The sequence below is a fragment of the Pistacia vera genome, unplaced genomic scaffold, assembly GCF_008641045.1.
Source record: "Pistacia vera cultivar Batoury unplaced genomic scaffold, PisVer_v2 Contig720, whole genome shotgun sequence".
NCBI lineage: Eukaryota > Viridiplantae > Streptophyta > Magnoliopsida > Sapindales > Anacardiaceae > Pistacia > Pistacia vera.
In genome coordinates this window covers 450,820-594,998 of record NW_022196580.1, presented here as the reverse complement: position 1 = coordinate 594,998, position 144,179 = coordinate 450,820, and the positions used below count along the sequence as shown (strand labels likewise).

Here is a 144,179-nt window from a genome sequence, read left to right as displayed (position 1 = left end):
AGCCTCATCCACATGTACTCTCACGGCTACACCACTTCTCTTTCTCATACCATGCCGCTCTCTCAATGCGGCGTACATGCGGAATACTCTACCATTACTCACGGGTTTCCATCGCATAACCTACTCTATGCTCTTATCTCTTCTTATTTTTCTCATGTTTGCTCATCTCTTTCTCACTAGTACTCATACTCAACTATACTCATAATAAGCTTAACTCTTAGCTTTTCTCATCTCTGTTCTTTTTATTTCTTTCTTTCTCATTCTTACTCATTAGATGTCAGAGCTCATCTGACCGGAGGCACCTGGGCGCTACCACTCTACTGACTTCGCTCATTTCCTACCGATCGGATTGTTCATGCATGGATTCGGAACCTTTGGCCATGGATTGTATTCTCTCTCCTCAAATGTCACGCCCCTCTTACGGAGGCCACGGTTGGAACCTCATTTTCCCTCTGCGTGATGGTCACGGCTGGGGATCACAAAGCACCCCCTCTCGTGACCTACTCATCCCTCAGTTCTCCATCGCACAACTTCTCTATTCTCTTTAGCACTTTTCGTCTTTCTAGTGCTCAATTCTCTTTCTCTTTGCTATCAAGTGTTCTCATTCTCTTTACTCTAAGAGTTTATTCTCACATTCTCTACTCTTTCTCACTCAAACTATTACTATATATAGTCTTTACTCAAATTCTCTACTCTTAGCTAGTACTCATAGTAGTCATACTCACTCTCTATTCTTTCTCAAGCTACTCTCAATGCACAAATGCATATGGATGGTTTATACTCATTAATCTTTGAAATGCCAAATGCAATATTGCATCAAAACAGTCATTCTGCACCGGTACACAAAATGCATAACTTGCTTATACCTGATTGCTATGTTTGGTCTCGTTTAAAGCTTAGAGATAGGGCTACAACTTCTATGTTTTGGTCTCAGCCCAGTTCAATCTAAGATGCCCAAAATTCACTTAGAAAGCACGGCTGTGACAGGGCAATTTCACTTAGGCATTTCATCGCAACTCATGTGCATACAAAACTCTCTCTAACTACCACTCCCCTTCTCTTTTAACCATCCAAAATGGGAAAACTCCCTTCTATGGACATGGTTCCTACATAGAAGAACACTCCCAAATATCTACTCAATCTCCTCCAACTTCATCTCAAACTATCATACATAACACTTCCCATAAGGAAATACCAACAAACATAAATAATACTCTTCTCAACTCAATTCCTCAACAAATAGACATACATCCTACTCAATTTCCAATAAGCATATATTAATGCATAAATAAATCTCTACTTAAAATTTCTTAAACTTTAGCTTGATTTGGTTTACTTACCTCATACTTGAGTAGTCTCCACTAAAGCTCTCTATCTTGTTGGATCATAACTTTCCCTTTTTTCCTACATAAACTTAGTAAGAATTTAACCCTTACATAAATAAAACTCATCTCTAGGTAGGATTCTTACTCTTTCTTGCTTAGATTACTTCTTTGTCAAATTCCAACTCAAACTCTCAAAAATCCCTTGGAAGATATGAGGAATTGAGAAAAATGGAGAGAAGAGGCGGTGGAAATGGGTGAAAATGAATGGTTAAGAGAATTCAACCTTATTAGCTCATATAATAAACACTCTTTCCCATTTTGCCCTTACTCTTCTTGAAATTTCCATTTATCCTTTAATTCTTTACAAACTCACCCCCCCATTTTACACTATTCTCAATGAAATTTCCTTACATTTTACTCCCCACTTTTCCTGCTAATTAGGGGTAGAATGGTCATTTTACCCCTATGAAGAATTCTCTAGAAAACTCAAGAAACTTTTCTGCCTTCCGTCGCCGCGGCGAAGAACTTTCCGTCGCCCCGACGAAACATTCCAGAACCGACACCGCCAACACAGAACCAACATCGCCGCGGCGAAGCTTCTCCCTCACCCTGGCGACGACTGCAACTCCAAAATCTGCCAAGTCTTGATCAATTCCATGGTACACACTCAACCAAACCCAAAACATAACTCAATCAAAGGCCAACCAAACAACATGAACAATATATGAACTCATTTAGGGGCAATTCAGTAATCCTTTAGGCCATACCTTAAACAATGGCTATGTATCTCAAGCGGGGCGTTACAATTAACTACCAATTAATCGTCTCACTAAACACAGACCAAGATTAGCCTATAGCAAGGCATCATGGCCACCCAATAAGTAGAGATCAATGAAAAACTGAAACCCATCAGCTTTATGATTACCATGCAATTCGATCATTTCATCATCTGTTATCTCTAGGGGTGTAAACGAACCGAGTTGAGCCAAGTATCACCCTAAACGAGCCTGGCTCGGTTAAGTATTAGACGAGTTCAAGTCGAGTCACGAGTCGACCGAGTCAGGAAAATTTGACTCGTGACTCGGCTCGTTTAACGTGAGCTCGAATTGGCTCGATTATGGCTTGATTACAGCTCGTTTGGCCCTTTTTTAATATAACCTGTAGATCTTATTTTACACAAATCAGATCCAATTTTTGATAAATTTGCACATAAATCAACATAAATCACATCCAAATCAACATAAACAACATATTACACAACAAATTATACAATCCAAGACAAAAAATAAAAAATACAAATGTCCATCAAAATTATCATCAAAACAGCATAGAACTCAAACTTCCAGAAGTTGAATCTCCAATGGTTCCTTCCGTATCTGAAATTTAAAACAGAAAAAAAGTTAATATCAATGTTCAAATGAAATAAGAGTAATTGTAAATAAAATAATAAATATATTATGAAAAATGTACCGTGATTCCTTTTTTCACTCCGTTTAAAATGCGACACCAATCGGCTCCACATGACAGCATTTCCACTGTTTCGAGAGACAACGAAGATCGATACGTGTCAATAACTCTTCTACTGGCACTAAAAGTAACCTCTGAAGCCATTGTAGTGATGGGAATAGCTCAAAGCATTCGCCTTCCACCAATCCAAAGCATCAAAATTTTCCGAATCACCCTGACACTTATAACATGCCTCGCTTAGATAAATATCCAACTGAGATTTATTTGGCTTAATAGTTTCAACCTCATCCAGAAAATCATCAAATTCCCAATCATCAACTCCTCCTCCTGTAGACCCCTTGGGAATTACTCCAAGTCCAACCCTTTCACTTGTACCTCTGTGGACTGCACTAGATGATTGACAATCATTAGCATATTCCCCATATACCTCATACAAAACATCCCAAACAGTTGTATCATTTGCCTGTGCCTCAATGTCAGAATACATCTTACGGAAAGAAAACTCAATCACCCTCATTGTGTACCTGGGGTCCAATATAGCTGCCACAGCCATCAACAAATTACGTTGCCCCTAGTACTTATCACACTTCTCTTTCATTTTTCTCACCATCTGTCGAATAAATTCATCTTCACTTTCACTTTTTTTATCCAATAAGATTTTGATCCTACATACTTGCTTTAGAAATACATTTGATGTTGGATAATTACTCCCTGAGATGATATTGGTCATTGTACTAAAAACCCCTTAGAATCTCACAAACTTTCTCTACTTTCACCCAATCTTCGTTATCTGGACAATTTCATAACCCTCATCCCTCTCTTTGTATCTTGGAAACACTTCTTTAAACTTAATTGCAATTTCCAACATGTCATAGGTTGAATTCCACCTTGTTTTACAATCAAGGATAAGTTTTCGACATGGCAAACGCAATTGTTGTACAATCTTTGCAAAAACCTTCAGCCTACCCTCCGAACCATTAATGTATACCACACTCTCATGGATCTTGTCGATGATTCTCCTAATCTGCGAAAGCCCATCTTGCACCATCAGGTTTAAGATGTGTACACAACATCTAACATGAAACATTTCACCCCTAAAACTCAACTGCCTTGTTATTGTAAAATTTTTCTTCAACACCCTAATTGCCACATCATTACTAGTAGCATTGTCCACTGATATCGTTTGGACCTTATCTTCAATCTCCCATTCTGCCAAACATTTGTAAATTGCATCAGCAATCTGCACACCACCTTTTGAAGTAGGTAAACGAGCAAAGTTAAGAACCCGTTTATTCAACTTCCAATTATCATCTATCCAGTGCCCTGTCAGTGGTCAAACTAATCCTCCTTGCACCTTTCAGCAATGTCTTCAACTTCTGTTTCTCCATTTCATATACCTTCCCACAATCATTTTTACATGTATTGCGTGAAACCCTTGACCATTTTGGAATCCCATATTTCAACAGATTGTTCAAACCCTCCTCTTCCACAATGGTAAATAGGTGCTCATGCATAAGCACCCATTATGCAATCAATTCCCTCATCACCGTCATGTCAAACTTACCGGTAAGAGCAGAAAAGACAGATGTTCCCTCACTAGAATTAGCAGGGGAAAAATTAATATGTTGTTGTCTATGTGAAGCTGCTCGCTTCACACACCTTTGTAAATGTCTTCCAAAATGTGCAGTGCTTCCGAATGCATGAATTTGAAGCTTGTATTTACAATGGATACACTTTGCTTTCTTCTCACCGTTAGGAATGACCACTTCTTTGTATTCAGCCCATATTGTAGATGTCTTGGCTCTCTTTTTCCTTTGAAAGAGATTAACATTTGCATCCTCATTCGACGAGCAAGTAGCACTTGGTTGCGTATTTATTGTTTCATCCAATGTCGGCTGGCTATTGGATGCCATACTTGTAAAAAACAAATAAAACTTGTAAATGGTCCTGCCTAACACAATTTATTAACCAAAAAAACAACCAAGGATGACTGAATAAAAAACATTAACACAGGCAACTAAATGGCAGCAAAAACAGGGGCAAAACAAATCAGCCCAGCCAACACAAACAGAGGCAGCTAACCGTAGACACAGCAGGAATGCAAGATGATAAATGCACAAGGCTCATGCAAAAAACCATAAATTTCCAACAAGAATCAGGTCAAATGCATTATTGAACTACAAAAATGGTGTTACATTCAGGAAGAAACAATGAAACATATAATATTTATTTAGAAAATATAAATGTGCACATTTATAATTCATAGTAGATGAACCTGTTATCTATTGTGGTCACTCATATAGCATTAAGAAAAAGTTTATGCCATAATCTTAAAAATGTTTCAGATTAATAATATTGAAGATTATGTTCCCATTAATTGCACTCAACTATCAGCATGCTTCAATTTAGTTAATTAATAATCCAACCAATATCTCTCACATGCTATGATTAAATTAAAAGTACCCTGAACCCACCGAACTACTATTCAATCCAATCCAATCCAATATTCTTCTTCTTTTTAGCTTGAATTGTCAGCAATATATTAGCATTCTACTAAATAAATAGATTACTTTCCTGCCAGATTTCATCAAAATTAGTGCACAATACAAAAGTTCAAATTAGGCAGAAAGGGTCAAGTTGTAAGTAGCACAATAAGTGAGAGCAAGATACCCAAAAACTTGTTGGTGCTACAGGAAGCTGGAATAATTTTTTTATGATAATATTATGTTGTTAGTTGAAATAAGATCCATCTAGAGAAAAATGCACCTGTAGTTGAAGGACAATGTACAACATCTGTTAGGGGGCCAACATACAAAAACCAATAATTGAAAGGAAGATGACCATTTAAGGCTAGGGAGAACTAAGTTTTTACTACACAATCATGGTAAAAATAAGGAAGCAATAAACATCAGTATGATAATAATGTTTAAGGAGACTGGATAATCATCTAGTTAAGTGTTAAACTAAGGAGCCAGAGTTCTACTTTTGCAAGATCCATATAAATTTGACAGAAAAATATTAGTCCCTTTTTTCACAACACAACACTTTGATCTCATATATCTTCATAACAACCATCATTTATTAATGGGAACATAATTAGGAGCAGGGGTGACTGAAACAATAAACCAAGATCTTAAAAACAACCATCATTCATTAATGGGGACATAATCTTCAATATTATTACACTTAGAACAAAATGTTTCAAGTCAACACTGACAAAAAGAAAGTGCTCAATGATGAGATTATGATCTAAGTAATAAATGGATTATAACCATTATAGCTGCGGATCACACCAAAAACAATTTTACAGTCGTTGTCCATTCCCTAAACCAAATCAAAACAATTTTCTAAACATCCTTACACTAACCCAACTACAAACAACCAAACGCAACTACAATAATCCAAAATAGAAACCCAACTACAAATGAAGGAACGAACCTGTTGCCGTTGAGATACATAACTCCTCACAAATTCTTCGCAAAAATCAACGTTGTCGGTGACGAACAGGGTGACAAGAAGCGGTGGTTATCGGTGATTGGGTAGTTCTTGTGTTTGTGGGTGGCTTGGTGTGATAATCCGAAAATTGTTTTTGGGGTTTCTTGTTTTAGGGTTCTTGATTTGGGGGAGAATGAATTTATGCGATTTGATTTTAGGTTAATTGGGGTTTGGTTAAGGCTTAATTTGTGATTTTTTTTAACCTTTTAGTCTTTTACATGTCAAATTACATAAAAAAAAAAAAACTTGTATTATGCGTAGAAAAACCCTAAACGAGCCACTATTGGCTCGCGAGCCGAATCGAGTCGAGTCAAGGTAGACTCGAACTCGGCTCGATAACTTACTCGAGTCGAATTTGAGCCGAGTTCGAGTATTTAACAAGCCGAGCCGACTCACGAGCAGCTCGGCTCGACTGATAGCCATAGTTATCTCATCAAGACTAATGTATAGAAATAATATCATCCTCATATCACACCCTTGATATATTTGGTGTTTGGTTATCAAACTAACGACCGAGATCAAATCATATTTGAGCAATAACTCAATTCCATTGTGGCCACAAATTTCTGGTCATTGCCATATAACCAAACCGTAGGAGTGATGAATCCTTTGTTGATCCACCATATCAATAATATATTTCAAGATGTAGTCAATTACCATCGTATTGATAACCCTTAAAAGGATTGTGTTAGGCTAGCGTCAAACTACACCACTAAGTACACACAACACTCTAGCGATCTCAAGTCTTATGATCACATGCACCACCATCCTTAAGAGGATTTATTCTATAGACACTGGGTTTACAATCTGCAAGAAATCCTTCTGTGGGTTAGTTCAGTGAACTTGCAGTCAACAAACACTCACGTGTTGCACCAAGTTGTCACCAAACAACCTTGATATGCGAGACCCTTCACTAACTTTCAGTAGAGTCGTTCAACGCTATGATAGTCTTACCATATTATATGTGCCATAGGTTAGATTAATACTGAGGCTACGAAAATTTCTAGAATGGTCACCATATGTGCTCATAGGGATCTCATAATCAAGGCTTAAACATTTGATTCCCTCGCCACGGTTCTACCATTCTAAGGACATATATTACTACATTTAATGAATACGATTTACATAATATTAAAATTGCCTTTGGTAATAAATAATCATGATACATCATAGTCAATTACAATAGTTTGATTGGCTCTAGGGCACCTACTCTAACAATCTCCCATTTGCACTATAGTCAATCATTCATGTATTTTATACCAAATGAAGCTAAGTGTATATTATGCTTCTATTAGGATAGAGCCTTTGTTAGTGGGTCTATTACGTTCTTGTTTGTAGGTACTCTACTAATTTGCCTATCTTTTCTCTAAACGATTTCTCAAATTAGATGAAATCGTTTGAGTGTATTTTTGGATCATTGATGAGACTGTGATTCCTTAGCCTGTTCAATGGCTCCATTGTTGTTGCAGAATATCTCTACTGGATCAAAAATGCTTGGAACTTCGTTAAGTTCAGTAATGAACTTCTTGATCCAAACTGTCTCTTTGGCTACATCTGACAATGAAATGTACTCATCTTTCATTGTATAATCAGCTACAGTACTTCATTTTGAGCTTTTTTTAGCTCATTACAGCTCCATTGGGACAGAATACAAACCCCGATTAAGATCGATAATCGTCCTTATTAGTTTGAAAACTAGCATAACTATATCCTCTTATAGTAGACTTATCTTCTCCTCCATAAACCATGAATATATCTTAGTCTTTCTGAGGTACATAAGGATGTTCTTAATAGTTATCCAGTGACGCTCACCTAGATTTGATTGATATCTACTATAAATGCTCAATGCATATGAGACATCAATCTGAACACAAAATATGGCGTACATGATAGATCCAATTGCAGAAACATATGGAATCTTACTCATCTTATCTCTCTCCTCTGGTGTTTTAGGACACATGTCCTTAGAGAGATAAACACCATGTGACATATATAGGAATCATTTCTTAGATTCTTCCATGTTGAATCTTTTCAGTACATTGTCAATGTACGTACTATGACTTAGGCTAAACAACTTATGTGATCTATCATGATAGATCTTAATTCCGAGGATGTAGGTCGCTTCTCCTAAGTCCTTCATAGAGAAACACTTGGATAACCAAGTCTTTATTGATTGCAAGTTTGATACATCATTCCCAATTAAAAGTATGTCATCGACACATAATACTAGGAATGCTATTGTGCTCCCACTGGTTTTTTTATACACACAGGGCTCATCTTTATTTTTTATGTAACCAAACTCTTTGATGGTTTCGCCAAAACGAATATTCCAGCTCTTTGAAGCTTGCTTGTGTCAATATATGGACCTCCACAAGGTTTCCGTTCAAAAAAGATGTTTTGACATCCATTTGTCAAATCTCATAGTCATGATATGCAACAATCATAAGCAAAATGCTAATGGACTTAAGCATTGCAACTCACGAAAAGATTTCATCATAGTCAATACCATGCGTTTGTTTGAAACCTTTGGCAACCAACTATGCCTTATAGGTATGCACGTTACCATCCATGTCAGTCTTCTTCTTGAAGACCCATTTACACCTTATAGGTTTAATCCCTTCAGATGGATCCACCAGAGTTCATACTTGGTTTTGGTACATGAAGTCTATTTTAGATTTCAAGCTTCAAGCCATTTAGCAGAATCTAGATCTGATATATCGTCATCATAAATTTTGGGTTCATCATCTTTGTAGACTAGTACATCGTCATGCTGAGTCACGAGGAAACCATATCTCTCGGGCTCACGACGTACTCTCCTAGACCTACATAGCTCTTGTGTAACTTGAGGTGGTTCACTTTGATCCACAAATCGTGGAGTAACCTTCTCATGATATTCAACCTCTTCATATGGCATATACTCTCGTCCTTTGTCTATTGTATCTTGTGGAGTTAGAACTTCATCGAGTTCTATCTTCCTCCTACTAGTCTTTCTTTGAAGAAATTCCTTCTCCAAGAAGACCATAGTATGAGCTACAATGGCTTTGTGCTCTTTTGGATGTTGGAAGTAGTATCCTTTAGTTTTGTTAAGATACCCCAAAAAGATACACTGTTTAGATATTGAGGCAAGCTTGCTATATGTCAATTTCTTGACATAAACTTTACAACTTCAAATTCTTAAATAAGATAATGTAGACTTACGTCCATACCAAAGTTTTTATGGTGTCTTATTTGCAGATTTCAACGATACAGATTCAGTGTATGAGTTGCGACTTCTAAGGAATAACCCCAGAACGAGGTACGCTTAACTTAATTTGCCATACTTGACATAATTATTACATTGAGAATTTCCTTATCACTTAATTAAGAACATACAAACTATTATGAAACAATTTCATAAAGAATATTATTTATACCAAAAGACAACAATCCATTAGTAATCAAAACAATATTCTCATTTGTCCAAAGTGGACACAAAAATAAAATTCTTTGAAATTGATTTAACATAATTGTCATCTGTAAGTTTTGATATCAAGCCCAAAGGCAAAGACAAACAATATGTCCCTGTAACTAATGCAGCAACATGCATTCTATTTCCAACTTGTAGGTCCGCCTCTCCTTTGGTGAGCGATCTACTCTTCCATAGTCCATGCACATTGGTAAAATGTGAGACAACATCTAGTGTCAATGACACAAGATTAACAGGAGATGGGTTGAACTCAATAATTAATATACCTGATGTAGAAGCTTTCGACTTCTTTTCGAGAAAGGTCTTTCAATGTTTCCTACAATGGCTAGGCTTGCCACAATATAAGAGAACAACCTTTCTGTCTTTACTAACACCTCTGATGTCAGCTTCAAAGTATCTTGGGGCTTGGTCTTGGGCTTGAATTTAGCCTTAGCCTTATCATTGCCTTTACTTTTCCTTTCACCAATGCCAACATCAACTATCAACACTAGTTTGGACCTTTTAATGTCTTGCTCTGCAATACTTAAAATGGTTAGGAGCTCAAGGAGGGTATTCTCATTCATGCTCATATTATCTATGAATTCAGAATAAGAATTAGGTAAGGGCTACAAGACTAAGTCAATTGTCAAGTCATTGTCCAAACCAAAACCCAAAGTCTCAAGCCTCTCGAAGTACCCAATCATCTTGAGCACATGAGGGCCTTCAGCACCCCTATCCATATGCACCTAAATTGTTGCTTTGACACCTTATACCTTTCATTATGTTGAAGGTATTAGATCATGGTAGAAGATCCATGTTTTCATACTGCTCTTGTAGTTTAGGTGTCATTGATTTTAACATGATGCATTTAATAAGTTTTATTTTAGTATCATCTAGATGTTTTTAATAAACATCTCGATGTTCCTGGGTGATGTCATCACTAGACTCTTGAAATAGAGCTTGCATGATGGTATATAACTTCTTCTCTGACTTTAGTACAATCCAAAGATCTCGATACCAATTAGTGAAATTGCTACCATCTAGCTTGTTCCTTTTTTTGATTATTATTATGATCGATCATAGTGAAAGGGTAGTATTGCTCATTTTAAATGTGATTCAACAAGTGAAAATTAAATAGGATTTAAAATCATGTTTATTTTAATTTATTTAATTAGGTCTTTAATTAAGCAAACATTCCCACTATTTTTCTTCAAATTAATAGCCTTTACTATTAACTCGAGAAATCCCATTGACTTTCCTAGTGGACCGAGATCCCATCTAGCCCATTTTAAACATTCACTTTTGCGAACAAGCCAAAATGGGTTGATTAGGTAGATCAACAAACTTAATTTACACCAGTCAATTGCACCCACCAACAACTTCAAGTGCAAACAAAGCCAACAAACCAATTACACAATTCAATGGCTTCAACCATTGTCCTCAACTGTAATTCTTGGTATCAATAGAGTGGACACTACATGTTGCCACATACACAAAACGAGTGTACTTCTCTACTATGCCTTTGATATGTTTATCAACCTTCGCTTTGGCCAACAAGCAAAACATATCAGTTAAGTCATACCCATCACCATTAAGGAAAACTCCAATGAAATTTAACCTCTCACTAGTAGAAGTTTACTCAGTGTTTCACCGAACATTGGTTTGATTAAACTCATGGTGATGGAAAGCGTTGTATTATTTATGACTTAATATACTTTGTTGAGGTTTTAATATGTAGTCTCATCTTTGGTTGTTTTTAATAAATTGCACAATTGGAACATACACCCTTAGCATGCATATGAAGTGAAATTTAAACGTTCTAGTACGTAGCCTAACTAAAATCAATTTCCTCGAGCCTAGAGGAATTGGATAGTCAACCTAGGGTCAAAAGCTAAACTTCGAGTTCTTCAGCTTGTTTGCATCTCTATTTGTTCATCGCATCATCGTCATGTACATTACAAATATTTCACATTGGGTGTGTTTGGTTCAGGGAATGTTATATTAATGGAAAGATAGATTACCTTGAAAATTACTGGAAATGTTTAGGGAAATGTGTTTGGTTCATTGGAATAAACTGGTGGGTATGTTATATTAATCCTAGTTGGTAATTACGAGTATGGCAAAAAAAGGGTACAGGAATTTTATGGGTATGATACGACAAATGGTGAAAAATACATTTGTAAAAATGCGGCCATAGAATTCAAATACGGGAAACATACGGAATTGGTATCTACGAGTTTAATACGACACATTGTCAATAATACGTTTTGAAAACTACGGCAATATCAATCCTGATTTTAGCACTTGTCATAATCATTGAATTAATCATCCTTTATTTTTCCTTATAGGTGTATGGTTTATGTCTTTTTGAAATTATAATATTTGAGTTTGTAAAAAATTGTATCATTTGATTAGTAATTAATTACTACAAATGTTGTAGAAGTCACTGCAACATTATACACATATAACTAGGAAAATTATCTATAGAAAGGAAAACTGTAGCAAATACATATTTATAGCTACAAAAGTCAATATTTATAGCTAATTGAAATAATTTTAGTGATAAGATTTCCTCTTTCGAAGCTAATATTCATCTCTTGCTTTAATCTATTAAAATCGTGGCAATAACTAGTCATTTAGCTACAATGTATTAGTTATGGTGAAACATTGTAGCCAATTAATGTATTTAGCTATAAACATTTTATTTACATGGCATATAGTATTACTATTAGCTACGAGTTTAACTATGTAGTTATCATTTGTGTATTAGTTATAAAATAATAAAATTTGTAGCTAATTAAGGTATCTAGCTATACAAATTTTACTTTCATAGTAGTAATAATATTATAGTATCATTATTAGCTATTAGTTTAAATATATAGCTAGTATGAGTGTATTAGCTATAAATTATTTGAATTTGTAGTAAATAAAGAATGTGAAAATTAATTTGCTACAATCCTCATAATATGAAGTTATAGATATTCTAATTTATCCCATGAGTAATTATATTTTTATTACTTATGAATTAAATAATTATAGTCGAACATAGTATTAATCGCACTGCCAAGGTTAATAGTAAATTGGAACTTTCAACCAATAACTAACTTAAAAGAGCTCTTCCCAACTTATCAAGCTAAAATATTAGATTTTCTTCCACAATGTACCCTTCTGCAATAGAGCCTTTTGGTCAACTTTTATTACGAACATAACGTTTCAATTTTCTTAAGAACCTATACAAATGTTTCTTCAACTAATTAATAACTTATTATAACCATGCATTAATTAAAAAAAAAAAAAAGATATATAAAATAATGAAAACAAATATTGCTATTCTTTTGGTTATCTATTTGAAAGTATGATGCTCAGCCCACTCCATATACTCATTTGCTACACGTTCCACGTCAGTAATCAATAAGTTGGAGATCAATTTGCAAGTTCGTTCTATGAACAAGAAATAAAGAATTCATTACGGAGCTTAACAATGGTAGAATTTAAGTGGCTCTCGTCTCCTTGTGACTTAATAAATTATTTTCAAGATATCAATTGCAATTGATTCAAACCAATTGTGATTTAATTCACAATATCTTTTTGTATTGTTTATAATAAGAACATAAGTTTGTTTATAAAAATTGAGCTTAGTAATCACATAAGACTATGGTTAGCTTGTTTAACAACCACACTATGTAAAGATTATTTATCTTATTTATCATTTTTAATTCAAATTATTTATCTTAAATATGTAGAATTTAATTTTCTTCATCATAATTTATGTAATTTATCTTTAAAATGTGAAAAATTTAATAAATAATTTATATACATTACTAATTATGAGATTAATTAATAAGATAATTTGTTTAACCTTAGTTAAGGGACCTTATTATTATTTAATTAGCTTAAGCCCATCAACCTTATTATTGTTTAATTATGTCAAGTCCATTGTTATTGTTTCAATTAAAAATCAAATTTATACTTCAAATAGGATAAAAATTATATTTTCCCCCGAAATATAAAATGGCAATATTTTTTTATCCCTCCTTAATTTTCATATAATGCCTTTTTTTTTTTTTTCTGTAGGTTTTTCTTTAAAGTTTTTAATTTACCATAAACACGAGAGAATAGAAGCAAGGAGCACATTAAAAGTAAAATGATGAGTTAAATTTGGTTGGTCCGGAGTGTCTGAGTGAGGTAGCTGGTAGCCCAAACCACCCCAGCCCAAACCCGAATCCGAAAAAGATCAGGTTCCATTCCGATCCGTCTATATAAAACCGCTGACCGCATTTCATTTTGCCTGAGTTCGGTTATCGGGTATTGTTAGGGTTTTATCTTCCTCTCAACTCTGAAACTTAACCAACTCAAACACCAACAATGACTGCTCAATCCCAAGAAGAACTCCTCGATGCTCATCTCGAATAAGAAAAGGTCAACGTAACCCAATCCTACCCACTGAAATTTATTTAATTTCGCTCGTAATTGTTTTTAATTGTATCTTTTTCAGTCAATTAGTTACGAAGTTTTGTAGCATAGGGCACCTTTGGTTATTGAATAAAGTGGTGTAAAATGAACATCTGCGTTTCTGGCTTTTTATTTATTTATTTATTTATTTTTTAATAATAAAATTAAAAGTAAAGTTATGAATGTTTGAGTTGAATGAATTTTGTTTACCTTTTTCTTTTTCTTGGTCCCAATTTAAGACTATGTGTTCGAACTAATTGAATACTGAATTTTGCTTTTTCTGTTCAAAATTATGAGACTAGTTTGAAAGGGTCGATCGTATGCTAATTTGCTTTGGCTGATTTAATGATTTGCTTGTGGATGACACATAATAATGCGTGTTTCAGCCTGATGAGCCTGTGGTTGAGGATGAAGATGACAACGATGATGATGAGAAGGATGAAGAGGATGCCGAAGGTAGTATCAGAACACAAATATGAATTTTGTTAATATTATTTTCTTCCATTCTTTGTTTCTTTGCAAGCATATTCGTTCTAAGAGTGTGTGACAACAATTATGATGAAGGTTTCAAATTGTAGATTAAGAACATTGGTTTTGATGTAGATCTGTGTCTTTGATGTGGATAAATATAATCATTGTGCAAAAAATTCTGAGATATTGTATAAAGGGTTTGAAGAGTTACTCAAATTCTAGTGTCAATCTTTACATGCTGAATATTTTTCATTGATTTATAATTTTATAGTGTAGCATTTTAAACTCAGAAGCATTTGAATATTTCAAGCCGTTTGGAGAGATCCCTTAATAGACTATACACCGAAAGCATTTAATTTATATGTCAACATCTTTGAAATGACAATCAGTGTTATAAATAGTTTTGATATCATTGCATCGATGAGATTTTTAGTACCTTGGAAGCTCAATCAGTTTTATGAACTAATTTGGAAAGCATGGTCATGGATTGGAAATATAATTAATGAACTTATATGGATGCAATGCCTATCTTTGAAAGATCCACTTGAGGTCCCTAGTTAATAGAATTGTAATATACAATTTACAATGTAGTTTGGATGAATGTAAGCTTTCTCATGTGCTGAGAGCAGAATCATAATATTTGCGATCATTGTAGACACTGATTAGTACGAAGTTTGGCACAAATTAACTGTTGGAAAAATTTATTATATTCCAGGGAAAGGAGATGGAAGTGGTCGATCAAAGCAGAACAAGAGTGAAAAGAAGTCTCGCAAGGCAATGTTGAAACTTGGCATGAAGCCAATAACAGGAATTAGTCGTGTAACCGTAAAAAAAAGAGCAAAAACGTCTGTGTTTGAATTTTTGTCCAACTTTTTCTTTCCTTTAATCTAGTTTAGTTTTAAACATATAATTTAAACTCTTAATTCTTTTTATTTTCAGATTCTGTTTGTTATCTCAAGACCTGATGAAATTAGAAAGGGTGGAGGAGGCAAAGAGGGAAGCAAATGAGAAATTAGAAGTAAAAAGGCAAATGGAGAAGATGAATAGACGATGGGAAGTGAAGTTCATGATGATGCTTACAACTCAAGGTCAACAATCTTCAACAAATAACCAAATCTCTTTGGATAAAATTGTAAGTTTTTTTGAAAACTTCATATATACTATGAAAACCATTTTTCTTTTACATTAATCATAAAGTGATATGCAATGATTAGATTAGTCCATATGATTAATCTTATTTGTTTTTTCAAATTTGATATTGCAGGTTGGTGGAAATTCTTAGATGGTTAGGAAAGGTTATTATGACATTGAAGCATTCATATTTTGTAAAAAAATTAGTTGATAACATTTTAAATTACTAGGATGTAGGATTTTTTGAGTAGACATTTATTTGGTTGAAAATAACTTTATTAACGTTTTATTTTTTATATTAGAATTTTTCTTATGACGTCATATTATCTATTTAATATAAAAGATACTGCTATAAATTTGTGATTATTATTAAATTTGTTAATTATAACCATATTTGTTACAATTAATTTTAATCGAAATAATAAATTATAAATTTTTGATATAAATTATTTGTTCCATTGTAAATAATTATAATATTTAGTTACAAATTAAAAGTATTCATAGTGAGTAATTTCAATATATAGATATGACTTTTACATGTCCGTAGCAAATAATTTAATATTTAGCTATGAATTCATTATATATGTGATAAATGATCTTTTTATTTAGTTATGAATTTATTGGTTACGTAGCCAAAATGTTAATATATTTACCATGGATATTATATTTGTAGCAAGAATTTTCAAGTTTTAGTTATAAATTTATATTTGTGTAGCAAAATGCAAACATAGCGATCCTAACTATTCTCCATAGTTATAGAGGCAAAGCTTTTGCTACAAGCTTATTCTTGTTATGATAGAAATATTTAAGTTTTTAGTTATATATTAATCTCATCCATAGAAAAGGTATAAACTATTAGCTACATAAGTAAAAAGTTATATGGTTAACTTTTAGTTACGCCACTTCTACTTACGATAAGTTATAAAACATTGTATTTGTAGCTAAACTATTTAGCTAGACAAATTTATATGTTTAGCTATAATGAATATCATGGCTAGAAATGCGTTTTGTTGTAGTGAGTGGACCAATTACTAAACAAAACAAACAATTGTATTTGTCATTTGTCAATCATTAATACAAACAAAGAATGAGGATCGATCTTATAATTAAATATTAGGGTGGAAATATAACGGACCCACCAACAAGGAAACTGTTTAGGCTTAATCAGAGAGTTGTTGGGGAATCATCAACTTGAAGAAGGAAATAAAGGACATTCAAGAGAAGAATAGTTGGAGAAGAAGAGATGAAGAGTGGTTATTGCCTTAGTGGTTGAAGAATAGTTGAAGAAGAAGAGAGGAAGAAGGCCAAAAAAGAGATGAAGAAAACTGAAGAAGAGACAGTGAGTTCTTTTCATTTGAGTTTTGACAAAACCCCACTATAACGCCCACATGGAGGTACGCAATTTAATTTATGCTTTTATACCTTTAGTTGATTTTTGCTAAAGTTATTTTGAGAAAATGTGAAGAAAATGCCTTAAACTTGCATTAAGGGTAAAATGGTATTTTCACTCAAAATTAGTTGAAAAAGTGGGGAGTGAAAAGAGATAGAATTTTATGGAGAATGCAATAAAAATGAGGGCATTATGGTAATTGACTAAGGGACATAGATGAAATTTTAAAAAAAGTGCAAGGCAAAATGGGAAACTATATATATTTTTATGTTATATCAAAGATTGAAGAGTGAAACCCTAGCCACTCTTCAACTCATTTTTACGCCACTTCCCCTCCAAATCCTCTCAATTTCTTCACTTCTTTTTCAAAAGAAATTCATAGATTTTGGATATTTTGAGTGGATTTTCAATCTCAAGCAACTTTAGGTAAGATCCTTGCACTAAGAAGTGATTTTTTAATTTTAAAGTGTTGAATTTTGATGGCTTGTGCTTATAGGATTTAAGAGGAAGAGAGTTTGATCAAAAAAGATTCTTAAAGGGGTTGGATTGCTCATACTAAAGGTAAGTAAATCTCACCCAAGTTATAATTTGAGAAATCAAGTGTGTAGAGATTTTACATATATGTATATGCTTATGATTTTGAGAATTGTTGATGAAATTGATGAATTATTGATGAGTTTGATGATTATTGATGAATAGAATTTAGCCATGAGAAGTGGTTTTGGTTGTATGATGATTAATTGAAGTTTGGTTGAAGTTAGAAAGAGTTGAGTAGAATTTTTGGGAGTGTATTTGTTTTTGACAGGTTTAGTAATTGTTTAAGGGAGTTTTACTCCAAATATTAGTGGCTTGAGAAAGAGATAGAATTGTAGTCAAATTAGAGTTTGATTATGCATACAATATGTTTGATGCAATATCCAAGAGAAGTGTATGCATGAGTTTTATTCATTTATGAATTGATATGAGTTTTACTCCAAATATTGGTGACTTGAGAAAGGGATAGAATTGTAGTCAAATCAGAGTTTGATTATGCATACAATATGTTTGATGCAATATCCAAGAGAAGTGTATGCATGAGTTTTATTCATTTATGAATTGATATGAGTGTGTAGATGGTAGAGAGACTTATTTTTATGTTACATGGCATCCTTGCATTTAAACATTTGCATTTAGAAAGAATTATAAGCATGAAACCATCTACACGCATACATTTTCATAAGAGCATGAAAAAACACTAAAATATGTTAAAGAGAAAATAGAAAGAAATGAAAATATTGAAAATATTCAAATCTGAAATTTTAGTTAAAGAAGTGTAAAAATATAAAAAGAAGAGAAGGTTGTTGCGATGGGGAGGCTGTGAATGACATAGTCCCACATGCATGCCGCCTTTAGTCAGCGGTCTCAGAATTCAAAAAGAAGAATTGTAGAGTCCGTTAGAAGTGCGTGTGGATGAGAACTATACCCAGAATTAGAGAATTCACTCACATGGCCAGGGCTCCAAATCCATGCCTCAACCGAGTCCGATCGGCAAGAAAAGAAAGAATAGAAAGAAAGAAAGAAAGAAAGAATAGAAAGAAAGACTAGAAAAGAAAGAAATAAATAAAGAAAAATAGAAAAGAAAATGCATAATCTATGCATTTGTGCATTTGCATCATGAATATGCATAATACCATGCTCATTATCGTGAGTAGTGAAAAATTAGAAAATTTAGAGAAAAACAGAGAGCAAAATAGAGAAAGAATGAGAAAGAATAGAGAAAGAACAGAGGAAGAATAAAGAATAATCGGAAAATGAGATGTAAGGAAAAGAAAGTTCAAAATTTAAGCAACGGAGAGAGAAGGGTAGCATAACAGGTTTACTTACTGAGCAATTAGTGCTCACTCCGTTGTTTTTAATGTTTTTGCAGGTAATAGGTGAGTTACAGTCACTCGGAATGTCACGCGGTGGAAGGGTTGGGCTACACTGTCAAGTTGTTATTTTGAGTATATTTTGTAAATATTTGTATATAAAGAAAAATTAAATATGGGCCCATACTTTATTACTCGTTTATATGTGTATTTTCTTATATATAGTTTTAGTGAGTTTTATCGATTATTTTACGAGTATACTACCTAGAAAGGAAGTATTACATTTTTGGTATTAGAGCAAAGGTTTTGGGATTTGACAGTGTGCCTCTCCTGCCACGTTGATGTTCTGTAGCTGACCACTATAAGTTATTTCTTTCGTTACTTGTAGTAGATGAGTTGATTGAGTTGACTAAAAGTGTTGGTTTATGTAGATGAGACTTAGAACCCGAGGAAGCAATAGGAAGGAAATGAGCACGGGTGAACCTTCTAACCCTCCAGAATCTACTCCCCCTGTCCTCGATGAAGCGAGGATTCGTAATATTATACAACAAGTTTTGGCAGAAAATTAGGGAGGCTCTGTACCGGAGAGAGTTGAGACCCCGGTTATTGTACCGACCCCTAGAGAAAAGAGAGAGAGGCTGGTACCCCCAATAGTGCAGAATCGTATTGAGCAGTTATATGGGTTGCCTAGTCAACACCAGTCGTCATAATTTAGGGGTATTGTGGACCCAATAGTGGCAGATGAGTGGTTTAGATCAGTGGAGCGTACGATGACACTTTTCCCTATGACAGACCGGGAGAAGATTCAGTTTGCTAGTTTCTTATTTAGGGGTGATGCCCTTATATGGTGGGAATTGATGGAGGATACTCATGATACAACTTTGATGACCTAGGGAGACTTCAGAAGATTGTTTGAGGAAAAATATAGAACAGTTGATCGAGTCCATGAAAAGATTCAGGAGTTTATTAGTTTGCAACATGGGGCTAATTCAGTGAAAAAATATTCAGTAAAATTCAATTCCCTGGCAAGGTTTGCACCAGGTGTAGTGAGTACACCAGAATTGAGGAGAGATAAGTTCGTGCATGGGCTGAAACCAGAAATAGCCTGAGATGTGATGGCTGGTGCCCAGCCCCCTCAGACATACAGTGAAGCTTTGGAACGAGCTTTACGGGCAGAAATATTTGTGAATAAGCTAACCCCGACAACTCCATCAACAGTAACCCCCAGTGTTCCACCTCATACTCCACAGAGAGATAGAGCTGATGCCCCCACTAATAGAGAGGTGAGAAATAAGAAAAATTTTCAACCCAAGAAGAACATGAGGGATTGGTGAAATAAAAAACAGAGAACTAGTGAAGTTCCCCAGTGCCAGAAGTGTAGAGGAAATAATTCTGGGGAGTGTCGTAGAGATTTGGGCCAAAATGTATGCTATAGATGCTGGTAGCCAGGGCATATGATTAAAGATTGTAAAGCCCCTCCTGCACCTACAACACAGATATCTAGAGGTACCAATGCTCAAGTGTTTACAGTAGCCCAGAGTGAAGCTAAAGCTAGCTCATCTGCAGTTACTAGTCAGTTATTATTTCATTTAGTTCCCCTTTATGCATTAATTGATTCTGGTGCCACACATTCATTTATTGCACATGGGATTTTAGAGAAATTAGGTTTAAAATCTATTAGTGGATTGTCCCATTAAGATAGAGTTACCAGATGGTGTTAGTGTAGTAACTTAAGAGATGCTTCTAGGGGAGTTCGTAGTGATCCATGGAAGGGAGTTGCCAGTGGATTTGATAGCGTTTGATATGCCTAATTTTGATGTTATTTTAGGCATGGATTTCCTAGGGAGATTTGGATGAGGATTGTACCCAGAATTAGAGAATTTACTTACACGGCTAGGGCTCCAAATCTATACCTCAATCGAGTCCGATCGGCAAGAAAAGAAAGAATAGAAAGAAAGAATAGAAAAGAAAGAAAGAAATAAAGAAAAACAGAAAACAGAAAAAGAAAAATAGAAAAGAAAATGCATAATCTATGCATTTGTGCATTTGCATCATGAGTATGCATAATACCATGCTCATTATCGTGAGTAGTGAAAAATTAGAAAATTTAGAGAAAAACAGAGAGCAAAACAAAGAAAGAATGAGAAAGAATAGAGAAAGAACAGAGAGAAGAACAGAGGAAGAATAGAGAATAATCGGGAAATGAGATGTACGGAAAAAAAATTCAGAATTTAAGCAACGGGGAGAGAAGGGTAGCATAGCGGGTTTACTTACTGAGCAATTAGTGCTCACTCCGTTGTTTTTAATGTTTTTGTAGGTAATAGGTGAGCTGCGGTCACTCAGAACGTCACGCGGTGGAAGGGTTGGGCTACACTGTCAAGTTATTATTTTGAGTAGATTTTGTAAATATTTGTATATAAAGAAAAATTAAATATGGGCCCATACTTTATTATTCGTTTATATGTGTATTTTCTTATATATATTTTTAATGAGTTTTGCTGATTATTTTATGAGGATACTAATTAGAAAGAAAGTATTACACCCACCTAAAATGACGTCGTTTTGGCTCATTAAATTAAAAAAAATTATTTTTAAAAACACGGCCAAATTATATGGGAATTATGTGCGAATTATATGGCTGTGACATATAATTCACGTATAATTCGGATGTGCTTATAAAATACGAGAATTCACGTTTTATACGTGAATTATATGGTTGGGCATATAAATCGGGAATAAAACATGAATTTACTAACTAGGATATTAATATGTTTGGTTGGGAGGAATACATTGGTGGGTATATTATATAATTTATTAAATTGTCCTCATTTTTAAATATTAATATAATATTATTTTTTAAATAATTTTTTTTTTTAACCTGGTACGTTTCAGATTTAGCTAAAACAACCTAGCAACAAAAAAGTTTAAAACTTAACAAAAACACCTCCACCCACCCCACTGTCGACGGCGGAAAAAGTTGAGATCTAGCTGTGAAAGGCCAAATATTTGGTCGTGAAACGACAGTTGTTTCATGGCCAAATATCCTGCCTTTCATGGCTAGATGTGTGGCTGTTTCACGGCCACATATTTGGCCGTGAAAGCCAGATCCATGGCTGGAAATAGCCTTATTGGTGCACGACCAACTAGATAAGGCCGATCATATGCCATTCTGTCATCGTCTAAGGCTATCGGTGCTGGTTTTTAGTGGCTGGTGATGGTGGCCAGATCCAGCCACCACCCTTGGGTAATTTTGTATAATTTCAGGAGTATTTATGTCCTAAAAACTTTGTATATAAGGATAAAATAGTTAATTAGTATTTTTGTAAATTGTTTTTAAAATAAGGGCATTATTGTTCTAAAATTTTATTAATAAGGGGTAGAATTATAACAAAAATAAGATAACCAAGTAATCTTAAAATACCTAAGAAAATTGAGATAATCAGATTACCTCCTATATTACTAATAGTAACTACTATTGGTATTAGAAGATTATTAGAATCTTATATTACTTGACAACTAAACGTGGTAATTAAGTAATGTAAGATGACATTACCTCAGTAATCCCATATAACCCATAAGAAACCTCGAGTTATATTTGAGGGGAGTGAGATGAGAAAAGAATTACAAAAGAGTGTCAAGAGAGGTAGAACACACAAGCCTTATTTTAGAAAATAAAATACAACCCAAAGGAAAGCAATTTCAAACACCTAAAGTCTAGGCTTATGTACCGGGCACCATGCATATTCATACACAAGAATAAGCATTCAAACAATCAAAAATAGATTTTGATTCGGTTTGGATAATTAGATTACCCCTTGATATTTTATAGTATTACAATTATGTCCAATGGTTTTAAACTTTGCAGTTTAGTCCCTATTGTCGGACTTCACTGAATTGGGCTTCCAGAAGATAGGGCTTCCAGAATATACCTAGTGTGCACCAACACTTTAAATATATTATCGACAATTAATTACGCGCAACTAGTAGCCCAAAATTCAATCGACTCGAAAACCGGACCTCTCAAACAGATAACCCAAGTCAACAACGTCGTACTCACGCGGTGCCTAGGGTTTCCTTGACTCAGAAACCCACTTGGCCAAGTAAATAACTTGGGTCAAACTAGTCAACCTAGGTCAAACAGGCCAAATTGGGCCAAACTGATCAACCCGGGTCAAAACAAGTCAACACAGGTCAAATAAACCTGAAGCGGGTTCGCTGACCCACAGACCCAGCTAGAAGCTCCAGCTAGATCCCACACGTGCGTGATGGAATGTGTAGGCATGTACATCATCTATGGGGTTGTTTTTTGGAGCCGTAAAAGTTTCAGAATTTTTCTAATATTATTTTAGAATTATTAGAGCAATTTCATAATTTTTGGATTTGTGAAAATGTAAGGTTTAAATCAATATAATACAACATAATAAACAAATACAAATTGATTAAACCTTCAAAACCCAACAATCTGGGTATTGATTTTTCTGTTTACATGCGATTAATCCATACAAAGATTGTGTAACGCCTCACTTGAGGTATGTAGTTATTGCTTTTTCTTTTGCTCTTATTTGAGTTGGTTTCTTGGTATTATTGTTTGGTTGACCTTTGATTGAGTGTCATGTTGAATACTTGCCCTGAAATTGGTTGAAAATAAAAGAAGTTCAGTATTCCATGCTTTGCCAGGGCGAAGAATAATCTTCGCCACGGCGAAGAGGTGTTGAAGCCACGGGAAGCTGCTGGACAGTTTCGCTGCGGCGACAGAAGCTTCCTCGCCGCGGCGACAGGCCGACCAAAATGTTTGCTAAGTTTTAGATATTTTATTCCCTAAGGGTAATTTGACCTTTCTACCCCTAATTAGCAGGAAAAGTGGAGAGTAAAATGTAAGGAATTTTTATGGAGAATATGTTGCTATGGGGGTGTGTTTGTAATGAATCAAAGGATATAGATAGAATTCCTAAAGAAGAGTAAGGGCAAAATGGGAATGCTTGTGTATAAATTTCATTAAAAGGAGTTAAGACATTGCAAACCCTTCATTCTTCTTCTCCAACGCCACTCTCCTCTCTTGCTTCCTCTCAAGTTCTCTTTTTTTTTATCAAGGAGTTTTAAAGTGCTTTTGGAGTGATTTGGGGTAGAAAATCAACCTAAGGCATCCTAAGGTAAGGATTCTTGCTTTGGTTGTGAAGCTTTGTGAGTTTTAGTATAATTGAGTTTTGAGGGTTTTTGTTCTTTTGTTTAAGAGTAGAGAAAAAGTAAGCAAACCAAGTGAAATGAAGAGTTAGTGAAATCTCTCCATAACAAGGTAAGTAAACCCTAACCCAAGTTGAGATTTGGGAATTTTCTTGATTAGGGTTTTGATAGTACTTATGTATGTATGTGATATACATGTTATATGCCATGTTATTGAGGCCTAAATAGAGATTTATAGTGCCTTGTAATTGTTTATACATTGCAATTATAAGAAGTGAGATGTGGGTTGAAAAGGGGTAGTTTGAGATGGAATTGAAGGGTTTTGAGGAATCCTTTTGGAAGTGTCTTTCCTTGGCAGGTTATGTGGCTATGTGAGGGGGTTTCTCCCCATTTTGGATGGTTAGAGAAAGATTTAGAATTATAGTTATAGTAGAGTTTTATTATGCACTTAAGTTGTTTGATGAAATGTCTAATAGAGGTTTGAGTATGAGTAGTGAACCTTAATTCTTGCAACATTGCATGTTGGCATTTCATAAGTGCATTAGTGGAGATGAACCATCCATAGACATTAATTGTGCATTGAGAAGTGACCTAAGAAAGAGTAGGAAATTTTGTGTATGCACTTACTCTATGAGTAGAGATTTTTGTGGGTGCAACTACTCTAAGGGTAGAGAGAATGAGAAGTGCTAGAATAGAGTGAATGAGAAGAGCATTAGAGATGGGTGGATGCTTTGTGATCATCACCCGACAGTTATGAGAATCGGGTTGATGCTTTGTGATCACAACCCGAATAGCCATTAGAAATGGGTTGATGCTTTGTGATCATCACCCAATGGGTATTAGAAGCGGGTGGATGCTTTGTGACCATCACCCGGTTAGTTATTAGAAAAGGGGTTGATGCTTTGTGATCATCACCCGATATTTATGAGAAGTCGGTTGATGCTTTGTGATCATCACCCGACAGTGATTAGGAACAGGTTAATGCTTGGTGATCGTTACTCGAAAGTAATGAGGAACGGGTAGGTGCTATGTGGTCTCCACCCGATAGTTACGAAAACCGGGTAGGTGTTTCGTGATCCCCACTCGGTAGTTACTAAGAACGGGTTGGTGCTGTGTGAATTCCACCCGATAGTCATGAAGAGTGAGATGGTGCTGTGTGAACGCCATCTGGCCGTACCTCCGGTAAGATGAGGCTATGACGTTTAGTAAGAAACAATAGAAAGTGTGAGGAAAAAATTAAGAGTAATACATACGGGGATAGACAGATAGAGGGTTTTACTTACTGAGCATTATTTTGTGCTCACCCCGTTATTTTCCTTTGTGGATGCAGGATCTAGGTGATGATGCAGTCGGAGGGGCGTCGGTAAGCGAGGAGCAATAGCTACACTGTTTCCCCTGTTTTGTCTTTTAAAATGGCACTTTTGTAAATGACGTTCTTTTTGTATAAAAGATGTATGACTTATAATGAAAAGAAAGTTTTTGGGCCCAATTTTCTATTGTTATTATACATGCATTGTATTAGTTTACAGCAGTTCTTACAGATTGAATAATCTTACCAATGCTTAGAGGCTCCTCTTTAAATCTTCACAAACCAATTCAAGTGCATAATTGCGCTTTGGTATCCACACAAGGAATCACCAAGAACAATCAAACAAAAGCTTCCCAATTGCTAGATTGGTATATGTGGCTGGGTTCTCTCTCTCTCTCTCTCTCTCTCTCTCTCTCTCTCTTTCAAAATTCTAAGGCCACTTTGAGAGTGAACTGAATTAATTCTATGAAACCTAATTTTTAAGTTCACTTATATAGTGAGACTTAAAATCCTATTCGATCTTGGAATATGATACAATTCTATTCCTAGTTGGTCTTAGGCAAAACCAATTTAGGACAGAATTAAATAGGTTTCCAACTAATATTAATAGACCAAATATATTAAATATTAGTTAGGTATTATATTTCAATTAATCTTAATATATAATAAATATATTTAATGTTAATTAGGGTAATTTTAATTCATTCAATTAATATTAATTAGGTAATTTTATTTATTCTATTGCATTCAGAAATAGACATAGACAACAACCTATACAAAATCACCAAATTACCCTATCTTTGTGAAAAGATCAAAGTACCCTTTAACCCTTCTTTGACCAAATACACATTCCAAATTTAATTCCCCTATGTGTGTGACCCGTAGGCTCCCTATCATGTTTGACAATGAATAGTATCACAATTAACCACCAATTAATCATCTCGCTATACACAGACCAAGATTGCCCTTTAATAAGGCATCATGACCACCCAACAAGTAGAGATTAACGAAGAATTGATATCTATCAATGGTATGATAACCGTGCAATTCAATCCTCTCATCAAATGTTATCTCAACAAGGCTGAGGTACATAAATAATGTCATCCTCATATCACACCCTTGATATATTTGGTGTTTGGTTATCAAACTAACGACCGAGATTAAATCAAATTTGAGCGACAACTCAATTCTACTGTGACTACAGATTTATGGTCATTGCTATATAACCAAACTGCATAGTGAGATAATTACTCTCATAACTAGAAGTGGTGAATCATTTGTCGATCTATCATAGCCATATAATATATTTCATGATGTAGTCAACCACCGCATTGATAACCCTAAAAAAGATTACGTTGGGCTAGCATCAAACAACATTGCTACGTACACACGACACTCTGGTGATCTCAAATTTTAGGATCACATGCACCGCCATCCGTAAGAGGATTTTCCCATAGACACTAGGTTTACCATCAACATGGACTCCTCCAATGGGTTAGTCTAGTGAACTTGCAATCAAGAAGCACCCACGCATTGCTCCAAGTTGTCACCAAACAACTTAACATTCGAGACCTATCAATACCTTTTAGTAGGGTCCTTCAACATTATGATAGCCTTACCGTATTATATATATAGTATGTGTCCTAGGTCAAAATAATACTGAAGCTACAAACATTTCTAGAATGGCCACCATATGTGCTTATAGGGATCTCACATCAAGATTTAAAACACTTGAATCACTCATCACAGTTTCACCACTCTAAGGGCATATATTACTACATAGAGAAAGAATATGGTTTACACAATATATGAATAATGCCTTTATTAATAAATAATCATGATACATCTGAGTCAATTACAATAATTTGATTGGCTATAGGGCACCTACTCTAACAGAAAAATATAAAATAAATTATTTGCATGTGATGGTTGGTTTATTTAATATTTTTATTATGATTATTGGTTATAAAAATTCTAAAAATTTTGTGAAAATTATTTCACTGTTGATTGAATATTGTGGCATGATGTACTCTCCCTATACTATGTTTTATATCTTATACTTTGAACATTGTCATATATGATTATTTATGTACATAGTTAGAGTTTAAACGTTAAACCTTTGGGATAACTGATTGTTCACTGGATTAGAATGTTAACAGTACTAAATTATGATTGTCCGAGATAATCGGGGATTTTATGTCATGAAATCTTGATTATGGCAATATTGTTTAGTATCACTAAATATTTTTGTGAGTTTTCAGAATGTTTAATCGCCAAAGTGGTGCATTCATTGAAGCTTGCAAATTATTTATTCGGTAAATGATACATTCTTCAGTTTTGATGCATATAATTTCCTACCCAAAAGTGGTTATTATTTTGTTGAAATTGACGGTTGCATAAGGTTAATTATGGAAATACACTAATCCTAAAAAATTCAATTCACTAAGTAGTGTTTAATTTTTCAATTGACATGTGTTTTCCTATTAAGTGAAGGATGAACAATGGCCTAGACATTCTATCTACGTAAAGGGGATAGTTTTTTGAAGTCATATGTTCTTATTGTTTATTTTCTTAACCTTTTGTTTGGGGCCTTAATAGCGTGTCATTTTCTTTGCCCAAAGAGGAGTTAATGATGATGCACTAGTAATCCCTATAAGCTATATCTTATAAGGTTTTAAAGCTATTTTTGACTATTGTCTGTAGCATTGATTTTTTGCATTGTTTATGATAGTCTCCTTTGCTATGAACAATAATAATGCCACAATTGAGATCCTGAATGGTAGCAATTTTAAGAGATGGAAACAAGATATTGAGTTTGCACTTGGAATTGTGAATATTGATATGGCCTAACAAGTTGGTGAATCACCTAAACCAACTAAAGAGAGCACTGCCGTAGAAAAGAATTTATATGCTAAATGGGAGAATTCTAATAGAGTGAGTTTGCTTGCCATGAAAAGATTCAATGTTTATTTTTTTTTTTTTTTTTTTTTTTTTTTTTAAATCTCATGGAAGGTTTGCCTCAGACCACTAATGCTAAAGTGTTTCTTAGTGCTGTTAGTTAGAGGTATTAGGAATTTAACAATGCTAAAGCTGCTAACTTGATGAGTGAACTGGCTGGAGCAAAATATGATAATTTCAAAGGGCCAGAGATTATATTCTATGGATGCTTAGTATTTAGTCGAAGTTAAAGAGCCATCAAATTCCTATCAATGATAATTTCTTTGTTTATCACACCTTAAACTCTCTACCTATAGAATTCAATCGGATCAAGAAAACCTATATTGCTTAGAATCATACTTGGAGTGTTAATGATCTAATTACTAAGTGTGTGAAGAAAGAAAGGATTGAGACTGCTAATTTTGTTGTTCAATCAAAGACCCACAATAAAGGGAAGTGGAAGAATTAGAAATTCAAGCCTCATGTCCTAAGAATGATCAGAGTTTTAAAAGATGGGAGTTTGATTAGACTAAGGAGAAAGCTTGCATGCAAGACTAGCATTTCTTTTGCAAGGAAAAGGGTCACAAGACAGCTTTATTGTAATAAGCTCAAGGCTTGGTTAGAGAAGAAGAACAAGGAACAAGGTAAGGCACTTATCTTTGTTTGTTTTGAGTCACACTTAGAGAATTTTCTCAAAGATAGTTGGTGTATTGATAGTGGTGCAACTATTCATGTGCTAACAACATTATAGGCACTAATCAGTAGACATAATTCAAGTCAGAGGGAGTCCAAACTAAAAGTGGGGAACAACGCAAGTAGAGCTTTGTAGCATAGGAACAACCAAATTAATATTAGACTCCGGGTATATTTTATATTTGGAAAATACTTTATGTGTTCCCTTTGTAGGAGAAATTTAATTTCCATTTCATGGCTTGATAAGATTGGATAGAGACTTGTTATTGACAATGGACAAGTTGATTTCTGTTTTAATTCTAAAGTTGTTGGACGTTGTGTTTTATCTTATGGCTTATATAGAATGTGTTTAGCACCCAATCATTTTGTTTATTCCCTGAATGTTGGAAGTGTTGGCCAAAACAAATCCATGATTAATGAAAGATCTTCACTATTATGGCACAAGAGGTTATGTCACATTTCCAGAGAAAGAGTAGATAGGCTTATCAAATAAGAGATTCATCTTCCCCTAGATTTTCAAGATCCGAGAACCTATGTTGACTGTATTAGAGGTAAGTTGACCAAAACTAATAAGAAAGATTCAACTCAGAGTTAAGACCTTCTTGAGATCATTCACACAAATATTAGTGGACCCCACTCAACCACATTATGCAATAAAATATGTTTTATCACATTCATTGATGATTTTTCCCGATATGGTTCATGTTTTTCTAATTAAGGAGAAGTCAAGTGCTCTTGAGAAGTTCAAAATTTTCAAAACTGAAGTTGTGAAGTAAATAGGGAAAGTCATCAAGGTGGTCAAATCTGACTAAGATGGAAAATATTAGGGCAAACATGATGATGTAGGACAATAGATGGGTGGTTTTGCCAAATTCCTACATGATTGTGGAATTGTTCCTCAATACACAATGCTTGGGACTCCTGTACAAAATGATGTGGCTGAAAGACACAACCACACTCTTAAGGATATAATGAGGAGCATGATAAGTAGGTCTAATCTACCTAAGTATTTATGGGGTGAAGCGATTAAGACTCCATTGTATATTGTGAATAGAGCTCCTAGTAAATTTGTGTCGAAGACTCTTTCGAGCTCTGGACTGGTCGAAAGCCTAGCCTTAGAAATTTTCGAGTTTAGGGGTGCCCTATTGAAGTGAGGGTTTATAATCCCACTAAGAAGAAATTGGATCTCAAAACCATTCGCGGCTATTTCATTGGTTATCCTGAGCATTCTAAGGGATACAAATTTTATTGTCCTTCTCGAGGTACTAGAATGGTTGGATCTATGACAACAATGTTCTTGGAACTTGATGTAGCCGAGGGAAGTAGTATTCAACCCTAGAAAGAATGTGAAACAAGTTCATTTGTTGTTGTTCCTTTATCAGTTGGGCATGATGGTATTGTATCTAAACTTGTAGTAGAGGTAGGTGAATAGGTTTCAGAGGCTTTTTCCAAAATGTGAGACTATGTAGAACGACATTTCTATTGAAAAGCCTATTATTAATCCCGTAATAGATAATCCGCCTGTTACTGATATTGTTGATGGCGAACCCGATGTTGAGATTCTTGTCTAGAGGACAATAAGAGAAAGATGCTCTGTCATCCCTAATGACTATTATGTTTATCTTGGTGAGACAGATTATGATACTAGGCAGATAGTTGATCCAATCAACTATGATGAAGTTGTCTCAAGTCCACAGTTTGATAAATGATTATGTGCAATGAAGGAAGAGATAAAGTCTATGGCAGAAAATGAAGTATAGGATCTTGTGGAGTTACCTAATGGTTACAAGCCCATAAGGTGCAAATAGGTTTCTAGGACCAAGAGAGACTCCAAGGGTAGGATAAACAGGTTCAAGGAAAAATTGATTGCTAAGGGATTTACTCAAAGAGAAAGCATAAACTTCAATGAAACATTCTCTCTAGTGTCCACCATTGGCTCATTCAAAACTATAATGGCTTTGGTAGTTCACTTCAATTCAGAGCTTTACCAGATGGATGTAAAAAATGCTTTTCTAAATGGAAATCTTTGTGAAAAAGTTTATATGAAACAATCAGATGGTTTCATAGTTAAAGGAAAATAGCACATGGTACGCAAACTGAAGAAGTCTATATATGGTTTGAAATAGGCTTCTAGGCAATGGTGTCTAAAGTTTGATGAGGTTGTGACTTCATATGGCTTCACTGAGAATAGATTCGACCAAGGTGTGTATATGAAGACCAGTGGGAGTAGATTTATTTTTCTTGATACTCTATGTTGATGGCAACTTACCTACAAGCAATGATGCTAATCTACTTCAAGAGACCAAACAATTCTTATCTAAGAATTCTGATATGAAAGATCTTAAGGATGCATCTTTTATGCTTGGAATTGATATACACCGTGATAGAACTCGTGGGTTACTTGGCTTATCTCAGAAGGCTTATATTGAGTGTGTACTTGAGAGGTTTAACATACAAAATTGCAAACCTTGAGATGTACCTATTGTGAAAGAAGATAAACTTTACGTCAAGCAGTGCCCTCAGAATGAAATTGAAGGAGCATCTATGTGAAGTTTTCCTTATACTAGTGCTATTAGGAGCTTGATGTATGTACAGGTATGCACGAGGCTAGACATAAAATTTGCTATTAATGTTCTTGTTCGTTATCTCTCAAATCTAGGTTATGATCACTAGATTGGAGCCAAGAAAGTCATGAGATACTTACAAAGGGCAAAAGACTTCATGCTTGTGTACAGAAAAATGGAAAATCTTTAAGTAGTAGAAATTCCAATTAAGATTTTGGTGGTTGTCCAAATGATTTGAAGTCCAGTTTTGGATACATTTTTATGCTCACAGGTGGGGCAATTTCTTAGAAGAGTGTCAAACAAACATTAACAACATCCTCGACCATGTATGCTAAATTTATTGCTTGTTATGGAGCAGCTTCTCAAGCTATATGGTTGACAAATTATATCTCTGAGTTTCGTGTGGTCGATTCCATCTCTAGACCACTAATGATCTACTATGATAATAATGTAGTCATGTTCTTTTCCAAGAACAATAAAATCAATAATAAGACGAAGCATATGGAGATAAAGTATCTTACAGCCAGGGACTCGGTAAAGAAGGGAGACATTATTGTAGAATACATTAGTACTAATTTTATGCTAGCTGATCCCCTGACTAAAGGACTAAGACCTGTTGTTTTTAAACGCCATGTAGAAAACATGGGTGTTTTAGGGTCCTTTGATATTTTAGGTTAGTGGGAGGTTGAGATGTTTTTTGTTGACTTTATGTCATCTTATTTTTTAAGATTTTATGTCATTTTATTTTTTTATCATGAATAACGTTTCTTGTATACTTGTCTATATATATGCGCATGTGGATGATAAAATACAACATTGTGTCTCTAGAATAAGGTTTCTCTTGAGAATGACAATTGCATAGGTATGTTTTATGTTTGGATATCTCGAGATCATTGGTTGAAACATACAGGCTTCATTGGAAGTTGTGAGATTTCTCTAGCTTTTCTGAAAGCATAAAGATTTAAGAGAAATCATAATGAGGACTGGTAGGGAAATAGCACATGTTAATGATCACATGTTGGGTGTTATTACTGTCACACTTAGGGGTGTTCAAAATAACCGATTGGAACCAGAACTGACGGGTAACCGGGGTTTGGTTTCGGTTCCTACCTGGAACCGGCTGTCAACGGGTTCTGGTTCCAAATTTTTTACCGTTACTGTACGGCTCTAGTTCTGGTTCCTATTGTTAAGAACCGAAACCGGGAATTGAGACTAATATAAAATAAAATTAAAGAGTAGAGAGGTTAATAAAAACTTTTGTAGAAAAAGTAATGTGAATACATTTATATTTATATTTCATAACATTTAAAGTAAGTTGGTTTGACTTTTGAGAATCTACCTTCACAAAGTAATGGAGTTTGTAGTTTTGAATTTATAATTTGTAATTTTATTTTTGCTAACAAGTGCTAGGTGGGGGGGTATTTGTAAGTTTTTAAGGGTTTTTTTGCCATTTTAAAAACTTTTGGGGGTACTTGAATTTTATAGGGTACCTAGAACCGGAACCGTTGTTACAGGTTCCAATTCTGGGTACCTAAGAACTAGAACTGTCGGTTCTAGTTCCAGTTTCAAATTTCAAGGAACCATCAGTTTCAGTTCTGGTTCCTTCAAAAAATGCAAGGTACCTGGAACCGAACACCGGTAGTCACACTCCCAAATTAGTGATCCATGTTAATTTGATTATTAGTAATCATAACCATGGATTGATCTTATATTCATGAGAGATGTAAAGATTGCCTTGGTTCATTATTTATAACATATTGGTTGGATTGGTTGAAGTGTTATCTCTAGATTATTTTGTTTTATTTATACAGTGGCCATTTAATTTTTTTTTTTTTTTACCTGGTAGTAAAAAATATATATATATATTTTTTTTACCTAATAGTCAAAATTTTTTTTTCCCCCCTTAAAATAAAATAATTAATGTTGCTCAAGTGGGAGAATAATGGAAAATTTTCTAATTATAGGCTAACATCAATCATATTTTGTTTTATGAAACGAGGGTAGATGCATAGTCCTATGGGATTATTTTATTGGGCTTAATGTGATCATTAATTGTAGCCCAATACACTTAATTATTAATTAATCTGGGTTGATGGTAAAATGTGGACTTTAAGGAGAGGGACCAATAAAACATATGTATTGGATAAATTCCCTCTCCGAAACTAATTGACATATGCTTTACCATTTGAAAGCCGTTATTGAGAGTAGTTTCAAGAGAGGAAGACCAGCCAAAGATTTAGCAAATCTTGCACACATCATGGCTCAGACAAGTATTCCTAAAACCATAAATCTATTGATTCGGTGTTTTATTGTCTATGCGTGATCCTATAATTATTTGGGTATTGAATTTCTGTGTTTTGATCCAACAATAATTAATTAAAGTCTTTATCTCAATTAACTTTACCCTAAACAATTACACGAACTATTGTTCATCAAGAACTAAATCACCCATTGGATTGAATGTGCCTCGAGACCAAAAACTTGAATACTTCACATCTGTTTAGTCATTTGTGTGCAACATAATCAATAGATGATTGAAATTTTTGCCCTTATAAGATGAGTTATATTACATTTACGAGATTTATATTCCAAAAGATGTGATAGATTACTTTTATACTTTACATTTATGATGAATTAATGTGATAAATAATATAATTTTGTCAAATAAACCGTTCCTAGATCAATTTATTTATATCCAAACTTTAAAAATTTATTCTTAGTTCTTCAAATTGTTTTGTTTTACATGTATTGAAAAATATTCAACAAACAACAATTACTCGGCCTGAATTTTATAAGATAATTTTAATAGATTGTGATGACTGATAGATTATGATCACTAGATTGCAGCCAAGAAAGTCATGAGATACTTACAAAGGGCAAAAGACTTCATGCTTGTGTACAGAAAAATGGAAAATCTTTAAGTAGTAGAAATTCCAATTAAGATTTTGGTGGTTGTCCGAATGATTTGAATTCCAATTATGGATACATTTTTATGCTCACAGGTGGGGCAATTTCTTAGGAGAGTGTCAAACAGACATTAACAACATCCTCGACCATGTATGCTGAATTTATTGCTTGTTATGGAGCAGCTTCTGAAGCTATATGGTTGAAGAATTATATCTCTGAGTTTCGTGTGGTCGATTCCATCTCTAGACCACTAATGATCTACTATGATAATAATGTAGTCATGTTCTTTTCCAAGAACAATAAAATCAATAATAAGACGAAGCATATGGAGATAAAGTATCTTACAGCCAGGGACTTGGTAAAGAAGGGATAGATTATTGTAGAGTACATTGGTATTAATTTTATGTTGGCTGATCCCCTAACTAAAGGACTAAGACCTATTGTTTTTAAATGCCATGTAGAAAACATGGGCGTTTTAAGGTCTTTTGATATTTTAGGTTAGTGGGAGGTTGAGATATTTTTTGTTGACTTTATGTCATCTTATTTTTTAAGATTTTATGTCATTTTATTTTTTATCATGAATATTGTTTCGTGTATACTTGTCTATATATATGTGCATGTGGATGATGAAATACAACATTGTGTCTCTAGAATAAGGTTTCTCTTGAGAATGACAATTGTATAGGTATGTTTTATGTTTGGATATCTCGAGATCATTGGTTGAAACATACAGGCTTCATTGGAAGCTGTGAGATTTCTCTAGCTTTTCTGAAAGCATAAAGATTTAAGAGAAATCATAATGAGGACTGATAGGGAAATAACACGTGTTAATGATCACATGTTGGGTGCTATTACTGTCACACTTAGGGGTGTTCAAAAGAACCGATTGGAACCAGAACCAGTTGGTACCCTGGGTTTGGTTTCGATTCCTACCGAGAACTAGCTGTCAACGGGTAGGTTCCGGTTCCAAATTTTTGGAACCGTTACTGTGTGATTTTGGTTTCGGTTCCTACTGTTAGGAACCGGAACCAAGAACCGAGACTAATATAAAATAAAATTAATGAGTGGGGGGTTAATAAAAACTTTTGTAGAAAAAGTAATGTGAATACATTTTTATTTATATTTCATAACATTTAAAGTAAGTTGGTTTGACTTTTGAGAATCTACCTTTACAAAGTAATGGAGTTTGTAGTTTTGAATTTATAATTTGGAATTTTATTTTTGCTAACAAGTGCTAGGTGGGGGGTTATTTGTAAGTTTTTAAGGGTTTTTTTTCCATTTTAAAAACTTTTGGGGGTAATGTAATTTTACAGGGTACACAGAACCGGAATCGTTGTTACAGGTTCCGATTTTGGGTACCTAGGAAATGGAACTGTCGGTTTCGGTTCCAGTTCCAAATTTCAAGGAACCGTCGGTTTCGGTTCTGGTTTCTTCAAAAACTGTAGGGTACCCGGAACCGAACACCCCTAGTCACTCCCAGATTAGTGATCCATGTTAATTTGATTATTAGTAATCGTAACCATGGATTGATCTTATATCCATGAGAGATGTAAAGATTGCCTTGATTCATTATTTATAACATATTGGTTGGATTGTTTGGTTAAAGTGTTATCTCTAGTTTATTTTGTTTTATTTAAACAGTGGCCACTTTAAAATTTATTTTTTTTTACATGGTAGTCAAAATTGTTTTTTTTTTTACCTAGTAGTCAAAATTGTTTTTTTTTTTTTTCCCCTTAAAATAAAATAATTAATGTTACCCAAGTGGGAGAATAATGGAAAATTTCCTATTTATGGGCTAGCATCAATCATATTTTGTTTTATAAAACGGGGGTAGATGCATAGTCCTAAGGGATTATTTTATTGGGCTTAATGTGATCATTAATTGTTGCCCAATACACTTAATTATTAACTAATTGGGTTGATGGTAAAATGTGGACTTTAAGGGGAGAGACCAATAAAACATATATATTGGATAAGTCCCCTCTGTGAAACTAATTAACATATGCTTTACCATTTGAAAGTCGTCATTGAGAGTAGTTTCAAGAGAGGAAGACCAGTCAAGGATTCAGAAAAATTTTGCACACATCATGGCTCAGACAAGTATTCTTAAAACCCTAAATCTATTTATTCAGTATTCTATTGTCTATGCCTGATTCTATAATTATTTGGGTGTTGAATTTCTGGTTAATTAAGGTCTTCATCTCAATTAACTTTACCCTAAACAATTACACGAACTATTGTTCATCAAGAACTAAATCACCCATTGGATTGAATGTGCCTCGAGACCAAAAACTTGAATACTTCACATCTGTTTAGTCATTTGTGTGCAACATAATCAATAGATGATTGAAATTTTTGCCCTTGTAAGATGAGTTATATTACATTTACGAGATTTATATTCCAAAAGACGTGATAGATTACTTTTATACTTTACGTTTATGATGAATTAATGTGATAAATAATATAATTTTGTCAAATAAACTGTTCGTAGATCAATTTATTTATATCCAAACTTTAAAAATTTATTCTTAGTTCTTCAAATTGTTTTGTTTTACATGTATTGAAAAATATTCAACAAACAACAATTACTCGGCCTGAATTTTATAAGATAATTTTAATAGATTGTGATTTGTTAACATATGTATTATTGGGTGGACTTCCGGAAACTAAAATATAACAAGATATGTTGAGAAGTTAATAAATTATTTAATGAATGGGAACTCATCAAAATATAGTGGATTGTTCTTCACGGATAGTGATCCGATCCGATCAATATAACCTCTAGTGTACAAATCGATTAATGAAAATTGATCATCACAATAATTTGAGGAATAGTAAATGAAATCGAGGTAACATAAATAGATTTTTTTTTTCAAGTACACTACGTTTATGAAAAAAAAAAATCACTTAAAAGAGAAATCTAGGAGTGGTATTACCATTACTAATAAATGAAACAATATATCTCAAATTATTGTAATAGAATTCTTACTTCTAACACCCTATATCTCACTAGAATCTATAATGGTTGATAAACTTAAAAATGCCCAAAGGAAATTAGACCTGTAATGATGGCATTCTAATATTTATGTCATTCACTGAATAAAAGCTACAGTAATATCTTAATTTTTCTTTTTTTAGTAAAATTTAATCAACTGACATTGAAACTATCCAAAAGAAATCAAAACAGGTGTTGCATTACAATGGCTAATTATATTGAATTTGAACCTCATTTTTCTTTTCTTGTGATCATATACTTATTTAATTGATTAATTTATTTTTAATTCTTCCTTCGATATATTTGAGCTCTACCAATTTGCACCACTGATAATAGTAGATCTTGTTTTGGTAATACACAAATAATACTAGAAGTAATATGCTGTTAGTAACTTCCCTGTACTTTGTTGTTGGGTGCTGCATCACTGCCGCCAATAAGTGCAATTAGCAACTTTAGTAAGTAAACAACAAACCTCACCAAGACACTAACTCCTCCATTATAAATTTTACGTTCTAGCATGCAATAATATCACAATAACAACAAACACTTCTCTAACAGTTATCTCTCATCATCGTTCTCTAGCTAGTTGCTCAATACGTCATCATGGCCTCAAATTTTCTCAAATTAATTCTTTTTTTTTTTCTCTTACTTACAATAGTCATGGCAAGTGATCCAGGTATCACCACAGAGTTTGTAATTCCGATGTCGTAGATGAATATAGTTAACTCTAACGACACAGAAACCTTCATAGTGACTAAAGCTAGCTTAACAAACATTCCATCTCTAGATGGTCAGAGTGGCTTATGCTTTTTTAAAGTTTCTAGTAGGAGTTATTAACCCTCCTCATACATGTAGATGCAAAAAATCTACCGTTATAAAATAGGGTCTGATCCCGTGAGGTTGAGGCCACTGACAATCCGCTAGACCTGTACATATGAAAGGGCAAGCATGAAACTTCCGGAAAACACCGGGGTGGTGTTTTCCATAGGCACTCCGATGCTCAAGTTAGCCAGGCTGAAAGAGATTATTTGATAAGAATTAAGGAGATGAAGAATTATCAGGAGTCTTGTCGGAGGCTAGGACTACGGTGGAGGCGTCGGGTTTTTGGGAGCAAGAACTTTAGGAGCAAATAGACGGTTTTGAATAGTGTAGATTGACTGTGGGAGATTGCCTCCCTAATGAGAGGGCAAGCCTATGTTTTCATAGTGAACCCAATGGGTTAGAATCCTAGTAGGACATTGAGTCCTCTTTTTTGGGAGATAATCCCTATCAAGAAAGAAATATGATTTCTTTATCAGATTAAGTTTAATAGTTTAAATAAGATTTGGAATCTTAGTAGGACACTAAGTCCCTTTTTGGGAGATAATCCCTATCATGAAAGAGATATGATTTCTTGACCTTATCAGATTAAGTTTAATAGTTTAAATAAAATTTGGAATCTTAGTAGGACACTAAGTCCTATTTTGGGAGATAATCCTTATCATGAAAGAGATATGATTTCTTGACCTTATCAGATCAAGTTTAATAGTTTGAGGAAGATTTGAAATCTTAGTAGAAGAGGAAATAGAATGGGATTCTGATTTCCTATTTATAGACTGTTGCAGGCTAATGGGCTGAAACCCAGTTTAGCTTAACTTATAGGATAGCCCAACTCATGTAGTGGGTAGGTCACAATGTGATTTTAAGCATAGACCCAATCGAGATTAGGTTGAGGCCTTGGGCCATGACATGTTTATTTCGTTATTGGGCCTCGTCAGGCCCAAGACGATTTTTGGCCCTAACAGTTAACCCCCCACTCTTTAAGTTAAAGAGTATTTAGCTTAGAGAGTAGATTTAATCGAATGAGTGCAGATTGAGCAGATTAGTGCTAGCAGCTCGTTAGGTCGGATGGATCGTTGTGTGGATTGGGTCGATGACTTGTCAATTTGAGGTGTAAGAACCCTTCAACCGATCTGGCCGACTGAATGTGTAGCTTTATGGACTGGGCAGGGCTGATCGAAGGTGTAAATCCGTTGATCGAGCAGGGTCAATCCGAAGGTGTAAATCCATGGATCAACAAGGCCGATCTGATGGTGTAAATCCGTGGATCGAGCATGGTCGATCCGAAGGTGTAAATCCGTGGATCGGGCAGGGCCGATCCAAAGGTGTAGATTCGTGGATTGAGCAGGGCCAATCCGAAGGTGTAAATCCATGGATTGAGCAGGGCCGATCCGAAGGTGTAGATCCATGGATGGAGTAGGGTCAATCCGAAGGTGTAAATCCATGGATCGAGTAGGGTCAATCCGAAGGTGTAAATCTGTGGATCGGGCAGGGTCGATCCGAAGGTGTAGATCTATGGATTGAGCAGGGTCAATCCGAAAGTGTAAATTTGTGGATCAGGCAGGGCCGATCTGGAGGTGTAGATCCGTGGATTGAGTAGGGTCAATTCGAAGGTGTAAATCCATGGATCGAGCAAGGTCGATCCGAAGGTGTAAATCCGTGGATCGGGCAGGGCCGATCCGAAGGTGTAGATTCGTGGATTGAGCATAGTCGATCCGAAGGTGTAAATCCGTGGATCAAGCAGGGTTGATCCAAAGGTGTAAATCCATGGATCGGGCAGGGTCGATCCGAAGGTGTAAATCCATGGATCGGGCAGGGCCGATCCAAAGGTGTAAATCCGTGGATCAGGCAGGGCCCATCCAATGGTGTAAATCCGTGAATCGGGTAGGGCTGATCCGATGGTGTATGCCAAGTAGAGCTTATATGGAGCTTGCAGTAGAGTCGGCGTGATCGACTTGTAGTTGAAACCTTTGAGGGCTATGTGGCCCAGTCGGCATGACCGACTTTGTAGTTGAAAACATTCGATTGAAGCTGAAACAGTGACATGTATGGCATGCATGTTTTAAGCAAATAGTCGAATTGAGAGTTAATATGCATGATGTGCATGTGTTATGGACTGAATAAAGAGTGAGCTAAATGGAAAAATGGGCTGCATGTATTTAAGTAATGGGCCGAATAGAGAAAGATTTAACCAAATAAAGTGGTAGTTAAAAGGAGACAAGGACACATACCTTTCCCCTTCAAGTGCTGCCACCCATGCTTGCTAGACTGAGTGGAGAGAGGGGTGTTACTTTCTATGTCGGAGCTTAACCAGTTGAAGTTAAGTGGGCCCGTGATTCACTTTTGGGCTGATCCGAATGGGCACGTTGATATTGTATGTGCAAACTCAAATATCATTGAGTGGACTACTCGTGTTGTTTAGTGGTACTGAGTTGTAGTGGGGAGTGGAAAGTTTGCAAATAGCAGGGAGCGTGAGAGCTTTTGTGACAGGTGTGCTGGAGATTATGATGTGAAGGTGGTTTGAGTTGATATGTATTGGTTGGGAAGGGGCGATGGTTCGAGTTTGGAGTTTTGGAATACGATGGGGTAAGGAGATTAGGCAAGAGTGGGGTGGCGTCATTTAAGCAGGTTTTGTTTGGGGAGTTTCTCTTCGTGTTTAGTAAATGACTTTAGGTGTTTTGAGAGGATTACTGCTGTGTTTTTAGGATTTTACTGTGTGATTGGAGAAGCTGTTAGGGCGATTTTAGGAGAACAGATGGATGGGTTTTGGGTTTCAAAGTGGTGGAAAATCTCTGTGAAGTTGAATTGGGATTGGATCAAGGCTGGTCGAGTTTGAGTTACCTGCTAATGGAGCGGAGGTCCTGGAGATGCTGGCGTATTGCGGCATCTTCTTGAATGAACAAATTGACTAGTTTTGTGGCGAGTAATGCATTGCAAAGCTCTGATGACGCTGGCGGACCACCTGGTGCTTTGATGATTGAAGTGAAAAGGCGCATGCATAGAGGTTAGAGACAGAAGCTATTGCCTTATCTGAACAGAGGATTAGAGAAGAGAGATTGTTGAAGCAAAGTCAATGAATCAAGTGGTTTAGGAACACCACTTTAAACTCTAACACATTATTATTCTATTATTAATTTAGAACAATAATATGAAGCTATTATTAATTTAGAACAATAATATGAGCTTCAAGGTCTTATACTACCCACTGAATGGATATAATATAAAATAAATTACGATATGCCGAATAGATATAATATGGCATGTGAATAGATAAAACAAACAAAGAAAAAAAAAATTCTTATCGTGATGAGATTTTCTGATTAACATTGTCAGTCAAAAGGAGTTTCGTATCGCCTCCCATGTTGTAAGTCGTTGTTGGGAGATGATTGTCAGGGCCCCACGGTGGGCGCCAAACTGTAGATGCAAAAAATCTACCGTCATAAAATAGGGTTTGATCCCGTGAGGTTGAGGCCACTGACAATCCACTAGACCTGCACACATGAAAAGGCAAGCATGAAGCTTCCGGAAAACACCGGGGTGGTGTTTTCCATAGACACTCCGACGCTCAAGTCAGCCAGACTGAAAGAGATTATTTGATAAGAATTAAGGAGATGAAGAATTACCAGGAGTCTTGTCGGAGGCTAGGACTATGGCGTAGGCGTCGGGTTTTTGAGAATAAGAACTTTATGAGCAAATAGATGGTGTTGAATAGTGTAGATTGGCTGTGGGAGATTGCCTCCCTAATGAGAGGGGAAGCCTCTGTTTTTATAGTGAATCCAATGGGTTAGAATCCTAGTAGGACATTGAGTCCTTTTTTTTGGGAGATAATCCCTATCAAGAAAGAAATATGATTTCTTTATCAGATTAAGTTTAATAGTTTAAATAAGATTTGGAATCTTAGTAGGACACTAAGTCCTATTTTGGGAGATAATCACTATCATGAAAGAGATATGATTTCTTGACCTTATCAGATCAAGTTTAATAGTTTGAGTAAGATTTGAAATCTTAGTAGAAGAGGAAATAGAATGGGATTCTGATTTCCTATTTATAGACTGTTGCAGGCTAATGGGCTAAAACCCAGTTTAGCTTAACTTATAGGATAGCCCAACTCATAGAGTGGGTAGGTCACAATATGATTTTAAGCGTAGGCCCAATTGCGATTGGGTTGAGGCCTTGGGCCGTGACATGTTTATTTCGTTATTGGGTCTCGTCAAGCCCAAGATGATTTTTGACTCTAACAATACACACATGCGTTTAGCTGGTATTAAAGGGGTTGTTGAATGTTGGATTTATTGACACCAATAACAAACTCTAAAAGTTGGAGACATGTTTGTGTTTTGAAAAGGATTGGTGCATTATCAATTTAATGATGATCTAAACAACCTTTTACCGCTACTTCTACCTTTCGAAGTGCTAATGCAGACACGGTTTCCATTCCTCTCAATGTGTTTATTATTTGGCATCGATGATAACATTCTTACTAGGTCTTTCAAAATTGATGTTGCAACTATCCAGAAGCTCAAGGCATGCCTTACACCTAAGGCTTAGATTCAATCTTATTTTTTCCATCCTTTATGTTTTTTTTTTTTTTTAATTATTATCATTATTTGTTAATTTTATCTCCAAGTAGTTTATATGGAGTAGCATCTCAAACCTTGGTAAAGAGGTGGAATCTATTGTAATAATACAAAAATAATCATCAAGTTGAGAAATTAATTTGGATGTCTTATTTATATATTCCATTCACGTTCATTTCATTTGAAAAAAAAAAAAAAAAAATTCACTACAGGTTGTTAATCATATATTTATAACATTGTTATTTTAAGTTTTCAAAGTTTTCCATATTAAAAGTAAAAACAAATTTAAGTTTTTATATATTTGTTATGAAAATTTGAATCATTCAAGAAAAATAAAGTTAAAGTAAAATCGATAAATTTCTCTCTAATGGTTTTTATTTGATTTGTTGAGATGTGATGAGATGAGTCCTCAAATCCCTAGGGCTACTAATAAGGGGTAATCACTATAGGTTTACCTGACCGTTAACTTCAGGGTCCCAAAAAACTAGTTGAGGTACGCGTAAACTTGTACGGACACACAAAAAAAAGTTGAGATAAGTCAATATGTTCATAAAGGGAGAACCATTTGCAACTTATAGATAGTCAAAAGAAGCACAATATGAAGGTATAAGGGAGTATTATCTGACAATTAACCAAGATAAAAAGGATTTGAAAGAGTTATTTCAAGTGTAATTAGTCAATTAAGTAAACGAAATCTTGATAATGAAAAAGGGGAAATTTTGGCGAATTTTTTCAACTTTGTTTATATTGTTTCATCATGTAGTGATAGGAAGATTTTTGCCTACATGAATTTCTTTTGCAACAATCCCACTCCGATTTTTCCAATAATGTGATGTATTCAAAGTTGAAATTCCAACTTTATATCGTACGTGATGGGTAGATATGTATTGATAATACCACATTAATTAAAGGTTGATGTGAATGAACTAATTAATCATGTTCATGCTCAACGAAAATGCAATTGATCATTTTGTGACTTGTGAAGACATATTTTTAGAAGGGCTAGTTCTCACAAATTGTTGAAAAAAAATAGAAAGTGATTTAGAAGTAATTACAATATGTATATTTTCTTTTATAATTTCTATAGTCAATAATACTATTCTTCTCAAAATTTATTTCAAATTTTATATCTCAAGTGATATGACAACATAAGTGGCATTGACATGTAAATAAAGTGATGGTCCATTAAATGACACGATAATGCCTATATGATGACACATCATTTTGGATGTGAAATTTAGGATAAGTACTTGAGATGAATAATAGTACTTTTTGTTAAATGAAGCTAAAAAACAGTGGCGTTTGAGGACGTGAGAGTTTTAATCTTGGTCCTTGCTTGTTAAAGAGATCTGATGGCTACCATATGTCCAAGAAAGTCAAAGCTATAAAAGAGGCAAAAATTCCAGATTTGTATCTTTTCTCCAACTCTCTCTTTATAATCAACATAGTGCTCTGTAAGGGTTTCTAATTGAGTCCAAATTTCTTGTAATCAGTTTTAGATTTCTGTAATCTTGGGTTGAAGGTCAAGCTTCCTTCAAGGGTAGAGAATCTAGGTTTTGATTTCTCTTGTGATTAAAGATTACTGTTAGAATTTGGGGATTGATTGAGTGTGTAAAGATTTGGAGTTGATTCGTTCTTGTAATCTGTAAACTTCTAATCTCTTAGTGCAGTGAGCCCCAAAAGTTCTTGGAGCTCAACGTGGATATAGCTTATTCCCAATTTTGCAATAAGTTAACCAAGGTAAAATCCTTGGTGTTCTTGATTGTGTGTTCTTGCTTCTTTGGTGTGTGATTTAGATTCTTTGGAATGTGTTTGATGTTGGTTTTGGCAGATTGAGTTCTAATTTTAGCATAATACTTTTTTTACAATAGTTTTGTGCTTACGTAAACACAATACAATGTTGGCATTGTATATAATCCATTCCCTAATCTTATCCCAATAGATTAATCCAGTCCAAAGACGAATGATAATAGTAAAATTCTTCACTTTTATATATAATTAGTCTTTGTTTGACTGCAATTTATTGGCTTAATTGATTTATAATATTTGAAAGTAATTATTTGTAACCCGAAGCCCAGTCTCGGGTTTGGACAAAGTGCTAGTCCAAAATGATCTATGAAAGTTTTAAAGAGGTTACCAAGTGATTAAAACTTATGCGGAATGGGTTGATTATTCATATTGTGCACAAGAGTTGTTCAAAGCATAAATGAAACATCTATCAAAGCAAGAAAAGAACACACTCATTTTTACATGATTCAGCAACATGCCTACATCCGTGGGACCAAGTCCGGAAGAAGCAAATCCACTATGTAAACTTATGAGTTCAAATACAAAGCAAGAAAAGCATAGTTACAAAACACTCCTTGTTTTCAACACATCAATCTTCTCTTCTTCGGTTGAACTTCAAGCCACCATAGCAAACTTCATACACGAGACCACCAGGTCGTACTTGAGCCCCTCTCAAGTTTCAGTAGTGAATGATCAACTTTGGAACAGTAGCTTGCACCAGTCCAAGCATCAACATGGAATCATGTTCCAGAATCGTCACAACAAAGATTTAAACCTACCAAAGTATATGAGAAACCTTAGGAAACCCCAGAGGATATTCAGTGATGAATCAGAGGCAATTAGGTTTATTAAGGAAGACACCAAAAAAATATGAATATATAGTGAGCAAGGCGACTAGGGTTCGGGGACAAAAAAGTTAAAGTTCAACTTTTATGTTTTGCTTTTTAGAAAAGAATCTTTGGGACCACAAACAAAGCAAAACAACTTTTCTAGTACATCAAATTATATGAGGACAAGTGTAAATGGACCACAACAAATATCCTATAAGAGAATATATTTTCCTCTTTGCAAATCTAGTGCGATATGTGCTTTGTGAAAAAAATATATGTCAGATGCGTTGTAACCACACAAACTCTGAAGTGTCCACACGAGGACATAAATTGACAAAAATACTTAAAATCTAAGTTCAGATACCTAAGGTTAAAAGAGGCATAAATACAATCTTATTCTTAAAGAAAAAATAATAAAAATTCTTCAATTTAATTTTTGTATGCTATAGGTAGTCCTTTGATTAAGAGGAGTATTAGTTAACTACATTGAAATACCTACATTATATTTGGATTATTAGGAATTTAAGTTTAGAGTCAACCGACTTGAAAAAGATAGCTCATGTTCATTGGATTCTTTTCTTAGCATATTTATCGTACTATTATTTCAAATTATACATTTATTATTGTGGCCATATTCAATCCTCAATTTTTATTTATTTAAAGCTTATTAATTATCTTAATTTTATGACAATTAGTTTGAGTCACAATGTATAATAAAAATATGTCTCACCTTGCTATGATGTTTATTTTCCTTAAATTCCGCACAAGATTGTAACTCCATTAATAACATCTGTTACAAGCTTGTATCTATTTCTTTAATTCATAGTTTTTATAACTTTTTATATTCATATTTTGGATGCCTAATGATGGTTAATCTTTATAAATCTTTAGAGTACTGCAAACAATTCCTTGTGACATGCAAAAACTTTATTTGATTTTCTGCACTTACTAATTGTATATTATATCATATATGTTGGATATGGTTCATAATTTGCACACAGACGCATTCGAGGGTCTCGCTCCCCAGTGAGCAGACGACGAGCCCTCTCACCCCATTGTTGCGCTGCCCCCTCACCCCCATTCGCTCATCGGCGAGCAGGACAGCCACCCACTCACCAAGGACCGGGGGGAGGGGCATGCCCCCTTCAGGGTAAGTCCAATTAATAATTGAACTTGTTATTAGTTTACTAATATTTAGGCCTGAATAGGGTTAGATTCAGGTAAGCCCAAATGAGGTAGGGTTTTCTATTATATATATTATGTAATAGTGAGAAACCTGGTATAATCAAAATAGAGAGTGAGAGTAAGCTACCATCATTATTCATTGTAATTGTTGCAGAGTTCTGAAACTTAATCAAAGTTCTCTATTTGAAAGCTAGATGTGGTTCCTTAATCGGAACGAACCAGGATAAATCAAGTGTCTTATTTACTTTTATGTTTCATTTTATTGTGTGTGTTTGGCTGTGGTTTCAACAATATCTTTGTAATCATTGTGCCTCAAGATTGATAATACTATTTATGTCTTCATAAACAATGAAATACTATTATATATACAAACTGCTTATACAAGCTAATGCGTTTTAATGTGATTGGATAATTTTAAATTAGAGATAATTTAAACAAATTAGAGTGAATGATATTTCAAACATACAGAATGACCACATAAGTTTATAGGAAATAGTTTGTATAATTATTTTGTACATCTAGGATAACTCATCAGCATATTAGTTTTTCATAGAGATGGCAATGGGTGGGAGTGGGAGTGGGGACCCCTTTCCCCAGGCTTTTCCCCGTCCCTAAGACCCAAGCCCGTCCTTGGCCCGTCCCCGTTATGGCTTTGGCAAGGAACCCCCAGCTCGACCCGACGGGGATTTTTAAACCCCCAATCTTGCCCCATCCCTCCCCCACAATAAAAAAACAAAAAATGATTTTTTAGCATGAATCTTTTAAAAATAAGTAATTAATCAAACTTTTATATTTATATATACGTAATTCATTCAGTAATTAATCAAATTCTTATGGTATTCTATAACATAACTTTCCTAATTTTTTCTTCTTTTATTTTATCAACATTCTGTTGCTTTAAATAATGCTACATTCATTCAAATTATAAATATCTCAATTTTAATTTTTATTACAAATGATATGGCGTTGGCATAATTCATTAATCTTCATTGAAATTTTTTTTTACCTTTTTAATATCAATGCCTTAATTGTATTACAAAATGTCTTATTTTGCTTTTACCGAATTAAGTACAACTGATACATCTAATTAAAAATAAAAGGCTAGATTATGATTTATACATCAATCCCTAATCACGTTCATACCACTAACTCATCCTACTTGAATTAATCAAATCCATAAACTCTCCACGCTTAATCCACTCATTTTAAATAGGCTAAATATAACTATACTTCTATATGGATTTGATTGTTTGTTATTATAATTAATAGTATTCTGCCATGAAATTTATATATATACAAGAAACTTGTCATAGTTAAACAAATTCAAAATAAACATTCTCTTAATAAATAATAAAAAAAAAATTCTCTATAATTTGTATTTGGATAAAAATAATTATTAAATAAAATTCTCAACAATCACAAAACTATCATAATCAACCATTTTATATCAAAATTTATATTTGGGCCTCAAGATCTGCCACAGCAAAGTGCTTGGCCTAAATAAAATAATATAAATTCAAAAATAAAAATGGGGATGGGGCGGGGGCGGGGGTTGGTTGTCCCCATCCCCGAAAAAAGGGGAATCCCCAGCTCGTACGGGACGGGTCCCAGAAAACCGGGGACCTTTGTCATCTCTAGTTTTTCATTTATCTTTCCCTTGCACGTGGAATAGTAGATTTTCCCCCTTATTGCCAGTTACACCAAAATCTAATGGCAAGGGTCTTTGATAGATTTTGAAGTCAGTATTTCCCGAGTTATAGAGAAAGAGAGGTCTTTGATAGTTTTTGAAGTTTGTGGTGGTCAAATTCAGTGTTTCCCGAGTAACAGAGATGTAATTCCCATCATCTTACATTTTTACCTTAAAACGTAAACAAAAAGCACCATTAAAATATGAAATAGCAGGGCCTAGTAGCATGGACATAAAGCAAAATGTGTACTCCTGGCTGTGAAGGCAAAAACTTCTATTCTTGATGTGATGTTTATAGGGAGTGAGTGCTCTTCCCCATGTCAATTAATCAAGTTCAATCTTTTATCTAATAAAGTAGCTAGAAAGGCGGCACTTTTCTAATTTAGTACAGAGGTACTAGACTATATTGATCATCTAGAATGATTTAACCACTGAAGAGGTAGTAACTATGCCAGAGAGGAGGCCAACGAGAAGTGCACTGTTATAAGTAGTTGGTTCGCCTTGCATCGAGTTGTTTCGAATATCTATATATGATTCATTTAGGAAAGGACCGCCAACAAATGCTCCCATAGCTACATTCGGATTAGGATTTTTAGAGTAAAGCCACTTGAACCCATCTTTACAGCCAGTATCAGCATAAGCTGGAATCGAAGATCCTCTGTGGTGTAAGTATAAAGGGTAGTTACTTCCGAATCCAACGAGATAGCTCATATTCATTGGATTTTCCCCCAACAAATAGTCTGCCTGAAAGAATTAGCAATTCGGTGAAGACTCAAATTGCCTCATACCAACAGTGTTTTATTGTCAATAAATTACAAACCTGGGAAATGGCAAAATTGCGAAGATCATCCGGCAGGTAGGATTTTCCACTGCAATATAATGTTTCAGTGCGGGAAGTAAGCATGTAATCGCTGTAAAGAACAGCAAGGAATGCAGAAGCCACAGCATGCTGAAGACTGTTATACTGTACAATCCAAATTAGGCCACCTGCATTAGGATAAAGTTCCAAAGTTACATGTCTACAGATTAACACAAAAGTTTAAATTCAGCTGATAAAGCTAAATTAGGCCACCTGCATCGCATATCTGTCTAGCTATTTTGCTCATTCTCTTAATGAACATCATCAGAAGTTTCATCATGAAAAAGAATCAAGAAATTCTACTTTATTACCAATCTTGTACGGTCCATTTTCTACACATTCTTTTTCTCAATATGCCACAGAATGGTCCCTTGGAAGTATGATTTCCACACTATATTCAGTCTTAAAATAAAATAAAAACTAGAATTCAAGTTTATAATTATCAAATGATACCAAGAATTTATGAATATTGCTGTCAGTTCTGCTGGAAGTGGCTGTAGGAGAATCAGGCAGAAGTCTACACATAATAGCCTCAGCAGTTTTCCTGTACACCTGGATATCAAGATTCTCTGTGTCTGAGACCTCTTTTGCACCAAATAAATTTATCCTTGATAACAAAATCTGAAATAAGAAAAGATCAAAATTTGGACAACAACATTTTAGCAAATACCCAAAAGATAAAAAGTACTTGTTAAAATGTACAATATATACCTGAACTCCAGCATGCTTGTCATCCCAACTAAACCAAGTAGGACTTCCCCAATTTGCAAATTCTTGCCCATTTAGTTCAGTTACATAATTGAGATATGCGTGATCTCCAGTTGCATAATAGAGCCAACCAGCTGCCCATAAGAGTTCATCTCCATAGCCTGTTGAGTTGTAGTACTCCTGGACTTGAGGCAGACTGATGCTGTAAGAACCTCTATAAGTATCAGCGAAAGTAAAAAGTTGTTGTGCGTGCACAAGGAGCTGATCAGAATAAGTGCCGTTTCTCTTCTTGAAAACAAGAGATGCTGATGCCATAGCTGCAGCGGTTTCGGCTGCAACCTCTGTCCCTGGGAATGATGCATTAACCTGTGTGAGAGGCCTCATTTCCGACATTGTTTCAGGTCTTTCCCAACAATCGTGGTCTGATTTAGCATCACCAACCTTCACCACATAGGAACACATTACAATTTAGAGACAGTTCTTTAATACAGAGTTACAGAAACTGGAAAAGGGCCAAAACGCAACCAGTTTGCTGACTACAACAGGATCTTCAAAGACTAATAACAAATGTTTCATAAGACAAATAAGGGCATGTGTACTATCTCTGTACTTTGCATAAATACAAAAGTAGTGAACATTGTTCCATTAATACTGAACCCCAAATGCTCCATACTAGAACGAATACCAAATAAGTACTAAAACTTGAACTATTAACAGTCAATTTCTAAAGGAAAAGAAATATCTCCTAGCAAATTATACCGTTAACATTCAAATTAACTTAGAATCTTAATATTTTAGAATGAAACAAAAATTTTAAAAATTTCAAATGAGAACTAGTTTTTGCAATGATAATACAAAAACAAGGTAAAATTTCCAGGCATTGTTGAATTGACAAAACATTTATCTGCGACTCTATACCGACAAGCACGTTTTAATTACAAATTTAAACTAAAACCCTGAACAGTTGATTTAATTACCTGGATGTTGAGAAGTTTTAGATTCCTAATATTTTAGAATGAAAAAAAAAAATTTAAAAATTTCAAATGAGAACTTGTTTTTGCAAGGATAATAAAAAAACTAATCTGCAATCCTACATACCACCAAGCACATTACAATCAAAAATTTAAACTAAAACCCAGAACACCAAGCACATTTCAATTCGAAAGTTAAACTAAAACCCAGAACAAATGTGTTAATTACCTGGATGTAGAGCACATTTGGAGATGGATGGGCATTGATAAGATAATCAGTGATCCATTTAAGTGAATCCTGGGCATGGCCAAGTTGTTTCAGTGCATTCATCTGATTACCATATTCAAGAATCCCCCATGACAACATTGTTGCAGTGAAAGCCATGGGAAATCCAAACTTGATCAAATCACCAGCGTCATATAACCCTTTTGATAGATCCAAACTCTCTTGACTCCCATCTAGTAAACCCGAGTCCCCTCTCCATGCAATATTATTATTCACCAACTTTCCAGCTGCAAAACAAAATAACTGACATTAATTACATAGAAAAAAATGACTTTAACAGTACTATAGAGAAATTAAGTTCATGCAAATATATATATATATACATATGTAATTACACTTCTGTACGTCGAAGAATTGCATGGCGATTTCAAGAGCATCAGCATATTTTTGAATGACTTTTTGAGGACGATGAGGACTTAGAGATCTCTTCAAGTGATGAACAAATTTTAATATAGTGAGAACACTCATAGTTAGAACAATAGCAGCAAAGACTAAAACTGGCAGCCACCAAAGCCAGCCGCCCTTTGATTTTCTTCTATCATCTGCATATTTAGCTCCATTTTGTTTGTTTTCCATTAAAACGCCACCTGATGCTATCTTTGAAAAAAGGATTTATTGGTGAGCTTATGGAAATGGAAGATTAACGGAGCTCCCAAAGTCCACTTATATAGTGTGCAAGAGAGGATGATTATGTGGCATTGGATTAGTGGAAGGTAGGGATTTGGCGGTGGAATGATACTTGTAGGAAAAGGGACAACGTTGTGAAGGCTGAGAATAATTCAGGGAACGGCAGTTGATTTTGTCGTGAGTTTTGTAAGTGATAAGAAGAGAGCATATGTCGCCAGATTAATGAGATAGAATCTTCCCAAGGAGTTATTATCAGCTAAGCAGTCAATTGATTCGGAGTTATTATCATTGACACAGCTCAAACAAGCTACAATCTATATATATATATAATTTTATATAACAAACTGGGACAACCGGTAATTGCCAAAATTCAGCAACAAAACAATTTTAACCCGTCGTCCCAAAAATCAAACTAAACAATATTTCAAAATTAATTCATTTAATTTTTTAAAATAGAAAAATATGAAATTAACTTAAATTAGATATAAAACTGTGAAATTCAAAGTTTCAAATGTTACTATTTATTAATTTCAAATATGATGCTTTTCCTATCTAATTTTCAGTTCAATGTTATTCTTTTCAAGAATTTTGTGTTAGATTTCAAGTGTTAACTTTGTGCTCAATTCCACATTAAAGGACCAATTAAGCAATTGACAATTCCCCTGGAATTATCAAAGGTATAAGGTTCTTAGTATAAAGTTTTGATAATTTCATGTTTTATGTTACATATGTTAAGTAAAACATTCAAGATTTCATATAGGTTATTTTTCGTTCTCAATTAAATTTTAATTCAAAATAATAAATTAAAAAAAAATTACGATTAAGAAATTATTTTTTCGATAACAATTTAAATTATGTATTAATAATTTTGTAAAAGTTACAAGTAAAGTGTTGTAAGTTTCCAATTTCAGTTTTTAGAATCAAACCCTTTCATTTCAAGTGTAATGCATGTTTGATATTAATAGTATCAATTTTATTGTTAAGATTTCAACTATGTTAAATGTTTCAAGTAAGATGTTACTTGTTTCTATTTAAATGTCTTTTGTATCAAGTTTTCATTGATGTTATACTAAGTTTCAAGTGGTATTAATGGGCTTCAATATCATTTTAAAGGTTTCTAACGACATGTTGACAGTTTCAAGTCTATTGTTCCTTCTATTTTAAATACAAGGTTAACAGTTTCATGTAATTTGTTTTAAGTTTCAATACTGTTCATGAGATTAAAAACTTTCTAATGATGAATTGTCAATTTCAAAAATAATGTTTTTGATGTCTAAGTTCTACTAGTTTCAAGTTTCACGTTACTATTTTCAAGTTTTATGTTAAAAGCTTATATAAGTTGTTTTAGGTTTTAAGTGCTACATTCCATGTTAAGGTTTTCAGGTCATATATTATATGAAACTCTTAGTATCAAGTTTTGATAATTTCATATTTTATGTTATGTGTGTCAAGTAAAACATTCAAGATTTCATGTAGCATATTTTTTTCAATTGAAAATAATATGTAATTTTAATTTTAATTTCCTTAAGATAAAGAAAATAATTTTATTAATAATAATTTAAATTATTTATTAAAAATTTTGTAAAAGTTTCAAGTATAATGTTGCAAGTTTCGAATTTCTGTTCTTAGAATCAAACTCTTTTAATTTCAGGTGTAATTAAAAACATTTCATATTTGATGTTAATAGTATCAATTTTACTGTTACGATTTCTATTATGTTAAATGTTTCAAGTGACATGTGACTTGTTTCAATCTAAATGTCTTTTGTATAATGGCATGTTGGTTGTTTTAAGTCTCTTGTTAAGGATATTAAATTCTTTCTATTTCAAATAAAAGGTAATAGTTTTGTATTCTATATTAAATATTTCTTGTATTTTGTTTTAAACTAGCACTACAAGTTTGAACTAATACTTCTACTCTTACATAGATTAGCACTAGAGTTTTATGTTTACTCAAACTCTTATTGTAAGAACACTTAGTTCTACAAAGACTCAAGCTTCTTTGACTCATTATATAAACAGAGGTCAGTCCTCCCATTATGGAGGCAATCACAACCCCTCCCTCTACCTTATTAAATTCTTGCTCTCAAGAACCATCGTTGTAAAGTCAAGTTTCAACCACTCTACACTGGTAATCGTTGTAGAGCCGACTTCTAGCCACTCTACGTCAATAAGTTACGCCCTAGCTTCACACTCTCGGTAAACTCTTTCTAACTGTCAGCCTTACTAAATATCTCATAATTGTGCTAACTTGAACATCGGAGTGCCTACGGCCGACACCACACCAATGTCCCCAAGTTCTTCGCATTCACTCTTATTTGTCGTTGCAAGTCTACAAAATTATCAATGGCTCATTTTTCACACAATCAAATCCAAAGGACTTCCAGGTAGATTTTACCGTCTACCACCAATAACAATAGCTTCGAAACATTTAACATGGGACTGAAACATATAGTTTAACCTCTATAAATTAATACTCGATAAATTAATAGCCTCTATCATATAATAATTTACTACGGTCCCAACTTGGGTTAATAGATTAAATTAATAATTTCAATAAAATAATACTATTATGGAAAACCTTATATAACTTTGTGGTTACATTCATATCATAAATAAATAATTTATTAATTGACTATGATATTTTATTAAAATATGACTATTGTTATGTGTTTTTTCTTGAAATCTAAATCTTGTTGGATCTCAACTCTAATTTTTCTTATTGCATCTAGAAGTTCTGGGGTTGAATTCTTGAATTGCAATAAAAAATTTATAAGGTGTTGTTAATGCTTTGAGTACTTCCTTGCGCGTAACAGAATCTAAATCTATTATATCATCCTTAACTTTGTCAGTAGCAAGATTTTCAATGATGTTAGCAACGATTTCTTCTAAACTTGAAACCTCTGAACTTGCATCATTTTCACTAGGGTAATCTAAGAGGTAATTTACATCCATTCTATCACGATAACCCAAATCTTTGATTATTGTCACCAGTTCATGAATGTCTTCTTCATCTAAGGATTCATTTAAGTTCTCTGAGGCCATTTCTTCCACAGAACGAGTTTTGCAATGTCGAAAACAATTTGCTATATTCTTTGCCTGAACATTTATTGTCCAAGCTGAGACTGCAAGATTGATTGCATCCAAAACATTTATTTTTTTTCTAGATTGGTTTCCTCCAGTTCATAGCCCTCCAAAATTCTACGGTAAAATCGTCTACGATAATGCATCTTGAAAGCTCTTATTATTCCCACATCACATGGTTGGATTTTTTATGTCATGTTGGGTGGCAAAAAAAATAGTTCAACATTCTGTAATCCTTCAATAATTTTTGGATGGGGTGGACAATTATCTTTCAAGTTTCACCAAGAGAATTTTTCTCCCACGTGTTTTTTTTTTTTTTTTAAAGCCATCGAACAGAATCCTCAAAAAGCGCCCCAGTCATCCACGATCTTTTGTTGGTAGGGTATTGACAATTCAAGCTGTTCTTGAAGCAACGTGGTTTTGCATACTATCCGATGAGCCATCCTCTTTACAACAAACAACAATCGTAAGGCTTTGTTTTTTTCCTTCAAGTTGCAAGAGAGTGATCAGGTTATTGTAACCTATAAAAACAATCTTGTTGACAACATCTTTCATGAGTGTATTTGATATTGTACCTAGACCAAGTTTCAAGTGAAATTTTTTAGAAACTCATTGCTGTAATTCGTTTATAGTGCATGTTATACTCGCATAATTCTTTACGCATCTCATGTGTCATGGTTGATTTTTAGATGGGAAGTCATTGTAATTATGAAATATAATAAGACTTTGTATTTGTTTATATAAAAATTATTTTTAATCTAATTCGTTGAATACATTAAAGATATCACGTACAATGACTATATTTAATTCAATTAAATTAAATTATGCACTCTAATACATTTAATTAAATCATATACAATGAATATTATTTAATTAAGTACAATGAATTTAAATTAATACTGTAATGTATATTTAGTTAATTAATTCAGATTCAATTGATTAGATTGGTTAAATACAATGAATTTTTAATTGATTAAATGTATATTCATCGAATTGTAAACACACTATAAATTAATAAATTATTAATTTATATTAATTTATAGAAGTTATATTGTGTATATTATAAACTTGAATATTATAATATAAAACCGGTAATTATTAAATTTGAACTTGATCCGAAGAAGTTTAGATTTGAAATTAACAAGATCACTCTTAATATAGATTTGAAACCTATAACATGCATTTCAAATTATAACATAAAACTTGAAATTACTAAGGTTGTAGCTGGGACTTGATAAAATGATGCTATATTTGAAATGGACAAAGACAATGCAATAGTTTGTACTTTTTAACATGAATTTGAAAACTATAAATAGTACTTGTAAATTCGAATAGTATATGTAATATAATAACATCCCACTTTCAGATTGATTGACTTGAAATTACTGACGTTGTAATTGAAATTTGATGGACTTGATACTAATAATGCTAGGCTTGAAATTAACTGAAGCTTTTTGACGTGAATGAAAACTATAAACAACACTTGAAAACTATGATTGAATATGTGAAAGTGAAACCAATAACATAAGACTTGATACCAAAAAAAATTATTTTGAAAGTTATAACATCACAATTGAAACCTTTTACATTTGTAAATAATATATATATATATATATATGAAACTCATAATTTAAAACTAGACAACTTAAAATAAACTCATAATACATTTTTTGTTGTTATATTTTTAGAAAAATATATATATATTTATTGGATGTATACACAAACGACCGTCTGACCTAAGTTTTAAACCACTTTCTTAGATGCCATAATATACAAACACCAATAAAAATAAACATGATAGCTGAAGAATTCAGTGAGTGCCTCTAGTGGGACGACAAACATGATTTCTTTTGCGTGCATGTTCTTCATTGTGGTGCTGTGTACGACATGCGTGTCCATACCAGCAATCTTCCCTTTGCCTTGCATCCTCTGGTAGGCACTGTCATATGGAAAAATGATTGAAAATCATTTCAAGAATAAGAGTCTTAACAAAAGCTGCTGATGCTGGAACTTACATATTTCGGTGTTGTAATCCGGAACCAGTACAGCAGAAATGAAACCAATTTATCGTAGCACTCACTACAATAAAGAGGAATTCAGATCAATTTTAGCATTTCACTATTTAAATTAATAGCAGCAACAAAAACAAGACCTTTGAGGTTATAAAAGCAAGAGAATGTCATTTGACAGACAGCAACTTCTTCCTTATACACCAAAAACACCAGTGCAAAAGCATAATATAAACGAAATATCAGCAAGAAACACCTTTAATTGATGACACCAGAAATAGCAATAGAACTTCTTGTCAAAACAGTAATTGCACAATAAAATGTTGACAAGGATTCTTAACATCTTAGTATTACAAGGACAAAAAAAGGAAATAAGGAAAAATCCAGAATGCATTTATTAAAACAACAAGTATCATAAATTTAATAAAAACATCTGTGACATGCTAGAAAAATTGAGCTTCCATTCTGACCCTTGGAAAAATGAGACAATTCATTTGATATAAGTATTGAAGACCTGTAACTACATGTTAAAATTTGATTTATCTACAGAAAGTTCCTTGGAACAACAAAACTACTTGCAAGTATGTGTCCCAGCAGTTATCGCTTCTGCATGATTCAGAGGCAACCTTGTTCGATCTGCAACAAGTTTAGAGAAGTAAACTTGAGAAATTATTCGAAAAGTCGAGCATTCTAATACAATTGTCAAAAAAATCATGGTTTAGATTAAGGTAATCCAGTGATTGAGAAGTTATTAGTTGATAAATTTACTACCTCCAACTCTATTTCAAGTCTATTCGAATGTATTGATAAATAGCCATGAATTGTGTCACAATTGCATTAAAATTTTGTTGAATAACCTAACCCTTAGTGAATTAAAATCTATCATCAACAAAGATAAAGAACTTATCATCAACTTACCAATTTCTCTATTGTTGACTTCCCAATCCAATCAGATATAACATCCTGCAATGTTCTCCCAGTTTGTCTAATACACCTCTCTGTGATCTGAAAAAAACCACTAGGATGTCAATCAATAACATTTAAAAAACAACGTTCAGATTATACATTTTTGTTAGAAGTATTTCATACATCTTGTTCATGCCGATTCATTCATGTGCAACGAATGGAATCCTAGAGAGAGTACGTTCTGAGATCTGAAAATAAGAAAAATAACTGCATCTCAAGATCACCCGAACTTGATAACATTCCAGTAAGTATTAGCATGATGATCTTGTACAAACTCTCCGAAGGCAAGGATAACCATATTAACAACCGTCTAGCAATACTCTACAACCTAAAATCTAAAAACATCACGAATCTATCAGAAGAGTTCAAAGCACGAAACAAGTCAGCCATAGTGTCATCCTCAGCAATCTTGCCTTCAAATTGCTAAAAAGATCCCAACCATATAAAACCTATGGTTCCTCTCACCAAAATGCTACATACAACCACAAGGAAGTATTCTCTAAGCTGCTACACTCCTAAGAGGAGCATCATCAAAGTTCACTTGCATCAGACACTAGTAATAGGTGATATGATCCCCATCCTTTTACATAATAACTACTATTTGTTGGAAAGGAAATAAATAAAAAGAATAGAAGATAGGCAGAAGAAAAGAAGTGTTTATTGCTGGAGGGCAGAGAAATGAATTAAAGATTTCCATATCCTATTAAAAACAAAGTGTACAATCTCCTTGGAGGTTGTAGCTTGCATCATGTTGAAAATTTTAGGAATGGACAAATAATGTAGAAAAAGGAAAAGCATGGACATGCATGATACCTCTGTTTATTCTGTCAGATGGTACTTCTACAAGATTTTATCCTAAAAATCATAATCTCACTAAAAATCAATAAAAAAGATACCAAGAAAAAGAAGCGTGTTTGCATAATACTTTTCAGCACTACGAGAAAATGATCATTAATAGGAAAAAAAATGAAAACACTGAAGCTAAGGCCCAATGGAAAAAAGCACAGAGAAATGATCATTACAGGGGAAATGATAATCTTCTTCTGATTCCTAGAAGACGTTTCAGCCTATGAGAAAAATTGCTTTGAACAAAATTGAAAACTAAAATTTCACAAAGGGATATTTTCATTAACACCTTTCATCTTCATTTCAAAAGCTTTTTTGTTTGTTTTGTCTTGAAAAATGTAATATCCATTCACTAGACCATTTCTTCTTCCAAGACAAAAGGGAAACACACAATCTATTTTATAACTAAGAAATGAAAACAGACAACATGAAAAACGAGGTTTGTGAATTCCTCTTTACTTCATATCAAAAAGGAAAATACAATTTAGAAAATGAAAACAAATGCATTCTTTAGTTTTGAATACAAAAGATTGTTGTGTATGCTCATTTTCAAATTCATCTGGATATTAGAAACACAAAAATAAATAATAACAACACTACCTAACAACCAAAAGTCTTGGTGTTCATTCCCAGCCACCCCTGCTGCCAGACAATTATACCAGATCAAATATATTTTTTGAATTTTATGTCAATGCATAACAGAACAATTAACTCAGAAAAAAAAAAAAAAAAAAAAAATTAATAAATAAATCACACGTAGGAAGCCCATACAGGTTTGAAAGTATCATGACTGCACATAGGGTGAATGTCACTTCTATTAACCACTTGAGCATGCCAGTAAGCACCACAAAACGCTCTATCACATCCAACACCTGCGAGAGAGGTTGAAAAGGAAGTGTTTCTCTCATATATACATTATAAGAATAAGGAATAAAAAAGAATGGACCCGTTTTCCAAATCCAATGTGCTTTTTCAATCAATGCTCCACTTTAGGACTATGCTTTGTTTAAAGAACAGTCCTGGTTCTAAGCTTGAACTTTGAAAAACTCATTCCACTCGTATATTAAATGGTACAATAAGTTTGAACTTTCACCCAATCATGCACCATCACAAATTAAATAATAATTTGAAAGGGAACTACACAACATCATCCTCAACCTGCTTTCAAGGGATTTTACAACTCAAAAATATTAAAATAGAAGACACAGTAGGCAAACAACACACAGAAATTGACACTTACAGTGTTGTGGCACATTAATATCATTTCTGGAAGGCATCATTCCCTCCACTGCATGACATTGCAAATGAACTGTGTTCGGGTTGCAGCGGAACCCACTAACTTCAGTACCTGAAAGTTGTCATAAACAGTTAAATATAAAATTTGACCAAAAAGAAAACATTATAATAAGGACGAGGAAGCAACTCAAAAGAAATATGTATCAGCACACGACATACTAGCCATATTTTAACATGAAGGTGGCATATGATCATTAACTTGCAAACATGATGGTCTTAAAAATAATTTCTAACTGTAACAATAGCAGTGCAAATGAAAGGCAACTTGAGCAGCTGGCCAGAGGAAACAAACCGTGTGCATGACAAAACCATAATTAGAAGGATACGAAGTCATACAGATTAGATGCAACTTCTATACCACATTGAGGGCATGGAAGCGATATGCTGTCATTTTCATCTTCATGAGGAATGTGCCCTCTTCCGTTGGAGTTTCTTTCCACTCTTGATGACCTAACGATATTACATGTGCGTTTTAAAGAAAGTAAATGAATGATAAGTGAAGAACAGATTCAGAGTAAAAGAATAGATGCAAGATAAGTAAAATTTTTATTTAAAATGCTATACAGATAAAAAATAACTAAAATCATGAGAAATCTGTTTAAATGAAATGCATTAGTAGCAACCATTATGTGACAAATAGCCATGCTAATTGAAATTTAGTATTATTTACCATCAAGCTATCCACATTACCCTATCCAGGACCCTACTTTATTGAGACCATCAGTATGATGGCCTTCAACTAATTAAGTGAGGATAAAAATCAAAATGCCAAAGGGTGGCCTGCCCACACAACCACACACCAAGAAAAAAAAAAAAAAAAGAGCAGAGGCCAATACTAAACTATCAAACATCTATACAACACTCTCTAAAGGGTAGCTACATATCAAGAGCTTTTCTAGAAATTAAAAGGCTCTAACATCTCTCTTTAAAACTTTAATAGAGCTGCAAATGCCAATTTAAGCCAAACAGGAGTTTCACAGCTCTAAATAATTAAATCAATTATGTTTTTGTAAAATTTCCGTTTGATTAAAAACTCAGTCTAAATTTGATATCGTTAGATCTGCGCATACTAATATTTACATTGATAAATAACACAAAAGTGTTGCTTAGCTAATAGACTTGAATTATTGCTTGAGCTAGACTCAAGCTTGAATCGATGGTGCAGCAAAAGTAGAATTCAATAGCAAGTTGTTTGAGAATAGCCAAAAAAAAAAAAAAATCATTGATTCTAAAAGAATACCGCGATTTGTTACAAAACTCACCCCTAAGTTTATATTAAAACAAATCGTATAATCACAACCTTTCCCATCCAGGCTACACTGGAGTAGATTAAGGCAGATAGCAGAATAGTAATGCCTCATGATTCAGAACAGCGATAAAGCAATAAAAAAATGAAGCATGTGCTATATCCATCGCACCAGCAGTGCACTCTTATACCATCATGCAAGCCAGAATGAATCAAGATAATGAGAGGTGAACTAACAAATGTTTTTTCTTCAACAAATACATTCTGGATATGTATATAAATAACAGGCATGTGATTACATGACAAAAAACCACAAGGATGGTCATGTCATGTCCAACATCAAGACTTCAAATAGTCTCCAGTGTGCTTGCAAAAGAACCCAAAAGAGAAAAATTACTTACAAGATTTGATTTTATTGATGTATAGGAATCCAGAAGAGCAATTTCTTCATCAGAACGCCTTAGTGAAGAATCAGCTTGTAATATACTCTAGAAAAATCACACAGCGAATTAGAATAAAAAATGAGACAAAATAAATATACAGAATCTTACTGCAGGAAACAATGAGTCATTAAAAACATCAATATGTAAGCATCAAAAGAAGAGTGCCTGAAAATGTGAAGCAAAACTGAATCCATATAAACAACCCAACATTAATGATTATAATATATTCAATCTAGTTACGTGACAATATGCATTGACAACAATGAAAAAGGTCAGTACACCAAGGGCCATACAAATTTAATTACACGTTGTATACATACTGTCACAGAAGGAGTACTGCTTTAAACATCATATAGAAATTATTATAAAATGAGGGGCTACTCAATGATGCAACATGTGGAAAATGGAAGTTGAAAGCATAATCAACTCTATCTCCACTACCATGTTGCCTTGCCATTATGGAATTCTTCTTATTCTAAAGCTAAGTTGGGCAGGGAGTTCCCAGTTCTTGTGTCTCACTGCTAGTTGAGAAGCATAGTGCTTTAGGCAAGAGAAGAAGCTTCAGTGTTTTAGGTTCAATTATGGCTATTTTTGGATAGTTTACTTCGAAAGGAACAGAAGATTCAGCCTCCCAGACTCACGTTTAAACACAAACAATAAAAGTAAAAGCAAATATTCAACCACAAGCACTATACTAAACTGGAATAAAATTGTATTAAGAGGAAATGGATTCGTAACAAAACAGAAAATGAAAATAGGCCCAGCAATGCACTGAACTTTGTGGGTCAATTCCTCCTATACAATTCCCTACTAATTTCCCATAATCTATCCTACACTCCTGCTCTCCTTTTATTCCTACTCAAGATTCCCTCCTCTTAACAAACTTTAACAATAATTGCCATTTGTTGAGCCTTCATTGTGCCATTTGCTTCCTTGCCAATTGTCTTGCCATCTGTCCCGCCTTGGTATGCCTCCCCTTTCCCTTTTTCCCCTTTTCTGTTATACCACTTGGTGACCAGGTGTCCATCATTACCCTCCCCAAGGAGTGCCACTTTGTCCTCAAGGTGGAAAGAAGGAAATTGACGACAAATAATGTCATAGGCTTCCACATGTTATCACAGGTGAGTAAAGTCTTCCACTTAATTAACACTTCATAGCTGTCATCTAACAGACGTCGCTTTTTGAGGGCTTGCTCAGGCTCTACTTTGAGTGTCAGATCACGATCAAGGATATCTGGAAAGGGCTGTGCAGGAATAGGATGGCATGTGGCTTTCTTGAGCTATGAAACATGGAAGACGTCATGAATGCGGGCTGTAGGGGGAAGGTTTAGCCTATAAACACCTGGACCTACCTTTTCCGCAACCGTATAGGGACCGTAAAACCTAAGACTAAGCTTCTCATTAACTCTTCGTGCCAAGGATTTGAGATGGTAGGGCTGAATTTTCAAATAAACAAAATCCCCCACTGCATAATGAACTTCTCGTCTTTTCCCGTCGACATAACTCTTCATGCTATCTTGAGCCTTAGCCAGGTTGGCTTTTAATTCTTTCAAAATGGAGTCTCTATCAGTTAATTGTCGATCGACATCATCTACAACAAAACTGTTCTCACTGTATTTGAGGATAACTGGCGGATCTCGACTGTATAAGGCTCGGAAGGGGGTCATGCCCAAAGAACGGTTATACGTGGTGTTAAACCAGTATTCGGCCCATGCTAGGCACTTAGGCCAATGTTGCGGTTAAAGTCCCACAAAGCAGCGCAAATAAGTCTCCATACATCGGTTCACAACTTCCGTTTGCCCATCAGACTGTGGATGGTACATGGTAGGCAGTACTCATATGGAGCTGTGCACCAGATTGCTTGAACAATTCTCCCCAAAAGATACTCACAAAGACTCGGTCTAGATCAGAAACTATGGTACGAGGGAACCCATGTAATTTAACCACCTCCTTAAGGAATAGGATAGCTACGTCTCTAGCGATGTAGGGATGCCTCAAGGGAAGCAAATGATTGTATTTAGTGAGGCGATCAACCACCACTAAGATAGTGTCTACCTGATGAGTTCTTGGAAGGCTAATTATGAAGTCCATGGAGATATCTTCCCATACTTGGGTAAGGATAGGTAACGGTTGCAACAGTCCTACAGGTTGGAAGGCCTCATATTTATTCTGCTGACAAGTTGGGCAAGCTTTCACAAATGTTTGAATGTCCTGTTTCATCCCATCCCAATAAACCACATGTGCTAGTCTTTGGTAGGTCCGAAAAAACCCCAAGTGACCCCCTAAGGGAGAGAAATGAAATTCCCGTAGAAGTTGCTGAACTTGTGAACTAGATTTCGGAAGGACTACACGATCATCGTAGTACAATTGATGGCCAACTAACTTGAAATGTGGATGACTTTGAGGATCCGTGATTAAATCTTGGCAGATCTTCCAGAGCTTGACATCTTGCCAAATAGCCTCTTCTCATTCATCTCTGTTAGCAAAGTAGCATATGGAAATGGCGTTGTACTCCGCTGTTTCATCTCATCTGGACAAGTCATCTTCTGTTTTGTTTTCTAACCCCGGTTTATACTGTATCTCATAATCCAAACCGAGTAACTTGACAATTCATTTATGTTGTTCCTCTCCTTGCAACCTCTGCTCATTCCAATAGTGTAGGCTGCGTTGGTCAGTCCTAATGATGAAGTGCCTACCCAATAGATAGTGTCGCCATTTTTGGGCAGCTAAAATGATGGCCATCAGTTCCCTTTCATAGACTAACCTCAATCGAGACGGTGTAGAGAGCCCCTAACTAAGGAATGCTAGCGGTCTGCCCTCTTGCATTAGCACAGCGTCGATTCCTTGCCCTAATGCGTCTGTTTCAATGATAAGTGTCTTAGAGAAATTGGGCATTGCTAAGACAGGTACCGTGGTAATGACTTGTTTAAGTTCTTCAAATGCTTTCTGAGATGATTCTGTCCAATGGAAGGCATCCTTGCAAAGGAGATCGGTCAAAGGTAGTGCAATCTTTCCATAACCGTTTACGAATTTTCTGTAATAACCAGTCAGTCCCAGAAAACCACGAAGCACCTTGACATCCTTTGGAATTGGCCAATTTAAAATACAGTCCATCTTGGAGGGATCAACCGTAATGCCCTAGGCTGAAATGATATGGCCTAAATACTCCAATTGAACCTAAGCAAACTTGCATTTTTTCTTATTTACCACCAGCTGATGTTTCATCAAGATTTGAAAGGTAGTTCGTAGATGCTGCAAATGTGTCTCCAAATCCAAGCCATCGATCAGAATGTCGTCGAAAAAGACTAGGATGAACTTCCGTAAGTAGGATCTGAAGATGTCATTCATAAGAGCTTGGAAGGTGGTTGGAGCGTTTGATAATCCGAAGGGCATGACAAGGGATTCGTAATGCCCCTCGTGAGTTCGAAATGCAGTCTTGTGGGTGTCCTCCTTTCTAACCCTTATCTGGTGATACCCTGATTTGAAATCTAATTTCGAGAATATGGTAGATCCTCCCAATTCATCAAATAACTCATCTATAGTAAGGATGGGGAACCTATGGGGGATAGTGATCTTATTGAGTGCCCGGTAATCCACACAGAAACGTCATCCTTCATCTTTTTTCCTTACTAGTAATACCGGACTGGAAAATAGGCTGACACTAGATCTAATAATTCCAAAAACCATCATCTCCCTTACAATCTTTTCTATCTCATTTTTCTAATAATACAGATATCAATAAAGACGAATATTAGGGACTAGCGTACCTGGTTCAAGTCTGATGGCGTGATCATGGGCCCTAGTGGGTGGAAGCCCTAGTAGAGGCTCAAACAAAGCATTATGATCCTGCAACAGTTTTGTAATACAACTATATTCCTCTACCTTGCCTTCTTCCTGCAACTATAGATTTCCGAACTCAACCAAATATCCTTGCCACTCAGTCTTCAATGTTCTTAAGCATCCCTTTCAACGATACCATTGTTTCACATAGCGACGGATCCCCGACAAGAGTCACCACTTCTCTGGACATGTTGAACTTCATGACTGATCTCTTCCAATCGGTTGTGGTTTCCCTAGTGTTTCCAACCATGCGATCCCAAAATAACATCGACGTTGCTCATATCAGAAGGGAAGAAATTCTGAACCAGAGTGATATTTTGCAATTCCAAGCAAACCTCACGGCACTCTCATTGGCACCTCATGTTATACCCATCTCCAACTCTCACTCCGAAGGCCCTTGTCTGCACCATTGGAATTTTCAATTCTTCCACAATCTCTCTGTTGATGAAGTTGTTGTAGATTGTTGTAGATAATCATGCAAAATCTTACAGATATTGCATGATTAAGTGAATAAATCTATAATAGGATATTAGGATTGTAATCAATACATAATAGGAACAAATCTGTAAAATAGAAAGTTAGATTTTTTATTTCCTAGATTAGATTATTTATTTCCTAGATTAGTTCTTTATTTTCCTATATATTGATGTATAATTTGTCAATGCAATACATAAGAAGGCCATTCTAGGTTGTTTTTATTTTTCTCTTCTGCCCAAGTGAGCATTTTTCGTGAGTCACCCTGGAGAGTGGCCATTTTTCTCACCGCCTGCCTAGGAAGAAGCCTTGTCTGCCGATCGACCATTCCCTGAAGTCTGGTCACCGGAAGAGTAACGCGTGAGTCTCACACGCCACCCTTTTTCATCTGCGTCAGATCCACGCGCCGGCGCGTGTGGGTGCGTGTGACGGAGGAAAATGCTCCGATCACCCTTCCCGGCTTCGTCTTGTTATTTCTGGCAAGTCTGTGTGATTAGTTCCTCAGTTTCTCAGCCAGGTCAGAACAGTTTTGTTGATTTCTGTTGATATCAGTTTTGTTTCTGTTGATATAGAGTTCGTTCGTTGAAGAGTTTTTGTTGGCTATTTTCGTCTTCTTACCATGACTGATAAGTCTATAATTGATATAGTTCAGTAATGTCAAAAATACGGAACATAAGTTTAATGGGTCTGATAACTATTTTGATGGAGTAAAACAATTTGTCTTATCTGCGAAGCATTGGTAAAAATGATCATCTCACCAAAGATTCATCTGAAGACGATTCAAAACAAATATGGTTGAGAGAGGATGCTCGGTTGTTCTTGCAGATACGAACTCCATCAACAGTGGGTACTTGGTTAATTAATCATGTGAATATGTGAGGAATGATGGACTATCTAGATTTTTTTGTATTCTGGAAAGGGAATGTTTCTCGTATTTTTGATGTATGCAAAGCTTTTTATCGATTGAGAAAACAAGATAGGTCTCTTACGGCCTATTTTATGGATTTTAAAAAGACATATGAAGAACTTAACATTCTTCTACCGGTGAGTGCTGATGTGAAAGTTCAACAAGCTCAACGAGAGAAAAGGGCATTATGAGTTCCTAGCTGGACTCCCTCTGAGTTTGAATCTGCTAAATCTCAGGTTCTTGCTAGTTCTGAGATCACCTCCTCCAAGACATATTTACTAGGGTTCTTCGTACGAAAGCACTCCATCTGTTCAATCGAGTAGTGCTCTTGTAAGTCAGAATCATGACACTGGGCTACTATTGTCATGAACTACACCGGTAGAAAGCGCACGTGTAGAAGTTACAAATAAGACCTAGAAACCTCAGTCAGCTCATGTTGCCGCTACTGATACTTCTGAGAAGAAGGTTATGATTTCAGCTAATGAATTTGCCAAGTTCTCAGTATCAAGTATCATGAAGTCCTATCTACTTCCATCACTGCTCTCGCCGAGTCAGGTAAACAAACACATGTCTTATTTCCTCATCCTCCAAATGGGTCATTGATTCTGGTGCCACAGATCATATGACAGGTAATCCTAGTCTCTTTTCATCATATCAGTCACATAATTCCTCGTCTAATGTTACTTTAGCTGGTGGGTCAACTTCTTGTGTTCTTGGGTCTGGGTTGTTAACCTACTCCGTTAATTCCCATCCTGTATTGAGTCTACCACAGTTCGCTTTTAATTTAATTTCTGTGAGTAAACTCACTCGCGCTCTTAAATGTTGCATCTCATTTTTCCCTGATCATTGCCTATTTCAGGATCTTACGACGAGACAGATTATTGGTAAAGGACTTGAATCTGGAGGGCTTTACATCCTTGACACATAGGTGCCCAGAACCATTGCATGTTCCAGTATTTCGACCCTTTTTTAGGAGCATTGTCGGTTAGGACATCCTTTTTACCATTGTTAAAGAAACATGTCCTCAGTTTAATAAATATCTTCGTTAGATTGTGGTCAGTCAATTTGCCAAACACCACCGTCTTTCTTCAAGTCCAAGGGTTAGGGTCCGTGTTATATGTGTCTAAACCTGATTTAAATATTGTTACCTTTGTTGATGACAACTCTCGTGTAACTTGGCTTTATTTAATGAAAAATCGTTCGAGGTGTTTTCTCATTTGTGCCTTTGTGCTAAAGTTAAAACTCAATTTAATACTTCTGTCTAGACAGTAAGAAGCGATAATGCCAAAGAGTATTTCTCGAGTTCTTTTCAGTCTTATATGCGCCAGCATGGCATTCTTCATCAATCCTCTTGTGTTGAAACACCATCCCAAAATGGAGTAGCCGAGAGGAAAAATAGGCACTCTTTAACCGCTCGAGCCCTATTATTTCAAATGCAAGTTCCTAAACAGTTTTGGGCCGATGCAGTTTACCGGCCGTTTCTAATTAACCGCATGCCTTCCTCTATTTTGAATGGTTCCACTCCTTACAGTGTTCTCTTCCCGTCTAAGTCTTTGTTTCCTATTGCCCCAAAGATATTTGGTAGTACTTGTTTTGTTCGTGATGTTCGACCCCAAGTAACCAAGTTAGATCCCAAATCTCTTAAATGTGTTTTTCTAGGTTACTCTCGTCTTCAGAAGGGATATCGATGTTATTGTTCTAGTCTTAATAGATATCTGGTCTACCTATACCCGTCAGGGGGAGGACGATGACTTACTAATCTATACTGTCACGTCCACACCTGAGTCTTTCCTACATACTGTTCCTCCTCCGGCACCACCACTTGTCCGTCCACTACCTCCAATTCGCATTGTCTATTCTCGTCGACAGGAACCTCCTGTACCAGTCCCTTCGTCGTTAGACCCAGTCCCCAGTGATCCGGATACCTGTGTTCCTCGTCAAGAAGACACTCAAACTTCATGTCCTACTCAAGACTCTTCGCCGTTGGATCCAACCTTGAGTGATCTTGATCTTCCTATTGCTCTTCGGAAAGGTAAACATCAGTACACTGATCATAAGAAACAAATGAAGATAGAGTCTAGTGATGCCACAAAAGAATAAGAAGAAGATGATAGGTGATCATAAGAAACAAATGAAGATATAGGATAAGTACACTGATGTTTACCTTTCCGAAGAGCAATAGGATGATCAAGATCACTCAAGGTTGGATCCAACGACGAAGAGTCTTGGGTAGGACATGAAGTCTGAGTGTCTTCTTGACGAGGAACACAGGTATCCGGATCACTGGGGATTGGGTCTAACGACGAAAGGACTGGGTCTAACGACGAAGGGACTGGTACAGGAGGTTCCTGTCGACGAGAATAGACAATGCGAATTGGAGGTAGTGGACGGACAAGTGGTGGTGCCGGAGGAGGAACAGTATGTGGGGAAGACTCAGGTGTGGACGTGACAGTATAGATTAGTAAGTCATCGTCCTCCCCCTGACGTGTATAGGTAGACGAAGTGGGAAAAAAAGGGGTGTTTTCTAAGAAAGTAACATCAGGTGACACCAGATATCTATTAAGACCAGGACAATAACATCGATATCCCTTCTGAAGACGAGAGTAACCTAGAAAAACACATTTAAGAGATTTGGGATCTAACTTGGTTACTTGGGGTCGAACATCACGAACAAAACAAGTACTACCAAATATCTTTGGGGCAATAGGAAACAAAGGCTTAGACGGGAAGAGAACACTGTAAGGAGTGGAACCATTCAGAATAGAGGAAGGCATGCGGTTAATTAGAAAACAGGCCGTGGAAACTGCATCGGCCCAAAACTGTTTAGGAACTTGCATTTGAAATAATAGGGCTCGAGCGGTTTCAAGAAGGTGCCTATTTTTCCTCTCGGCTACTCCATTTTGGGACGGTGTGTCAACACAAGAGGATTGATGAAGAATGCCATGCTGGCTCATATAAGACTGAAAAGAACTCGAAAAATATTCTTTGGCATTATCGCTTCTTAATGTCTGGACAGAAGTATTAAATTGAGTTTTAACTTCAGCACAAAAGGCACAAAAATGAGAAAACAACTCAGAACGATTTTTCATTAAATAAAGCCAAGTTACACGAGAGTTGTCATCAACAAAGGTAACAAAATATTTAAATCCAGGTTTAGACATACTAGAACACGGACCCCAAACATCTGAATGAACTAATTCAAAAGGGACACTAGCCCGTTTATTGACTCTTGGACTTGAAGAAAGACGGTGGTGTTTGGCAAATTGACATGACTCACAATCTAACGAAGATAATTTATTAAACTGAGGACATAGTTTCTTTAACAATGGTAAAGAAGGATGTCCTAACCGACAATGCTCCTCAAAAGGGGTCGAAATACTGGAACATGCAATGGTTCTGGGCACCTGTGTGTCAAGGATGTAAAGCCCTCCAGATTCATGTCCTTTACCAATAATCTGCCTCGTCGTAAGATCCTGAAACAGGCAATGATCAGGGAAAAATGAGATGCAACATTTAAGAGCGCGAGTGAGTTTACTCACAGAAATTAAATTAAAAGCGAACTGTGGTAGACTCAATACAGAGGATAGGGAAATTAACGGAGTAGGGTTAACAGACCCAGACCCAAGAACACAAGAAGTTGACCCATCAGCTAAAGTAACATTAGACGAGGAATTATGTGACTGATATGATGAAAAGAGACTAGGATTACCTGTCATATGATCTGTGGCACCAGAATCAATGACCCATTTGGAGGATGAGGAAATAAGACATGTATTTGGTTTACCTGACTCGGCGAGAGCAGTGATAGAAGTAGATGAGGACTTCAATGATTCTTGATACTGAGAAAACTTGGCAAACTCATCAGCTGAAATCATAACCTTCTTTTCAGAAGTATCAGTAGTGGCAACATGAGCTGACTGAGGCTTCTGGGCCTTATTTTGCAACTTTCTACACGTGCGCTTTGTATGACCAGGTTCATGACAATAGTAGCACACAATCCCTCCTGACTCCTGACTTCGATTCTCACGATAATTCGAACCCCCTCCTCTATTATTGCTCCTGTTATATGAACGCCCAGTGTCATGATTCTGACTTACAAGAGCACTACTTGATTGAACAGATGGAGTGCTTTCTGTACGAAGAACCCTAGTAAATATGTCTTGGAGGGAGGTGATCTCAGAACTAGCAAGAACCTGAGATTTAGCAGATTCAAACTCAGAAGGGAGTCCAGCTAGAAAACTCATAATCGCCATTTTCTCTCGTTGAGCTTGTTGAACTTTCACATCAGCACTCACCGGTAGAAGAATGTTAAGTTCTTCATATATCCTTTTAAAATCCATAAAATAGGCCGTAAGAGACCTATCTTGTTTCTCAGCTCGATAAAAAGCTTTGCATACATCAAAAATACGAGAAACATTCCCTTTCCCAGAATACAAAAAATCTAGATAGTCCATCAATTCCTTCACATATTCACAATGATTAATTAAACCAAGTACCTCACTGTTGATGGAGTTCCGTATCTGCAAGAACAACCGGGCATCCTCTCTCAACCATGTTTGTTTTGAATCGTCTTCAGATGAATCTTTGGTGAGATGATCATCTTTACCAATGCTTCGCAAATAAAGACGAATTGTCTTACTCCAATCAAAATAGTTATCAGACCCATTAAGCTTATGTTCCGTAATTTTTGACATTACAGGAACCATATCAATTATAGACTTATCAGTCATGGTAAGAAGACGAAAATAGCCAACAAAAAACTCTTCAACGAACGAACTCTATATCAACAGAAACAAAACTGATATCAACAGAAATCAACAAAACTGTTCTGACCTTTTTGAGAAACTGAGGAACTAATCACACAGACTTGCCAGAAATAACAAGACGAAGCCGGGAAGGGTGATCGGGGCACTTTCCTCTGTCACACACGCCCACACGCGCCGGCGCGTGGATCTGACGCAGATGAAAAAGGATGGCGTGTGAGACTCACGCGCTACTCTTCCGGTGGCCGGACTTCAGGGAATGGTCGATCGGCAGACAAGGCTTCTTCCTAGGTAGGCGGTGAGAAAAAATGGCCACTCTCCAGGGTGACTCACGAAAAATGCTCACTTCGGCAGAAGAGAAAAAAAAACAAACTGAAAAAAAAAAATAAAAACAACCTAGAATTGCTTGTATTGCTCTAATACCATGTTACAAACAGAGAACTGATTGTAATTTTCTCTTGTATTGCATTGACAAATTATACATCAATATATAGGAAAATAAAGAACTAATCTAGGAAATAAATAATCTAATCTAGGAAACAAAAAATCTAACTTCCTATTTTACAGATTTGTTCCTATTATGTATTGATTACAATCCTAATATCCTATTATAGATTTATACATTCCTATTTTACAGATTTGTTCCTATTATGTATTGATTACAATCCTAATATCCTATTATAGATTTATTCATTTAATCATGCAATATCTGTAAGATTTTACAACACATACTTTCTCGAAATAGTTTTTCAGTTGACGGAATAAGGGTTGTGGTAAAATTATCTGACTTCGTACGACGCTCATGGAACCACCATAACAATGTCCTCTGGATTGCATCAAAAAGGGAAACTATTGGAAACTCTATTTCTATTAACAACTTTGAATTTATGGACTCAGCTATGTTCATGGTCATGACATCAAACATTCTTCCAGGAAAGTAAGCTCTACTCTATCGCTCGAAACCAACATCATGCTCAAGATACTTAGCAATTCTATCATCATTGATTCAGATTTTTTGAAAGTGCTCCTTGAACTCATCAACTCGATAAGCTTTTGCTGCCATGTAATATGTCTGAAGGAGGCCAGCACACTTAAAACTTTTGTTTTATGTTCTCACCAAGGTGCCTCATACAGAATATGTGATGTGCTTCAGGGTAAATAGTGGCAATCCCCTTCTTTATAGAGTTGTGCCTATTAGATATTATGCACAACTTGTCACTGTCAGGCACTATTGTATGTAATTGCTGAAAAAACTAAGTCCACAACTTGTTGTTCTCAAAGTCAACCACATACCATGCAACGGGATATGTGTGATTCTCACTGTCTCGTGCAATGGTCACCAACAATGTACCTCTATACTTTCCAGTCAAAAAGCAACCATCAATAGCCAACACTTTTCTCATGTTTACAAAACCCTTTATAGCAACACTATAAGCAAAAAAAAAAAAAAATATTTAAACCTCATATTCTTGTCCCATTTCAAAGCAATCTTGCTACCTTGGTTTGTCAGCTCAAGCATATAACGGTACACTTCTAATATTGCATACCCATGCTCTGACGTGCCCCTCACAAAATCTTATGCATGTTGTCTCCCTTTCCATCATTTCTAGTAACTAACAGTGCATCCCAACTCTGTGCGCACAAGTCTCTGAATGTCCTTACGAGATAGACATTTCCCTTCAACAAACTGACTTTTGACAAATTGTTCAATAACATCAGCTGAGGCTTGTCAATGCTCACCTGAAATATGTCCCAACCCACATGTGTGCTCATGGGTATATGTGCTAACAATAAATTTTTCAGGCTCCACCAACCTTCTACAATAAACTTGCCACTTCCACTTTCGGTCATGACATACAACTGTCACTACCGGTCAATTAGACTTTTTGGTGATGAACTCAAAATTACCTCTCACGACAACAAGTTTTAGCTTTCTCACCACTTCCTCTTTGTTGTCAAATAAATACCCTAAGCGCAAATAAGATCCATAAATAAAAAAAAGAACTAATTCACTACTACCTACAATTGCAACATATGAACCTACATAAAGGACCATAGTGTTCTCTTCCTCACAAACTACACCTTCTGCATAATCTATATTTAAAGGATTCTCTACATTTGCGGGAACATGTATGGGGTCCTCCTCGTCAACATTTTCATTCTACCGCACATGACCAACCTCTTCTAAGTGTCCTCCTCACCACGCAAATCACCGCCTACTTTTGATTTTTCAACTAAGAAATCAATGCCCATGTAGTTCAAATTAAAACCAGCATTCTCTCCACCAACTTCCTCGTTATCCCCTTCCTTTGAACCAACTTCCAACGGTTTATCTACAAAAGAAACCCTTAAAATCAGCCTCGAACTATTATCGCCCACATCAATCATATATAACTTCCCACCTTCATCACACTTTAATATAGCAGGAGGTACCTTATAATGTTCAGGAACTCTGCTTAAAACATACTTCACAACTATATTACTACGTGAGCAACTCAAATCACCTCTTCTAATTATTTCATCAATCAACTCATTAAAACTAACCTCTATGCTCACAGGAATTGGTATAACTTCTTTGCTCTTCCCAATCCACTTCCAACAACTTTCTTCCTCCACCCACTCACCAAAATATTCAACACCCAAAACAACTTGTTCCATGTCTAATAATAGCCAAGTACCTATAATGCAAGAAAAAAAATTATTAACTGATGTATTAAGGGTTGACAGATTTTAAAAAGCATCTGTAGAGTCGTTTGAGCGATCTGGTGTATCACTTAAGCGATCTGGTATATTGCTTACTGGATTGATTAAGCGATCTGGTATACATAAGCCTGATCGCTTAAGCGATCTTCTGCCATTTACCTGATCGCTTAAGCGATCTGCTGCTATATACCAGACTTATAGCATATCGCTTAAGCGATCTTCTACCATATACCTGATCGCTTAAGCGATCTACGATCAGCTACATTATACCAGATATACTAGATCGCTTAAGTGATACACCATATCCAAAACACATTTTCAGTCATCTCCACTTATAATCAGTGCTACCACCCCCAGCTACCCACAATGCAAGAAAATATTGAACAAATTTCACTCATTTCAACTTGCATTACATCAAACACAACCCAACAACCTAAACAACTAAATCAAAATCATAACCCAAATCCAATCCATCATTAAATCTTTGTAAATCGAAATATAAAATGGAAAGAGAAGATACACATATCTGGACGAAATGTCAGGAGGAGGAGGAGGAGGAGGAGGAGGAAGAGGATGATATGTAGTGGAGAAGATGTTAATGGTGGAGGAAGAAGATATTGTTAATGGCGGGAAAAAGCAGATGTATAAGAAGGAGGAAGAAAAAGATGCAGAGGAAGAAAAAGATGTAGACGAAGCTTAGAATAAACAGTAACCAGGGGAGGGATACGTTAATGGCAGGAGGAAGAAGAAGAAGAAGATGTTATGTTTGGGTTCGTTTGCAAGAATTTCAGGTTTTTGGGGACATATTATAATTTTTAAAAGATTACACAATACTTCATTAATTCTAATTAAACCATGACTAGTGTTTAATTGTTATTAGTTTGTCTTAATAAAATATAAGGCCATTTAGTAAAGACTAAAAAACTACATGGCATTTTAATTAAATTCAAGGCCAATATGGCATTTTAATCATTTGCCCCACTGATTTTTTCCGTTACAAAGAAGAATCTCCATATTACTTCCAATGATTTTGGGTCGGTTATAGGAATATTATTATTTATACCCTTATACATTTGAGAAGTACCCATAGTCCCCTTAGGGATTTCATATTTTGTACATTTACCAACCCTTTCATTCCATCTTGCCTTAGTATTGACAAAAGGTAAGTCAATTTACCTCCTAACTGTTTTTAATTGACTTAATTGGGCTTAAAAGACAATTTTTTATTTATGAACTTTTATTTGGTTTCGATTTCTTATATAATTAAAAAACTAGTTGATATTCACATTTCATAATTCTTCTGAGGAGAAATTTTTCTTAACCCCCATGGGTTTTAGCTATTCAGTAAACACCTGCTAGTTTTGAAAATAGGACCCTAACTCCCATTTTGTCCATGTCTGTTAGTGAAAGTTAGTTAATTAATGAAATGACCATTATGCCCTTTCTCAACCCAAACACCTAGCCCCTTATTCCTCATAAAAATCACACTATGACCTTTGTTCATTGCAAAACCTAAGACAAACTATAGGAATCCTTCATAGAGCACAAACCAATCAATTGCATTGAGGCAAGGTGAAAAGCCCTGCTTGCTGTAGATGTCGAGAAACAAATGGTTAGACACTATAGGTCAAAGAGTGGGAAGAACTTGACCAAAAGGAAGGATAATAACCATGGGAGGCAATAAAAAGTCTAGCAGCCCGACATTACCCTGTAACCTAAAATTTTGGCGTTGCCACCACCCCCCTGCTACATAGAGGTATGGAGGAGCCCCTACGACAAGGAATGAACCACCTTATTAGAACTACATTCCCTTGAAGGAATCAAAAGAAAGAATTCTACTCGCCATGAAAGAAAGGGACCTGCACTAGAAACCGGCTCCTTTGAACACTCACTTGGACAAGAGGAACAAAAGAATACGCTTCAATTATCATGAAGATCACGATCATACCATCTCAACTTGCTATGATCTCAAAGACTTCATCAAAGGACAAGTTAGGGCTAGAAGGTTACTTGATTTTGTTGCAAACAAAATTCAACAAGTTAAGGTCAGAAGCAAGACTGTGCAAGAATCATGACCAAAACGGGCAGCTTGGTAAATGTACTATCCATTGGCACCTTAGACAAAATAAAGCTTTAGGTATTCAACTCCAACCAATTGCAACATGGTAGAACCTAAATCTACTCAAAATAAGCCTCTGTGGCAAAACCCAAAATCTACTTGGGATAAGCCTCTATGGCAAAACCCAAAATCTACTCAAGATAAACCTTTTCGTAGAACCCAAAACTTACTCGGGGATAAGCTTATGTGGCAGAACCCAAACTCATTCTAGATTTGTTGGCAATAAAAGCAAAAAAAATGGCGAAGAAGTTTGCCACAAAGTAAATAAGCCATGACTTTGTTAACTATATAACGATAGTGAGTTCCCTTTTAATGGGACAGAACATTGAAACTGATAGCATGACCATAATCATGCCAACAAGATTGTTCCCCTTAGAGTGAGATAGGAAACTGAAAATGGAAAACTTCTAAGATATTTACATAGTAGAGTGCACTACATGTCAACACTACAGCACCAACCAATGACCAGAGTCACTTAGGCACCACTTAAGCCTTATAAGTATCTTAGTAAATCACGTGTGGCATAGAAAATTGAGTTTGTGTCGTTGCTAGGAGACCACTAGATGCTAAGTAATATTGAGTAAATGGCAATGTCAGGATAATTGATGAACAATTTTATAACCTCGCAAGTGCACGAATCGCTATTGTAGTCTGGTGTGCAAAAGCAATGGTCGGTCCCACAGAGATTTGTAAGCAATTTAGTAATCCTAATAACTATGCTTCAATTAAAACTAATAACTAGAATTAATAATAAAGAATTAAGGAAAATCACTTGAAAGAAACAACTAATTAAAACTAAAATTAAACAACTATGAAATTGTCTAAAACCCAATTGACTAAAACCCAGGGCTCCAATTTCACCATAACTATTAAGCTCTATATAGACCTGGCAAAACGGGTGGGTGGTCCGGGTACGAGTTGGGTCCATATGGGTACAGGTCTCACGAGTATGGGCCCAAAACGGGTCGATTTAAATAGGTCCAAAATATTGGACTCGCACCCTACCGAATACGGGTACAAGTGGACCCGTGGATGCCTGTACTATTCACTTTAGTTTTCAATTTTTACAATTAAACCCCCACAATCTATACATTTTTCATTTTTTACAATCATACCCCATTCACCCAAACAACCTCTATCCAACCCACCAAACAGCCTCTAATCTATTCACCAAACAACCCTTATCCTACCCACCAAACAACCCTCTCCTTGTCCCCAACACACTCCAAGAACACCATTCAATTTCAAGCTTTCAACACCATCACTCACTACTGCCATCAACAGCCATTTCGACCACCATCATCATTCCCTATCCCTCAAACACTTCAAATTAAATAGCAAGAAACCCAAATAAAGAATAATCTCAAAATCAAAACCAACATCAAATCACCAACAAAATAACCAAATACAAAAACCCCATACCAACACCACCACTGTCACAATCATCTTCCACCAATCACCATCTTTGGCTTCAAGTTGTTGTTGTGGCCTCACTTGAAGGTACGGTGGCGGCTTTTGAAGGTGGGGTTTGGGTGAGTAATGGGGTTGCTAAGGGCTAAGGGGAGTGGAAGGAAAAGTAGTGGGGGAAGGTGGGTTTCAACTTTTATTTTCTTGTATTTTTTGCTATGTCTGTATACTTTTTGGGGATTTTTCATTGTAAGGGTTTGTGAGTGAGTGTGAGAGAGGAGAGTGAGTGAGTGTGACAGGGGAGACGAGTTAGGGATTTCGATTTAGAGAAAAGGGTTAAGGTTTTTTTTTTTAATAAACGGGCACCCGCGAGTCTGACAAGCTATTCCCAAGTGTACGAAATCATGCAAGCAGTAAAGTTCGGGTAAACGAGTGTCAAATCCCAAGAGGACTACCTATCAAGTACCAAACTAGTCTATTTTATTATTATTTGATGGAACATAATTTTAAGAATGAATTAATGAAAAATAAAACAAACTAAAAAGTAAACAAAAGCATAATTGTATTAATACTTTGGTAAAAAGATCAATAAGACTAAACCTGGGGCATAGATTTCACACCAATTTAATCCTATGCATTGACAATTATTGCTAACCTAATTAAGCTTATTCTAAAGGTCAAGCTCCCTAATATTTCGCTAAATTTCTCGAACAATTAGCGAATTAACCCTTAAGAAACAACCAAAAATATCTCTAAAGTGGATTTAGAAGCTAAGAGATCATTAAGTTCTATGGAATTTACTAGAGCCTCATAGATCGCGGTAACCTATCTCTAGCGTTCACTCAATCTATGGTTTTATTACTTTAGACTAATCAGCTTTCATCTTTCGATCTCAAACCAACCCATAAAATCATTCAACTCTTGGGCCCTTAAGAATTGAAAGCATTACACACAATAATAAAACTTAGAATTAATGCTCAATTAAAATTAACAACAATAAAGTCAACACATATTCATAAATTGGGCAACATCTTTAGCCTTAGAAAAGGAATTTAGTTCATAATTGTAGTAATAAAAACAACCACTATATTAACAAATATGAGTTTAACAAAGAAAAATAGAAAAAATTCTCTAATTGGTGATGAAAACTACAAGAATTTCAATCTCCAAAATAGTAGCCGCTCTTTCTCCTTCTCTAATCTTCCTAAAAACTAATTAAAGACCCTTATTTATAGTGCCAGGGTTTGCAGGTTAATCAGGAAAGAATTAAATGCCTTAAACGATTTAGATTTAGACTAGGAAAATACAATAACCCAAACAGGCCCGTGATCCATCATTGTAGTGACAGAAACGGTCGTTGCGACGATCATTCTTTTTGTCCCACGAGTCTGGAATCTTCATAATCTAGCAAAGTCATCAACATGAACTTTGTAGCTTTCTGAATAACTTTCCAACGCCACAAGAATCATCGAATTCAGATTTATATAGCTCAAGTTATGATCGAAACATCGAAGCATGCTTATCTTGACAAATTTCTAGGTTTTATGTCTCATCTTCAATGCGTCACAACTTTCTCGTTTCAACTCTGATTCTTGCGCCATTTGTTCCTACTCGTCACGAATTCCATCGACATCATTCTTCTTCGTTCAAATATCATTTTAACCTGAAAATACTCAAAATACACCCCGTGATTCCATAAAAGGTATTTATGAAATAATTAACTCAAATTTCACAAATTAAACACAGTTTTTCCACAAATAATCCAATTGAATCACTAACAAAATATGTATTTTCAAGCTCTTATCACAACCCCCAACTAGCTTCTTGCTAGTCCCTAACAAAGTAAGTGATAAAACAAGTCTTTAAGCTTGAAAATAAAACAAACAATTAAAACATTAAAACCTATATCTAAACTATCCTAAATCACTTTTGTAGATTGACACAGTTGCATTTGGCGTATGCAACAAGCCTTTAAACCCCTAGGCGGCCCTAGTTGGACGAGTTGTAGTCTTGTGAGGGTTTCTAGCGATGATACCCACAAACATCCACACTAAACTTAACCTAAATCCCAAAATATAAAAATAACCATAAAAAGAACAAAAACTAACATAACTTCTTGGATCAATTCATAAAGTTGTCTCAAAATTCGCATATACACAAAACAAATAGAATAATTAAAAATGGCCTGAACTCACAGACAAAGCAAACATCAATTCCATTTTCGTTATCGACCCTAGAATTGTTGGAGTAGGTGCCCTAGAGCCAATCTATTATTGTAAAATTGACTTTGTAATAAATGTTTATTTATCAATAAAAGGCACATTCTTATATATCGTGTAAATCATAGTTATATGTAATGATATATGTCCTTAGGATGGTAAAACCGTGACGAGGGTATCAAGTTTTTCAAATCTTGATAGTGAGAACCCTATGATCACATATGGTGGCCATTCTAGAAACGTTCGTAGCCCCAGTATTATTCTAACCAAAGACACAGATTATACGGTAAGACTATCATAGTGTTGAATGACCCTGTCGAAAGGCAGTGACTGATCTCACTTGTCAAGGTTGTTTGCCGACAACCTGGTGCAACGCATAAGTGCTTGCTAGAGGCAAGTTCACTAGACAGACCCACAGAGGATTCCATATGGATGGTAACTCCAGTGTCTATGGAATAAATCCTCTAACGGATAGTGGTGCATGTGATCCTTAGACTTGAGATCACTGGAGCGCCTTGTGCACCAATTGGTGTAGTTTGACACTAGCCTAACGTAGTTCTATTCAGAGTTATCAATATGGTAGTGATTGGCTACATTGAGAAGTGTATCAAGACTATGGTGGATCGATAAAGGATTCATTACTCCTGAGTACGGGAGAAGTTATCTCGCTGTGTAATTCAGTAAATGGCAATGACACTAAATCTTGGTAATAGTGGGATTGAGTTAATGCTCAATCCAATTCATTATTCCGGTCATTGGTCCATTAACTGAATACAAACATGTCGAGGATATCTGAGGTTGGCACTATTTCTTAACCTCGGTCTCAATGAGATAACGGATGATGAAATGATTGAATTGCACGGTAACCATACCATTGATAGGCTGCAGTTTCGCTGAATCTGAATCTATCGGATGGCCATGATGCCTTGCTAGGGGCCAATCTTGGTTTGTATGTAGTGAGACTATTAATTGGTGTTAATCGCAATATTACACATTGCTGATATGATGAGGAGCCTACGAGTCACACAATTAGAAGATAGTTTAAGAATCAATTTGTGAGAAGGGTATTTTCATCTTTTAGGACGAAATGGTATTTTAGTAATCTCACAGTGCAATTAAATTTGCTAAGGTTGTTGCCTATATTTAATTTTAATATTAAAATTAAATTAGTGAGATTATATTTAAATATATCTATGTATATATTTAAATGAATTATTATTATTAATTAAATGTTAATATATTATTATATATTAATTGATTTTAATTATAATAATAATTAATTAATTAAAATATCATAAAGGGTGTGTTTGGTTGCAAGGGTGAACTAGGGTTGGAGCCCATGGCTATTCTTAAGTGGAATAGGGTTTTAATTGTTGCACTATATAAGTGCAACTTAAAATTAAAACAAGGTGATATATTCATTCAATAAAAAAAAACCCTAGCCACCCGATCTCTCTCTCTCTTACATTACACTCTTGTGTGAAGAAGAAAAATTTTCTTGTTCTTCTTTCTTGATTCTGAAAGCCCTTGATTGTTCTAGGAAAATAATCAAGGGTTCTACGGATTATCTTCGTGTGGACTTCCGTGAGTGTGATCCTACATTGGATCAGTTAGCGAAGAATCACGTGAATAGTAACCTGTGAACAGTAACTAGTGAACAGTATTCATGTCCTAAGTTAGAGATATTCAGAGGAGCCTCCAAATGTCAGTATGAACTAAATCCTTGTATGAATTTGTTTTATATAGTTTTATTTTATGTTTCAGTTTATGCATGAAAACGTTATAATATGTACTTAGATCTTGGTTTGTGAAATTGATCGATTTGTTTTAAATATTACGGTTTTTCCCTTGCGCGAATCCAATCAGTTACTAAGAAGAACATCCATACAACCTCAAACCATTAGTCTACAAACCTGGATGGTTTTATGCATAACATTCATGAACAAAATTTTGATCTCAGTATTCAGGTTATGACTTATAGGTGAATCATGGAATCAAACTCCATGGGCTTACTTTTGAAACCACTCTCCACTAATGTAGAACTTCACACTACCTTGGATGTAACGCCCCACTTGAGGTACGTAGTTGTTGTTTCTTCTTTCGCTCTTATTTGAGTTGGTTTTGGTAATATTGTTTGGTTGAGTGTTGTGTTGAATATTTGCCCTGAAATTGGTTGAAAATAGAAGAAGTTTAGTGTATCAAGCTTCGCCGGGCCGAAGAAGAATCTTCGCTGNTAATTTGTCAATGCAATACAAGAGAAAATTACAATCAGTTCTCTGTTTGTAACAGAAGTTATGGGAGACTCCACTATCAATTTGCACAACAACCTCTCTGTCGCCTATTTTTCCTTTTAACTTCAGTGTCTTTGGTCCACTTAACCCAACTACATAACTGATGGAAAGTTCAACGGCTCCTGGAGCTTCGTCGTCAGCAACGCCTTTTGCAACAGCAATTTCATTTGCCTCTGGGTCGTCTTCGTCAACCAACAGCACCTGAAACACTCTGTCCCCACACTGGTGGCCTAGCAAATACTTAGCGTCACACTGGAAACATAGGCCTTTCTCCCTCTTTCTTTAGATCTCACTTTCTGTCATTTTCTTGCAAGGGCAGTCTCGTCGGAAAAAATTTGGCCGGAAATTAACAGAGGTCAATGAGCCAAGGCTGCATTGAGCTTCAATCGGGTTTCGTTGGGTGTTAGGTGCGTTTGGAGTCGTGCAGCAGGTTGATTAAATTGGGTTTGGGCTTGGTTTAATTTCATCGGGTCAAGTTAAGAGTTGTGTAATTACGCGGCCCAATATTTGGAGTGGCCCATTTCCCTTGTCGGCCTAACCCAAGCTTGGCCTCCTCAACAGCCTAGTTTCTATCTTCTACTATTTGGGCTAAATAAGTGTCTTAGGTGAGAGAATTGGGTTAGGTTAACAAATTGGGCTGTTCGAATTTTATTTCAACCTGAATCTTAGGCCTTAATCCATTCAAGAACACCGCTGTCAAGACCTCCTCACGCTCCCTCAACGTAAACACGGCAACCTCTTCAAACTGGCGACAATAATCCATCACAGTGCTGCTCTGTTTCATCGACATCAGTAACTCCAACGAGCTCACCTCTTGAGTTCCACCAAAGCACTGGAACAGAGAAACCTTGAACTCCGACCAAGTAGTTAACGTCATTCACGTCTTCATCCACTGATACCAGTGGAGAGCTTCCCCTTCCATGCATAAAGCTGTCGCAAACACCTTCAGCTCATCGTCGATCTCTTTGATGGCGAAATATTGCTCCATGCAAAAGATCCAACCATGTAGGTCTTCACCGGAAATAATGGGCAGCTCCAGTTTTCGGCCACCCCATTCGCAGCGGTTCCAAGCTTCCCCATTGTGGTACCATCAATCTCCGCCGTGGTTCCCTGTGTCCCGATGAATCTTGTGTTCATTACGTCCCCCACTTTCCCTGTGAAGCTCCTGCTCAGCTCGTCCACCACCGTGGTTTCCTCCAACTTCCTCATGTCGTTCTTGTTCGTTTTGGCCTTCCCTGCCTCTGCTCGAATTCCCAAATAAGTTCCTTCTTCGCTCTTCCTCCTCTTCGTCTTTTTTTCGAATCCAGTTCTACATATCCATCAGGATTTCCCTCATCGAGTTCACTTTCTCCGACACTCTAACAACATCCTTCTCTACATTGTCCATCTTGCTCTCCATCCTTGTACCAACCATGTCCAGCAATCGCTGAGCTCTAATACCAATTTGATGGAAACCAACCTCCCAGACTCACGTTTAAACACAGACAATAAAAGTAAAAGCAAATATTCAACCACAAGCACTATACTAAACTAGAATAAAATTGTACTAAGAGGAAATGGATTCGTAACAAAACAGAAAACGAAAATAGACCCAGCAATACACTGAACTTCGAAGGTCAGTTCCTCCTATACAATTCCCTGCTAATTTCCCATAGTCTATCCTACGCTCCTACTCTCCTTTTATTCTTACTCAAGAGTCCCTCCTCTTAACAAACTCTAACAATAATTGCCATCTGTTGAGCCTTCATTGTGCCATTTGCTTCCTTGCCATCTGTCCTGCCTTGTCATGCCTCCCCTTTTCCCTTTTTGCCCTTTTCTGTTATACCATACCACTTGGTGAACAGGTGTCCATCAGAACACCTGGAAGAAAGCATTTCCATTTATTTCAATTATGGGCTTCTCTATGGGTGTCTGCTACTTCTAGTAGGGGAATTCCCTTTTTTTTTTTTTTTTTTNGACAATAAAAGTAAAAGCAAATATTCAACCACAAGCACTATACTAAACTGGAATAAAATTGTATTAAGAGGAAATGGATTCGTAACAAAACAGAAAATGAAAATAGACAAAACAATACACTGAACTTCGAGGGTCAATTCCTCCTATACAATTCCCTACTAATTTCCCATAATCTATCCTACGCTCCTGCGCTCCTTTTATTCTTACTCAAGATTCCCTCCTCTTAACAAACTCTAACAATAATTGTCATCTGTTGAGCCTTCATTGTGCCATTTGCTTTCTTGCCAACTGTCTTGTCATATGTCCCGCCTTGTCATGCCTCCCCTTTCCCTTTTTGCCCTTTTCTATTATACCACTTGGTGACCAGGTGTCCATCAGAACACCTAGAAGAAAGCATTTCCGTTTTATTTCAATTATGGGCTTCTCTGTGGGTATCCGCTACTTCTAGATTTAGGGGAATTCCTTTTTTCTTTTTCTTTTTTATAGGTGTGGAGGACTTTGGCGGTGCATTTGGGTTTCTTTTATCTATTTGTAATTGTCAAGCTCTTTTAGAATTCCCTGTTTTTTTATTGAATGTCTTGGGCCAGCTTACAGTAGTATTTTCTGTTTTTCTGGAAGCCTATTTTTCATTTCATATTTTTTCTTTACTCCAAATAATTTCTCTGGGAAATTAAAAATGCATAGATGCTCACACAAATAATTTCATATTTTTTCTTTACTCCAAATAATTTCTCTGGGAAATTAAAAATGCACAGATGCTCACACAAAATCTTGCCAATAGATTCATAAGATGCATGGTAAACAAAGATATTTGATGTACTACCTGCTCAACATTACGCAAATAATGGTTTCTCCCAACAAATTGTACAACTGCTCTACAATGGGGACAGAGTACTGTTGCACGTTTATCCTGTGATCTCCTTAACCACTCAGAGAAGCATCCATTGCTAAAAATAAAAATAATAAGGGCAACTTGGTATAGAATCAACAAATTGGAATGAAAAAGTTATTATGGGCAGAATATAATATGTAAGTAACTGACCAGAAATTATGAAAGCAAGGGGCAACTGTAACAACATCATGCCAAACATTTAAGCAGATGCAGCATTTTGCATGCTCAACATCTATGGGAATCTGGAGAAACCAAATAACAAGACAAACTACATGAGGAGCATAAATATACATCCAATAGCATCTTCAAAATGAACATAGTGTTCATAGTTATATACCTTTAACTGCTGCTTGCAGGATTCTTTTCTCGGCATCACTTTAAATCTATAGTTCAAATATCCTAGAGGCATCAAAAGAATACAATTAGTATACTAAATTGTACAGTATGAAAGATTATATAGAACACCAGAAGTTGTGAAAACAAAAATATATATATATATATGTATATACATATATATATATAGAAAAGCAGAAGAGAAGAAGAGAAAAATGCTGAGAAAAAGAGAAATCAAGCTAACATCTGCTTTGGAATAAAGCTTGAAAGTTTAATTTCAATAAATATCCACAATAAGTTTGAAAATTTATAAACTAACAACCAAAGTAGTAATTTGTTCCAACTTTTAGATCAAATTGAACCTGAGCAACTAAAAATGTAATTCAGAGAACCTTAACAAAAGAAAAAAAAAAAATCACATGTTTATACTAATAATTCCAATGGTGCTTAACTCCCCGCCAACTAAAAAGGAGGGGAAAGAATGAATAAGAACAAGAGAGACTTGCAACAGTAGCCTGAACTTGAACTGCAATAAAACTGCTAGAGTATGAGAAATCTTGCCACTTTGACAAACAAAAAATAATATGACATTTAAGATCAAAATTCAAACTACATAAAGAACTATTAAAATATAAACTACTGTAAGTAGCATTTTACCAACAAAAACAGCTTCTAAACTTGCATGAGGCACCGAGTATTAGACTAGGGCTTCCATTGAATTTTAGAGGATTTGTGAAATCAAAGTGAGGTAAAATTTACAGAGATATGCAGTGAAAAGTCTTTATGTTTTGTATGGAGTGAAAAAATAATTTCATTTCAATTATCTAAAAAGAATTTCCAAACCTCTTTTTCTTTAAATAGAAAGAATTTTGTTTATGTCTGATTTCGTATTTCCCTGATGTCTGTAATGTTTTCTATGGTAAAATTATGTTAAGCTCAAATGATTGATTCTCGTTTCATACTTTGTGCTTTTGCTCAACATGCATCACTGTTTTTCTTATCAAAATACAGATAATTGTACAGTAAATGTTTTCCATTGACCAATCTCATAACATAATAAATGCTTTTACTAATCAATCTTTATAATATTTGAAGGAGAAACAGACAAAAGTACATACAAGATGAAGCTTCAAAATACTCTTAAGATTTAACAAACCAGAATTTAACGAAGACTGCATACATAAATTTAAAAATATATTTATTTTAATTCTTAAATAAAATATAAGATATTACAGAGAATTAATGCTTACCTACTCTATCCGGGCCAGGAATGATTTCAGTTCCACAGGTGATATCAACAACCTCTTCATTTTGAACAATAGCCTCATCGACAAGTATTGCATTTGAACTACATCAGAATCCCCGCCCAAATAGAGAGTTTATCACATATGCAGAGCCAGTATATCACAAAAACATAAGATAGTTTTTCCTATGTTTTTCACATCAGTTATCTATTTAGTTAATTTGTTTGGTTAAAAACAACTCTTTTAGCACATTGTTTGCTTGTTGGTTTTCACTATAAACATGACTTCCACTTCCCCTCAACTTTTTTTCCTCACTGGATTTGTATAGCTTTGCTTCCTCATCAAATAAACAAATCTAGATGTGCTCATAAAATTATTCAAAACATTTTTTTGGAAAAAAAGAAAAAAACCTATATTGAAGATAACCATGTTATAGAGTCACCTGATTTAGTTTCAGGCTTTCAACTTTGAAATGAAACCACTGATTTAGTTTCAGGCTTTCATATTTGAAATGAAACCTAACGAAACTAAGGCAAGTCCATGTTAAGAGATAAACTAACCATACCTTCCATGCTAAAGCAAGTCCATTTTTTTAATCTATTTACTTATTTCTTTCTCCATATTTAGTCCTAAATACAACAAAATTCCACATAGCGTACATGGAGGTGACCTAGAAGATAACAAAATTCAAAGTGATTGACCTATCTATAAAATTTAACCCCCACCAATATGTCTCTTGCGGCGCCCCTCCTCTACAACACATCAAATTCAAATTTAAGGAATGATGTCTATCTTGTTAAATACTAGTAAGGAAACATATACATACATATTTGGATCAATTCATAATCACCTAGGATTACTTAATTTGGGATTGAATATTGAAGAGACGTGAATAATAAGAAATGCAAAATACCTCTTATTTTGCAATGTGGCAGATGAGTGATCAGAATTTCTAGTTATTTTACACCATTCATGTTTGTCAAGGGAAGAAGATATAATCTCTGAACAAATAACCACCTCATTTGAGCTTATTTCAACGTCACAATATCTGGAATCAGATGGTACTGCAATCCCCGGAAACGAAATTTAAACTATCAGATTCAATGTCAACCTTTTCAGAACAAAAATTAAAAAATGTACGAAACCCTTCAAATATATGAAATGTAGCAGTGAAAACCATTAGCCAAAAGCGCCAAAGAAAAGCAAAAGAAGAAAAGTTTGAAACTTTGTCGCTTCTTTGACTTTAGTTTCAAGAAAATGAAAAATTTAGCAATGGAAGTGAAAGAAATAGGAGTACCAAGCTTTGCCCAGACATCTTGGGAGAGTTTTTGGGAAGAAGTTTCACCAACTTCAGCCATAAGACTTCTTGTTCTTGTTGGGTTTTAAAGAGAGAGCGGCATGGTGTATTTATAAAGAAGAGAATGTAAAAGCGTGCTGCGGAAGAGTGTGGACTCGTTCACTTTAGCAGTAGGCACAGCTCTTCTTGTCAGTAGTTAGGCCGAATGGTTATTTTTTTGGAAAACCCCGTATCTTTCACCTATTATAGTGAACCCCATTATTTTCGAAAATAGGGCCGTAGATTCCATTGTTTTATTGTTACTAATTATAGGTTAATGTAGAATACGACGTATTTACCCTTCTAATCGTAAAACCTCTTCACCCTCACATTTAACCAATTATTTCACTGCTTTCTCAACAATTTAAGGGTCTCCTTCCCGAAGGACCCGAACGTAACCCCTCGAAGTCAGAATTGTCCTCGCGTTAATGCTAGAGTGGTGTGTGAGGGCACTAAAGTGGTGCGCCATGTTGCTAGAGTGGAGTGTGTGCGAGGTTGGAATGGCCTTGTGTTGCTTCTTTGATGGCGTAAAAGGCTAGGTTTATGCTGACATGCTACTTCTCTAATAATGGGAAGTACACACCATTGTTTTAAAAACTAGACCCGCGGGCAACCCGCTCTGATGGCTGGGTCACGGTTCAACCGGTCCAACCGGTTGGACCGGTGATGTCATCACATATCATGATGACGTCAGCACATTTTAAAAAAAAAAATTTTTTTTTTAGATTTCTATTTTTTAATAAGACAATAACAACTTAATTACTGTCCAATCCAACATGATTCAAAGTTCAAATTCAACAACAATCCTAACATAATTTAAGTATTTAAAAATAATTCAAAGTCCAAATCCAAACATGATGTTGTATTTACATATTAAATGTCAAAATAGATACTAATTAATAACAAAACATTTGATGCAAGTGTTTTTTCTTTGATCCGTCTCCATGTTGATTGAACTTCACACACTAGGATCAAAATTCATCACCATCATCATCATCATCATAACCATCACCACCATCTACGCAAATTAGTAAAAAATAGAAATCATAAGTTAAAACTTGTAATTTAATTTAAATAGATACTAAGTGTCAGATGTTGCCATTGTCTATTTTTAATCTTTATCTACCTATCACACAATAAAATTGCAAACAAAAGAATCGCATTAACTTAGGTGTTACCTCTTTTGGTTCTTATACAGAATCTATAACCTCATTTACTCTTTTGATAGAATAATATGTTTTCTTTGTTTCCTTAGGACAAAAAAAAAGTTCAACCCATGAGGGTTCCCACATACACGGCTACAAATTTAAAAGGAAAAATCTGAAAACATAAATCTTTAGAATCCTATGCATAATCCAACACTAAGCAAGTTATAATAAGAGTGATGAACCATACTAATGAATGTGCAAATTCTTTCTAGAATCTTCTACCAATGTAATTTTCTATGAAAGAATAATGTAATACTGATGCTTAACCTAATGAAATAATAGATTTACCAAGCAAATATCGAATACGAAACTCTATAGACANTTGGGAAGAAGTTTCACCAACTTCAGCCATAAGACTTCTTGTTCTTGTTGGGTTTTAAAGAGAGAGCGGCATGGTGTATTTATAAAGAAGAGAATGCAAAAGCGTGCTGCGGAAGAGTGTGTACTCGGTTCATTTTAGCAGTAGGCACAGCTCGGCAGTTAGGCCCAACGGTTATTTTCTTTGAAAACCCCGTATGTTTCAAATATACTTTAATATCTGTTCATTTTAATGGAAAAAATCAGCAAAATGCGGTAAGGGTGGTTGCTTTTTTTAAAACAATAGGGTTTTCCAATATAACCCTAGGACCCACAACATCATATAAAACTCAATTTGATTAATTTACGATTTTTGCATTCAACAAAAACTTGTATTACACAACAATTTTCATAACATTCAATGCACAACATTAATTATGATTTTTTTTTTTTTTTATTTCACTTTGAATGCAATGTTAGACATTTGGGCCATGTTTACTCTTATTAACAAGGGAATGGAATTGTGATTTTCAATTCCCTTGTTTACTTTTTGGATTGTCATAGATAATCAAACACATCACTAAAAGATTCCTTAAAATTTTTTAAGGAATCCTAATTCTTCGGGTAGGGTGTTTAATAAAATTACCTTTTTGACCCTATTTTGAATTTAAAAAGTTCAAAGATTTTTATTTCAATGCTTATTATTTTATAATTTAGTTATTGTTAAAATATGTATTTGTAAATATTGGCATTTGTTAAACAATTGACCGGTTTTAACAAATATTAATTGACAATTGACCACTATTGATCAGCGTTGATCGATAGTTCAATATTGTTGATAGGCGTTGGCTGATATTGATTGATCGTTGACCAATATTGACTATCTTTGACTAATCATTAAATATGATTGACCACATTGATCGACCATTAAATTTTGATTTTTTGGATAGAATATCTATTGTTAAAGTAAAAAAAAAAAATTTTAAATATAGTATTAATTGTTTTTACTACTTACATAATTAGTTTTCTATTAAAAAATGTAATCATAATTTTTAACTTACATTGAATATTTTAATGTTGAGGGTATTTTTGTCAGTTATCACATATATCATTATACACCCTTAATATTCAATGTTATAAGTAAACAACATTCAACCTTGTATTTACTATTCAGATAACATTTCCCTTTCAATACAATTCCAACAAGTAAAAACAACCTTAGAGTTCTCCTTTACGCCATTGTCACATCTTACGTTGGTTTAGTAAAAAGAAAACATAAAGATGGATTATATTTTGAGGATTTTTTCTAATTAAATAGATGAAGAATTAAGTAAAAGTTCAAAACAAATCCACAAACCTGAGAAATATTTATACAAAACCTAAATTGGATTATATGTGAAACTATTATACGAACAAATTCAAATATTATTTTCTCTTCAAGATAAATTTATCTTCGGAAAAAAGATCATATACACAAATATATTCTTGTCACCATTCCATAAGTAAGGAAAAACCCGTAATTTGATGACCCCAATACTCGCAAAATTTATAAGTATATTTAACTACAAAATTTATGGATGATGATGGCAAAATAACCATTTTACCCAACATCTTAGGGTCTGGGGGAGAGCCCAAACCCCAGGCTTGTATCCAGCCCTGGATTTATTAGATTTAAATTACAAAAAAAAATTAGTTTAATTGTTAATTTAGGAGGACGTGTCAGATGGTGACTTTTACTGCCATGATGCTGCCTGCCATCTTCTTGGTCTAGAACAAAACGATGTTGTTCATGACATTGTTGAAGGAGTTTTGGACCAAGATGAACCCGTCTTTAAACTCCACATGGAATTTCTGGATGATAACGCCCTATCCACATTACCATCCCCATACAATAATACAATAATACAATCCACAAAGTAAAGTTTGGTCACTACCTTGCATTTTTAAAGTTTGGTCATACCTACTGTTTGAGAAGGTTGTAATAATTTTTCATTATTATTAAAATAATTTGTTTGTTAGTAATCTTTTAAAGAAAATTCAATTAATACTTAAGCTTTTTTTGTTTCTGGCTAGGTTAAAATGCTTTTGCACATCTGATAGGGTTTTTTTTGCACCATGAAAAACAAGCAAATAGCTCAGTTGAATTAGAGGGAAATCCAATTAATCAATTAATAATGAAGAACAATTACAATCATGATACATTTACATTGAATCCAATCCAACAATGACTACACAATTTCTTCATCTTGCTATGAAGCCTCAACTTGATAAAAGATTCACATTGTTGAGATTGACAACTTGTGTTGAGATCCTATTGAACCAACACTATGCCAATTTCACTCAAAAACTGGTACAAAACCAAACCCCAACAAAACTCAGCTCTCTTTTACTATGAAAACTAATTTAAGTACCACCTGCTGAGGTTCCTGAAGACTCAGCAACATCCTCTAGTCTGGAAGTTATGGCTACTTCTTCAATCATTTTACCTCTATCTGCTGTGCCATCCACAGCTCTATTTAGTCTTTTTAACCAAATATCATAGTCGACTGGATATGGGGTTCCACACAGACTATCCACATAATCAGCAAATGCCTTTAAGAGGGCTGAAACCTCGCCTAGATGCTGCTGAATTGACCGGTTTGCCCAACTTCTCTCCCTCCATTGCAATGCAGATTCGATTGAGTCTTGTTGCTCCATAGTTCCTCCACAAACAAAAAATAAGAGGTAAATGAGGCTCTCAGCATCGGATGATGGACAAAGCTTCCCATGCTGAAGTGCATTAGATGATGAGAACTGTAAATTTATTACTGGGCTGTCCCTGTCTTCAATTACTGCACGTCCCCATGATATTGGGACATATAGAAATTTGTTTCTCATGGCCTGTGAGTCAACAACACGTATTATGTTTTCAGGACAAATATCACCATGCTGAACGTTGGCCAAGGCTGCACTTCTTAGAGCAACTAGGCAGTCTCGGCAGCAGCGTATTGCCTCTTCTGATGACAACAAGCCATTATGAGCAACTACTAGTGAAAGTGGCTCCCCAACTGGAGATGTCACAAGTATTGGGGTTCCACACCATGAATGATCACAGCGTCCCCCTGGGCTCTGTTTTTTACAGGGACCAGAATGCAAAATTCGACCAGAAGAAATGATTTCTGGCAAATATTTACTTGAGATCCCTTGTTGCTTCAAGATGTTTAATACTTTGGTTTGCCTCTGTACTTGGTACCACAGACTCATATCCTCCCAAGACGGCTCCAGCCTGGATGGATGAGCACCCACATACAAAGTCAACAGCTCCACGGGATTTTCTAGAGCAACAGCACTGTAGAGGAAATAGTTCCCTCCTTCCAAAGAATCCTGTATTTGAAAATTTCTTTGCCCCTGTCGTTGATCCTCCAGTACCAATATTTCACCCTCCTTGAGCTTTAAGCGTGATGCTTCCTTTCTGAATGTTGGAGTATCACACTGATCAACTTCAACAATCTCTCCTTGTTGATGGCTTGTATATTGGGAAGGTACCAGTGCATTTTCATTCTCCATTAGACGGCACTCTAACCTACGTTTCTGAAGGCGAAGGCAATGATCTGAGGCCAATGAGGCTATTGACTTCCTTGGTGGTCCATTCCACTGGACTATGGAATAGAAAGTTGCCAGAATTATCTGCAGAGTTCCAAGGTCCCCCCAACTTGCATTTCCCAGCTTGTTCCATATCTGGTCAACTGCAGAAATACTGATTTCAGCATGGCATTTGATCCACTCAACCACAGATTGATATGGGTTAGCTGAGTTGAATTCAAGTTTACCAATATCACCACTAAGTTTTACCACTCCACCGAATTTGGAATCAAGAACCAAAACAAAAACAGAATCGTTGTCAATGTTACAGAACTTGCTCAAACTTCTAGCAAGAAGTACATGAATACCATAAAATAGAGCTTCACAAATGCTGCTAGTAGACAACTTCAACTCATTTTCTGACAATATGTCTGATCTAAATAAGGTAAACTGTACCACTTGATCCCAACGGACTTGCAAATCATTCTCAGTTTTAGCTATCAAAGCTAATCCACAGAGCTCATCAAGCTTTCCTTGAGATATTGCCTTCTCTACAGAATAAAACCTGGATCCAGGATGGCGAGGACAAGATAAAAAGAACGGCAATGGTCCACTTTTACGCCAAAATGTACGCCAGAGGCCATTTAGAATAGCATGGAGGAAATCTTCTAGTGCAAGAAACTCCTCTTCTTCAAAATAATCAGAAGCATATGCTGAGCATGGCATACGACACAGCTGCTGAAATAAAACCCCTTCTAATGCTAAATCAAGATTGCGCAATTCATCCATGAGAAAAGGAGACTGGAAAGACTGTTCCCCAGTAGCTTCATCTTCAAGAGATTTTTTAATAATCCAATCTTCAAGACTTTGAGTGAATAGTTCTCGGTCAACAAGTTTCTTCCTATAATCCTTTAACCCCTTGTATACTCTTCTAGAAATGGGATTGAAATTGCTTGAAGCTGAAACACCAGATATACTGTGGGCAGATATAACTGCATTCATAGCACCGCATACATTCAGCACTAACAGTTATAATATATGTTAAGTCAAAATAAAGCAAAGCATAATATAGAAAAAAGACAGATTGCAGACATGGAAACTTCACTGATGATAAAATAGGCCAAAGGAATTATTAGAAAAAGATAATTAAAGTATTATAAGTTAGATTGTATTACCCCGTATATTACAAATGAAAGCCAAAATAAAGTTACAGGATAAAACTACATAAGAACTCACTTCTTAAAAAATTGCAAAGCATACACTGGTGTGGACTAGATTGGGATTATATTTACCTCAAGATAAACAAAGTTCAACTTCTTTCATTCTGAATTGTATAAGCTACATTTACAATGTTTTAGCATTGTACTCTATCAAATTAAATAACTTTCTATTAGATCACACACATTGATATTCTAATTATTTCTCTGTGCCATTTTCAACTTGAACAAAATGACACTTACTAGAAAATAAGCACTGTAATCAAGAAATATGGGGTAAATCCAATCTGCAAACATATATTAGTTTTATTCTTTACATTTTCTCTGTAACAGTAAGTCATATTTTCTAAGGTGGAATGTAAAATCTGGTATCCAGGATTTGAGATGAATCCTGTTCCTAAGATTTAGGTTGTGTGAGCTAAGGCAGTAAAATTAATAGGCTAAAGATTGTATGTGGACAGTGGCTATATATTGTTCTAAGTGACGAAACTAAAGTATTAAGAAAACATAATTTAAAAACTAAAAAGATAAATAATTAAAAACCTCCTACCTCATGAGCTATATTTTACAGCTGGAGTAGTTTTGGAACCAGTAGAATGAAAGGGTGGTGGAAAGGACGGTGAAAAACTATACATACAATGGACTAAATTAGTCTCTAATGATTGCCCATTCAGTCTTACCTAATTTATTGATAATCAATGGCCAGCGGATTGAGACAGCTGAACTTAATAGTGAACATTAAAGACTAAGTATATACCAGGGCTGGCATCCTAGTCAAGCAGCGTCTTTTAGGACAGTGCAAAGTCGAGAGGTTTAAGTCCTTGGATGCATTCTTGAAAAAGTTTATGAAACTAAAGAGCAAGGTGATAAGAGGTATTGAAATGAATGGAAGTTAACTAAGACCCAGCGTTTCAGGCAACATGTTACAGTTAAGAATTGCGGAAAAGTCAATTGACAAGTCTTTTTAGAAGAGTGGCATGCCGAAGTTTCTTTTAAGGCTATATTTTTTTACACTTCTTTTCCTTTTTTAGCTTGGACAGCCACACCTTGATCAGAGTGGAGAAACGCACTAGACAAGAAAGCAAATACATAATTTCTTGATTGGTATTTTATGTGTAAATGTGCTATTGAGTGGATTATTCCTGGCTATGCTACTCTGTAGGCATGGATCCAAAAAACTGGCATTTGGAAGAGCCATGATGTAAAAAACAATAACTACTGAAGCTGAAGTAGATAAAAGTATTTGAAGACCTATGTATACTATTTTTTTTACCTAAACTTGGTGGGGTCAGTGGAGATGTATATCGCTGTAACATTTTAGGCTCTGCTATCCACTCTGTATGGATTTTCAAGGGTTATCCCAAGGATACTGAAAAAGTGTTGGCTACTAATTGGAGTTAAAAGTTCAAATCTAATAAAGGTTTGAAGGCAGCCACTACATTTGAAGGAAGCATGAAAGAAATCAAGTGACTAAGCATATTTAGCTTCATGTTACAATGCCTAAGTTTGTGTTTCTAATACCACTCTTTGCAGTGACAGTTTCCCTTAGCTACCATTGATTCACTTCTTTTTTATTATTTGATCAAACGAAGTTCTGGAGTTTTCTTCTTTCCTTTCATTTCTTCATATTCTTTTCCTTTTCTCTGCAATACAGTATGCTTATCAAGTACCGATCTTTGCTTTGAACCTTATATATATGGCAACCAACGAACAAATAAAGTATTACTGGCTAGAAAGGCCTTGAATTTCCAACAAAAGCTTCTAATATTGATCATCAATTGGCAGATTGCAAGCTCACCATTTGAAGTTCCAAAATACTATGAAAATCAATACAAAAGCATAATGGGACTATAAATCCCTGTAACCAAATTAAAATCCTTCCAAGGACCAAAATGACTCATTTATGAACTAAAAACAAAAATCAAAATTACTTTTGCCTTAATTTAAGTGATTCACATTACTAAGTTATCATTCTATCTAAAAGCTTAAACTAGTAAGTGAAAGCTTAAGCCCGTGAGGGCCTAAACTTAATATTTGAGTTCAGATGAAACTTGGATTTATTTATTATCCATTAGAAATGTGAGGTTTCAAACTTTCGACTTTTAGCTCTAATACCATATTAAGTTGTCATTCCACCTAAAAGCTTAAGCTAGTAGGTGAGGACTCGATATTTATATTTGAGTCCAATACACATATGTTGCTTGCAAAGAAATGTATAAAGAACCAAGGTGAGAACAATTCGAAACCTATCAGGTAATCCTTTTTTTGTATATATGAAATATGGAATTTCACCAAGTCAGTTCTTAGGAAATCTAAAATCTAAATATTTGCACTTGTTTCAACAATGGAAGCATTGACTCATTTCTTAAAGAACCCTTTTTTCTCGTGGTCTCACTTCAAAGAAAATGTATACTCATCACATCTAAATTTTTCTGCACCCAAATCTGATGCAGAACCAAGAAGCTTATCCTTTAATAAATATAAATATATTTATAGGATAATAAGTCCCACTTGATTTGTGATCTGAAAACAATATTCAAAAACTAAAATCCAATTTAAACATTTGAGTTGTACTATAAATATTTTTAATAATTGAGAATGTATGTGATATAATATTCGAAAACTGTTTTCAGATTACAAGCTATAGAAAACCAAGGAAACAACTTTTTCTACAAGAAGACTTATCCTCAATTTATTTGTAGCCACTAAAATTAGATTTGATGTACTTTAGATTTTGGAAGAAGTGACCTTGAATCAATAAAACTGATTTTTGGGTATCTCTTTCATTTTTATATCCTCCTCCTTCTCCCTCTAAATTTATGAACTTCTTTTCTCCTTAGTTCTTATCTCTTTTACTCTAAAATCTGTCTATTCAATAATTTCTCTCTAATTTCTCCCCTTTTCTCTCGGCTTTTATTTCTTATCTTTATTACTCCTTTCCTTCAATTTATCTTACATCAAATACTAAGTTATATTTTCTAAAATAAAGCATAGAGAGATTACTGACATTTATTTCAAACAAGTTATGAGTTTATTAACTTAGGAACAATCACTCAAGAACGGTTAACTCCCAGCACCATAGGATAAAAATAAAACATAAAAGAAGATAAGCCTCATTACAAACCAGAATTAGGCTTTCTGAAACTTCCATCCAAACTTTGCCCTGGTGATGAGTCAAAATCACTTCGCAGAAAACCTGAACCATACCAACAGAAAACTCAATCAGAAAAAAAAAAAACGCATTTCTATGCAACAAGATGGAAGAACAGTGAGAAATAACAGTTAATCTGGAATAACTATCTTTTTCTTAGAAATTGCTTGTTATTTTCTCGAAACATTTGAATGTAAGACCTACCAACCCCAGGGTAACTCCAATAACAAGCACTAACTTTTTAACATTAACATGGTTTGTACAAACTTTTCGTATGCTAAGATCAAAAGTCAAGAGGATGTCATGCTGTGGTCCCTAAGCAATAATTTGGCAGATAAGGAAGTTATTAAGCAATTATAACCAGAAGGTGACTTCGAAAGTGGCCATATTGAAGAAAGCATAATAGCTGACTGGTCTAGCTCCATGCATAGAAATTGTATAGGCTCAAGTGATTTTCTATAGTAACAAGATCTTGAAAGCTCCTTTTCAAGTATCAGCAGTGGATAATATTTCTGCAACTAAGAAACAGATAACTCCAGGCAGGAACAGCACCTTGTAATAATGACCCTTTATAATCGATAACACCATGCTAGCATATTAACTTTTCATAATTGGTCTAAGCACCATTTAGCACATATGTTTATCTCAAACCATATTTTTCAAGTAAGCTTCAGAATACACACCATTAGAGATATTTTTATTTATAAATTTTCATCTTACCAATTTCAATATCTATCAATCTTCTTGAAGTTTTTAATGAGATTAGAGAAAAATAATTCATAAAATAATTTCTTTCTCCTTTTTCCTTTTATAGGAAACTATGAAATTATAATACCTTGTGGACCACATTTTCAAGAAACTCAAGAAAACTTAAATAAGTTGAAAAAACTTTACAAGGTGAAAAAGCTCTAAACAGTACATCTATATATCTGTGAGACAAGACAACCCAAAAATAAAAACTAACAAAAGATACAGGAAATAATAAAAGGTCTTGAAATCCACAAAAACCCTAAAACTAAACTCCTTTAATCACATTACTGCAGCCTCCCAATTGTTAATAATTAAGAAAAAGACACATATCGAAATTTAGATGACACAAAAGACCAAAGAAAAGCTCAAAACTTAGCTGTCCCATACGAATCCAGTCTCATCCCATTTATTGTTTTATAAAATTCTGTAATTTCTTTCTACCCAAATAACCAAAAATAGTCAAAACAGCACAATCCCATATATTGTAGCTTTTCTATTACCCCTAAAAGCTCGACTTTTTTCTCAAGGGATAGAAACATAAGAGAAGGAGCAGCCCAACGGAGCTTAGAGCCTCATATGTGGACCACATACCTACTCAAACAGTATAAAACTCTGATCAAGGTACCGAAAGCTACACAAAATTGATATACATAATACTGAAACCATACATACACTTTTTACAAAAAGGAAACCCTCCGACCAAAATAATTTCAAATATTTTATTATACATCAACTTAAGCTTTGAGGATTATTGTACACATAGATCCAAGTTTCTGTGTTTGGATATGTGACTTGTCCATTACTTGAAATTCAGACTCGCACTTGAGGATGCATGTTAGAGCTTAAACACTATTGTTGAATACTGTTTGAGTTTAAAAACTATAACTGAATCATTTCCTATATGCTTAGTAGCTTATAAGAATTGTAGAACCCATTGATCAATTCAACACTAACACCACTGTGAGACACCAGTAAATGCTTATAAGAAATGGTCTGAAAATAAAACTTACTCTTAACAACAGCATAATAGTAGAAACATTCTACATACAACATAGAGCAAAAATGTAGGTAAAATCTGAAAAAGCTCCTATTAACTTCACAATCACCCACAATATATAGAGCAGAAAATAAAAAGATGTCACCTAGAAGGCACTAAGAATTTGATGTCAAGGGAATACGCACCAGATCTAAATTTCCTGAAACTTCCATTTACACTTTTCCCTGGAGATGAAGCCAAATCATTTTCTTGAGAACCTGTCATGTCATATTATTAATCATAAATTTTATTTACATATATTTGCAAGCAAGATTTATAAGGATACTAAGGCAGAAATGAAATTTAAGAATCAGCTGAAAAGGGCACATTTTATATCAATTTAGAAACACTGTAACTCAAGAAAACCAATGTATAAAAGGGGACACAACCTGATGTGTCTCAAAGCGATCCAATACCATTATGAATTTTTGTTTTATGCATCTTTTATCATTCCCACATAGGCTTCAACTATGATAAACCACTGCCGAAATACTCTAGGTTTCATGAGTTCATGACTATTGATATGCTTTAAGAACTCCTTAATAGAGTTAAGCCATAAAGCAGGCAACTTTTTAGTTAAATAGTCTTGCCACAAATGTAAGACCTATACAAGACCCTTGTTGTAAGCCACCTCTTTTGTGAGATCAAAACCTCCCAATATAAAACACGGCTTGGGTCTGGCTCATATTTGCAAAGCATCAACACATTAAATGCATTATCAACCCTTGTAAGTAGTGGGAGAAGAACTAACCAGTATATCATAGTTCTAACACTTTTAAGGATTTCAAAAGGCCCAATGTATCCCAGTGACAATTTTCTCACTTTTTTTTTTATGGCTTTTCTAACCAAACGACCTCTTACTTATCAAGGGAAATCTAAGTGTTGTATAGAAGCTCATACTTGATGTGTGATATTTGTGTAACCCAACATGGTCTTGATCAAACACTGCTCATGAATAAGGGTCAAATGCCATCATGTGAAGCACACCCCTAATGAGGTTGTGAACCTGGCTCCCATATAATTGTAACAACCCGAATCCATCAAGTAAAATATTGTTCACTTTGGGCTCACAACCTTTACAGTTTTGTTTTAAGCTTTTCTACCCAAAAGCCCTACTTGGGGATCCCAAGTTGAATATACTAGTTGAGAAACTTTTACACTAGAAATCTAGGATTTTTACACAATGATCATGTTCACATACCCCTAGTATCCCCAACATGGCCCAACCCAAGTATGCCACATAACAAACCTTCCTTAAAGGCCATATGTCTTCCTATATGACTCACCACAATGAAGTTGATTTTGCCTCATTTCATCCATGTAAACAGTTAACACAAAATTTTGTATCATAAGGAGCATCAGGATACATATTATCTCAGTGATCCTCAAGAAACAGAGATTAAGATCAGTGGTGACCATAGAATATGTAAACATGTAAACTAACTAGCAAGCACTTTGTATTGCTACAATAACAAGCTTGAGGCTTGTTAAGAATGGGAATAAGGGACCAAATTTCTCTGTGATGGAGAACCATAGAATTACAAATAGAAATAGTCTAATCGATGTTTGTAAGATAGAATTCAAATTCAGTTCAACTGAATATTCATTTACAAGATGGATCCTAAGTGAATTAATCAACAATTATTTGATGGTTTTACAGCATCAAGGAATAAAAGATCATCCTCTTTCTGAACCAACCTTGAAATGGATTGATCAAGAGCTACTTAACATTGCGGGCATAACACATTTCAAAGGTAGAGTGTTAATAAGGATCGCTGAGGCCATTGGTTCAATTAGAGAAACTAGGAACAGAGAGCCCTGGTTCGAATATAGATTCCAACCCAGTTTAGTACTTCAAAATCAGAATCAGTTCAATAAACAGTGTCATTATTGATAATCATACCATTGTCTAATAGCTAGTATACATATGAAGCTGGATATTCTACCTACAGAATATGCTATTGAAAATCTTACTGTGTGACTTGTCCTGTTAAAGCCAGATATGATTATGGACAATGCACGTTGAACCAGCTCAACCACTCATCATTCAAAACCTAAAACTAACAACCAAAACTCCAATTACCATTAAATTACAGAAGCAAATGCATGCATGCATACATGACACATAAATCCATACATTATAACATGTACAGAAGTGGAATTATCAAATAAAGGGATTAATAATAAAAGTTTAAGAATATATCAATAAAAAAAAAAATTACTCGAACACCTGTTCTAAATTCTAAATACAAAAATGTCAAAAATAATAATAACTCATTAAACAAGAAAAATATAACAAGCTAATATAGCTATTTATGGGGATTAAAAATGAAAAAGTTATGAGGTTTTAAGTAAAAAAGTGACCTAATTTCATGGCGAAAACTGGAGCAAGCTTGATGTTGAGCAATGCGGAAAGTGGGAAAGTTGGGAGAGAAGAATAGAAGGGATGAAATCATATACATTACTCAACCCCGATGTTGGAATGTGATGGAAAGCATTATAGAGAGATTAAAAAGGAGGAAAAAGAATGAGAGATCTTGAAGTTGAAGAAGTATTTTAATGAGAGGCAAGTGAGATACATTATCATGGTGGAAGAAAAGAAAAGAAAAACAACAATAATAGCCTTGCTATTATTATTTATAATATGAATGATTGTGAGTGATAGTTTTGAGGTTGTTTGCAGAAGAAAAATGGAAGTGAAAATGGAAGAGTGAGAGGGAAGGGACAAGAGATTTCAAAACAAGTAATAATAATATCGAGAGGAAGGTCACGGTCATGTTGTTGTCCCCACTCACACTCAGCCATCCCATGGGCACTTGGGTCCCACTCAAATTGCTCTTTTGTTTTTCTTTATCTTTTCCTTCCATACTTGCTTTCTTCTCACGCGTTTCATTTACCTCCCACGTCATGTGATCAAATAACCACAGATTTTAAAAAAAAAAAGTATGTCATAAATTTGTTGGAAATTATAATATGACCAGTTAATAAATATTTTATTTAATTATCCTATATGATTTATTTTAACACTAAAACTTAACAGACAATAGATTTTTATTATTACTGTAACTATATGAAATTTTTACTATTTAAGAGGACTTATTGTTATTAACTGTTATGCCTGGGAAATCAAGGGCTGACGTGAGAAATCACGTGATGGGGTGTGACCTGCTCCCGTCAGAACGGTAAGCACACGTCAAGCCTGCCAGACGCTATGGAGCTCCCACGTGTCCATTTCCCTGCTCCAAATCGCGTGAAATCAGCTTGGAAGGTGGATAATGTGACGTGAAGTCGGATTTTGTCCTGACATTCACACCAACCCATGGATTTAATGATGATTACTTGCACTCATCTCACTATAAAAAGAGGAAGACCCATTCATTAAGGGGATTCGGCCATTTTACATTCTGAACTAGCTTTCTCTCTTTCTCTCTTGTACCTTTGTATTTATATTTCCCTAATCATTTGTAAGTCAGTCCGCTGTTACGACCTGACCCACAATACTAATACAAATCAGTGGACGTAGGACTTGCTACCTTAGCATCCGAACCACTTTAAAAAGCTCTCATTGCATTTACTCTACATTTCATCCATAATCACGTGTGTCTCTTGACCAATCAACGTTATGCACGTGTCGATTAGTTGGTGTCAAAAATCACGCATCAACAGTTTGGCGCTAGAAGGAGGGGCCAGATTTAGTGTTCATCCTTCATCAAGAGAATCTCTAACCTACTGGTCTTACAGCAACAAATGGCCCGCCAATCTGAACCTGAGCAAGCCAACCAGCGCGCTAAGGGAGTTCCCCTGACCTAAGGGGATACCTCTTCCAGAATACTTCCAGCCCCACAAATTGTTGCGGTGGATATCCCAACAGATTCGCAGCTTGACCGCACCATCAGAAGCTACCTGAAGAGGTTCGACAATACTCTCCAGACGGTCAACCAAAGGCTGGACCATCTGGACCAAGGCGTGCCATCTAGAACAGTTGGGGCGGTGCAACCGCCAAAAATGCCTGCAGGTCGCGCGAAAGCGCGGCAAAGGGAAATAACCCGTGCCGCGAGTACTGCAGCGCGTAGACTTAAAGGTAAGCAAGTGGCAAAAAGCAAGCCTACGGGCTCCAAAGGGCCAGCGAACATAAACCGTGCCCCAAGCAGGGTGCCGGCAAAGCTGAGACTCGACGAAAAGGTAAATCCCGAGCTATCCCATGCCACGTCGCAGGTGAACCCAAGCAAAAGTGCTGGGCGGGGCGATTCTTATCACCCCCAGCAGAACGATCCTGATCGCTATCATGCGGGTGGTCCCTACACCTCGCGGGGCGGTTCGTACCACCGCGAGGGTCGTGAAAATACCCCGCACCATCCATCGCCGTCACACGCCTCCAGCCAACGTGTGTCAAGAGCGGCTGGAAGTGCCACTCGAGGTGAAAAGGAGTCCGACCTCCGGACTCTCCTGAACCGTAATCGCGAGGGCCGGACTCTCATGGGTGAAAGCAATCCCCAACTGGCTCCGTTACCACAAATTGAGGAGCTGCAGCGAGCTCTCGACAGGCTGAGAGAGCAGCAAAACGAGCAGGCCCAGGTCGCCACTGCATCCCCCTTCTCTCCCAAAGTGTTAGCTGCTCCACCCCCGCCAGGGTTCAGAATGCCCGACATGCGGCCGTTTGATGGGAACCATGACCCGCAGGATCATTTGTATGAGTTCAACGACCTGATGGAGCTCCACCAGGTTTCGGATCTTGCAAAATGCCGCTGTTTGGCTGTGACTCTAACTTCTCATGCTAAACGATGGTTAAGGTCGCTCCCGTCGGGATCGATCAGTTCATGGCCTCAGATGAGCACGACGTTCCTACAGCATTTCTAAGCAAATCAAAAGTTTTCGATGCCTCTGAGCTATCTCAGCAACATAAGGCAAGAAAGGGACGAATCCCTATAATCTTATATCGACCGTTTCCGCAGGGAACTCAACAAGGTGGCTCACGCCCCCGAAGAGTCAATCTGAACACTCATAATAGCTGGAGTTCGCCCGCAAACTAACCTGTGGACAGAATTATAGGCTGAGGACGATGTTTCCCTCACCAGATTCTATAACCTCGCGGAAAAGTATCTCCGTATAGAAAATTCATTGGCGGCACTACGTCGGCGCGATCACGGCACTTCGGGCAGTATGTTTGGTCGGGGAGAAAGTAGGAGAGCTGATCACAAAGGAGACATTGACGATCAGCGAAAAGGGAAGAAACCCCACTACGAGCACAAAAAGTCCCATGCTCCCGTTCCTCGTCGCGACCGCGACAGGCCCCAATATACTCCACTGAACGCCTCTGTATCTGCCATTCTTGATAAATCCGAAGAAGCCAGTCTGCTCGGAAAACCCGAACCCATGAAAACCCCTGCGACAGCCAGAAATAATAAAAAGTACTGTCGCTATCATCGGGACAATGGACACCATACTGACGAGTGCCGAGCCATGAAGCAAGCAATCGAAGAACTTATCAAGAAGGGGCACTTCAAGGAATACATCGATGACTTTGCTCCCTCGAAAGAGAAAGATCGGGGGGAGCCAAGTAAGAAGCGTCGCGATCAGAAAGGGGTGCTCAATCTCAACTTGATTTTCGGAGGACCGCACTTCGCTGGAAATTCGCGAGGTGCCCAAGAAATGTATGCTCGTAAAGCACATCACGACCCCATTAGAGTGATGAGTGCGGATAGGCGACCACAAAAGGTTCGTAAGGAGGTGGAAATCTCCTTCTTCGAGTAGGATGCGGCCAGGTTGCACCATCCCCACGACGACGCCCTTGTAATCACTCCCTTGATAGGGCGCTATAACACCCAGAGAATGTTAGTGGATAACGGAAGTGCTGTGAACATCCTGTTCGCATCCACTTTCGAAAGGATGAACCTGGGCGAGGCCGACCTGAAGCCTGCCTCATTCCCGCTATACGGATTCATAAGAGACCATCTACTCCCCAAGGGAACAATCTCACTCCCAGTCACGCTGGGCGATCTTGACGAAGTGACCAAGGTAACTGAATTCTTAGTGGTAGACTGCCTGTCAGCCTTCAATGGGATCCTTGGGCGACCTCTACTAAGACAGTTTAAGGCGGTCACTTCAATTTATCATCTGAAGATGAAGTTTCCCACCCCGATAGGGATCGGGAAGTCAACGGGTCTTAGCGCGCATCGCGTGACTGCTATGTAAAAGCAATCCAGATGGCGCACAAAGGAAAGGGCGTTTCGCGAAGTGCACCCCGCCAGGCCATGGTGATCAGCAGGATCGATCCACGACCTGGCCCGGCCGAGGACAACCTAGACCCTCGCATTTAAGACTGCCCCTCCAGTGGGCCAGTTGAGGACCTGACTGAAGTGCTGGTCGACCTGAAAGACTCAAGCAGGGTGTTAAGAGTCAATAAAAATCTCAACCCCTAGCTCGCTAGCAAACTGACAGGTTTTCCCAGGGAAAACGTCGATGTGTTTGCCTGGTCGCATGCAAATATGGTCGGGATCAGCCCGGACGTTATTTGCCATGCGTTAAACGTCGACAGCGAGGCCAAGCCAGTTCGCCAAAAAAGAAGAGAAATGGATCCGGAGTGGTATGCTGCATTAAATCAGAAGTGGAAAACCTCCTCCGAAACGGGTCCATCCGAGAGGCACTCTATGCGACGTGGGTTGCCAACCCGGTCCGGGTAAAGAAACCAAACGGAAAGTGGCGGACCTGCGTTGATTTTAGTGACCTCAATAAGGCCTACCAAGAATCGACCAGCTCGTGGATGCCACCTTGGGGCACGAACTGCTAAGTTTCATGGATGCATACTCGGGATACAATCAGATCCCTATGTATGGCCCATACGAGGAGCATACGTCCTTTATTACAGACCGGGGGCTATATTGTTATAAAGTTATGCCTTTCGGCCTCAAGAATGCTGGCGCAACCTACCAGCGGCTGGTTAACCGAATGTTCTCCGACCAGATCGGAAGAACAATGGAGGTCTATGTGGACGACATGCTGATCAAATCCCAGGTCGCCTCAGAGCACATTGCACATCTCGCTGAGATGTTTGACATCCTCCGGCTGTACAAAATGAAGCTGAATCCTTCAAGTGTTCATTCGGAGTATCGTCAGGAAAGTTCCTAGGGTACATGGTTAATCAACGAGAGATAGAAATAAACCCCGAGAAGATTCAAGCTCTGCTCGATATGGAGAGCCAGACCAGCAAAAAACAGGTCATAAGTCTAAATGGGCGAATAGCAGCACTTAGTCGCTTCATATCGAGGCTAACAGATCGCTACTTGCCGTTTTTCAATGTTCTGAAGGCCAATAAGAAATTCGAATGGACTCCCGAATGCGAACAGGCGTTCCAGAGTATAAAAGAACACCTCGAGAAGCCACCTCTCCTCTCTAAGCCCCTTCCGCAAGAGATTTTGCCCCTATACCTGTCCGTCTCGCAGTCTGCGGTCAGTGCAGCCCTAGTTTGAGAAGAGGAAAAAGTTCAATGGCCAGTCTACTACGCGAGCAAGCGCCTGTCGGATGCCGAGATGTGGTATCCTGAAATGGAACGATTAGCCTATGCTCTGCTGATCGCTTTCAGAAAGTTGCGACCTTACTTTCATGCCCATACGATCCATGTAATGACTAATTACCCTCTCAGGCAGGTCCTCCAGAAGTCGAAAGCCTCGGGTAAACTGCTCAAATGGGCCATGAAATTAAGCCAGTTCGACCTGAAGTACAAACCCAGGTCGACCATCAAAGGGCAAGCTGTCGCTGACTTCATTTCAGAATTCTCCTATCTCCTGAATTAGTCAGAGCAACAGCCCAATGAAGTCATCCAAGAGACCATTCAGAACCTATCGACCTGAAACCTCTATGTCGACGGATCATCGACCAGAAAAAAGGCAGGAGTAGGTCTCCTCCTCTTGAGTCCCGAAGGGGCTCGCATTCACGGCATCTTGCGGTTCGAATTCAAGGCGACCAACAACGAAGCTGAGTACGAAGCTCTGCTCACCGGATTACGGTTGGCCAGAGAAATGGGCACAACCGCGATCAGCGTCCACAGCGACTCTATGTTGGTCGTCAACCAAATCCTAGAAGAATACCAAGCTAAGAAAGAAAACATGATCCGTTATCTAAAAGAAGCTAAGGCCGCGCTTGAGCCGTTCAAGCATTTCACGATTACCCAGATCCCCAGAGATAGCAACTCTGTGGTGGACGCCTTGGCAAAGATAGCCTCATCGTTGGACTTAGAGGCATCTAATAGCATTCCTGTTAGGTTCATCGAGACCCCGAGCATCAGTTCAACCGAATAAGCTGTGAGTGTAACGCAATCAAACTCCTGGATGACGCCCATTTACTGGTATCTCAAGGATGGGATCTTGTCTGACGACAAGGTCGAGGCACGGGTCCTGCGAACAAGATTTGCTCGCTACACACTCATCGGGGACCAGCTGTACAGGAGGGGATTCAGTGCCCCTCTCCTCCGATGTGTAACCAATGAAGAGGCAGATTATATCATGAGAGAAATCCATGAAGGGATATGTGGTAATCACACAGTCGCACGATCTCTCGCGAACAAGATTGTTCGCCAAGGGTATTATTGGCCCCGAATCCAAGAAGATACCCACAATTTTGTCAAGAGGTGTGATAAGTGTCAGCAGTTCGCGAACATTCCGCGAGCCCCCTCTCACGAGCTGGTAACGATGTCTAGCCCATGGCCATTTTCCATGTGGGGGATCGACCTTATCGGTCTCATGCCAGTCAGAAAAAGGGGGAGTTAAGTATGCCGTGGTCGCGGTAGACTATTTCACAAAATGGGTGGAAGCTGAATCGCTGGCCGGGATCACGACCAGAAAGCTGAAAGACTTCGTTTTCAAGAACATAGTGCGTCGCTACGGAATTCCTCACACCCTCATTTCGGATAATGGAAAGCAATTCGACAACGAGGAGTTCAAGCACTTCTGCGACGAGCTGGGCATTCATAAAAAATTTGCCTCAATCGCTAGACCACAAGCAAATGGCCAAGTTGAAGCTGTCAACAAGACCATCAAGCACACTCTAAAGGCCAAACTTGGGACAACCAAGGGAAATTGGGCCGACGATCTCCCCGAAGTCTTGCGGGCGTACAAGACAACTCCAAGAACCTCCACATCAGAAACGCCCTTTTCGCTAGCCTATGGCTGCGAAGCAATGATTCTTGTGGAGGTAGGAACTGGTTCTCTTCGGAGAGACTTGTACGATGAGGTTAAAAACGAAGCACTTATGAGGGCAAGTCTGGATCTTGTTGAAGAGCACCGTCGCAAGGCTTCGCTAAGGATAGCAGCCTACCAGCAACATGCGAAGAGGTTCTTCGATTCAAAGGTCAAGCGAAGAGACTTCCAGGTCGGAGACCTTGTGCTAAAAGAAGTTCTCCTCGGAACCAGGGAGCCAAGTGCAGAGGTATTAGAACCTAACTGGGAAGGTTCGTACCGGGTCGACAAGGTGATCAGACCGGGGACTTACCATCTCAAAAGGCTAAACGGTTCCAAAGTACTCCGAGCTTGGAATGCCGAGCACCTCCGGCCATACTATCAGTAATCCCGAATTCAACTCTCATTGTAAATTAGTTTTTGATTTTTAGTTCGCTTTTTATTGTAAAGTATTATTATGTTCGCTTGCAACAGTTCGCATTTATTCTGTTCGCTTGTAACAATTCGCGTGTAATATTGCTTATGTAAACAAACTGAATTGTAAACTACACTTATGTATGATAAAGCGAATAGCAATTGAAAGCAAAATGTATTTTCATTTATTTACAACAAAAATTGTTAAGATCCTATTAATTCCAATGGAGTCGGTCTCATTGCACTATGCCTGGTCGGTGGGGGGATCCTTCAAAGCAAGAACCGAACCCTTTGCCTGGTCAAATCCTCAAGCGGCGGCTGCTGCTGCTTCATTATCTTCCCTCGCCAAGATCTAAAAGGCTTCCTACCAATCCCTCAGGAGGTCGGACATATCCAGATCTGGGTTCTTTGGTCGCAGGGCATAGATGGACCCGATCGCCCAGTCGGCGGCCTTATCCTCGACCTCCTCTGACTGAATCCACATTTCTTCAGTTAGGGAAGCAACTTTTCCCCGACTCTCATGGAGTTCGGCCTCAAGATCTAGTCTTCCCTTTTTGGAGGCCTCCCTTTCTTGTTTTGATCGCTGAGCACGAGTTAAGGTTGTTCGAAGCTCCCGGTCCTTCTCTTCGACTTCCTTGGAAAGTCTAGCGGTTGTCCTTTGAAGCTCTTTCACTTCCTCTGCAAGTCGCTCAAGCTCCGTCTTTTGGAAGTCAACTGTGCGCATAGCGGTCGTCTTTTGGTTCAAGTATCTGTTTGTTGCCTCAACAGACAGCGCTCTTTCCACTTCAACGTCCTCTAGGCTCTGTTTGAGCTTCGCGATCTCATCTTTCAGATCGTTTTCCCGTTTCACGGCCCCCAGTCGAGCTTTCTCTAGGGACATTCTCATGGCCCAGCAGAGCCTACGAGCAAAAAAGGGTTAGAATAATAAAGGCGGACATTCTTCAAGGACAATTCGTTTACCTTGCTTAAATGCTGAAACGACGTGGTCATCAGGTCAACATCGCCCGTATCGGCGAACTGGTCATATGACTCCGATAGCCCATACTTAAGTAGAGAGTAGACTATTAGCTGCAGGTATTTGGGCAGGTTTCTAAGCGCGTCCAGCACTGGTGTGTCCTTCGCCTTGTCGGCAGCCACCGCCTCTTCCTCGGGTTCCTTGCCCGACCTCTTTTCGACATCTTATTGCGACCTCAGGGGTTCGTCCTCAGATTCGATCTCTGACTCGTCGACCTGAATCTGCTTCTTCTTCTTCGACCGCTGAGAAATTGCCTTACCCCTCGGGCGAGCAGGCGATGGCTAAGCGACCTGCTCTGTCCTGGTCGTCTCTTCCTTAGGACGAGGCTGGGGAGGCGGGACAATTCGCACCGGCTGTGCCTCTATGGAGGGAGCAGCTTCGGCTCCCCTAGCCCTCCTCGATAGAGGGAAGTTGAATGGCCCTCGCCGGGGCTGCTCGGATTCTTTCGGAGGCATGGTCGCTGCATGCAAGTACATTAGTAACTAAACAAAAATTATTCTACGACCAGAAGGGAATCAGTGTGACTTACATTCTGGGGACTCCAAAGACGCGTTGTTACTAAAAAAACCGTACTTTCGCAAGTTCGCGATCGTCATGAGCTTCCTCGAGTCCCGACTTTCCTCTAGGAGGACTCCAAAAGACACGAGCCTATCCGGGTCGGTGAGCAAGTCTTGGCTGGTCGTCTTGTTAACTACAAAAGAATGCAGGTCGTTAGAATAAAGGAAGCGTACAGCCAATGAACCTAGCGAAGAAGAACCTACTTGGTTTCTGAAAGCGGCAGTGGCCGTCGTAGCAGAAAAAGAAGAACTTCGTCTCGTAGGCCCCCGCGTTGCTGGGATAGCTATGTATCCCTTCGGCGATGGTAGGTCACCGGGACAAGTAATAGGAGTCCTTGTCCTTACTATTTTTTAGAAAATACGCGACATCGAGCTCCATCGCCGTTAGCTCGCCCAAGCCACTCTCGCGGCACGCGATGTACATCGCAACGGCGATGACATACGCGTTTGGCATCAACTACATTGGTGCGATCCCGAAGTGATCTAGGACCGACCTAATAAAAGGGTGGACAGGAATCATCCCTCCACCCTTGAAAATCTCTTCGAAGATCGCAGCTAGGCCATCAGGAGGATGTCGCAACGACCGGGTGGCGTCGAGGAACACCTCTGCGCGGACATCGAACTGTCTTTTTATCCTCTTGAACTCTTCTCGGGTGAGAATCGAGAAGACATCAAGGGATGCGTCCGCGGGATCATCCCGCGAAGACGAACCGGCTCCTTCCTCGGGTCTGGACGCTGAAGGTTCCATTCCACAGTCTACAACACCGACAGACAGAAGGTCATTTTGGCCATCGCACGTTGCCCCGCACAACGGCATGGAACAAATTCCCTAAACCCTAACAGTAACTCGAGCCACCATCCACGGCTCGAACTCGACGCCAGCGTCGCGTCTTTGATGAAACACCAGGAGACCCAACGCCATTGCACCCCCAAAATAAAGAAAGAAAAAGAGAGACATTACCTTCTGGGGCGCGTGACCGAGGACGGTTCTTGTTTCGGATATCGGAGAGATGCCAATCGAAAAGAAGAACTTCCGATTTGCAAAGATTTTTCGCTCGAGGCAAAAGGGATTCTGGTGGCATCATCTGAAAAATTTGGGCTTTTATATTGACTATGAACCAACGGTTACCACCCCTCGGAATCGAAACGACGCCCTTCTCTCTCTCCGCATTAAATGCGCCCCACGTCGCATTCAATGTTGTGATGAGGGTTGTCGTTTCAAGTGTGTTGTACAATTAATGCTCTGTCAAAACAACGCCGGGTCAGCACACAACGCATTTAATGCGCCTGCCAGACGCTTTACCATGTGTAGAGCGTCTGACAGCGTAGAAACGGGCTCATTGAATCTCCAACCCTAAGGCACGGTAATAAACGCCCGATGAAGCCAGGTCGCTTGGATGATGATTGTCAGGTCGTTTGGGCAAGGTTTGTGCGAGGTCGTGTTCGCAAAAGGCCTTGTCCCGAGCTTCTTCCATTCAGGTCGAAATTATCAGAACCTCCAATCGCGGCATGACTTAGTTTCCAAGGTTCGATCCTCAAACCTTAAAAACTAGGGGACTTCTGTTACGCCTGGGAAATCAAGGGTTGACGTGGGAAATCACGTGATGGGGTGTGACCTGCTCCCGTCAGAACGATAAGCACTTGTCAGGCCTGCCAGACGCTATGGAGCTCCCACGTGTCCATTTCCCTGCTCCAAATCGCGTGAAATCAGCTTGGAAGGTGGGCAATGTGACGTGAAGCCGGATTTTGTCCTGACATTCACACCAACCCATGGATTTAATGATGATTACTTGCACTCATCTCACTATAAAAAGAGGAAGACCCCTTCATTAAGGGGATTCGGCCATTTTACATTCTGAACCAATATACTCCCTGAACGTGTCGTATCTACCATTCTTGATAAATCCGAAGAAGCCAGTCTGTTCTGAGACCCGAACCCATGAAAACTCCCGCACCAGCAAGAAATAATAAAAAGTACTGCCACTATCATCGGGCAATGGGTACCATACTGATGAGTACCGAGCTTTGAAACAAGCAATCGAAGAGCTTATCAAGAAGGGGCACTTCAAGGAATACATCGATGACTCTGCTCCCTCGAAAGAGAAAGATCGGGGGAGCCAAGTAAGAAGCGTCGCGATCAAAAAGGGGTGCTCGGTCTCAACTTGATTTTCGGGGGACCGCACTTCGCTGGAAATTCACGAGGTGCCCAAGAAGGTATGCTCGTGAACACACTCACGACCCCATTAGAGTGATGAGTACGGATCGGCGACCACAAAAGGTTCATCGGGAGGAGGAGATTTCCTTCTCCGAGCAGGATGCGGCCAGGTTCACCATCCCCACAACGACGCCCTTGTAATCACTCCCCTGATAGGGCGCTATAACACCTAGAGAATGTTAGTGGATAACGGGATGCTATGAACATCCTGTTTGCATCCACCTTCGAAAGATGAATCTGGACGAGGCCGACTTGAACCTGCCTCGTTCCCGCTATTCGATCACAAGAACCATCTACTCCCCAAGGGAACAATCTCACTCCTAGTCACGCTGGGCGATCTTGACGAAGTGACCAAGATAACTGAATTCTTTATGTAGACTGCTCGTCAGCCTTCAATGGGATCCTTGGGCGACCTCTACTGAGACAGTTCAAGGCGGTCACTTCAATTTACCCTGAAGATGAAGTTCCCCACCCCAACGGGATCGGGGAAGTCAGCGGGTCTCAGCGCGCATCGCGTGACTACTATGTAAAAGCAATCCATGGCTACAAAGGAAAGGACGTTCCGCAAGTGCACCCCGACGGCCATGGTGATCAGCAGGATCGATCCGACCTGGCCCAGCCGAGGACAACCTAACCTTAGCATTCAAGACTGCCCCTCCAGTGGGCCAGTTGAGGACCTGACTGAAGTGCTGGTCGACCCGAAAGAACCGAGCAGTGTGTTAAGAGTCGGTAAAAATCTTAATCCCAGCTCGCTAGCGAACTGACAAGTTTCCTCAGGGAAAACATCGATGTGTTTCCTGGTCGCATGCAGATATGGTTGGGATCAGCCTGGATGTTATTTGCCATGCGTTAACATCGACAGTGAGGCCAAGCCAGTTCACCAAAAAAGAAGAGCATGGATCCGGAGCGGTATGCTGCATTAAAATCAGAAGTGGAAAACCTCCTCCAAAACGGGTCCATCCGAGAGGCACTCTACTCAACGGGGGTTGCCAACCCGATCCTAGTAAAGAAGCCAAACGGAAAGTGGCGGACCTGCGTTGATTTTAGTGACCTCAACAAGGCCTGTCCGAAAGACAGCTTCTCTCTACCAAGAATCGACCAGCTCGTGGATGCCACCTTGGGGCACGAGCTGCTAAGTTTCATGGATGCATACTCGGATACAATCAGATCCCTATGTATGGCCCAGACGAGGAGCATACGTCCTTCATTACAGACCAGGGGCTGTATTTACAAGTTATGCTTTCGGCCTCAAGAATGCTGGCGCAACCTACACCAACACTGGTCAACCGAATGTTCTCTGACCAGATCGGAAGAACAATGGAGGTCTATGTGGAACATGCTGGTCAATCCCAGGTCACCTCAGAACACTCGCACATCTCGCTGAGATGTTTGACATCCTCTGGCTATACAAAATGAAGCTGAATCCTCTCAAGTGTTCATTCGAGTATCGTCAGGAAAGTTCCTGGGTACACTGGTTAATCACGAGGGATAGAAGTAAACCTAAAGAGATTCAAGCTCTGCTTGATATGGAGAGCCCACTAGCAAAAAACAGGTCATGAGCCTAAATGGAGAATAACAGCACTTAGTCGCTTCATATCGAGGCTAATAGATCGCTGCTTGCCGTTTTTCATGTTCTGAAGGCCAATAAGAAATTCGAATGGACTCCCAAATGCAAACAGGCGTTCTAGAGTATAAAAGAACACCTCAGGAAGCCACCTCTCCTCTCTAAGCCTCTTCCACAAGAGATTTTGCCCCTGTACCTGTCCGTCTCGCTGTTCGAGGTCAGTACAGCCCTAGCTCGGAAGGAAAAAGTTCAATGACCTGTCTACTACGCGAGCAAGCGCCTGTCGATGTCGAGATACGGTACCTAAATGGAACGATTAGCCTATGCTCTGCTATCGCTTCCAGAAAGCTATGACCTTACTTCCACGCCCATACGATCCATGTAATGACTAATTACCCCATCAGGCAGGTCCTCCAAAAGCCGGAACTCGGGTAAACTGCTCAAATGGCCATGGAATTAAGCCAGTTCGACCTGAAGTACAGCCCAGGTCGACCATCAAAGGGCAAGCTGTCGCTGACTTCATTTCAGAATTCTCCTTACTCCCAAATGAGTCAGAGCAACAGCCCAGTGAAGTCATCCAAGAGACCATTCAGAACCTATTGACCTGGAACCTCTATGTCGACGGATCATCGACCAGAAAAAGGGCAGAGCAGGTCTCCTCCTCTTGGTCCCAAGGGGCTCGCATTCATGGCTCCTGCGGTTCGGATTCAAGGCGACCATAACGAGCTGAGTATGAAGCTCTGCTCGCAAGTTAGGTTGGCCAAAGAAATGGGCGCAACCGTGATCAGCGTCTACACGACTCTATGCTGGTCGTCAACCAAATCATAGGAGAATACCAAGCCAGGAGGAAAACATGATCCGTTATCTAAAAGAAGTAAGCCGCGCTCGACCGTTCAAGCATTTCACGATCACCCAGATCCCCAGAGATAGCAACTCTGTGGCGGACGCCTTGGCAAGATAGCCTCATCATTGACTCAGATACTTGATAGCATCCTGTTCGGTACATCGAGACCCCAAGCATCAGCCAAACAAGCAGGACGTGAATGTAACGCATCAACTCCTGGATGACGCCCATTTACAGGTATCTCAGGATGGAATCTTGCCCGATGACAAGGTTGAGGCACGGGTCTTGCGAACAAATCGTCTTCTACACACCTCATCGGGGACCAGCTGTACAGGAGGGGATTTAGTGCCCCTCTCCTCCGATTGTAAAGTGAAGATGCAGATTATCATGAGAGAAATCCATGAAGGGATATGCAGTATCACACTGCCGCACGATCTCTCGCGAACAAGATTGTTCGCCAAGGGTATTATTGGCCCTAAATCCAAGAAGTACCCACAATTTTGTCAAGAGGTGTGATAAGTGTCAGCGTTCGCAAACATTCCGCAGCCCCCTCTCACGAGCTGGTAACGATGTCTAGCCCATGGCCATTTTCATGTGGGGGATCGATCTTATCGGTCCCATGCCAGTCGAAAAAGGGGGAGTTAAGTATGCCGTGGTCGCGGTAGACTATTTCACAAAATGGGTGGAAGCTGAACCGTGGCCGCGATCACGACCAGAAACTGAAAACTTCGTTTTCAAGAACATAGTGTGCTGCTGCTACGAATTCCTCACACCCTCATTTCAGATAATGGAAAGCAATTCGACAGCGAGGAGTTTAAGCACTTCTGCGACGAGCTGGACATTCATAAAAAATTTGCCTCAGTCGCCAAACTGCAAGCAAATGGCCAAGTTGAAGCTGTCAACAAGACCATCAAGCACACTCTAAAGGCCAAACTTGGGGCAGCCAAGGGAAATTGGGCCGACGATCTCCCCGAAGTCTTGTGGGCATACAGGACAACTCCAAGAACCTCCACCTTAGAAACGCCCTTTTCGCTAGCCTATAGCTGCGAAGCAATGATTCCTGTGGAGGTAGGAACTGGTTCTCTTTGGAGAGACTTGTACGATGAGATTGAAAACGAAGCACTTATGAGGGCAAGTCTGGATCTTGTTGAAGAGCACTGCAGCAAGGCTTCGCTAAGGATAGCAGCCTACCAGCAATGTGCGAAGAGACTTCCAGGTCAGAGACCTTGTGCTAAAAGAAGTTTCTCCTCGGAACCAGGAGCCAAGTGTGGGGTACTAGACCTAACTGGGAAGGTCCGTACTGGGTTGACAAGGTGATCAGACCGGGGACTTACCATCTCAAAAGGCTGAACGATTCCAAAGTACCCCGAGCTTGGAATGCCGAGCACCTCCAGCCATACTATCAGTAATCCCGAACTCAGCTCTCGTTATAAATAGTTTTTGATTTTGTTAGTTCCCTTTTATTGTAAAGTATTATTCTGTTTGCTTGCAACAGTTCGCATTATTCTGTTCACTTGTAACAATTCGCGTGTAATATTGACTATGTAAACAAACTAATTGTAAACTGCACTCATGTATGATAAAGCGAACATCAATTGAAAGCAAAATGTATTTTCATTTTTTACAACAAAAATTGTTAAGACCTATTATTCCCAATGGAGTCAGTCTCATTGCACCATGCCTGGTCGGTGGGAATCCTTCGAAGCAAGACCTGAACCTCTGCCGGTTTGATCCTCGGGCGACTGCTACTACTGTTGATCTCTCCCTCGCCAAGACCTGCAAGGCTTCCTGCCAATCCCTTGGGAGGTCGACATATCTAGATCTGGTTCTTTGGTCGCAGGGCATAGATGGACCCGATCGCCCAGTCGGCGGCCTTATCCTTGACCTCCTCTGACTGTCCGCATTTCTTCAGTCAGGGAAGCAACTTTTCCCCAACTTTTCTGGAGTTCGGCCTCAAGATCTAGCTTCCCTTTCGGAGGCCTCCCTTTCTGTTCTGCTCGCTGAGCCCACGTTAAGGTCGTTTAAGCTCCCGTCCTTCTCTCGACTTCTTGGAAGTCTAGCAGTTGTCCTTTGAAGCTCTTTCACTTCCTCCACACGTCGCTCAAGCTTCTCTTTTAGAAGTCAACTGTGCGCATAGCGGCCGTCTTTTGGTTCAGGTATCTGTTCGCTGCCTCACGGATAACGCTCTTTTCGCTTCAACGTCCTCCAGGCTCTGTTTGAGCTTCGTGATCTCATCTTTCAGATCGTTTTCCCCTTTTGGCGCCCCCAACCGAGCTTTCTCTAGGGACATTCTCATGGCAGCAGAGCTTGCGAGCAAAAAAGAGTTAGAATGAAAAAGGCGACATTTAAAAACCAAGAGCACCTTATGTAAAACTGATAGAGAAGTAGACTTATACATGAGTACATTTGCAACATCTATCTAATTTACAGTTGAAATAATTTCGATCAATTTTCCATATGTTGAAATTCATCCACGTCACCGACTCAAGTATTAAACATAAAAAAAATTCTAGCCTACGCGAAAAAAAAAAAAATTTCTGGTTTGCCTCTTATTCTCGTCATGATAAACTTTTAATTATGATCAAGCTTCTTGTTGATGATATGGGTGATTATGGATCAGCTTCAAGATCAGATACTTGCACCATATATGAATGTGTTACGCCTGGGAAATCACGTAATGGGGTGTGACCTGCTCCCGTCAGAACGGTAAGCACACGTCAGGCCTGCCAGACGCTATGGAGCTCCCACGTGTCCATTTCCCTGCTCCAAATCACGTGAAATCAGCTTGGAAGGTGTGCAATGTGACATAAAGCCAGATTTTGTCCTGACATTCACACCAACCCATGGATTTAATGATGATTACTTGTACTCATCTCACTATAAAAAGAGGAAGACCTTTTCATTAAGGGAATTCGGCTATTTTACACTCTGAACCAGCTTTCTCTCTCTCTCTCTCTCTTGTACCTTTGTATTTATATTTCCCTAATCATTTGTAAGTCAGTCCGCTGTTGCGACCTGACCCACAATACTAATACAAATCAGTGGACGTAGGACTTGCTACCTTAGCATCCGAACCACTTTAAAAAACTCTCATTGCATTTACTCTACATTTCATCCATAATCACGTGTGTCTCTTGACCAATCAACGTTACGCACGTGTCGATTAGTTGGTGTCAAAAATCACGCATCAACAGTTTGGCGCTAGAAGGAGGGCCCAGATTTAGTGTTCGTCCTTCATCAGGAGAATCTCCAATCTACTAGTCCTACAGCAACAAATGGCCTGCCAATCTGAACCTGAGCAAGCCAACCAGCGCGCTGAGGGAGTTCCCCTGACCTAAGGGGATACCTCTTCCAGATTACTTCCAGCCCTACAAATTGCTGCGGTGGATATCCCAACAGCTTCGCAGCTTGACCCCACTATCAAAAGCTACCTGGAGAGGTTCGACAATACTCTCTAGACGGTCAACCAAAGGCTGGACTGTCTGGACCAAGGCGTGCCATCTAGAACAGTTGGGGTGGTGCAACCGCCAAAAACGCCTGCAGGTCGCGCGAAAGCATGGCAAAGGGAAATAGCTCGTGCCGCGGCACTGCAGCGCGTAGACGTAAGGGTAAGCAAGTGGCAAAAAGCAAGCCTACGGGCTCCAAAGGGCCAGCGAGCACAAATCGTGCCTCGAGCAGGGTGCCGGCAAAGCTGAGACTCGGCGAAAAAATAAACCCCGAGCTGTCCCATGCCATGTCGCAGGTGAACCCAAGCAAAAGTGCTGGGCGGGGCGATTCTTATCACCGCCAGTAGAACGATCCTGATCGCTATCATGAGGGTGGTCCTTACACCTCGCGAGGTGGTTCATACCACCGCGAGGGTCGTGAAAATACCCAGCACCATCTATCGCCTTCACACGCCTCTAGCCAGCGTGTGTGGAGAGCGGTCGAAAGTGCTGGCCGAGGCGAAGAGGAGTCCGACCTCTGGACTCTCCTGAATCGTAATCGCGAGGGCCGGACTCGCATGGGTGAAAGCAATCCCCAACTGGCTCCGTTACCACAAATTGAGGAGCTACAGCGAGCTCTGGACAGGCTGAGAGAGCAGCAAAACGAGCAGGCCTAGGTCGCCTCTGTAACCCCCTTCTCTCCCGAAGTGTTAGCTGCTCCACTCCCACCAGGTTTCAGAATGCCCGACATGCGGCCGTTCGATGGGAACCATGACCAGCAGGATCATTTGTATGAGTTCAACGACCTGATAGAGCTCCACCAGGTTTCGGATCTTGCAAAATACCGTTGTTTGGCTGTGACTCTAACTTCTCATGCCAAGCGGTGGTTAAGGTCACTCCCAGCGGGATCGATCAGTTCGTGGCCTCAGATGAGCACGATGTTCCTACGGCATTTCTAAGACAATCGGAAGTTCTCGATGCCTTTGAGCTATCTCAGCAACATAAGGCAAGAAAGGGATGAATCCCTACAATCCTATATCGATCGTTTTCACAGGGAACTCAACAAGGTGGCTCATGCCCCCGAAGAGTCTATCCGAACACTCATTATAGCTAGAGTTCGCCCGCAGACCGACCTGTGGAAAGAATTACAGGCTGAGGACGATGTTTCCCTCACCAGATTCTATAACCTCGCGGAGAAGTATCTCCGTATAGAAAATTCATTGGCGGCACTGCGTTGTCGCGATCACGGCGCTCCGGGCACTATGTCTGGTCGGGGAGAAAGTAGGAGAGTTGATCGCAAAGGAGACATTGACGATCAGCGAAAAGGGAAGAAACCCCGTTATGAGCACAAAAAGTCTTATGCTCCCGTTCCTCGTCGCGACCGCGACAGGCCCCAATATACTCCACTGAACGTGTCTGTATCTACCATTCTTGATAAATCCGAAGAAGCCAGTCTGTTCTGAGAACCCGAACCCATGAAAACTCCCGCACCAGCAAGAAATAATAAAAAGTACTGCCACTATCATCGGGACAATGGGTACCATACTGATGAGTACCGAGCTTTGAAACAAGCAATCGAAGAGCTTATCAAGAAGGGGCACTTCAAGGAATACATCGATGACTCTGCTCCCTCGAAAGAGAAAGATCGGGGGGAGCCAAGTAAGAAGCGTCGCGATCAAAAAGGGGTGCTCGGTCTCAACTTGATTTTCGGGGGACCGCACTTCGCTGGAAATTCACGAGGTGCCCAAGAAGGGTATGCTCGTGAAGCACATCACGACCCCATTAGAGTGATGAGTACGGATCGGCGACCACAAAAGGTTCATCGGGAGGAGGAGATTTCCTTCTCCGAGCAGGATGCGGCCAGGTTACACCATCCCCACAACGACGCCCTTGTAATCACTCCCCTGATAGGGCGCTATAACACCTAGAGAATGTTAGTGGATAACGGGAGTGCTATGAACATCCTGTTTGCATCCACCTTCGAAAGGATGAATCTGGACGAGGCCGACTTGAAGCCTGCCTCGTTCCCGCTATTCGGATTCACAGGAGACCATCTACTCCCCAAGGGAACAATCTCACTCCTAGTCACGCTGGGCGATCTTGACGAAGTGACCAAGATAACTGAATTCTTAGTGGTAGACTGCTCGTCAGCCTTCAATGGGATCCTTGGGCGACCTCTACTGAGACAGTTCAAGGCGGTCACTTCAATTTACCCTCTGAAGATGAAGTTCCCCACCCCAACGGGGATCGGGGAAGTCAGCGGGTCTCAGCGCGCATCGCGTGACTACTATGTAAAAGCAATCCAGATGGCGTACAAAGGAAAGGACGTTCCGCGAAGTGCACCCCGACAGGCCATGGTGATCAGCAGGATCGATCCACGACCTGGCCCAGCCGAGGACAACCTAGACCTTAGCATTCAAGACTGCCCCTCCAGTGGGCCAGTTGAGGACCTGACTGAAGTGCTGGTCGACCCGAAAGAACCGAGCAGTGTGTTAAGAGTCGGTAAAAATCTTAATCCCCAGCTCGCTAGCGAACTGACAAGTTTCCTCAGGGAAAACATCGATGTGTTTGCCTGGTCGCATGCAGATATGGTTGGGATCAGCCTGGATGTTATTTGCCATGCGTTAAACATCGACAGTGAGGCCAAGCCAGTTCACCAAAAAAGAAGAGCAATGGATCCGGAGCGGTATGCTGCATTAAAATCAGAAGTGGAAAACCTCCTCCAAAACGGGTCCATCCGAGAGGCACTCTACTCAACGTGGGTTGCCAACCCGATCCTAGTAAAGAAGCCAAACGGAAAGTGGCGGACCTGCGTTGATTTTAGTGACCTCAACAAGGCCTGTCCGAAAGACAGCTTCTCTCTACCAAGAATCGACCAGCTCGTGGATGCCACCTTGGGGCACGAGCTGCTAAGTTTCATGGATGCATACTCGAGATACAATCAGATCCCTATGTATGGCCCAGACGAGGAGCATACGTCCTTCATTACAGACCAGGGGCTGTATTGTTACAAAGTTATGCCTTTCGGCCTCAAGAATGCTGGCGCAACCTACCAACAGCTGGTCAACCGAATGTTCTCTGACCAGATCGGAAGAACAATGGAGGTCTATGTGGATGACATGCTGGTCAAATCCCAGGTCACCTCAGAACACATCGCACATCTCGCTGAGATGTTTGACATCCTCTGGCTATACAAAATGAAGCTGAATCCTCTCAAGTGTTCATTCGGAGTATCGTCAGGAAAGTTCCTGGGGTACATGGTTAATCAGCGAGGGATAGAAGTAAACCCTAAGAAGATTCAAGCTCTGCTTGATATGGAGAGCCCGACTAGCAAAAAACAGGTCATGAGCCTAAATGGGAGAATAACAGCACTTAGTCGCTTCATATCGAGGCTAATAGATCGCTGCTTGCCGTTTTTCAATGTTCTGAAGGCCAATAAGAAATTCGAATGGACTCCCAAATGCAAACAGGCGTTCTAGAGTATAAAAGAACACCTCAGGAAGCCACCTCTCCTCTCTAAGCCTCTTCCACAAGAGATTTTGCCCCTGTACCTGTCCGTCTCGCTGTTCGAGGTCAGTACAGCCCTAGCTCGAGAAGAGGAAAAAGTTCAATGACCTGTCTACTACGCGAGCAAGCGCCTGTCGGATGTCGAGATACGGTATCCTAAAATGGAACGATTAGCCTATGCTCTGCTAATCGCTTCCAGAAAGCTATGACCTTACTTCCACGCCCATACGATCCATGTAATGACTAATTACCCCATCAGGCAGGTCCTCCAAAAGCCGGAAGCCTCGGGTAAACTGCTCAAATGGGCCATGGAATTAAGCCAGTTCGACCTGAAGTACAAGCCCAGGTCGACCATCAAAGGGCAAGCTGTCGCTGACTTCATTTCAGAATTCTCCTATCTCCCAAATGAGTCAGAGCAACAGCCCAGTGAAGTCATCCAAGAGACCATTCAGAACCTATTGACCTGGAACCTCTATGTCGACGGATCATCGACCAGAAAAAGGGCAGGAGCAGGTCTCCTCCTCTTGGGTCCCGAAGGGGCTCGCATTCATGGCATCCTGCGGTTCGGATTCAAGGCGACCAATAACGAAGCTGAGTATGAAGCTCTGCTCGCAAGATTAAGGTTGGCCAAAGAAATGGGCGCAACCGTGATCAGCGTCTACAGCGACTCTATGCTGGTCGTCAACCAAATCATAGGAGAATACCAAGCCAAGGAGGAAAACATGATCCGTTATCTAAAAGAAGTTAAGGCCGCGCTCGAGCCGTTCAAGCATTTCACGATCACCCAGATCCCCAGAGATAGCAACTCTGTGGCGGACGCCTTGGCAAAGATAGCCTCATCATTGGACTCAGAGGTACTTGATAGCATTCCTGTTCGGTACATCGAGACCCCAAGCATCAGCCCAACCAAGCAGGACGTGAATGTAACGCAATCAGACTCCTGGATGACGCCCATTTACAGGTATCTCAAGGATGGAATCTTGCCCGATGACAAGGTTGAGGCACGGGTCTTGCGAACAAGATCTGCTCTCTACACACTCATCGGGGACCAGCTGTACAGGAGGGGATTTAGTGCCCCTCTCCTCCGATGTGTAACCAGTGAAGATGCAGATTATATCATGAGAGAAATCCATGAAGGGATATGCAGTAATCACACTGCCGCACGATCTCTCGCGAACAAGATTGTTCGCCAAGGGTATTATTGGCCCTAAATCCAAGAAGATACCCACAATTTTGTCAAGAGGTGTGATAAGTGTCAGCGGTTCGCGAACATTCCGCGAGCCCCCTCTCACGAGCTGGTAACGATGTCTAGCCCATGGCCATTTTTCATGTGGGGGATCGATCTTATCGGTCCCATGCCAGTCGAAAAAGGGGGAGTTAAGTATGCCGTGGTCGCGGTAGACTATTTCACAAAATGGGTGGAAGCTGAACCGCTGGCCGCGATCACGACCAGAAAGCTGAAAGACTTCGTTTTCAAGAACATAGTGTGCTGCTACGGAATTCCTCACACCCTCATTTCAGATAATGGAAAGCAATTCGACAGCGAGGAGTTTAAGCACTTCTGCGACGAGCTGGACATTCATAAAAAATTTGCCTCAGTCGCCAAACTGCAAGCAAATGGCCAAGTTGAAGCTGTCAACAAGACCATCAAGCACACTCTAAAGGCCAAACTTGGGGCAGCCAAGGGAAATTGGGCCGACGATCTCCCCGAAGTCTTGTGGGCATACAGGACAACTCCAAGAACCTCCACCTTAGAAACGCCCTTTTCGCTAGCCTATAGCTGCGAAGCAATGATTCCTGTGGAGGTAGGAACTGGTTCTCTTTGGAGAGACTTGTACGATGAGATTGAAAACGAAGCACTTATGAGGGCAAGTCTGGATCTTGTTGAAGAGCACTGCAGCAAGGCTTCGCTAAGGATAGCAGCCTACCAGCAATGTGCGAAGAGACTTCCAGGTCAGAGACCTTGTGCTAAAAGAAGTTCTCCTCGGAACCAAGGAGCCAAGTGTGGGGGTACTAGGACCTAACTGGGAAGGTCCGTACTGGGTTGACAAGGTGATCAGACCGGGGACTTACCATCTCAAAAGGCTGAACGATTCCAAAGTACCCCGAGCTTGGAATGCCGAGCACCTCCAGCCATACTATCAGTAATCCCGAACTCAGCTCTCGTTATAAATTAGTTTTTGATTTTGTTAGTTCCCTTTTTATTGTAAAGTATTATTCTGTTTGCTTGCAACAGTTCGCATTTATTCTGTTCACTTGTAACAATTCGCGTGTAATATTGACTATGTAAACAAACTGAATTGTAAACTGCACTCATGTATGATAAAGCGAACATCAATTGAAAGCAAAATGTATTTTCATTTATTTACAACAAAAATTGTTAAGACCCTATTAATTCCCAATGGAGTCAGTCTCATTGCACCATGCCTGGTCGGTGGGAAGATCCTTCGAAGCAAGACCTGAACCCTCTGCCTGGTTTGATCCTCGGGCGACTGCTACTACTGCTTGATCATCTTCCCTCGCCAAGACCTGCAAGGCTTCCTGCCAATCCCTTGGGAGGTCGGACATATCTAGATCTGGGTTCTTTGGTCGCAGGGCATAGATGGACCCGATCGCCCAGTCGGCGGCCTTATCCTTGACCTCCTCTGACTGGATCCGCATTTCTTCAGTCAGGGAAGCAACTTTTCCCCAACTTTTCTGGAGTTCGGCCTCAAGATCTAGCCTTCCCTTTTCGGAGGCCTCCCTTTCTTGTTCTGCTCGCTGAGCCCACGTTAAGGTCGTTTGAAGCTCCCGGTCCTTCTCTCCGACTTCTTTGGAAAGTCTAGCAGTTGTCCTTTGAAGCTCTTTCACTTCCTCCACACGTCGCTCAAGCTTCGTCTTTTAGAAGTCAACTGTGCGCATAGCGGCCGTCTTTTGGTTCAGGTATCTGTTCGCTGCCTCAGCGGATAACGCTCTTTTCGCTTCAACGTCCTCCAGGCTCTGTTTGAGCTTCGTGATCTCATCTTTCAGATCGTTTTCCCCTTTTGCGGCCCCCAACCGAGCTTTCTCTAGGGACATTCTCATGGCGAGCAGAGCTTGCGAGCAAAAAAGAGTTAGAATGAAAAAGGCAGACATTTTTCAAGGACAATTCGTTTACCTTGCTTAAATGCTGAAACGACGTGGTCATCAGGTCAACATCGCCCGTATCGGTGAACAGATCATATGACTCCGATAGCCCACACTCAAGTAGAGAGTAGACTATCGGCTGCAGGTATTCGGGCAGGTTCCCAAGCGCGTCCAGCACTGGTGTGTCCTTCGCCTTGTCGGTAGCCACCGTCTCTTCATCGGGTTCCTTGCCCGACCTCTTTCTGACGTCTCGTCGTGACCTCAGGGGTTCGTCCTCAGATTCGGTCTCCCCAGCTCGTGTCTTCTTCGACCACTGAGAAATTGCCTTACGCCTCGGGCGAGCAAGCGATGGCTGAGCGACCTATTCTGTCCTGGTCGTCTCTTCCTCAGGACGAGGCTGGGGAGGCGGGACAGTTTGCACCCGCTGTGCCTCTGTGGGGGGAGCAGCTTCGGCTCCCCTGGCCCTCCTCGATCGAGGGAAGTTGAATGGCGCTCGCCGGGCTGCTTGGATTCTTTCGGAGGCATGGTCGCTGCATGCAAGTACATTAGTAACTAAACAAAAATTATTCTACGACCAGAAGGGAATCAGTGTAACTTACATTCTAGGGACTCCAAAGACGCGTTGTTACTAAAAAAACCGTACTTCTGCAAGTTCGCGGTTGTCACGAGCTTCCTCGCCTCCCTACTTTCCTCGGGGAGGACTCCAAAAGACACGAGCTTGTCTGGGTCAGTGAACAGGTCTTGGTTGGTTGTCTTGTTAACTGCAAAAGAATACAAGTCGTTAGAATAAAGGAAGCGTATTGCCAATGAACCTAGCGAAGAAGAACCTACTTGGTTTCTGAAAGCGGCAGTGGCTGTCGTAGCAGGAAAAAAAGAACTTCGTCTCGTAGGCCCCCGTGTTACTGGGATAGCTATGTATCCCTTCGGCGATGGTAGGTCACCGGGACAAGTAATAAGAGTCATTGTCCTTACTCTTTTTTAGAAAATATGCGACGCCGAGCTCCACCTCTGTTAGCTCGCCCAAGCCACTCTCGCGGCATGCGATGTACATTGCAACGGTGATGACATACGCGTTTGGCGTCAACTGCATTGGTGCGATCCCAAAGTGATCCAGGACCGACCTAATAAAAGGGTGGAAAGGAATCATCCGTGCACCCTTGAAGATCGCTTCGGAGATCGCAGCTAGGCCATCGGAAGGATGCCGTGACGACCGGGTAGCGTCGAGGAACACCTCTGCGCGGACGTCGAACTGTCTTTTTATCTCTCGAACTCTTCTCGGGTGAGAACCGAGAAGACATCAAGGGATGTGTCCGCGGGAACATCCCGCGAAGACGAACCGACTCCTTCCTCGGGTCTGGACGTTGGAGGTTCCATTCCACGGTCTGCAACACTGACAGACAGAAGGTCATTTTAGCCATCGCACGTTGCCCTGTACGGTGGCATGGAACAAATTCCCTAAACCCTAACAGTAACTCGAGCCGCCATCCATGGCTCGAACCCGACGCCAGCGTCGCGTCTCTGATGAAACACCAGGAGACCCAACACCATTGTACCCCCAAAATAAAGAAAGAAAAAGAGAGACCTTACCTTCTGGGGCGCGTGACCGAGGACGATTCTTGTTTCGGATATCGGAGAGATGCCAATCGGAAAAGAACAACTTCCGGTTTGCAAATATTTTTCGCTTGAGGCAAAAGGGATTCTGGTGGCATCATCTGAAAAATTTGGGTTTTTATATAGACTATGAACTGATGGTTACCAACCCTCGGAATCGAAACGACACCCTTCTCTCTCTCCGTATTAAATGCGCCCCACGTCGCATTCAATGTTGTGATGAGGGTTGTCGTTTCGAGTGTGTCATGCAATTAATACTATGTCAAAACAACGCCGGGTCAGCACACAACGCATTTAATGTGCCTGCCAGACGCTTTACCACGTGCAGAGCGCCTGACAGCGCAGAAACGGGCTCATTGAATCTCCAACCCTAAGGCACGGTAAGAAACGCCCGATGAAGCCAGGTCGCTTGGATGATGATTGTCAGGTCGTTTGAGCAAGGTTTGTGCAAGGTCGTGTTCGCAAAAGGCCCTGTCCCAAGCTTCTTCCATTCAGATCGAAAGTATCAGAACCTCCAATCACGGCATGACTTAGTTTCCAAGGTTCGATCCTCAAACCTCAAAAACTAGGGGACTTCTGTTACGCTTGGGAAATCAAGGGCCGACATGGGAAATCACGTGATGGGGTGTGACCTGCTCCCGTCAGAATGGTAAGCACACGTCAGGCCTGCCAGACGCTATGGAGCTCCCACGTGTCCATTTCCCTGCTCCAAATCGCGTGAAATCAGCTTGGAAGGTGGGCAATGTGACATAAAGCAGGATTTTGTCCTGACATTCACACTAACCCATGGATTTAATGATGATTACTTGCACTCATCTCACTATAAAAAGAGGAAGACCCCTTCATTAAGGGGATTCGGTTATTTTACACTCTGAACCAGCTTTCTCTCTCTCTCTCTCTTGTACCTTTGTATTTATATTTCCCTAATCATTTGTAAGTTAGTCTGCTGTTGCGACCTGACCCACAATACTAATACAAATCAGTGGACGTATGACTTGCTACCTTAGCATCCGAACCACTTTAAAAAGCTCTCATTGCATTTACTCTACATTTCATCCATAATCACGTGTGTCTCTTGACCAATCAATGTTACGCACGTGTCGATTAGTTGGTGTCAAAAATCACGCATCAACAGAATGTATGTATAGAGTGATAAAACTGATAACAAGTGTACTACGATAATTGTTGAATGTTTACGAATAAGACACTTGGGTTCCTTGCATGCAAGAACAGTGTAGAGGAATAAATTTGAAAAATCAACTTAATAAGTACTGTATTAATATAAATAAGTGAGAACAATTTGCATTCATAACTGTTATATATGAAGTTAAAAACTTAAATTATAAACCACAATAATTCGATGAATGTGCACTGTCAGAACTCTCACGACTATTCAAAAGCCTGTCAATTAAACCAAATAAATTTGAGCTTAAAACGAGGACTTGACTCATTGTACGTTTATAATTAACTTTGATAAGAACTTCCTTGCTGTGTTATATGGTGAGGAAAATTGGTGTTTTAGTCTACAATTATGAATCTAGTTTTGAGTTTTCTGCCGTGAATGATACTTGGGTCCAACGCAAGAGCCAAGCTTGATGTTACAGCCTACGGGGAAGAGCAAAGGTTGAAGAAAAAATCTCATAAATTATATAGCTGTTTGATTATTCAATGGCTCTAATCAATGCTTAAGACAAAGACTTGACTCATTGTATTGTTCTGTCTGCGGAGACATTTGGTTTATTGGTGTAAGTGTAAGTTCATTCAAAGTCGGCAACCAATTAAACGATCCCAATTGACTCATAAATTCAAATTCAAAGTTCTATGGCGTGTGTGATACTTGAATCCAACAATAATTTAGCAGCGAAGCTGATTATTTTAGCCAAACTTTAATGTTATAGGCTAAAGCAAAGGCCAAGAAAATTGTTATAGAAAAAGAATATCTTTATTATTGCACTTCATAACTAAATAATTTTTTCTTTTAGATCTTGTTATGTTTCAATTACAGTAACTTGAAAATCCTAACTGTGCTCCTGATTATGCTCAAAGATTAATAAACCCAACTCCTTAATATAAATTTGAAAAGTTTCCTTCATAGCATATTGAGAGTTGAACATGGTCTTTGTTGGTTTTGAGCTGGAGTATTCTAAGGAAAACTACAGAGAAGTTAACTGAGAAAGCAAAATAACGTAAATGGTCTGTATTTCATTAATATACAAAGTTTACATCACTGTTGCACCTACTCTGTAGCAGGTTTTACAATAAAAAATCATCGGCCATACTTTGCTAACAACTACTAACACATCACATTACATAAATACCTAATCAACAGCAGATTTACAGCTGAATTTACCTAAGTTGTACATTATATTAATTAAAGAAATTCAGCTCCATTGAGTTACAGTAAAACCAAAAACAGCAGCAGTTGAACTTCAAACTTTTGCTGCCAAACTTGCAGCTCCAAACTCTAAAATGTGACCACCTTCATGAGTTTCCAGCATAATATAATCTTGATCAATAGCCTTAATAAACCTTATTCTGTAGGTGGCTGGGACATTAAATTTTAAAACAAAGGAAAACTACTCATACAGTTGCAGTAGCCTCTCACCATGCCTTGGAGTTTGAAGAAGTTTGTTCTTGATAGAATGCAGCTGGGCTGTAAAATCATCCATGTTCGTCCTTTCAGTTGGAAACTCTGAAGAACAAGTGACTTCGATTCCAAATATCAAAATCAAGCACTACGAATACTGTTACTTCTCATGCTTGTTTGTCCTTTTTTTGTTTCCTGAAGAAGAACTGGATCCACCATTTTAGTGTTAGATGCCTTTTGTTGGTGGAGAAAATAATGGTCTGTTTTTCTGAATTATTTGTTTGACTACACTACAGGCGCTTTCCTTAGTTCTGCTTTCTGCATGTTACGAAGTACTTGGAGGTCTCCCCCTTGCTGTTGCTGCTCTGCTTCTCTATGTTAGTTGCTACCAGGCAAGAATTATGTCTTCTGGTTGCTGGTGTTAATTACTCAATTTTCTCCATAAATAGCTACATCCCTATGGTATAAATGTATTTTGACTTAGATAATATCATTCGAAGGAAAAGGAATTGGAAAATGTAGAAGAAGAAATAATTGACTGAGTTTTTGTTTACGGTTAGAAAGCTCAAGGTGAAGGTGGAATCTGATAGAGTGTGTGTTATTAAAAAATCATTTCAGATATTATTTGGGCCTATCAGTTGGCTAATGGTGTCAGAGATTTTCCCACTTCGTACAAGAGGAAAAGGCAACAGTCTTGCAGTGCTTACTAACTTTGGTTCAAATGCTATTGTTACCTTTGCATTCTCGCCATTGAAGGTATTCATCCAATTTCTAGCAATCTATTCCTCTCAAAAGTTCTTCGTGTATTGTCCTTGATTCCTATTTTTGGTCAACTGGTTTAGTGATGATCTGCATTAACATTCGCCAATAAAGAGTATGCCATGTACACTATAGAAATTTTAGTGAAATGCAGTCTAAAATCTAGTCTAGAATCTGCTTATTGTTGAGCAGCCGAGAGGTGTGTGCAAAGTTGTCAACTAGGTAAGACCATTCCCAGTGAATCAAGCTTGGAGAGCCTCTAAAAAACTCCAGCTTGTTCACTTGGATGTATGTGGCCCATGCAAACCTTATCACTCAATGAGAGCAGTACTTGTATTGTTCATAGATGATTGTCTAGATGGGATGATTTACTTCCTAAGACAGAAAAATGAGGTGGCTGGAACATTCAGAAAATTCAAACTAGAAGTAGGAAATTTGACAGAAAAATCCATCAAAACCTTGAGAAGTGATAATGGCATTGAATACACTTCTCAAGAGTTTGAAAAATATGCAATGAAACTGGAATAAGACATGAATTCAGCAGCCCATACACTCCACAACAGAATGGAGTTTGTGAGAGGAGAGAACAGGATAGTCATGGAAATGGCAGATGCTTAATGGCTGAAAAAGAACTTCCAAAACATTTTGGCAGAGCAGCAAACACAAGTGTCTACCTACTCAACAAATTCCCACCAAGCCTTGAAAAATCAAACACCTTTTGAAGCTTGGACTGGGTCAGACCAGCAGTGGATGAACTGAAATTTTTGAAGCCTTTGCTACCAGTGCCATCTGCAAAGTGGACAAAGCTGGAGGATAAGGCTTGACTGGAATATTTATTGGCTACAGCAGCCAACCAAGGCCTACAAGATTTATTCCTGACTCTAGGAAAGTAGTGGTGTCCCGGGATATCAAGGTTGATGGAGAAAGAATCTGGAACTTGAAAAGGTAGAGCTGATGTAGATACACAACCTCAACGTGTGAGGTTTAACCTGATCAAATTGAAGAGATTCAGGGGAGAATCACAGAAAGTTGCTGTTGGGGAACTAAATACTACTGATTATGACAGGTCAACTTAGCACAAATGGAACCTAAAAGTTATTTAGAGGCTGCACAATCAGAATCCTGGAGGAGTGCCATGAAGGCGGTGCTTGCCATGATTGAGAAAAACCAAACCTGGAAGCTGGTGGACAGACTAGAAAACAGGAAGGTTATTCAGTGAAATGGATTTTCATGAAAAAGCTGAATCCGAGATGGGTCAATGTCAATTCTGAAGCATAAGGCCAGGCTTGTAGTCAAGGGATTTGGTTAGCAGTTTGAGTGGATTTCTTGGAAACTTTTGCTCCTGTTGCCCGGCATGACACCATCAGGTTACTACTTGCAGTGGCTGCTCAATTCTCCTGGAAGGTGTACCAAATGGATGTAAAATCTGCCTTCTTGAATGGCTGGTTAAATGAAGAAATATACATTGAACAACTTGAAGGGTATGTGATCCAGGAGAATAGGGAAAGGTTTATTTGCTGAGGAGGCTCTGTATGGCCTAAAACAGGCTCCAAGGGCTTGGTACAGCAGGATTATGACACCTGCTGAACTTGGATTTTGTTAGGAGTCCAAATGAATACACTCTATAAATTAGAGAAGCTAAGATGACTTGATGATCATTTCACTATATGTGGATGATCTTCTAGTATTGGAAGCAATCAACTCAAGTGGATGAATTCAAGAAATCCATGCAAAGTGAGTTTGAATGACTGACTTGGGTGGAATGTCTTACTTTCTTGGAATGGAGTGATCACATGTGGATGGATTTTTGTGAATCAAAAAAGGTATGCAAGTGAAGTTTTGAAAAAATTATGCATGGAAAACTGCAAACCAGTAAATCTGTCTTTGGTTCCAAATTAAAGTTGTCAAAGGATGAGGATGGTGAGCAGATTGATGAAGGATTGTACAGGAGTTTAATAGGGTTTCTGTTGTATTTGACAGCAACTAGGCCAGATTTATGTACGCAACCAGTTTGCTGTCCAGGTTTATGAGTGAACCGACTGAAACACACTTCAAAACAACAAAAAGGGTGCTGAGGTACTAAAAGGAAGCACTGATTATGGGGTTGGTTCAAAGATCAGAAGACTTTAGTTTAGTTGGTTATTCGAATAGCGATTAGGCTGGTTCGACAGATGATACGAGGAGCACTTCAGGATTTTCATTTTTCCTGAATCATGGTGTTATCTACTGGCTTTCCAAAAAGGCGAAACCGTGGCTCAATCCACAGTTGAAGCAGAGTATATATCTGCTATTGCAGCTGTGAATCAAGCTACTGCCATCATGTGTGACAATCAATCCGCAGTAGCTATGGCCAAGAATCCTGTCAACATGGACGTAACAAGCACATAAAAATAAGTTCCATGCAGTGAGAGAGCTGAGCAAAATGTGAAGTGAAACTGGTGCATTGTAGGAGTGAATCGCAAGTGGCTGACATTATGACCAAAGCTGTCTCCAAAGCCAAGTTTGAAGAATTCAGATTCAGACTTGGTGTTTCCAACCAACCATCAAGGAGGAGTGTTGAACATTGACACTTGGCTGAATGCAGCAGTTTAGTTAAAGTTTTTGAATGTGTGTTGGCGCAAAACCTGAACTGAAGTCTCCAGGGGTCTTTGATATCCTAGAGTTTTTAACTCATTTTGTAAAAGTGTGATATGTGATGCGTGATTCTTACAACATGCAAAAACTAGCAAGTGCACTAGTCGCTCAAGTAATAGAGTGATGGTAGGATTCGTTCCCACGAGGACTGGTAGCAAAGCACTATTTCCTATGGTGTTAACAAGTTGAAGTAATCGAAAATCTTGGATTTGTGGGAGCATTGTAATTTAAAGAAAACAAAAATAAAATCTAACAAGTAACAAATTCTTAAAAAAAAAAAATGGATTCAGAGATTCAATGTATTAAACGGTAGGGTTTGACTTCGTTTGGATTATTTATGGGTTATACCTAAAATTACACTATTTTCACATTTACGTGCAATGGTTTGTAATCGGGTTCACTACTAGTATAACATACCTCTCGCTTGTTTTCCTATTTATCCTTATTAACATCCGCACCCAACAATTTGAAGGTTATAACTCTAAATCATGAAGCACAAGAATCCTAAATTGATTTCATTAATTCTTGAATCTATCTCTAGCATCCATTACTATAAGGTTATTACCCATGAAGCTTAACATGAATTATTTCTCAATCTCATCATGTTCATCACTAAAACATTTAATTTCAGAGTAAACACAACCATAGCCTGACCCACATGAAAATGCATAAACATAAATCAACCCATTTCAAATCCAAACTACAATCAAAACCCTAACCCATAGAAGATTAGTTCATAGCTAATTTAACAGAATAAAACGGAAAATACAAGTAAAAGAATAAACATAATGAAATAAAGATGAAGAATAGAAAACTCCCCAAAAGATAATTATTCCAGTCAAAATCTGAACTTCTTCTCTCACAATCCGAAAAAATCCAGCTTTTTCTCTCTAAGGAAATTGTAAAAAGACGGCTAACCTAACAGATCCGCCTTCTAAAAAGTTCAAGTTTTTCTTTTATACCTAGTCCTAAAAACCCAGTCAAAAACACGCACACACGAAACGTGCGTTTACAAAACTGAAACTTTAAACTGTCGCCGCGGCGAAGAATGAAAAATTTACATTCGACTCTGCCCAATTTCGCCGCGGCGAAGACAATTTCTTCGCCGGGGCGAAGCTTCTTCAAGAGTTCTGAAATTTACAGAACTGCCACTCTGCTTGTCTCTTCGTCCGATTCTCGATTTTCGACTCTCCACATTGGAAACAAGCTTCCTCGTCAATATCCTACTCCGAACTCTCCTACTTCTGAAATCCTTCAATTCTGAGTCAAAACTTGTCAAATTTTGTCTTTATTCACTAAAAGAGTCCATTTTAACCTAAACACAAAAAGTAGAGAATTACGCACCAATTCAGGTAAAAATGTACTAGAAAGTACCTGAAATCCGACAAAAAGATTAAATAAAAACTGTATAATTTACGGATTATCAATATGCATTCCAGATTGTAAGGGATGTTCTGATGTAGTAGTTGTTAGTTGATATTAAGTGTGTGGCTTTAGATTAATTTAAGATTATTATATGTCTGCAAAGTAGGTATATGACAATGTAAACTTTGCTTTATTAGCTGTAATGGAAACGTATTTTGGCAATGCAGAAAACATATCCTTCTTCATTCAACTCGGCTCCTTTTTTCTTTTCTTAGTTAAACTCCAGTGCATAAACATCAACACTCCCCCTTGCTGTTGCTGCTCGCTTCTCTATGTTGGTTGCTACCAGGCGAGAATTATGTCTTCTGGTTGCTGGTGTTAATTACTCAATTTCTCCATAAATAGCTACATCCCTATGCTATAACGTATTTTGACTTAGATAATTTTTTCGAAGGAAAAGGAATTGGAAAATGTAGAAGAAGAAATAATTGACTGAGTTTTTGTTTTCGGTTAGTAAGCTCAAGGTGAAGTTGGAATCTGTAGTAGTGTTTGTTATTAAAAAATCATTTCAGATATTATTTGGGCCTATCAGTTGGCTATGGTCTCAGAGATTTTCCCATTTCATACAAGAGGAAAAGGCATCACTCTTCAATGCTTACTAACTTTGGTTCAAATGCTATTGTCACCTTTGCATTCTCGCCATTGAAGGATTCATCCAATTTCTAGCAATCTATTCCTCTGAAAAGTTCTTCGTTCATTGTCCTTGATTCCTATTTTTGTTCAATGGTTTAGTGATGATCTCATTAACATTCGCTAATTCTGCTGGAGTGCTGGGCGGGGAACCTTTTGTTAGAACCAGGATATTGACTACCAACTTCAAGGCCTGTATTAATGCCACTTTCTTAAAGGAAATTTCGCCCCTTTATAGTGCAAATAGGATCAAAGAATTTCTTTAGGATATAATGAAGAACTGCTTGCGTTATGCACAAAATATAAGCAGACTTGAGAGAGTTTTGGTTATACAGAATTGTAGCCTAATTTGTTGTGTACTTTTACAGAAAATCTTACTCTCATATAGATTGTTTGGAACATTTGAAAGGAAGGTACCTCTTAGAAAACCCTTTAAGATATGGATATGACCTTAGAAGGTACATGATCTTTTGAAGATACAAACCCTTATGAAAATAGACATACCCCATTAGGAAAATGTCTCACACTTTTCCTCCTTTTTGGTGCTATTGCCTTGTTATCCTTTTTTTCATAGTCCTCATTGTCCCAGAGACCAAAGTTTTAAGATTGGAAAACTGAATCTAAAGTTTGAAGTGAAACCTCACAGCACCAGTATACCAATATTATATTTTTATTTTTACGTGTAAGTTAGAGATTGTTTTCTTTCATTTATGTTATTTCATTAACTCAGTTTGTAGAAATTCCAAGTGCTTCATGTTATGTATTGATGCATGATGAGTATGAATAAATTATGCTAACTGGGTCTATATGAATTGTGTAAAATATTTTTTCTTGGTATCTAATATTTGGTTTGTCTGTATGCAATTCATGAAAACAGAAAACCATATTGTAATAGAGTAATGTATTCTTTTTGGTGGATTTATTATTGTCATGTTTGAAAGTTTAAAATGCTAACAGAAGGATATCTGCAATGTTTTAAGCTCTATGATGCAGCAGACAATAATGCGTGAACGGATTGGCATGGAGGTTCAGTCCTAGGCTCAACCTCTTCGGGCAGTCTGAATAAATTTAGTGCATGTTTGAGATTGTTGTAGCTTATTAATCAACTATAAGTGAGACTGGTAGTGACTAAGTTTAAAGCTACAACAATCTTAATTGGCCCTTAGTTCAAGATTCACCTACAACATTGAAAATAGTTAAAGTTACTAAATTGTTCTCATATCTTTTTAAGGCAAACCAAACAACTTGATTGTGACCTCTGGATTACTTTTTAACTTTTCTTGGGTTATATTATAGCTATTCTAACATAGATATGGAGTAGGCCATTGTGCTCAATTGAAATCAGATTGACTTACAGAATACAGTGACAAGCAGAATTAAACAAGACTACCAGTTTGAGAAATTCTCAGAAAGCTGTAGATTGTCCAAAGAAAGTTTCATTACATGTAAGATATTTGATTCAACGACCTTCTGTGAGGATTGAATCACTGTTACTTTCGAATAAGGAGGAAGTGACTTACACTATTAGAAGTTTCATTTCCAGTTATACACATCAATTGAACTGCTATCAGGTGATATATCTGGCAGTGTGCATCGCTGTCAGATACTGCATCACCTGTCTCATGTTAGGCCTGACCTACGGTTAGGGTGTGAACAAAACAACCCTAGTTTCAATATCAACTCCATTTGCTCCTCTGCGTAAATACCTTCTAATCTTGGATCACTGGATTGATGATAGCTCCTCTTTTCCACAATGATTACCCATTCAACCAAAATACCACTCCATAACCTTGTGTCTCTACAGGCCCCTTCCACAAGCCACCTCAAGCATGAAAGCCCCAAAAGCAAATACACCATGCTGGTAGTTGCCTTTCCAGTTTCTAATGAGCTCTGGAGCCAATAACCTACAGTTCCCACAAGGTTAGTGGTTGCGCGATTGCTATCGTGGTCATATAGTTTAGCTAGGCCAAAATCACCTAACCTCCCATTTAGTTCGGCATCCAATAGAACTTACCTGGTTTTATATCTCTATGTAGACAACTTGTTCCTATTCTTCATGGAGGTAAAGAAGGCCAGAAGCTATTCCTCTAATGACTCGAAATTGCTGAAACCAATTAAGATTTTGATCTGTATTGTTGTGTAATAATTGGTCTAGCTTCCGTTTGGCATATAATCATAGACCAAAATAAATTCTCCCTTTCACCTGCAATAGCCACGGAGTTGCACCAAGTTCCATGCTTAGCCTTCCCATGCTTATTATTTCGACCACAAATTCCTTCATTCCTTGATTCGAACCATGAGAGACTCTCTTGACTGCAATTTGTTCATTAGAAGGAAGGACGCCTCTATAAACCTTTCCAAAACCTCTTTTTCCTATAGCTTGTGTTCCTTGAAACCTTTGTTGCTTTGTAGAGATTCTTATTTGAGGACCATATTCCCTTTCCCATCTTCATATCTTCTTCATATTTCTTCTTCCATACAATGTAAGCAGCTACAATTAATACTATCAATAACACAGCCACAGCCACTGCTACTACAACCAAAACATCATCAGTAGTCCTGGTTCTTACTTGCTTTCCCGTGTGCAGGAACAGAGAAGCTTGGAGACATCAAGGTTTTGTGCTTGTCCGCTTCTGTTGAACTCCATCCCAAACATAATGGTCACTTGTAATTTTTCCAGTTGCTGCTGAGAAACCACATACATAAGTCCAAGAGTACTTCAAAAAGATTGAGGGGGGTTGACAAGAGAGGTTTTTTTGGTTTTGCAATTCCATTAGGAGAGAGTGTCACATCGAGTAATTTTTAAGCACCATCATAGTCTATCCAAACCTGACACACCTGCCTCGACCCACCCTACCCCATAAGCTCCGGGCGCACCTATGATACTCGGCGGCCAAGACGTGCCGTGTGGGATCTAAAAACCTGTATTCTAATACGTTTTTCATAAAAACATTCGCTTGGACTCATTTTGAAAGCAAAAACACATAGATATATATATGTATACTTTAAAATCTGAAAGCTAACTTGATGTTCATAAAATCCAAAAACGATGGTATCAGAATTCATATCTTTTATAATCAACACAGGAGATAAACATAAGGATAAAACATAATTCGGTAGCGGTAACAAGCATGACATTTTTAACACACATGATGAGTTGATGACGTAAGGGCCTAACCTCGAGAGGAATCACTCCTCACACGACTCTTCTTGTGAACCTGGGGAAAAAGGTCTAAAAAAGGTGAGCTGAAATACTCAGTGAGTGGGGGATTGGGGAGAGTTTGCAAAACATTCTTCAACAATAGTCATGGCATGCAATAGTTCTTATAAATCCTGAAAAACAACATTCTATGAACGTGTTATGGAAGTAACTAAATCATTCCTGTATGCAGGTATACTCGTTTCTAAAATTGTTCTAAGTATTGTAATCTCATCATTTAAGCTGAAAACAAATTCTGAATTATTGCTCATCATTGAATGCTTAAATTCTTTTTCTGGAAACTTAAAACATAACTGTAAGTGCTTATGCTTCGGGAAAAATATTTCCTGTAAGGCATGCTGCAACCATCTATGTCATCACTCAAGAATGCATATGATTATGAAAATAATAACTCTACTAGTCATCTGCAAACATCCAAACCATCATTCATACACTCACGATTCACAAAACAAAATCTGGTAACTAAATTTATAACTGCTGTGATGATATAAATTGAAAACTGATTTTTCTGAAACTATGCACTGATACTGATTTTGGAATACTAAACTTTATGCGTAACTGAACTTTAAATTGATACTGTAGCTTTTACTGATACTGAAAATTGAATTATAGTTATATCTATTTCGAAACTATGGCTATACTACAAGCTCTCTAATAAATATCTGAAAACCATATTAGACTATCACTCTAGCTGATACTAAAATTTAATGTGATTTTGAACATTCTAAAACTGATTATTATGTTAATAATAGAAAACTCTCCGCAACTAGTACCCTCGAAATCTGTCTTACCTGGTGGGCTTCCCGCACGCAGCAGCAAGGGAGGTACCTTCATACCCGGCAAGATCTATCATCTTGCAGCAGAGCTACTGAAACTGTCATACCTGGCGGACCACTCAACGCCCAAGCAGACCAATAAATCTGTCATACCTGGCGGACCACTCAACGCCCAGGCAGAGCCAAAAATACTCTGTCATACCTGGCAGACCACTCAACGCCCGGCAGAGCCAATAAAATCTGTCATACCTGGCACCACTCACGCCCAAGCAGAGCCAATAAAATTTGTAATACCGGCGGACCACTCAACGCCCAGGCAGAAAAAAAATCTGTCATACCTGGCGGACCACTCAACGCTCAGGCAGAGCCAATAAAATCTATTATACGCATGCGCAGAGACAAATCTGAAACTGTCATACCCGGCGGAATCCTGTATCGCTCGGGCAGAGCCAAAAATCTGTATCTCTGGGGGATGGGTACTTCGTAGGGTGGTTTGAAAACCACTTATATTCTTCTATATAGTCTAAAATCTTTTCTTCGTGAAAAATGCATAGTTTGCTTGAAAAATATGATATTTATGCCCAAGGTGGGAAAATATAGATTTATGAACATGCCTCAAAACTGACAAAAACCCTTTTCATTTCTATTTAGTATATTTATCAAAATCACTAAACTCTCATTAATCATGCATCTCATGTTAATCTCAAGTACACATTAAGTCAGAACATACCACATATGTGCTTATAAATCATGCATATATGACATAATTCAAAAATCACATCCAGGGTGAAATTGAAATTCCACCATGTTTTAAAACTGACAGTTTAACCCAGATTAAAAATTACTTTCAACATCACATTACCATAGCATATGTCGACGCTAACCACATTTCATATAAAAGCAATCATGCCAAAACGTATGAATTCCATGCAAAATGGGGGTAGAATGCAAGTTTTAAAACTTACTTTCAAAACTGACGAATGCACCCCTTCTCTTTTTTTTTTACCAAGAAACCATTTACCAACATCATGAACCTCAACCCGTATACAATTCAACCAATTCTCTACTCTCAACAGCAACATTTGATTCATAAGCATGAACCTAATTCTATTACCAAACTTCATCAAAACATTAAAATTAAATCACAGGTTAACATGCAAGCATGGATTAAGGATTTGGAAGAAGATTTGGTTTATCCACTCACAAATCAAGCTATAATTTCAATGGGCATTCAAGACAAATATATGTTGATCCAATAATATTTTCAAGTCATTTCAGAATCAATAACTATTTAAAACACATTTTCTTTCAACTCATTTAAATCTCCAACTGTTTCCAGAATTGAGGTTACTAACTTGTAAATTCATAACAATTCAGCCCTTAATCTAAACCTCATGAAACTCTCCAGAACTAAACTAGGCACATATAGGATTCACCAGAATTTAAATCACTCAATTTGGATAAGTATAAGTTCATATTTCAGTTCTGAAAAATGCATGCTCTACAGAAAACATGAAATTCCAGAATTTCATAGCAGAATTCAAAATTTATTAAAAAATCCATACTTCGAATTTGGGGTGAAATCAATTTCAATCAATCTCTAATAAGTCTAAAACAAAATATGAAATTTAGCTTCATTTACAAACCCAAAACATATAAAATTTTCAGAAGTTTAGGCTGTCAGAATTTCACAGCATAACTTTATAACCAAAACACTTTATAATTCTTGGTTTCTTAGGACCAACATATATGCTCTACCCATATAAAACTATTGCATTAAACCTCCAATTTCAGTTAACCACAATAGTTAGCCACCATATCCAACATACATTTCCCATATTTCTTTTCTATTCACAACATTATGTATATCCATAAAATGCACACATGCATGCCAGTTCACATTTCTAATTCTGCCTATTTATAACCTTTCTCCATCTACTCTTCAATCAACAACATCCCAAAACTCATCTCTATGGTACAATAATATTCCAAATAATCAATTTAAACATAACTTTTAAATGCTTGAAACAATAAACATCAAGTAACATGCAACTTGAAAAATGCAAACTTTGGAAAAGGATTTAATGCGTTTTCCACTCACCAAAATTTCCAGATTTCATCAAGCATGGTGGCTAGAATCGAAACGGATTGCAGCACTTTAAAGTCAGCTCAGCCGACACATGCAAGGCAGATTTAACAAGATTCACACCAAAATTTGGTCAAACACTATAATAGAAATCAACACTTTACATGCAAACAGGAATTGAGTTTTTAAAGAGTTTTTGGCTGGTCCTCACCATTTTGAGGCTAAGCCGAAAGTGCAAAGACAACCTCAAGATTCCCCTTCCTCCACACCTACGCCCAAAAGACAAGAATTAATCTAAGCCAGGTCTAATTTATAAAGGGGGAAGAGATCCATCGATCCAATCACATCATGCTTACTAAAAGACAAAGCAAACCACCTCTCTATTTTTTTGTTTTTCCCTTCTTCCTTCTTCTTCTTTTCTTCTCTTCCTCTCTCACTCTATCACTCTTCTTCTCTCTTCTCTCTCCTTCTCTTTTTCTTTTCTTCTCTCGGTTTTTCTTCTCTCATCTTTCTTCTTCTTCATTTTTGGGCCAAAATCAGCCCTTCTCTTTCTTTTTTATATTTTTAATCTTTCTAAATTTATTTTCTCGTCCCCTAGATTACAGTAATCCGCTAAACCCCAACCACATCAGCTTTTCTTTGAATTAAACCTCCAGATTTTGCCCCTTGTTACATGCAACCCCACAGCTTCCTTTTCTTGCATTTTCATTCCCAATAAAACTTTTAAAACTAACAGAAATCCCCTTCCATAAAATAAAATCACACAGAATTGTAATATGTATAGGTTAAAAACGGGGTTTCACAAAACCTGTATTGGATATCCCACTCATGAGCTCCAAGCTTTTGTTCCGCCCTTCTTCATCCGAATAATAAGTTCTGTAGCAGAATCATTCGAAACCAAGCCGTTCACATCAATTCCCCATGGTTATTATCTATCTCATAAGCTGTACGGCTTTGTACAGTATCAAACTCGATCGCTAAGATGTGTTTGTAGGCTGGCCATGTTTGTAAGATTGAAGAGTCCCAAATAACGACCCGCATCACCGCCAGTAAAGTTCATAGACGGTGAGATGACAAAAGCCATGTCATGGCCACCAATATTAAATGATTGTGGAACATTGGCAAAGACAAAATTCGTGGAAAAGGAAAGAGTTTCAGGTGAAGATGTGTTGAATTTGAATGGGGATGGATAAAAGCTGACCAGTTTGCCTCCCAGAAGTGTTGGTTAGCTGCAATAGACCATTGGGATGGATTTCTGAGAATTCACCCAGAATAATTTGGCTCCCTGGAAGCCATTATTGTAGATGAACTCATTTCATTTTGAGAAAAGCACGAAAATGAAATTGAAAAGCATCCAAACGTAAACCGATCTTAGAGCTGCAGCCTTCACAGAAAAAATAAAAAAAAAAAAAGATTTTGTGGAGAGGAAACAATTTTGCCGCTAGTTTGATTGTAAACAAAGGAAAATTACTCATGCAGTTGCAGTAGCCTCTCACCATGTCTTAGAGTTTGAAGAAGTTTGTTGTTGATAAAATGCAGCTGGGCTGTAAAATCATCCATGTTCGTCCTTTCAGTTGGAAACTCTGAAGAACAAGTGACTCTGATTCCAAACATCGAAATCAAGTACTCTCGAATATTGTTACTTCTCATGCTTGTCTGTCCTTTTTCTTTTTCCTGAAGAACTGGATCCACTATTTCAGTGGTAGATGCCTTTAGTTGGTGGAGAAAATAATGGTATGTTTTTCTGAATTATTTGTTTGACTACACTACAGGCGCTTTCCTTAGTTTTGCTATCTGCATATTACAAAGTACTTGGAGGTCTCCCTGTTGAACATTGACACTTGGCTGGAAATGCAGCAGTTTAGTTAAAGTTTTTGAATGTGTGTTGGCGGCAAAACCTGAACTGAAGTCTGCCAGGGGTCTATTTGATATGCTGCAGTTTTTAACTCATTTTGTAAAAGTGTGATATGCATTCCAGATTGTAAGGGATTTTCTGATGTAGTAGTTGTTAGTTGATATTAAGTGTGTGGCTTTAGATTAATTTAAGATTATTATATGTCTGCAAAGTAGGTATATGACAATGTAAAACTTTGCTTTATTTGCTGTAATGGAAAAGTATTTTGGCAGTGCAGAAAACACATCCTTCTTCATTTAGTTCAGCTTCTTTTTTCTTTTCTTAGTTAAACTCTAGTGCATAAACATCAACATGGTATCAGAGCCTCGTTGATTCCAACCAAAAAAACTGAACATTTCTTCTCCAAAACAACTCATCCAACTCTCCGAGAAACTGCCTTGCATCAGACCTGGTTTCTTTTTGAACAAATAACTACTCCAACAACTTCCCTTCTACCTCCTGTGTTCAACGGGCAACATTACCATATTTGGTCAGTCAAAATGAAGGCTTACCTAAGGGGCCAAGGACTCTAGCAGTATGTAGAGGAAGAGAGACAACCCCCTCAGCTGGGACCAAATCCCACTCTTAACCAAATTCGAATGCATGAAGAGGAAGCATTAAAGGCTCCAAGAGCCTTGTCCCACATCCACTCAGCTGTCACAGACCTTGTTTTCACAAGGATTATGGCATGCAAAACAGCCAAGGAATCATGGGACAAGTTTAAAGAGTTCATGGGAAGTGACACTACAAGAAATATGCAGGTTTTGAATTTGAGAAGGGAGTTCGAAACCTTAAGGATGCAAGAGGCTGAGAAAGTAAAAGAATATGTTGATAAGTTGATGAACATTGTCAACAAGATCAGATTACTTGGGGTGGAAATGTTGGACAACAGAATAGTGGAGAAGGTAGTGGTAAGCTTGCCGGAAAGTTTGAAGCCAAGATCTCATCCTTGGAGGACTCAAAGGACCTGACTCAGATCACATTGACTGAGCTGGTCCATGCTCTGCAGGCGCAAGAGAAAAGAACGCTCCTAAGACTAGAGGATGTAAATGAAGGGGCAATGTTAGCAACCTATAAGGGCAAGACTGTACAAGGGAACTGCAGGAAGTTTGCTGGAGAAAAAAGAGGAAAAGAAATGGCTAATAACTAGTGGAACAAAACTTGTGGGATAAAGAGTTTTCTGGCCTGTTCTCATTGCAAAAG

General features: G+C 37.8%; 4 protein-coding genes and 1 pseudogene across 5 annotated transcripts in view; 1 reads left to right on the top strand and 4 right to left on the bottom strand.

The window, feature by feature from the left end:
* Positions 1–48,784: 48,784 nt before the first annotated feature.
* LOC116114722 (endoglucanase 24-like) lies at positions 48,785–51,926 on the bottom strand. The gene is made up of 6 exons (XM_031400852.1): positions 51,655–51,926; positions 51,263–51,546; positions 50,066–50,503; positions 49,828–49,975; positions 49,316–49,482; positions 48,785–49,239 (listed from the first exon to the last, which is right to left on the bottom strand). Exons 1-6 carry the CDS (start codon positions 51,893–51,895, stop codon positions 48,910–48,912), a joined length of 1,608 nt encoding a protein of 535 aa, XP_031256712.1. The 5' UTR covers positions 51,896–51,926; the 3' UTR covers positions 48,785–48,909.
* Positions 51,927–54,593: 2,667 nt separating this feature from the next.
* On the bottom strand, positions 54,594–55,584 carry LOC116114715 (annotated as a pseudogene).
* A 1,075-nt stretch (positions 55,585–56,659) lies between these two features.
* Positions 56,660–89,995, bottom strand: LOC116114714 (E3 ubiquitin-protein ligase CHFR-like). The gene is given in 19 exon segments (XM_031400846.1): positions 56,660–56,968; positions 57,045–57,108; positions 57,614–57,674; positions 57,957–57,974; positions 57,977–58,043; positions 58,128–58,147; positions 58,150–58,192; positions 59,622–59,722; positions 60,085–60,198; positions 60,505–60,548; positions 60,550–60,596; positions 61,794–61,880; positions 85,337–85,460; positions 85,556–85,647; positions 85,743–85,804; positions 86,989–87,086; positions 87,896–88,046; positions 88,280–88,327; positions 89,866–89,995. Coding segments are annotated over 19 exon segments (1,383 nt in total). The 5' UTR covers positions 89,879–89,995; the 3' UTR covers positions 56,660–56,839.
* Positions 89,996–91,978: 1,983 nt separating this feature from the next.
* On the bottom strand, positions 91,979–102,189 carry LOC116114721. Of its 2 annotated transcripts, XM_031400850.1 has the most exons (4): positions 101,903–102,189; positions 99,685–99,756; positions 97,726–97,797; positions 91,979–94,376 (listed from the first exon to the last, which is right to left on the bottom strand). In XM_031400850.1, the coding sequence occupies exons 1-4, from the start codon at positions 101,910–101,912 to the stop codon at positions 92,227–92,229; spliced, it is 2,304 nt and encodes a 767-aa protein (XP_031256710.1). In that variant the 5' UTR covers positions 101,913–102,189; the 3' UTR covers positions 91,979–92,226. The 2 variants fall into 2 exon arrangements, with proteins under 2 accessions (XP_031256710.1, XP_031256711.1); XM_031400851.1 differs by lacking the exon at positions 99,685–99,756.
* Positions 102,190–143,575: 41,386 nt separating this feature from the next.
* LOC116114713 overlaps positions 143,576–144,179 on the top strand; it is a 959-nt gene continuing 355 nt past the window's right edge. Inside the window, exons 1-2 of the mRNA XM_031400845.1 lie at positions 143,576–143,887; positions 143,986–144,083. Of these exons, the coding sequence (XP_031256705.1) occupies positions 143,576–143,887; positions 143,986–144,083 (410 nt within the window). The remainder of the gene's footprint in view (positions 143,888–143,985; positions 144,084–144,179) is intronic.

Bases quoted from the DNA above. Each gene is read 5' to 3' on its own strand.
- LOC116114722 (XM_031400852.1), bottom strand. From the start codon at position 51,895: ATGGAAAACAAACAAAATGGAGCTAAATATGCAGATGATAGAAGAAAA. The intron at 51,547-51,654 runs GTAATTACATAT...TTTGTTTTGCAG, and splicing joins ATTCTTCGACGTACAGAAGT to CTGGAAAGTTGGTGAATAAT. The intron at 49,976-50,065 runs GTATATATTGTA...TTCTTATTTCAG, and splicing joins ACAAGCATGCTGGAGTTCAG to ATTTTGTTATCAAGGATAAA.
- LOC116114721 (XM_031400850.1), bottom strand. The intron at 97,798-99,684 runs GTGCGTATTCCC...GGTATGGTTCAG, and splicing joins TTTCAGGAAATTTAGATCTG to GTTTTCTGCGAAGTGATTTT. The intron at 94,377-97,725 runs GTTTGTAATGAG...CTATGAATGCAG, and splicing joins TTTCAGAAAGCCTAATTCTG to TTATATCTGCCCACAGTATA.